General features: G+C 34.0%; 9 protein-coding genes and 1 long non-coding RNA gene across 13 annotated transcripts; 4 read left to right on the top strand and 6 right to left on the bottom strand.

Annotated features, from left to right (window-relative positions):
- Positions 1-26,172: 26,172 nt before the first annotated feature.
- On the top strand, positions 26,173-35,393 carry LOC108213779 (uncharacterized). Of its 4 annotated transcripts, XR_010289721.1 has the most exons (9): positions 26,173-26,479; positions 26,710-26,796; positions 27,221-27,359; positions 27,439-27,523; positions 28,319-28,393; positions 30,250-30,318; positions 32,437-33,016; positions 33,225-33,314; positions 34,960-35,393. It is a non-coding gene; the product is annotated as an uncharacterized LOC108213779 (long non-coding RNA). The 4 variants fall into 4 exon arrangements; XR_010289722.1 differs by lacking the exon at positions 26,710-26,796 and having other exon boundaries at positions 27,238-27,359; positions 34,960-35,392; XR_001805372.2 differs by lacking the exon at positions 26,710-26,796 and having other exon boundaries at positions 34,960-35,392.
- Positions 35,394-61,683: 26,290 nt separating this feature from the next.
- On the top strand, positions 61,684-62,608 carry LOC108212479 (ethylene-responsive transcription factor ERF071). Its single transcript, XM_064090053.1, has 2 exons — positions 61,684-61,735; positions 62,097-62,608. The coding sequence occupies exons 1-2, from the start codon at positions 61,684-61,686 to the stop codon at positions 62,606-62,608; spliced, it is 564 nt and encodes a 187-aa protein (XP_063946123.1).
- A 9,015-nt stretch (positions 62,609-71,623) lies between these two features.
- LOC108214965 (cyclic nucleotide-gated ion channel 1) lies at positions 71,624-76,860 on the bottom strand. Its single transcript, XM_017387243.2, has 8 exons — positions 76,676-76,860; positions 75,998-76,151; positions 75,246-75,813; positions 74,950-75,162; positions 73,997-74,277; positions 73,442-73,553; positions 72,962-73,198; positions 71,624-72,549 (listed from the first exon to the last, which is right to left on the bottom strand). The coding sequence occupies exons 2-8, from the start codon at positions 76,024-76,026 to the stop codon at positions 71,851-71,853; spliced, it is 2,139 nt and encodes a 712-aa protein (XP_017242732.1). The 5' UTR covers positions 76,027-76,151; positions 76,676-76,860; the 3' UTR covers positions 71,624-71,850.
- Positions 76,861-79,030: 2,170 nt separating this feature from the next.
- LOC108215298 (spermine synthase) lies at positions 79,031-83,849 on the bottom strand. The gene is made up of 11 exons (XM_017387729.2): positions 83,682-83,849; positions 82,859-83,091; positions 82,678-82,722; positions 82,131-82,207; positions 81,922-82,044; positions 81,170-81,274; positions 81,012-81,084; positions 80,759-80,830; positions 80,206-80,401; positions 79,876-80,005; positions 79,031-79,401 (listed from the first exon to the last, which is right to left on the bottom strand). The coding sequence occupies exons 2-11, from the start codon at positions 83,055-83,057 to the stop codon at positions 79,342-79,344; spliced, it is 1,080 nt and encodes a 359-aa protein (XP_017243218.1). The 5' UTR covers positions 83,058-83,091; positions 83,682-83,849; the 3' UTR covers positions 79,031-79,341.
- A 9,541-nt stretch (positions 83,850-93,390) lies between these two features.
- Positions 93,391-96,506, top strand: LOC108213984 (protein FAR1-RELATED SEQUENCE 5-like). Its single transcript, XM_064090052.1, has 3 exons — positions 93,391-93,401; positions 93,488-95,622; positions 95,938-96,506. Exons 1-3 carry the CDS (start codon positions 93,391-93,393, stop codon positions 96,504-96,506), a joined length of 2,715 nt encoding a protein of 904 aa, XP_063946122.1.
- A 1,014-nt stretch (positions 96,507-97,520) lies between these two features.
- LOC108212478 (ubiquitin-like-specific protease 1A) lies at positions 97,521-99,307 on the bottom strand. Its single transcript, XM_064090739.1, has 5 exons — positions 99,044-99,307; positions 98,854-98,950; positions 98,417-98,458; positions 98,004-98,330; positions 97,521-97,920 (listed from the first exon to the last, which is right to left on the bottom strand). Exons 1-5 carry the CDS (start codon positions 99,166-99,168, stop codon positions 97,624-97,626), a joined length of 888 nt encoding a protein of 295 aa, XP_063946809.1. The 5' UTR covers positions 99,169-99,307; the 3' UTR covers positions 97,521-97,623.
- A 3,106-nt stretch (positions 99,308-102,413) lies between these two features.
- LOC108214593 (uncharacterized) lies at positions 102,414-103,465 on the top strand. Its single transcript, XM_017386684.2, has 3 exons — positions 102,414-102,593; positions 102,952-103,079; positions 103,222-103,465. Exons 1-3 carry the CDS (start codon positions 102,506-102,508, stop codon positions 103,237-103,239), a joined length of 234 nt encoding a protein of 77 aa, XP_017242173.1. The 5' UTR covers positions 102,414-102,505; the 3' UTR covers positions 103,240-103,465.
- Positions 103,466-103,528: 63 nt separating this feature from the next.
- On the bottom strand, positions 103,529-114,943 carry LOC108214592 (histone-lysine N-methyltransferase ATX4). The gene is made up of 23 exons (XM_064088838.1): positions 113,506-114,943; positions 113,354-113,409; positions 112,998-113,221; positions 112,621-112,742; positions 112,455-112,514; positions 112,297-112,365; positions 112,091-112,182; positions 111,879-111,962; positions 111,382-111,517; positions 110,440-110,545; positions 110,231-110,330; positions 109,915-110,039; positions 109,510-109,655; positions 106,530-106,634; positions 106,315-106,379; positions 105,894-106,095; positions 105,367-105,453; positions 105,224-105,280; positions 105,059-105,148; positions 104,542-104,628; positions 104,342-104,416; positions 103,880-103,980; positions 103,529-103,792 (listed from the first exon to the last, which is right to left on the bottom strand). The coding sequence occupies exons 1-23, from the start codon at positions 114,514-114,516 to the stop codon at positions 103,702-103,704; spliced, it is 3,291 nt and encodes a 1,096-aa protein (XP_063944908.1). The 5' UTR covers positions 114,517-114,943; the 3' UTR covers positions 103,529-103,701.
- Positions 114,944-116,594: 1,651 nt separating this feature from the next.
- On the bottom strand, positions 116,595-120,726 carry LOC108210812 (wax ester synthase/diacylglycerol acyltransferase 11). Its single transcript, XM_017382232.2, has 7 exons — positions 120,403-120,726; positions 118,127-118,711; positions 117,973-118,039; positions 117,727-117,851; positions 117,425-117,634; positions 117,186-117,323; positions 116,595-117,087 (listed from the first exon to the last, which is right to left on the bottom strand). Exons 1-7 carry the CDS (start codon positions 120,610-120,612, stop codon positions 116,896-116,898), a joined length of 1,527 nt encoding a protein of 508 aa, XP_017237721.1. The 5' UTR covers positions 120,613-120,726; the 3' UTR covers positions 116,595-116,895.
- A 7,658-nt stretch (positions 120,727-128,384) lies between these two features.
- On the bottom strand, positions 128,385-131,806 carry LOC108213667 (wax ester synthase/diacylglycerol acyltransferase 11). Its single transcript, XM_017385465.1, has 7 exons — positions 131,537-131,806; positions 130,418-131,008; positions 130,254-130,320; positions 129,665-129,789; positions 129,365-129,574; positions 129,123-129,260; positions 128,385-128,843 (listed from the first exon to the last, which is right to left on the bottom strand). The coding sequence occupies exons 1-7, from the start codon at positions 131,762-131,764 to the stop codon at positions 128,679-128,681; spliced, it is 1,524 nt and encodes a 507-aa protein (XP_017240954.1). The 5' UTR covers positions 131,765-131,806; the 3' UTR covers positions 128,385-128,678.
- Between the last annotated feature and the right edge of the window lie 12,373 nt (positions 131,807-144,179).

Raw genomic sequence — 144,179 nt, 5'->3', positions numbered from 1 at the left:
TTGTGTACCTGTGGTATTGAATGTGCACTTGGTGTACCTGTGCTATTTGATTTTGAGCATTGTGTGTGCTGCTGTTAGTTTCACACTAACACCGTTAGTGTCACAGTGACACCAACGGCTAGTTCACCTCCCCTTCCCCTTTATATCTACATACTTCACTTGCTTTTTGTTTTGAATATTATCATTTCAGTTGCTTGCTTTTTGTTTAAAAGTCATGGACGAATTATGTATGTGTCGGCTGCTTGTTGTTGAGAGGACTGCTTGGACGGAGAACAATGCTGGTCGGAGGTTTGTTAGCTGCGTCAAAGGGCGGAATGGGTGCAACATTTTCCGTTGGACAGATCCTCCGGTTTGTGCTCGTGGGCGTGCTGTCATATGTGGTTTGCTGAGAAGGATTGAAAGGAATGAAGAAGAGCTAGAAAAGCTGATGCTTTTGCAAGAGGAGAAGAGCAACTGTCGAGTCCAAAAATTCAGATGCCTCAATGTTAAAATGTTTGTGTTCATTGTTGTTGTCATTTGGTTTGTTTGGACTCGTTTTTAGTACATAAATGGTAGTCATTTGGTCATATGTGGTAGTGTATTTAGTACCTAAATGGTAGTATTTGATGTAATCCTTGCTATTTGATGGTTGTATTTTGTTGAATGAATGATATAATCTGCCATTTTATTTGATTTGTTTTAGACTTTGTTTTATGGTTCTTCGATTGATATATAGATGATGCAAATGCCAAACTTTATTTAAGCCAAATTATTACAAAATCAGCTTAACAAGCTGATTGGAGAGTAGCATAACAAGCATAGCAGAAACACACACAGAAATCAATCAAAGCAGAGAGATTACATCCTCTCTGCATCAATCATGGGCTGGAGAAAAGCAGGGGCACGAGGGAGATCAACCAATCCTCCCTCACCATCAACATAAGCCCTGGCCAGAGCTGTTGCTGCTTCATTGCTGGAGCTGGGCACATGCACAATAACACATCTAATCCTATGAGAGGCCTACATCCAGCAGTAAAACCTTTTTTCAGGGGTCCTAAACAAATGTAGATCCTTTTAAATCTTCTACCTTGCACACCAGGTTCCTCACTGTCCAACATCATCTCAATTGTATTATCTGGCATAGCCTTCCTAACTGCAGCCATGTAATCCCATAGTTGGCCATACTGAGCAATATGATTACCTTTAATAACTTGTAAAGCCTTCCTTTTTGCCCTCCCAACTGCATGAATGCTCACCTCACAGCCCCAATCATTGACAACTTTCTTATGTAGTGCACCAATTGGCCAGAAAGGATTCATCCTAATGTCATTTTCATAATACTCTGCAATCCACTTAGAACTCATAAATTTTTGTTTGAAAGAGGGGGGGCATGTGTGAGTGGCACACAAGGACTTCACCTGGTATGTTTTACTGTCTTGCATGGGAGAGGCATAGATCTTCCACTTGCACCCTTCTCCCTTACAAACATACTTGATTCTTTTGCCAAAATTCCTACATTGTCTAATGGCTTTTCTGTGCACAATGGCATGTTTTTGCACTGCTCCCCTAAGTGAGTTACCAGTACAAAACAACATTCCTATTGCAAAAGTTGGATCATTCATATCAGTTTTCTCATTGAAAACTGTATATGATTCAACCTCTTCATCAGTGCTATTGGCAGCCATTCTTTCTTCCTCACTATTGTAATCATTGTCACTAATATCAGACTCACCTCCCTCAATGAAATCATACTCTACATTACCATGAGCAGAGCCCCCATATTCTTTCTTTTTCTCTTCTTTATTTTTCTTTATTTTTCTCTTTCACAGCACTTACCTCCTCATCTGTGCTATCTATGTTAGAAGGATCCTCATGAAAGCTACCTTCTTCACCATCACTAATAATCTCAGCTTCCATTGTTTTCTCAACATGACCAGTGTCTATGTCTTTTGGAACTGATCTGTCATAAGGTTCTGCAATCCTCTCAAGCAACATATCATCTATCTCATCATCATTCATACCATCCAAATTAGGAATATCTAAAAATTGCAAATTTGTTTGTTGAGAGGGGTAGAAGTCTTGTGTCTCTCCTATACTAACAGTGACAGCATACATATATACCATCCTAGATGGATCAATTTTTGCGCACATATTTACTACATCAGCATCTTTAGTAATCAAGCATAATCCATCAACATTAGGCATTTTATAATAAAAATCACAATAACCTAAGTGACCAAAGCCTTCTTCTAACATGCTACCCAGCTCAAACATGGAAATCTCATCAACATCAACACTGTCTACATACCTATAAGTGCCCCCGACATAAGCCCCGCCTTCTTCAAACAAGCCACCTCCATGTAGTTTGATTGTAAACAAATCAACAGCATCTGTAAAAAATAATGAACGCCATCAGATGCATAGTTAATATCAAGCTACACATAGTCCTATAAACAACATTTGAGCCAAAAAACAACACCAAAGAATGCAACCCTAAAAAATCGAATTGCAAGCAGTAGATGAAGATGATGCATACTGTTATAATTAGGACACTTTAACGGCTTGTACAGATTATTACAAGAAGATTCCCTCAAACACCAAGGCATTGATAATGGCTGGAGAATTTAAGAGAGGATTTGTAATAATGGAGGGTGTTAATGGAGCTCAAACCCCCGCCAAAAAACCTAAGTATACACTCCTCTGATGAAATTACGAGCTTACCCCTGACGGTGTTAGTAGAAATTTGACGGTAGTACACATTTTGCACATTTTTGGAAACCACAGGTAGACCAAGTGCACATTCAATACCACAGGTACACAAAGTGCATTTTCTTCATACCACAGGTACACAACATGCATTTTAGTCTATAAATTATGTTGTGTTAGTTCAAGTTGAATAATAATATGTCCATATAACCCAATTCAAAAATAAAATAAAATAATATGTCCATATAACAACTAGAATCATGTATTATTAACATTATTAGTTATTTTAAAATAAATTAATATTTATAAAATTATAAAACTAAATATATTATGCGAAAAATTAAATTAAAATTAAAATATATAATTTTAAATAAATATTATAAATTATGAGCCCGTGCTAGGCACCGGCTTTTATGCTAGTTGATTCTAATTCGTCAAAATAATATTTTACGCATCGTTTTGGCAAAAAAAAATAAAATTTGGCATGATTGACTACAACAGTAACCTAACTGCCGAGAAAGTGTAGCAGTTCTTGACTTTTTCGTCGAAAGTAAGTATAATTCACAGTCGCCCACATGAACACGCAGATAATTAGTACTCCGATCCGATCTATCAATCATCAATATACTTGTTTAAAGGAGAAACGAGTGGTGTGTAGGTGGCGCCTCTCATATCACTCTGTTCTATTTTTCTAATTTTCTGAAATTTTTGGATGAAAGATATCAAAAATTAGAACTACTTTTTTTAGTTTCGGGTATATTAGAAGCAAATTTCAGAATCTAATTTTGTTTCAGATTATTTATGGAATATAGTAGCTTGAAAGTTTTAATTTGATTTTATTTCAGATTATTTAATTATGGGAAATAGTAGCACACAAGTCTCTCTACACCTATAAAAATCCCTATAAATTATAGTGTTTTGGATCATCTAAACACAACCTCCTCTCTCTCAATACCACAACCCTACCTCTCTCTGGTGATAGTAACTTGGCGGTGCCGTTCTTCTGCAACGATAAGTGAAAGCTCTTTATACAGTATTAAAAATAATAAAGGTTGTTGCAAGCAAAGGTAGTTATAGACCGCTATGTGGGAGTCGACAAATCCAAACACGGAAAAAAAATTATAGTCTTGACATGATATTGATGGATGATATCAATAAGAATTAACTATTAGTGATGTATGTTTGTTGGTTATTCTTTTATAATATTTGTTTTGTTCATCGGACATGTTTGTTGTTGTTAATTTTTATATGATATATGATTTACTTTGTATACAGGAAAAAATTATTCATGCATTATCTGTTTGCTCCGTTCAAACAACTTTTAGGTGAAGCCTGTTGATACAGTATTAAAAAATAAAGGTTATTACAAGCAAGGATAGTTATAGACCGCTATCTCACGGATTTAAGATGTTTTTGTGCACAATCAATGCAAAAAAATTGGAGGAAGGTGACAATGTAAGAACATGATCACTTTTCAAAAAAAAAAAACACAAATAAAATTAAGATTCGTCATGCTTTAAATTGTTAATTACCAGTATAAATTTATTTTCATTTTTTCATCATGAATTATAGTCCAATTTTGCAATTTTATATATTAGCAAGTATTGGTATTACATAAAGTTTTTTTTTTGAAACAGATCAAGATTTTTATAATATAAAATTTATTTTATCCTACAAATATTAATTTTGAATCATTAATATATTTTTTATAGACAACCACAAAATTATTTTATTCTACAAATATTAATATTGAATCATTAATATAATTTGAAAGGCATATGTTCAGCCTATTTGTATTTAAGAGTATCAACTCAACTCTGATAAGAAAGCAAGTTAATAGCAAGTACTGTTAACTGGAATCCGTACGAAGAACGTCAAATCATTTATTGAAGATTTTATGTCAAAAGAATTTCAGGATGCTGCAAGCCACTGGAAGAAGTTCATTAATATGTTCAAGACTCGGTGTACAAATAATCTTTTGTAGCACGTCCAGAAGATCAGAAAGTATAAAGTTTCAATACTTTATTTATTCAGAAGATTCCATTATTGTGTCTACAAATGAAGAAGAACTCAGAAGACGAAGAATCGACGAACAAGCCACAACTTAATTGTTTAAATGACAAGGAATATTTGATTCAGCTAGTTACAAATGAATCAGACAGTATATTTGTGTATCAGCTTATCAGATTAAATATTCTACGTCAAAAGAAGGTGGTCGTTCAATCAAGTCGAAGATCTTAATTGTTTAAAGAAGACTGAAGACTCTGCTAAAGAAGAAAAGGGATAATTGATTATCTAATTATTTAAGTCACTTCACAAAATAATTATATAGGATGTGTAATTTATTTATTAAATTAATTCTATCTCGAATTAATATAATTTATGAATTTATGCATTTAATATAATTAAGTGGATATTAATTGGTTAATTAATTAAAGGAAATAAGGGATTGTCTTGTTGGATTACAAGGTAAGACAATCCAAAGGATTGTCTTACATAAACAACAAGGTAAGACAATCCAAAGGATTGTCTTACCGTGTTATGGCTCTTCCAACACGCGGCAAGACAATCCAAGGGATTGTCTTACCGTCCCCTCCATGTCTTGCTTTCGTTTCCTTCCAAGACAATCTTCAAGATTGTCTTGCCGAATGGCTTGTAAGACAATCTTGAAGATTGTCTTACCGCCCCCTCTAGATTGTCTTAACGATTTGGATTGTCTTGCTAGGCTATAGACAATCCTTCCCATTGTATTGCCTTATGTATTTCAGCAAGACAAAGTGCTTAATTGTCTTTGCCATCTTTGCATTGTCTTGCCTACCATTGTCTTGCCTTGTTCTTGGATTTTGCCTATAAATATGGCCATCCAACTTCATTTGTAAGTGTTCAAAGTGTTGTAAAGCTTTCAAGTTGTGCTAAACTTTCTATTTGTTAAATCCACAGTTTACTGTGCTTTGATCATTCGGTTGTTTTATTCCGCTAAGTTAGAATACTTCCTGTCAAATTTATTCTTCGAACTAGTGGACATTAAAACGAACCATATTAATTATATAACGACTTACACATTGTTATATTAATTAATTAAAATCTGATTAACAAGTCAAACTCCAATCTGATTATTCCGCCGCGATTATTTTTAAGTGACGATTGTATTCAACCCCCCCCCCTTCTACAATCGTTCCAGGACCTAACAATTGGTATCAGAGCGATTGATACCATTTTACCGTATCAGATCCTATACACACTCTGTAACGTCCAAATATTTTTTATTCGAATTAATTTTATTCCAAAAATTAATTTTAATTTAAAATATTTTTCTTTCAAAAATCCAAATCTCATCCAAATACTATTCACTTTAAATCATTAAACACGAGTTCACAAAAGATCAGTAGCATCAAAATCCCACCGTTCAGCAAAGAACACTTTGGCCTATGGAAAAGGCATATGTTATTGTTCCTCCGCACCGCCAACAGAAAATACATCGGGATCCTGAACAAAGGTGTTTCTACTCCGATGAACGTCATATTAGCACACGAAGAAGATGGTATGTTAATACCTCATCAGACTATTCCGAAAGAACTTTCTGAGTATGCAGATGAAGAGAGTGAACAGATGAACTTAGATGACGCTCTTCAACTGATTTTGGTTGAATCTCTAGATCCGGTCATGTACAATGTTGTTGTAAATTGTACGAACGCAAAGCAAATCTGGGATACACTAGAGATTATAAACGAAGGCTCAGAAGAGGTCAGGGAAAACAAGAAAGAGATACTGATGGCTCAGTATGAACAGTTTGGTTCCAATCCCGGAAAAGGGATTTCAGAAGTGTTTATCAGACTTAATAATCTGATTAACAACTTAAATCTGAATGAGAAATACTACGACAAGAAAGAGGTCAACATGAAATTTCTCTTAACCCTTCCTGAACATCTGGAACACAAAATCACTGCTATCAGAGAAAGTAGAGATCTGAATGAGATTTCTCTGAAGAAACCCTACGGAGTTTTGAAAACTTATGAACTCGAGCAAGTTCAAAGTAAGCAGAGATATGGCTGGGGTAAAACACTGAACCATTCGAGAGCTCTAGTTGTTGAGTCACCTACACCGGAAGAAAAAAAGGACGTTGTTGTTCCTTCTAAGACCACTCAGGAATTTGTTGTACCTGAGATGGGTTAGACTGCTTCTTCCAGTGGTGACGAAGAGTTCTATACAATGGAAGAGCTAGAACAGTTAGAAGATCAATCTCTATCACTATTTGCCAAGAAATTTGGAAACATGAGATTCCGAACCCCTCCTACAAATACAAACCTACTGTCAACAGGTTTCAAAAAGGAGGTTATTCATCTTCTACAAGCAAAGGAGGATACAAGACTGGGACGATGCACAGAAGCAAGTTCAAATGTTTCAACTGTGGTGAACCGGGACACTTTGCAACTGAATGCAAACAGCCCAAGGTTCAAGGAAAGAGAAAAGATTCCTACGACGACCTGAAGCAGAAGTATGATGCATTAGTGAGAAAGCATCAGGGTACTTCTAAAAGTCAAAGCTTCAAGAGCAAGTCTTATCTGGCAGAAGGGAAAAGCTGGGATGATACAGACAGTGATGAAGAAGAGCATATTGGGAATGTTGCTCTCGTGGCTAATGCTGGATCATCTTCACCTCCTCCTGCTGGAAGCTTTCAGGTAGATCCTACATGCCCTAAACTTTTTATGCAATTAAGACTAGAAAGAGATGATGCTAGAAGTAAATTGAAAGCTGCCACTCTTAAGAATAATGCTTTAGTCTTAGATATTCATGCTTATAAAATGAATGAGATGAAAGTGTTAAAACCCAAAATTGAACAACTGATTATGGATTTAGAATTACAATTTGCTAAAGTCAGAGTTCTAGAGAAGAGTGAGATTGCTTTAAGACTTCAGCTAGACGAAGAGAAAGTTAAGTGTAAAGTCTTTAAGGATGCCTCCACTATAGTCAAAGAACTTAATGATAAACAAGAGATCAAGAGAACTGTTGGAATAGGTTTTGACTATAACAAATCTGTAGGTAAGGCTAGTAACATTACTCCCTTTAAGAAGAGTGCTGAGGAGAGAGAGATTCCATTTGTTTTGAAAAATTCCCCTCAACCACTGTTCAAATCCTCAGAAGCTGAACCTCTGTTAGAAACTCCTGTTATCATTAAATATGAACTTAAACAGGAAGACTTTGAAATGAAAGAGAGTAATGAGAATAGAGATGAGATCCTGACATCACTAAAACCAATAAAAGTGAAAGGCAATGTTAGGTTGCCTAAAGCTGGTTTAGGTGTCAACTTTGAAAGAATAAAATTCAACAAGCCTAATAATTTTGTGAACAGTAGGAATAGAGATAATAGATATCACTCTACTGAGAACTTTAAATCTGTTAATAAAGTTAGAGTAGAATCTGTTGATGTTCCTACTACTGTGAATGATATTTCTGTTGCTCATGTATTTGATGCATGCCATAAATGTTGTTGTGTTGATAACTGTATGCTTTGTGCTTTCAATACTATGTCTGCTTATTTCAGAAATTTGCATGCAAAAAATGAAAACACATCACCTAGACAAAACACAAACAATAAGCATGCTAGATCAAAGACTGCTAGTCCTCCTCGTGTTAGAAAGGAGACTTATGTTTCAAAGCCTAAAACCAAGGTTTACAAGGCTGTTGTTAAGGAAGTAAGTTCAGTCTAGAGTGAGCCAAATATCAGTCCAAGAGGCTCTGTTGTATTACCTGATAGAAATCAATTCTTTAAGTTTGCTGGACCCAATCAAGTGTGGGTCCCGAAGAATGTTTAATCAAGTTGTCTTGTGCAGGGTGCCAGTGGAGTTGTTCGAGTTGCTTGGGTGCTTGACAGTGGAGCGTCAATGCTCATGACTGGTACAAGATCCCTGCTAGAAGACATAAGAGAAGCAACTGGTCCGTCAGTTACCTTTGCTGACAATAGCACAGGTCGTACTATTGGATATGGCAAGCTCTCACACCTCAACTTTAAAACTATGAACTCTCTAGTCAAGATAGATCTGGTGAGAGGTTTGCCTTCCCTGGAATTCTCAACTGATGATCTCTGTGAAGCTTGTCAGAAAGGAAAAGCAAAGAGAGCATCTCACAAAGGCAAAACCATGAATAGCATAACAGATCCACTACATTTACTGCACATGGATTTATTTGGCCCCGTGAATGTTACATCAATTGATAGAGGAAGATATGCCTTGGTCATTGTGGATGACTTCTAGAAATTTACTTGGGTTTACTTCCTGACTTCTAAGGATGAAAATCCGATGACAGTGATGGATCATATAAAGCAAGTTGAATTGGAAAAGGGTGTGCCAGTGAAAGCAATAAGGTCTAATGGCACAGAATTCAAGAATCAAACTCTAATCAACTTTTACTCTGAAAAGGGAATTAGAAGGCAGTATTCAGCACCAAGGACTCCTCAGCAGAATGGAGTCGTCGAAAGAAAGAATCGTACATTGATTGAAGCAATAAGGACTATGATTGCTAAAGCAAAGCTTCCTCTGTACTTTTGGGCTGAAGCTGTGACTACTGCCTACTATACCCAGAATCGAACTTTGATCAATAAGGATCATATGAAAACTCCATTTCATCTGTATAACAACAAGAAACCATATGTCAAACACCTTCATGTCTTTGGAACTAAGTGCTATGTTCTCAAGGATGGTGAAGAGAACTTGAACAAGTTTGAGCCAAAGGCATCTGAAGCCATTTTGTTGGTTATACAAATACTGCTTATAGAGTTTTTGTAATTGATATTCTGTCAGTGAAAGTTAGTGTCAATGTTACATTTGATGACACTAAACTTCCAAGTCTACAATCTGCTAATCCATCTGAGTCTCTGAAGTTTGACAACTATCCAAATTCTGATTCAGATGATGATGTGCCACCTGAGGTTGCAACAGGTGATGACAACAATGATGATAATGATCCAGGCAATGGTGGAGGAAATGGCAATAATGCTAGAGATTCCACTGATGCTAGTGGTGGATCAACAAGTCAACCTGGCAGCAACTTAGGGGGAGCTGGTGGATTAACTAGTAATACACTTCAGCTTACTGACAATACAGCTGAATCATCAAGGACACAACTTCCAAGGAAAAGGATTTGGAGCAGAGATCATCCCTTTGATCTTATTATTGGTGATCCTGATGCTGGTGTAAGGACTAGAAGTGCTACGACGAATGCATGCCTATTCTCTAGTTTTCCATCACAATTAGAACCAAAGAAAGTAGATGAAGCACTTGCTGATCCTGATTGGGTTCTTGCCATGCAAGAAGAACTCAATCAATTTGACAGACAAGAAGTCTGGGCCCTTGTTTCAAGACCAAAGGGAAAGTCTACAATTGGAACTAGATGGGTCTTCCGTAACAAGTTAGATGGTGATGGCATTGTTGTAAAAAACAAAGCCAGACTGGTCGCAAAGGGTTATTCTCAAGAAGAAGGAATTGATTATGATGAAACCTATGCTCTAGTTGCTCGTCTTGAAGCCATCAGAATATTTCTTGCATTTGATGCGCACTCCAACTTCAAAGTTTATCAGATGGATGTGAAGAGTGCATTTCTGAATGAAAAGCTAGAAGAACAAGTATATCTGGAACAGCCCCTGGCTTTGAAAATCCCGAATTTGATGATTTTGTTTACTTTTTATTCAAAGCTGTCTATGGACTCAAGCAGTCACCAAGGACATGGTATGACACTCTCTATGAGTTTTTAATTGAAAACAATTTTACAAGAGGTGTCATAGACAAAACTCTCTTTTACAAATTGCATGATAATAATATGATATTTGTTCAAATATATGTTGATGACATTATATTCGGTTCTACTAACGATAACTTGTGCAAGAGGTTTGCTAAGTTAATGCAGAGCAATTATGAAATGAGTATGATGGGTGAGCTATCCTACTTTCTTGGTCTTCAAGTAAGCCAAAAGGAAGATGACATTTTCATTTGCCAGTCAAAGTATGTCAGAGATCTTCTACGAAAATACAATCTGGAAGACTCTTCTCGGGCAAAGACACCCATGGCCACTGCCACAAAGCTTGACCAGAATAAATCTGGTAAGAAAGTTGATATCTCAAGCTATCGAGGTATGATTGGCTCATTACTCTATCTCACTGCTAGTAGACCAGATATTATGTTTGCAACATGTTTGTGTGCTAGGTTCCAAGCTGATCCTAAAGAATCACATCTTATAGCTGTCAAAAGAATCTTTAGATATCTTAAGGGTACACCTGGTTTAGGTATTTGGTACCCTAAGAATACTGGTTTTGACTTAACAGGCTATACAGATTCTGATTATGCAGGATTGATAGGAAAAGTACGTCTGGAAGCTGTCAATTTCTAGGACGTCGATTGGTTTCCTTGTACAGCAAAAAGCAGCACTCAGTGTCTACTTCTACTGCTGAAGCTGAGTATATAGCCGTTGGAAGCTGTTGTGCTCAGATACTGTGGATCAGAAACCAATTGAATGATTATGGTATTTCAGTCGACAAAATTCCAATATTTTGTGACAACACAAGTGCCATAGCCATTTCCAATAATCCGGTTCAACATTCCAGAACCAAGCACATAGATATCAGGTATCATTTTATTCGAGAACATGTCATGAATGATACAGTGGTGTTACATTTTGTACCCACGACTGATCAAATTGCTGACATCTTCACTAAACCACTTGATGAATCCACTTTCTCTAAGTTGGTTTGTGAGCTAGGGATGTTAAATATGACATGATTCTCATTGTATATATTTTTAATATGCTTTATGTATTTTTATATAATTTTGTGAATTTTTTGTGTAATTATACATATTTTATTAGATTTTATATGATTGTCTGTATATTATTTGATAATTATCAGTGTAATTATGCATGTTTAAGAGGGTTGTATTGGATTGGGATTTTAAAGCATTTTTTTGCATTCATAAAATCCGAAGGTATTCGATTGAGATTGTTTGAAATCCATTAAAATCCTGAGGTATTCAATTGGGATTTTAAATAATGTTACAAAATCTGGTGGTATTCGATTGAGATTTTAAATTATGATTTAAAATCCGATGGTATTCAATTGGAATTGTTTAAAATCCATTAAAATCTGATGATATTCAAATGCTGATGGATTTTTTTGGATTTAATAAAATGATGGATTTTGTGGCATTCTTTAGTGTATTTTAAGTTTTTTGAAATCCCATCAAAATCAATGCGATTTTGAAGCATTGTGCTTAAATCCCATAAACTCTGTGACATTTTATCAATAATCCGCACAAAATCAAAATCACATACAACCCATTAAAATCCATAAACTAAAAACAATCTATTAAAATCCCAATCGAATACACCCCCTTAAATGTTTACCTGTAATTTTCTAAATGCCTACTTACTCCCCTGTATTATTCTCTAAGCATTTAGATAATTATTTGTATTTATTTTGTATTTTTCAAAATTAATTAAGCATAAATATTTGAATTTAAGTTAATTCATTTTTATGAATTAAAGTTAAGTTCATAAGTATTTATATTTAATTAAAGTTGAATTTTACAAAAATATATGTGTATTATATAATATTGTTGTAATATTAGATTTTTGATTTAATGTGCAAAACGTTTTATTTTTAAATAAATCAAAAATCATAATTTTATATTATTTTTTATTTGTTTTTCTATTGAAAAACTCGGCAAGACAATCTAAATAATTGTCTTACCGAGCTTTTTCAAATGTTTTTCATTTTATTTTAAATCGGTAAGACAATACATAAGTTTTTCTTGCCGCTTTTTTTCTTTTTCTTTTTATTTTTATTACACGGCAAGACAATTTCGCAAATTGTCTTACCGTGTTAGCTTCTCGAGTACGCCACTTGGGACGGCAAGACAATCTGGGCGATTGTCTTACCGTGTTTTGGAAAGGCAAGACAATTGACCCGATTGTCTTACCGATTCCCAACCCCCCCCCCCCCCCCCAACCAAGACAATTTAAGCAATTGTCTTTCTATTCCTCACTTCATCTTCCTCATCTCCATTCGCATATACACATATATACACGCTCTTGCACTTTGGTTTTTCAAGTTTTCAACTTAAAACTTGCTAGATCTTGTTAGTTTTTCAAGTTTTGTGCTCTAAAAACTTGTTGGTTTGGATTTTAAGCCCGAAATATACCGAAGTGCTGCCCGATTTCGAACTCGTTTTCTCCGGGTTTTTCGAACTGATTTCACAGAGTTTGGGGTTTAATTGGCTGATTCGAACTAATTTGAAGCTATATCAGCCATTAGAATCTCGTTTTTGAAGTGTGGATTTCGAAACCCTCTTTTGAGCATTTGGGGTTTTTCGAATTTTGGGGATTATTTGGATTATTTGGAGACTAACTGAAACCCTTGCATTGATTTTGGACTTAAATTTGCAACCGTTAAAATTAATTAAATTTTAATTCGGAATTATTTAATATTTTGAATTATTAATTAATTAATTAATTAATCGTTGAATTAATTATTACGTGAAATTTGCGCGACATTTGAGAATTATCATTTTATTTGAAAAATTCTCGCTTAATTCACCTTTTAATTAACAAAATGGTTGGTAAATTCAAAATCATGGAGACGAACTACAATGGATACCAGGACCCTGAAGCTGTTCCTACCCGATTCAGACCCTGGGTCAAATTTCTGAACGAGCAATGCCTGGCCAGTACCGCTATCACTACTTCAGCGGATTTACAAGTTCAACCGTTGTATGATTTCTACTCCACTGCTCTGAACACTACCCTGCTGGACAATCACAGAATTACTGGAGATATAAGGGTAAGAGATGTTAATGGACGAAGGACGATCACAATTACAGCTGATGATGTGAATCATGTTTTGGTTTCCCCCGAGCAAACTTTGTTGATGCTCCTGAAGAACCTGAGTTGATGCAGTTCTTTGAAACTATTCTATATCAAGGGGAAATTCACTTGTCCAAGATGACGAAAGGGAAACTGAAGCCAGAATGGGAGATATTCTTCGACACGCTTGCAAAGGTGTTCTCACCCACTGACAGGAGGAATTTTCACAACATATCCAACATACTGCAAGTATTTGGAGTATGTATTGCTTTCAATCGTCCAATTGATTTTGGTAAAATCATTCTGAAGGAGATTCTGAGAAAGCTGGGACCACTTGTTAGTCGTAATGTGGAAACAAATGAAAAAGTTGAATGCTTTTATCCATGGTTCCTGATGTTGCTCTTGAATGATAAGATACGGAGGCTGACAAGAACTTCTACTCCAATGCTGAGAGGGTAAATGTCAAACAGACAAGCATCAAGCTGATCAACAAGCTTGCGAAGGCCACGAAGTTGGACAACATTCCACTCATTGTCACTCCATTTATGTCGGAAATGTTAAATGCTCAGATTGTCCCTTATCAAGTTCAAGTGGCTCAACCACAACAACATTAACAACAACAACAACAACAACAACAACAGCAACAAGAACAACAACTACAACTACAACTCCAACAACCACCTCAACCACAACCATCACCACATCACACCCCTGAACCTTCACCACAACCATCACCTACTCAATCACCTATCCATCAACAACAACACAAATCATTTGAAGATGAGCCTCTACAGTATGATTTCTTCGACGCTCAACCATCTTCATCTGAACCCACATTACCAATCACCCAAACACAATTCTCTCCACCAATTCAATCAACCTCACAACCACTGCCATCAGATTCTGCTATCAACCCTGATCTTCAGACCTTCCGAGATGACTTACAGGTAGCTCAAGTACTTTCTGACTTCTCATCTAACTATAATGTTGATATCTCTGATTATGGTTGTAACTTTGACTTGTTTTGCCAGCCTGCCATCAATGAACCTGAAAACACACAGGTTCATAACCAAGCTGATGATTCATTTCAACAAACTATCTCTTCTCCAACACTTCAATCAACACTACTTTGCAACCAACTAGGAAAGTTGCCAGGAAATGGAGTTCGAGTAGTTTGATGAGTCAACCCGCAGCTCTGTCTTTCCAAAAGAAACAAAGTGTAGAAGCCTCGGAGACAACTGCAGCCACATCCTCGCCTTCCCAAAAGGGCTTGGATTCTGATATGGCAATAATACAGTCTCTGGATTCATTCTCTCAACAGAATGAAGCAATTGAAGTTGACCGTCCAGCCGTGGTATCCTATACAGAGTCTAGCACTGCTCTAGCACTGACGCTAGTGTAAAATCAAGCCGATACACAGGTTACTACACTTTCTGAGAGCACAGTTTTTCAAAATAAAGTTACTATGTATGAAAACTTTGCTGATCACTCTTTCTTTCATGATCAGGAGCTGCTTGGCAATGTGCAAGTAGATTTGCCATCACTGGCTTCCGGAGGACAATTTGTTCCTCCACTAACTTTGAACCCATATCAGGAAACATTGGTAGTTTACATAGGTACAGCTGGAAGTGTGCATGATACGAGTGACGTGAGGCAAACACCGAGCGATACACATGCACGTGAGGAGAGTGAAACAACTCTGAGTGTACGTGAGGTGAGTGCACACACTAACCCGGCTCTGTTTGAGGAAAGAATGTCACGGTTACAAGCTGAACTTGCAAGAATGATTGCTGAAAATGAAAGGCTGAAAGGTGCACAACTTGTCACCTTAGAAAAGAAAGTGGAGGAGGAGCCATCTAGCACTTATAGAGATGAGCTCAGAGCTGAGATTCGGGAAATGTCTCTCCAAATGAGGTCCAACCATGAGCTTTACATGGCCAAGTTTGTTGAAGTTGATCAAACTCTGGCTGAACTACTTAGTCACGTGAAATCTTCTAAGTCAACTGCTCAGGAATCTCAACAGGATCCCTCAACTAAGGGGGAGAATAGGGACAAAGGAGGAGATGACAAAGGAAACAGCTCCAACCAAAGTAACAAGGGCAACACAAATATCAATACTTCCGATTTTGCACCTGGCAGAGATACTAAAAATTCAAAAGGCAAACAACCCATGCATCAACAAGAAGATTTATTCAACTCTGATAACTATGATGCTTATCCTAAGGAGATGGATGATGATGATGTGTTTGATGCCACTTACTGCCAGAATCATGAAGATGGTGCATTTGATGAAGCTTATTTGTTCTAGACTGAGGAGGAGGCTGTGGACCTAGAACATGAAGAGCTTGTTAGAAAGTTTAAGCTGGAGAATGAAGCTAGAAAGAAAAATCTCAGGGACTTTCAAAAGCTTCTGTAGGACAAGCTCATTACTGAAAAGGAGATCAAGAGAGAAAAGCAAAAAATCTATGATGCTGCATGTGTGCAGAAGAATCTTGATGTTAAGCACAAAGTTGGGAAGAGTTGGGACATTGCTCGTAGAATCATCAATGGACCTCAAAGAGAACCCTTCGACGACGGGAAGTTCATGTCTCTGATTCATGATCTAAGGGAGGTAAACCCTGATGAGGATGTATTTATGCATGCCCTTTCTCTTGAACTGTGGTACATTACAGTTGCAGTCAGGAATCTGCTAGATGAATGGGAGCTTATCATATACACAAGGAGAAACGGAACATTCAGACTCTCGGTTGAATTTCTAAAGTCATTCACTGTAACTGAGCTCTGGGTGCTTCGTTACAAAGTCAAGAGAAGCTCTAATTTGAATGAACTCCTACGAGACAAGCTGATGGAACATGCTGAATTCAATAGTCCTCAGATTGTTAAGAATCCTTATTTTCTGAAGTTCATCAATGAAGACATCTTAAACACTGTGTATCTGAATGATGAAGCATTCCCAAAGTATCCCGTGAACCAACTGATCCTTGCATCTACTCTCCTAAGAACCAAGGGATTCACTTCTAAAGAAAAGGCTGATGCTGATAATGTTATAGCTGACTATTGTCTTCGGAATGGTATTTCTAAATACACAAGGAAGATGAAGCAAGTCACGAAGACTCAGCCTGCTGACTTTAAGGAGGACCCGGTGGATCTGGAAGTAATGCACCAACTGGCTCTGGCTAATGAAAGGAAGAAACGTGGTGAAGCCACTACTGCTGAAGAGCCAACCAGGGAAGAACCTTCAACTCCTGTCCTTCACAGCTCAGACACTGAGGAAGGAGAAGTTGATCTTTAGATTATATAGGGTATTGTAATATATGTTCTAAAAGTTGTAATCTATTGTTTATGTCTGAATCTGGTGAATGTTTAATTAAATATCAGAAACTTTTGCTATTAAACTTTCCATATGTTTAATCCTTTGTTTTATCAGTTAGTTGAGTTATCCTCTCGATAATTTGCATGTTATGTTAACAAACAAATAGGGGGAGATTGAAAGGCATATATTCAGCCTATCTGTATTTAAGAGTATCAACTCAACTCTGATAAGAAAACAAGTTAATAGCAAGTACTGTTAACTGGAATCCGTACGAAGAACGTCAAATGATTTATTGAAGATTTTATGTCAAAAGAATTTCAGGATGCTGCTGCAAACCACTGGAAGAAGTTCATTAGTATGTTCAAGCCTCAGTGTACAAATAATCTTTTGTAGCACGTCCAGAAGATTAGAAAAAGTTTCAATACTTTATTTATTCAGAAGATTCCATTATTGTGTCTACAAATGAATAAGAACTCAGAAGACGAAGAATCGACGAACATGCCACAACTTAATTGTTTAAATGACAAGGAATATTTGATTCATCTAGTTACAAATGAACTAGACAGTACATTTGTGTATCAGCTTATCAGATTAAATATTCTACGTCAAAATAAGGTGGTCGTTCAATCAAGTCGAAGATCTTAATTGTTTAAAGAAGACTGAAGACTCTGCTGAAGAAGAAAAGGGATAATTGATTATCTAATTATTTAATTCACTTCACAAAATAATTATATAGGATGTGTAATTTATTTATTAAATTAATTCTATCTCGAATTAATTTAATTTATGAATTTATACATTTAATATAATTAAGTGGATATTAATTGGTTAATTAATTAAAGGAAATAAGGGATTGTCTTGTTGGATTACAAGGTAAGACAATCCTCCATGTCTTGCCTTCGTTTCCTTCCAAGACAATCTTCAAGATTGTCTTACCGCTCCCTCTACATTGTCTTACCGATTTGGATTGTCTTGCTAGGCTATAAACAATCCTTCCCATTGTCTTGCCTTGTGTTTTTCAGCAAGACAAAGTGCTTAATTGTCTTTGCCATCTTTGCATTGTCTTGTCTATCATTGTCTTGCCTTGTTCTTGGATTTTACCTGTAAATATGGCCATCCAACTTCATTTGTAAGTGTTCAAAGTGTTGTAAAGCTTTCAAGTTGTGCTAAACTTGCTATTCCTTAAATCCACAGTTTACTATGCTTTGATCATTCGGTTGTTTTATTCCGCTAAGTTAGAATACTTCCCGTCAAATTTATTTTACGAACTAGTGGACATTAAAACGAACCATATTAATTATATAACGACTTACACATTGTTATATTAATTAATTAAAATCTGATTAACAAGTTAAACTCCAATCAGATTATTTCGCCGCGATTATTTTTAAGTGACGATTGTATTCAACCCCCTCTCTACAATCGTTCCAGGACCTAACATAATTTTTATAGGCCGCCGCAACGCGCGGCTTCTCAACTAGTTTATTTATATTAGAATTGAGTATGATAATTAATTAATCCTTTATTATAATACCTGAGTCTACCACACTGCAGTTAACCAATCAGAAAAGAGGAATTATTTTAGTACAATCAGAATCAATTCCTAAATTTTAGACCAATCATATTCATTCTCCAACTTTCCTTTCTACCACTGTATGCAGTCATATTAACATGTATTACATGATGTGTATGGTCTTTTGAGTATTATATGATATAAAATTAAATATTTTCTATTTTATAAAATTAAATTCACACTCAGCTAATATAAACATCGTTTTCATAACTATAAATATATAATTATAATATGGGAAATAATATAAAATAAACACAAGTTAGCATCCCGAATGACCAGTTTTCATAAATCTCACAATGATTTTATAATTTACTAAGACAAAACTTTCATTAAATTCATAAAATTTTATTGACATAAGTGAATTTTATAGATTTACACTTTTACGGCATGCTCGATTGAATTTAATAATTTATATTATTTCATAAATAAGTTAAGTGCATACAAATTTTCTGAAATTTGATTACAAAGACAATTATGCAAATTAAATGAATATGCGCACAAATTAATTAAATTATATAATATCATAATAACGACTGATATTAGGGCATGCATCCACCCGATCCGATCAACCTTAACCCAACATTACTTTATTCAATAGGGGAAATTGAAAAACAGAAATTACTCACCCGCTCGCGTCCCTATCTATAACTGGCTCCCCAATTCTCATATATATTATTAAAAAAATTGTACATAATTGTTAAAACTAATATAATTTTATACGAGTCCACCCATAAATTTTTATATGACTAATCAATATTTATAATTTTAGATCAATTCGATGAATATTTTTGTAAATTATGCGAGTCTCCGCACCCTAGAGATGAGAACGAGCTTTTTATTTACTTGATGACAAAAAAACAATTTCCTTGGTTAAAATATTAACATGTATTAGGTGACATACATGGTCTTTTGAGTATTATATGATATAAATTAAATATTTTCTATTTTATAAAATAAATTCATACTTATCTAATATAAACATTGTTTTTATAGTGTAAATTTATAATTATAATGAGAGAAGTAATATAAAATAAACACAAGTTAGCATCCAGAATGACCAATATAGAAATCTCACCGTGGCTTTATAATTTACTTGAACAAAATTTTCATTATCTCAATGATTAAATAGATATAAAAATAAAATATATTTATCTTTTTAAATTCATAAAATCTTATATACATAAGTGAATTTGTTACAAATTTATTCTTTTACGGCATTCTCCATTGAATTTAATAATTTACATTACTTCATAAATAAGTTAAGTGCATACAAATTTTCTAAAATATGGCTACAAAGACTAATCATGCTGATATAAATGAATTTTTGCGTACAAATTAATTAAATTATATAATATAATTATAATGACTGATATCAGGGGATGCATCCACCCAACCCGATCGACCTTAATCTGACATTATTTTATTTAATACGGGAAATTGAAAAAATTTATGGCCCTGAAATTACTCGCCCCGCTCCCGTCCCTATTCTCTGACTGCCTCCCCAATCCTCATATATACTATGGAAAAAATTCATACATAAATATAACATTGTTAGGAATCAATAATTTTGGTCATAACATAAACACTCTGTAACATGTTTTATTTAGATTCTTTATCAAAATTTAAGTTGTAATTGTTATATTTCTTGTCCTTGAGAATTATCAACGGATGGATAGAATAGGGTGGCTAATTGTAAATATCCAATGCCATGTAATTCTATCTAAGTGAAGGATATTCAACTGATGAGATGTAACTATTCAACTGATGAAGACTAGATCATGTTTCAACTGATGAAAACCAAGCATTCAATTGAAGACAAAGTATTCAACTGATGATGCTAAGGAATTCAACTGATGAGACTGGAACAGCATTCAACTGATGAAGTCTGCAATTCGTTCAACTGATGGAGGAGCTTTCAACTGATGAAGCAGAGAGCAGTTGAAAGTGATCAGAGCTTTCAACTGATGAAGCAAAGAGCAGTTGAAAGTGACTAGAGCTTAAGCCTGACAAATCAAATGGATCGAATTACACTAAAATAGACATGGAAGCCTGATTAGGAAAAGAAAGAAGAGCCAGAAACATTCTTATCTCATGCAATGCAATCTGGATCAAATCAAGATGATGGTCAAAGATGAAGACATCTCAGAAAGCATGCATAAGACAAAGATGTGCAGCATTGTTTAGATTAGAGTGCAATTTGTATTCTAGTTAAAAGCTTTGTAAAACTTGGAGTATATAACCAAGTTAGTAGCATCAGTTGAAAGTGTTCAAATACTTGAGAGAAAATCTGAGAGTTAGAAACTATTCAAGTGATGAACCTGCAGCTGTGAAAATTGTAATCAATCCACAGATTCTTCAATATAAAATCTCACGGGTGGATCATTTAATCCACCCGTATTTTTAATACTTGGTGCTTTTTTGTTTTATTGTTTTTAAGTGTTCTTGTTCTTGAATCTTTTAATTTGTAAAATATTGTATTCAACCCCCCCCCTTCTACAATCTTTCTCATAGTTGGTGTAAAATAACAAACATAATTGTTGATAATAATATAATTTTATGTGTACGTTTTTATTCTTTTATTAGTTTTCAATATTTCATATTGTAAAAGCAAATTAATTTAGATCAACATCGGTTCAAATTCAGGAATCAGTATGAATCAGTATGAAACTGAGATAATTCACATTTTGGGTCCGAAACCGGTACCAGGGATTGCATTCCATGATATCTAAATAATAGTCGATCCTTATATAATATTTGATTGAAGAGAAAATGTGGTCTTTTCATTTCATATAATACGAGGGTGTTGATCATAGTATTTAAGAAATAATTTTATTTTCTCAAAAAAAAATTATACCTATATTATGTAATAAAATTATATAAATGATAAAACAATATAACTTGAATTATAAGTATACAAACTTATTTTTATTTTATAAAAATAATCATTCGGTGCGTAGCACGGGTAGAGCGCTAGTATATATAAGATGATAGAAAAAAGGAAAGATCAATAAAATATAAATAAATAGAAAGGAGAAATTTATTTGAGATTCTGGAGAGGAGATTTAACAAATTCTATATCAGTGCTTTTTCTTGTAGAAATTCTTACTCTATTTGTAGGTTTTACATATCCTTCTTCCATGTCATGAACTAGTACTGTCCAATTTTTTTTTTGACGAACAATAAAATTTTATTGAAAATAAAATACTGGAACACAGCCGGAACAAATCCCAAACTGACAACTACAACCTGATTGTGAAACAAAAAACGAGCTAAGTAAATCGCCGTTTTGTTTTAAGATAGCTTAATAGATAGACTATAAATATTCTTAATAATAATAATAATTACAAAGGTTTCTCGAGCAATCCGGTCGACACCAACATCCTAGAAAATAATAGGATCACAATTGATCTGCGCACATTTAAAACCGGTGATAGACCAGGTTATACCCATCAGTTACATCAACTGAGGTTGGGGGTGCGGAAGTCCCATATATTGAACAATCCTTTTTTGTGCGAGGTGAGCTCTCGCGATAATCACCACCATTCCAGTCTCCAGATTTGAAGCGGGTTGTCCCGAATACCTAATACACCGCAGAAATCATTTTTAACGCAGCATGACAACAAATCAAAAACGTACCAAAACGACGGATCAGCAACGAGATCACTTCCAAAAAGAATTAGATATCGATTTTATTAAGAAACTAATAAATAGAAATTAAAGATTCAGAAACGGAGGAAATGGGATGAGAGAATGGTTGTGGCGGATGTGGGTTGATGGAAGGATGGGGCGGTGACAGATGGTTGAAAATTATGGATGACAGCCGACTCTCGTTCGTAGAGTTTACAATTGGGCTTCTAGTACTTTCCAATTAATCACATTAAACAATGTAATCTATAGTTATATTTCTAACTTATATATTAAATATCACTTAATTAATATTTATAATCTTCAAATATATATTTAATATAAATTTTATTCTTAATTATATTTGATAAATACAAGTCAAATGTAATATCTTCCACTTTAAGTTATTTTATCAAATATTTTTTTGACTCTTGTACTTTATAGGATTCATAATTTTACAGAAATATAACATTAATTTTCATTCTCACTATCCGTTGGAATGATATAACATATATCACGACTTAAACATTTTAAAGTCAATATAAACCAACATTTCAAACAAACATTTTCGTAAAGTTATCTCTTAATGAAATATCTACAACCATATCACATATATACCACATCCTCATTTTCATTTCTTTCAACACATTCGTGAATTTTACATACCCAACTTCATCTCCCACAAAAATTAGTGTTCGAATTTGCATTCTTATTACTATTATCAACTTCGATGTCTATAGCATAATAAGCAATAAATTGAGACACGTCTACCTGATCACCAATTTATACAATAGACTATTCAAGTACTTCATCGTGATCCTCTTCATAATTTGTTACTAGTTTTAATAAAAAAAAAATTATAATTTACTTATAAGACTTATTGAGTTTTTCAAGTCAAATTAGTTATCGAAATCCTGACTCTATAATATTTCACAAAAATTATTTTATGAACAGACTCTCATTTTTCAAAGTGGAGACATAATCGTCATCACAAAATTTTCAAAATGCAAACACAATCATCTAAAATCATATTTATGAAAAAACTTTCATGCACAATCATTTTTATTAACTTTACTAAATATAATATGTACTATATAGTTAGTTTTGGTAATATATATTTAAAAGATGTGGTTTGTTTTTGAAAATGTAAATTATGTAAAATATAAATAAATAGAAAAGAGAAATTTTTTAGATTCCGAAAAGGAGATCAAATAAGCTCTATTTAATACTTTTTCTAGTAAAATTCCTCCTCTCCTCCCTTCACCTTATAAACAAGTAACTGCCCAATTAATTATATTACATAATGTAATCTGTAATTATATATGTAACTTATATATTAAATATCATTTATGATTGTCAAATATTTCATTATTATGTATTTTATCATTAATTATATTTGATAAATACAAACAAGTATAAAATTATTAACATGAACTTTTTATTAATTTTGCAGCACTAGTTTAAAAAGGTTGAGTAGGCCTAGCACCCGTGATTATGTTTATTCTTTTGTTTTTCTAAAGTTTTTTGGGTTTTTGTGTCATTTGAATGACCATGTGTGGTGTCTAGAAATTTATTTGATGAAAAATGTTAGATGCACAAAATTGGTTACAAAATTTTGTCTAAAATAATATGATAACTGAGATGAAATATTTTAATTGATGATATTTATATGAATACAAAGATCATAAAAAATATCGTTATTTAATATATTTTTACCCAAGGTTGTGTATGAATTATTTTTCATTCCGAATTAGTTATTTAAATCTTAGAAATTTCAGGCGTCAAAGTACATGATGTATTCAATTGGAATTTTAAAGCATATTTTTCTTATTCATAAATTCGGAGAATATTCCACTGATTATTTAAAATCCATTAAATTTTTGGGGATTCATGTGAGATTTTAAATTATGCTACAAAATCTAGTGGTATTTAATTATGATTTTATCTTAGCTTAAAAATCTGATTGTATTCAATTGAGTTTGTTTAAAATCTATTAAAATCTGATGATATTCAAATGTTGATGGATATTTTTGGATTTCATGAAATGAGAAATTTTGTGGGATTGTTTTAATATATTTTAAGTTTTTTGAAATCTTACTAAAATCAATGAGATTATGAAGTAATGTGCTTAAATCGAAAAGAATCTACAATATCAACTTTGCAACAATTTATCGAGAAATCCCCGTAAAATCAAAATCGCAAATATTCCATTAAAAGTTAAAGATTAAAAACAATCTATTAAAATTAAAGTCCACATTAAATAAATAATATCAGACAAAATTTTCTCCCGGAAGTGTCCGAACGAGGAGGTTCTCAAGTCGCAGAACGCTTTGGCTCCTATGTTAGTCAAATATATCCAGAATCCCGTATTCTCTGTATTTTATTTAATTGAAATATAAATTGGCCATACTGATCACTAAATTTTAAAATATTTGATTTAATTGATTAAATTTTTTTTTATTAAAACACGTTATATATTAAAGAGACCCATAGAATTATAATATCGATCAACTGATAAAACTTGACGGACATCATCGATTGTTTATTAATAATTATATATAATAATATTATGTTTGTTATATATATGCTGCATATGCTATTTTTAGTAATCTGAAAAAGATAATGTATTTTAGTTAAAAAAGGTATTTGGTAATTGCTATATTGTCCGATGTTATTTTTAAAAATTGAGTTTTTTAGTTAGAAAATATAAAGAAGATAAAGGATAACTGATTATATAAAAAGGTCTCTAATTCGGCCCAAGTTTCGACCGACCAAACTTTTAATGTTTCGATATTAATTGTATATATAGTATAGACTTGATAAAAGGTTGTCAAATTCTAAAATTAGCACTTTATTTTTTATGTCTCAAAACTAGTGTTGTTCTTATCTTTTTTCATATAATTTGAGGTATAAAAATATATTTTTACATATTATTTTAATTTATTCTAAAAATTATATAGCTTTTAATTTATTTATTTTCAGAAAAAGAAAGTTCATAAATAATATATAAAAATATATTTTTTTTCATCCCAAATTACATCCAAAAAGCCAAAACAAAACCTATTTTGATACAGATAAATAATTAAATACAGTTATTGCGTTTTACAAGAATGACGCCTCAAGCTCCCAGACATCTATGTTAACTACTCCATGTTTACCTTTTTAACTGACCCTTATTCTTTTTTGACGTTTTTCCCAAAAATAATGAACCTATTTTTGAACACTACTTTTCACTATTACATCCATTATTTTTCTATTTTTTACTCTATTTTTATTAAATAAACAAAATTACACCAACTACTTTCTCTACTGTCTCATATCTATTATTAAATTTTGATAGGTGTCACCACTTTACCCACCTTTCAACTAAATTTACTCTTTTTCACTACGCTTTTCTTAATTTCCGTGAAAATCAAACAAGCTTAATCTTTTTTACCACTCCCTCCGTCTTAATATACATGTCCTTTTTGACTTTTAAGAGCATCTTCAAGGGAATAAAACCCTTAGCTAAAATGTATACATGGCACTTAGGTGGCATCTAGGTGTCAATTTTTAGAGAATATGTAAAAGTTTTGAACTCCAACCATATTCCCCTTAGCAAAAATTATAGATAATCATATTTTGATCGGTTATATTTGCTGAACCAGCAAACCTTTTAGGTATAATTTTAGCTATCATATTATACATAATACCATTGGAGTGTCTACCCTTCCCCTTAGGTAAAAATTTACATAATCATTATTTTATTATATTTTAGCTAACAGTTTTTGTTATCACCCTTGGAGATGCTCTAAGAGCATCTCCAATGGCATTGGCTATAGTCGTTGGCTAAATGGGACCTATAAGATATTATATAAAATTTGCTGAACATGTAAGACATTTTGCTTCAATGGTATTGGCTATATTGGTTGGCTATAATTTAAAATGAGTATGTTATTAATATTTTAGTTGTTATAAATAGAATATATTAGTCTAATATGGTAATAAATGATGTGCAATCATCCTACAGATTTCTTACAGGTCTGTACAGGTTCAACAAATTTAGCCATCCACAGGAAGTTGGCTAAATTTATAGACAACAGGTCACTACGGTTGGAGTGTGAACTTTTGAAGTGGTTGGCTAAATTTTTAATTCTACTTATATATATTATAGCAGAACAGGTACATGTCAAGCCGAGCTCCTGAGCAAATAAATTACCTGATTCCTAAGCAAATTATTAGCCAGGTATATATTAGAGACCTATCCAAGCCTCCATTCCAAGGCTAACTCCGGAGCAAATATCAGTTGAAAGCCTAGGTTTTGGTCGAATTGCAGATATTTGCTCCAAACAAGCTTCCACTCAATCCTCATCGCCACCTACTCCGGAGTGCCGATCGCCTCCGAATTCCTGTTTAGATCTCTGTGCTTTGTAATTTGGAATATCTTGGCAATACTTAAGGTAATGTCGCTGATTGGGTTCCCGTCTTGATGATTTTGATTTACTTATCAATTCAGAACAAAAGTTCTTGCTTTCGCTTTATACTTGAGTTCGAGTGTGTATAGTATACGAGGTAGTTTCTGGTGCTTGTATTAGCACCTAGGATATTAATCATAAATCGGATACCACTATTATGGAAGGGAGGATGAGTATTGCCGGTCTAATAATTTTGATTACTGTTTCCGGTTCAGGTTTGCAGGTTTCTGCTATGCTTTGTATAAGTTAGAATACTGCATCTACTGATTTATCATATTGCACCGGTCATGGGTCATCACTCTGTAAGATATAGTTTTAGTAAAAAGTATAAAAACATCCCAAAATTTAGGTATCACATGTTTTTCAGGTTATGCCTTATTGACACTATCTTTTTGGGCAACAAATAACCATTCTGTAGCAGTGGAGATATTAATGTCTACATACCTGAAATTTTACTTATTTTTTTTCCTATAAAAAAGTACAGGTTTTTGTTATTGTTTTGCTTGATTTGAAAAGATCTCATTTAAGGTTGATCATGATCGTAGTGTCAATTGATAGAGAAGAACTGCAAAATCTTTGTATCACATGGATTAATGAGTGCCTATTTTAAAATTTAGGGCTTTATCACTTATTTCATGAGAATTAAGGAGCATGATTTGACTTAATGTTTTCTCTATAAATTGCATTGTGCACATACTTTTATATAATTGATTTTTATTTTTTTAGTTTTTACGAAGTTATAGAACGGAATTGGACATAAAGAATAAGTGCCAAGTGAATTCAAGAAACTGAGGGCCTTCAAGCTCAGAATTTCAGGGATTAGATAGGATTGCAGTATTAACATACTTGTTCTGATTGTCTTTAGGTTCGTAATTCGTATGTTATGCTTAGCAATTTTGGTGGCAGTTATCTTGATCATTCCTAACTTGTAAAATTATTGCCAGTGTCACAGACACAATAGCCATGGATTGTGAAATGGTCGGTGTCAGCCCGCTTGGGAATAAATGTGCTCTTGGAAGAGCCACACTGGTATAACTTTAATTCCTCCTTGGTCCTTGCAGTATCCATATTTCATCTTTTAGCTTGTTTAATACATGTCATTAGTGTTTGTGTGATACATATAAACATAATTGAATAATATATGACTGCAGGCTAATTTCATTATATCAGGCACATCATGTATTTCCCTACAGTGGTCACATTGAATATTCTATTGACATAATATTGTGTGATCAATAATGACTTGCAATGGGCTACAAAAGCTGTCAATCTAAAATTAAATGGAACATGTGTATCGTGTGGTTCTGTACACACACACACATATCCACATACAGTAAACTGTATAATTATGGTGTGCGTGGATAGAGCATATATATTTATGCATTCTTTTATTTGCAATAACACATAATATAGATGAATAATAGTGAAAACTTGAGTTGTGGTATATCTAATATAGTCTTAACATTTAGAACTAATATATTGGTGTAACCTGTAAAGGATTTATTATGGCTCAAGTGCTTAACAATTGTTGAAACCTCTTTTGTTTCAAGACAGAGTGGGCACTGATGTGGTATGCTTTACCTGTCCTTATATATTAGTCTATTACTTGTAAAATACAACGACATTCTGAGGGGTGTATTGTTAAAGAATGGTCGTGTCTTTAATTGGAATGCTTAGATATTACTTGCAAATATCCAACTTTTTTTGTTGTTAAATTTATGATTATTAGAAGCTCGTGTAAGGTTCAGCTCTTGCCGATACCCTTAATTAAGCATATAAGTTATTATAGCCCCCCAGTTACTGATCTAACAGAATTTATAACAGGGTTAACAAGTGGGGACATGTTAATATGACGAGTTTGTTCGTCCGGTGGATTACGTTGTTGATTTTCGTACCCAGGTCAGTGGAATTCGGCCCAGTGACTTAAAAAAAGTTTGGTTCAGACTGCCTATTTCTGATTGATTGATTACTTGAACTTCAGTGTTTTTTTTAATGTTTTTGGTGAAACATTGTTTTTACCGTCTTCCCCTTAATTTGCGTTTAAATATCTGTATACAGCTTTATAATTCCCGTCTATGTACCAGAATAAAGTATGAGCAAGGGTTTCGTTTCACTCATTTGTAGTACTTCTTAGGTTTATTCACTGAGTAACCAAAGTGAAATTGTAAAGAGGATTCGTGAAGGGCACTCTTTATGTTGCAGCTAGCATGTTTTTACTTGTCCAATATGTCTTTAGCTGGTTGTCTGAGTTTCTTACTGCCTTCCTTTATTTATCATTAATAAGCTTTTGAAATTATAGTTAGGATCTAACTCTATTAAGTGGTATGGAATAATGATGAGGTTTATGTTAGTTTTACTCTTTTCTTATTAAATAATAATTGTGTGAGGAAACTAATGTGAAATTTATAATCCTAAGTAGGATATCTTGGGACAATTTAAAACGTAACGTAAGTATGTTGTTATTTGTGATTGAAGAGTGAAATACTTATTTACTTAGAATCTTCAGATATTGTGTAAGTCGGGTCACCCATAAAAAACCAAAGAAGGATATTTGGTTATATTCACAATAATTATGCAACTACTGTTGACGCATGCTCACTTATCGTAATGTATTCACAGCAAAAGATTTCCGTGTGGTCCAGAATAAGGTCGCGAAGTTGTTGAAATGATGAGGCAAAAAATAACAGGCCGCTTGTTATATGATTGATTGACGGACAGCATCAACACTTGCGGTATATGTATGATCAGAATGGTCATACTAAGAGTCAAAACTGACTTATTATTAAAAATTAAAAGAATCCTAGCTATCAGGAGATCATAACTGAAGTTAATGATGAACTTAATGATGGTCTTTTGGAATCCCCATAAGATTTTAACGGGAGCTTTTAATTAGAGTGCGAGTAATTGTTTGATAATACAATAGAGGATATATTACAAAGTACCAGACTTCGTGTCTTATTATGCAATATTTGTATGCTTAAATTCTGGCTATGTGCAATTTAGTGGGCAGATCTTGCACTATATTTAATTACATAACTAAATTATGCTCTAATTTGCATGAGTATCTCCCCTTATTTAGTGTTTTTTTTGGCTTCCTTTTAGCACTTCAGAAGGTTAAGTAGTTACTTACAGTGTATATAATACAGACCAGGAAGTATAGCTTTGTGGCCCCTCTTGTGGGACTAAGTATTTGATATATATTCCTCGTGTTTCTTTAAAAACAATTATGATTATGATACCTATTAGAGAATATGTGATTATTCCCGAAAATTATCTTTGCAACTGCTTTTTGGCATAACATTTAGGTCCCATATATTTGTTTGTGCAAATGAATCATGAATTCTGAATAAATGAGCAAACCAGGGGTACATACATACATACATACATACATACATACATACATACATACATATATATATATGTATATGTATATTTATATCTATATGTATATATATATAAAGATTTACAGTTTTATACCTGAATCGCGAAGATCATTCTCCCACTTCATCCCATGGTTTAGTAATTTCCTTTCTACTATATATGTTACCTCACACTTATGATATTTTAATATTGTCACCCTTTATTTGTTATAATAAATGCTCAAACTCACGCTCTTCGCGCTATATGTGTAGGTAGTGATCCTAACACCTCCAAAAAAATAAAATTGCCATATAAATTGTGTTTATGCTTTAGTATAACTTATTTCATAAATGATACTGTATAATATATGCGATTGTTGAATTCTTAATTGACAGGTAACATGGATCAAGGACTCATCGACTTTGCACAAAATTTTAAAAAAAAGACTGACGGTGATAAATTAGGTGAGCCACTTCTTTAAACTCCATTTCACATGATACGGTATAAAGTATTATGGGAATTAGTTCTTATATATCATGTAATATCACACCAAGGTATTGTTCATGGTCATTCACAAGTAATAAATCAAACATCTGGTTTACTAATTCACACATACAATTATGAGTCGTACAAGCTAAAATGTCATTTGCTTATGATTGTGGATTTTACAAAGTTCAGCTGCTCTGCTTAAATTAGATGGAGCTATTGCTAAAATTTAGCATCCCAGAGGGATTTTTATGCTAAACTATGTCCCCAAAGGTGTGCTATATTTTGTTCCAAATGTAAATTATTCTCCAGGTATCTCACTCTTCTAACTACAAATTGTTTTTTTAGATACGGTTTGGGTGGTTTTCGCGTGTTGGCGATTATAGCTCCATTTATCTTGCGTTTGATATTTACAAGCTATGATGTTTTAGTTTAGACAAGATATATAACGCCACCAGGGTGGTGATTTTAGGTGTTTGTTCCTTAATATGACTATGGGACAAGATAGAGCACAGTATTTGACCTCCTGTTATGTTTATAAAGGAAATACACTTTCTTGTAGAGATAAAGGCCGATCTCTTTTATCCTGGTGCTTATCACTACACATGCACTAGCAGTAAACAAATATACTTGCCTAAACTGGAAAAGGAAAAAGCATTAAAGAGCTATTCAAAATTTTGAAAGTGCAGTGCTCATATTTTCATTTGCTACATCATTAGTGTGAATTTGGTGCAACCACAGTCTGGATGTATGCAATAGATTCAATAAAGTTTCAATATAGTTTAAAAAATTTGGACCTTGCAGCATTCTGATTACATAGGTGTCTTGATTCATTTTCATCCGCGCAATTTCAGAAAACAGCCACCACATTCCACCCATAGCCTCTTGTCTGTGAACATAGATGCGCATATCTACCGGCACATATCTTCCAGTTCAGAGGGTAGGTTCCAGTAGGATGGCAGGCGGTAAGCAGGATAGGGAAATAATGAACTGTAATTGTCATCATATGATACGCAGCCGCTCTGTGCTGCCCTGATAAAAAGGATGTTGCAGGGTGGCCGCAACTTGCCACTGGGAGCAAATACAGAATATTCTGGATTATATAATAATGTTAATAATATAAAGTCCTCCCTACTTACATTTAGGTCAGTGATAAAGAATGTTTATTTTTAACTGAAAACTTGTGAGGACTCATATGGTGAGGATAATATCGAGTTCTTTTTGGTCTACTCACAAAGTTGGGGCAACTGCCGCCTTCCTGTTTTATCCACTCAAACTTACAGGCCAGCTTTAGGTCCGAGGTTAATTCGCACATGAATTAGGCAGCCAACAAAACTCAATTGATCTAACAAGATTCAAAATCATGGTAAAATGAGTAGGCAAATGTTCCCCTGAATCGACAAATCCACGAAAAGGCATTAGTACCATTTTGTGGATATTTTGACTCTCCCCAGGATGAGTATTTCAAGATCTGTGTCTGTCGGTGCTATACAACATAGTAAAATGAATTGGCCTATGCAATAACTATATCACTTATTGACACATGTCGAGACATGAATCTTCATGTCTTGAGTCCTTAAAAATTTAAACTTACAGAAAAGAGGGAAAAGAAATATGCTAATTATCAATGCTTTGCTTTATGTCAATAATGTCCCTCATCTTGGCTACATCATTGGATGTAAGTTTCAGTGTTGTTTCAGTCTTCATCATATACTGATATTCATGTAGCTGAGATTGAAGAATATATGCAATACCTTATTTAGGAAATTTTGAAAATTTAATGATTCTATTTAATAGCCGTTAACAAAAATATAAACTTTCACAAATAAAAGTAATTTTGGATTTTAGAATTTTAATATTTGGATAGTTTGGAACAAAGGGAACTATCAAAAGTTTTTTAAACTTAGAATATGTATGCTAAACAGTAGCCAGTCTGCAGATGGCCGATTTTTTAATATGTAGGAAAACATATCAATCTTCCAATAGTTTCTCAAAACTTGATAGTGTCTGTTTTCTCCATCTTCAGGCGTTCTTAGTGCTGATGTTTTTGTTTGCTTTTCTCGGCTCCGTGGCTATAACGTGTTATACATATGCAGGACTGATGAATATGGGACAGCAACAGAGACAAATGCAATGGAAGAAGGTTTCACCCCAATGGAGATATGCAAAAATACAAGTTCTTTCCTCGGTCCTGTTACAAATCAATTTTATAATCAGCCTATTTATTGTCAAAAAATAATATTATCCGTTTATTAATCATCATCTGATGAAACAAATAAATATTCGCCAATTTATGTAACTAACTAATACTAGATGATATTTTGGTATTTATATGCAAAGCCCAGATTTTTTTAAGAATATAATGAGATTGCTAGCAAATTATTACACACACAGTTTTTACCGGAGGAGAGAATCGATAGTGAGATCAAGTTTTGCTTTCACAAATATCTTCTGCTTGCATTTCGTTACAATTTCAGACCTCAGTCTGAATATATTATGATGGAAATTAGATATGTGTTGTTGTAATTAATAATTCAGGACCATCTTTTTTGTCTCGAGACAAGATGTCCAAATCTTGAGGTCTGCACCAGTGTATGCCAGGGTTAGGCCTGCTCTTCTTCCTCAGACCATGAAGGTTGTTGTGCCTGTGGCTGCTCGGAAAAAAACCTCATTCAGGTCTACACACCTCTGTCTAGCAGCAACTGATTTATGAGTTGTTCCACACTCCGTATAACTTTTTAGAAGTGACTGTATGAGCCATGAAAGTTCTCTTCCATTATTTTTGTTCATTATTCTGCTCTACAAATGTGGTATTTACAGTGCAAAGCTTTTTACCGATTACTTTCCAAAGCTTTCGTAACACTTTTGGTTTTCCTAAAAATAGGAACAAAAAGAAGGCCGTGACGCTGAAAGTAATGGAGAGGGCAACAAATTACACGCAATTGTGGTCTTCTAAAAAGCTCTCCTGAACTTGGTAAGACAAGATTAATCCACTTTCTGTTCTATTGTAGTTTGTTTATGCTTCTCCACTTACATGCTCTGATGTGTCTTAATGTCGGGGTGGATGAATATTTCATGTATGATCAAATCTTTTAGGCTTGAATATGCTGTGGAAACATATTTATATGATTTAACTACAGTATTCTCCACAGTCTTGAGGAAAAAAATTCTATTACTCAAAAGACTAAATTCACGTGCTCCAGTTATCTATTTAAGTGTTCAAATTTAATTGTCATGTCACCAGCCAATAGTTTGTCTTGCTTACAGTACATACTCTTATTTCTGAATTTTAAGATAAATAAATTAAATTGGAAAATAAAATATTGTGAGAAGAACTATCTTTAGTTAACAAATTCTATTGGGTTAGAGCATCAGATGTCCTCATTTAGGTGTGCTCCTCTTCTAGCATCATCTGGTTTATGAATTGTACCACACTCCAAGGACCTTTTAACAAGTAACCATATCAGTGATGGAAGTTCTCTTCCATTAGTTTCATTCATTATTCTACTGTCCCCAAATGCGGTATTCATAGTCATTTAAAAGTTAAATATCATAGGCTTAATATCAACATATTATTTATTTAAACATATATTTATATTAAAATATTTATAATATAAAACAATTTTATTTTCCAAGAATAATTTTAAATCATGATATAATTATGGCTTCGTAACATAAATAAAAGTTTAATAACCCAAGATACCATTATTTTAGTGTTTTCCTCTTATTGCACAAGCCAACAATCTCAGCTGCAAATTGATGTTTTACCTGAATGCTTGCACACAAGAAGTGGACCAGGTCGTGTACTTACAAATAGAAAAAGTAAATCTAAAGAATGATCACCTTTTCTAATCTATTTCAACCAAGTTAAAATTTATCAGTTTGTTATATTATTATTTAAAGTGATTAATATCAAGACTAATACGAGAGTACAAGTCAAACTGGTAACCTCTCCCCCGATATAATCCTTGCTATATCTCTTTATATCTCTCCACACACAAGATGTTTTGTATAAGGGTGTCCCTTCCGAATCAATGATCCTCATGTGAGGTGTTGTACGTTCTTTCACGTAAATACTTGAACCAAATCAGAGTCACAAATAGGCATATAAATTAGTTCTAATAAATACTGTAATAGACCAGTTGTATCACCATGTTATTAATCAGCTCTGCACTGTATTTTGACAATAGTCTTCACTTCTTCCTTTATAGAATAAACCCAATTAGAAATTAGAGTAAATTTGGTCATTGAGGTCTCTACTTATGTTCAAGTTTTAAAGCTGAGTAAATTAAAGCTCTTTATATTGCGTTTCCAAAAAGATATATCATTGTTTAGGTTTGCTAGGTAAACCTCCTGAGTTATGTGCTCTTCTTTAATATTGATTAATACAGTTAGAGGTTCGTTTGAACTAATATTAGATTTTGATGTTATTAAGGGTATATATGCCTTTTATTTAAGGAATGAACACATTATAGAAATATTTCCTTTAAACTTGCACTAGAGCTTTGTAATGTGATTGCTCCTGCTTTCACAGGATTCAGAGCATTGTATTTATGCTTTTAGATTGCTTCTCAATCATTTTTATATCATGGTTTGATCTTTTTCTTTGTGTGTTTCAGTTGCTAGACAAACTCGCATTATGCGGAAGGAGCATGCATATCTTGCATATGCATATAAAGTTGCCAAACTAGGTCAGCATTGTGCCCGGTGTTTCGATTCCAGTTCATATGCCCCCCAACAAAAAAGATTTTTTGCCCTATTTAAACTGACAACTTTCACTACATAAATACGGATGAGTGTCGAGCACACTTTTCAAACCAAAATGAGAGTGGAAGACGACATCATTTTTGTCAAAACTGGTATAAATATCAACCAACAAATACGTTAATCTTCTTGGGGCAGCAATCGTTACAATGCGAGATCAAATACTTTCTAGATATGATAGGGCTTATTCACCTCTAACCATGGAATATGTAGACTTGCAAGTTTGTCCAAAGTAATTTGAAACAGTTGTGTTATTCTTTTATAATTGGGTTATGCATCATTAGATGATGTTCCAAATTATGTTTCTCTTTATCTTTGTGCCCAATGCTAGAAAATAACCAAGAAACTTTTGTTAAAAAACATATCGACAATTTCATCAAAACGTTTCAAACTTTACAAAGAACATTTGATTAAAGAGAATAATATTTCGACAATTTCATCATATAACGTTTCGAACTAGCGTCCCGTGCCTTGCACGGGCTATTATGCTAGTTTAGGTATGATTACTCACCTTTTAGCTAAGGGGTCTCTATGGTTGGAGATGCTCTAACTGGTCAAATTGGCCTTACTTTGAGTGAAATTTATATTTATTATATAATTAAAAAAAATTCAAAAAATTATCATTCAAAAGTAAATTTAATCTATATGTAACTTTCTATTTCCGAAAATAATAAATATATATTTTTTAATAATTGGTCAAAAATTAGTCAATTCGACTTCTCGAAAAACAAAAGGGACATGTAAATTGAGACGGAGGGAGTACTATTATCGTTGGCTAAATTGGACCTGTAAGATATTATGTAAAATTTGTTGAATTTGTATGACATTGTGTTTCAATGGTATTATCTATACTTTTTTTTTGGAAAAATTATGGTATTGTTTATATTAGTTGGCTATAATTTAAAAATAGTACGTTATTAATATTTAGATTGTTATATATAGAATATCAATTTAATATGATAATAAATGATGTGCAGTCTTCCTATATATTTCTTACATACATGAGGTTCGACAAATATAGTCATCCATAAAAAGTAGGCTATAATTATAGACAAGAGGTTTTTTTTTTTTTGATAAATCGATAGCAATTTCATAACTAAGAAGCAAGAGAATTACAAAGACTCGAAATAGAACAGAAAAGACCTACCAACCACGACCTGGACCAACACAGACCAAAGCTAGAACACAAGCTACCACTGGACACTAGGAACTACTAGAAACTACAGATAAACTAAGGACCACCACTAAACAAAGCAGGAATAAGAGCTAGAAACTAAGAACTGCAGCCAAGCTCTTGAGATTTTACGACTGGAGAGATTATTCTTCATTAAGGTCTTCTGCATTAGGGGAAACGAAGGAATCCCATTCAGCCATAACCTCAGCTACATCCATTAAGTTTGAATTTTCCCCTGCGATTCCGTGAACTCCCGAGGAACTCGCACCATACCTCCTACTCGACCAACCCATAACAGCCTGATCAAGGACTTCCCTTGTTGTGACATCCTGGCATACTTGCGAGTCTAGACAAGAGGTTGGATGTGATTGGAGCGTCAATTTTTCAAAAAATTGGCTATAATATTTATTTATATGTCAGCTAAATTTTTAGCTAAAGATTTTTCTTGAAGATGCTCAAACGAGAAATAAGCGGATGTCGATGATGCAGTCTAAGTTGAGGATTTTTTTATTTTTTTTTTTGATAATCCGATAGTAGTATTGAAAAATCTGGGCTCGATGCCATACAAACACTCCAACAAGGGCTCTACAACCAGCCCGAGACCTTGGAGGAGAACCAAACACCATGACTGAAAATTAAAGAAACTAACACTATGCTTAAGCCTGGAAGCTGCTATAATAGTACTAAGAAAAACTCAGCCAACTAATACATCCAGTTGACTACTGCCTTGCACACACGAGCTGGGAGAGACAGGAGTCTCCAATAGAAAGGGACTGCCTTCACTTGGTCTTGGCAAAGTAAGATGATACCACTGGATTCCTGAGGTGCTTCACCGTCGATAACTTCTCCCAACCCAAAATTGGCTGGAGGGTGTGAGTCGAACAGGAGGCCCATATCCCTATCATGAACTGCTTCTCGCCAAAGGAGCCTGGCGTTTCAGCAAAGAATTTCATATTCTCTTGACCATACCTGGCCAGGTATGCCGCAGTTCCATTTTGCACAACCGGGATTGAATGCATGTGAATGGAACGACTTCTCATCTCATCTCATTCTAGAAGCACCCAATGCTTCTTCCACGGACGGGAAAGTAATAACTGCGGTTAATGTAGAATAATAATATTAAACTCATAGACTCATAGTATTATTTTAAACATTATTTTTGTACAATTTATAATATATTTTCCTTCATTATAAATATTTTAATATTTAATTTTGCTATAAAAATTATTATGTTTTAATAACAGGGTTCAACAAAAATGTTGTAATGAAAATTTATAAACATGTATGTTGATAGAGGAATTTGGTGAATCAACAAACGTGAGGTTCGTTGCCGGAATTAGGTGTTTCACGGTGATTATATGACGGAAATCCGTCGTGGGCAGTGGTTTTAGATGTTTGAGGGTGGCTGAGATCAAGGGAATATATTTATGCTCTCGTTCTCACAACTCTCGATATATCCCCTCAATGTGCCTACGTACCCCTTTATATAGGGGATCAAGCCGTACGTAGTTCTATTGAACCAGGAGTCCTAGTTTGATCAGGACTAGGCCTCTTGGTGATAAGGTCGATCTTAAGCCGGTGGCTTATCTCGGAGAGTCCTACTCCGGTTAGAATTAGTCTTGAGGCTGACTACCTCAGACTCCTAATCCAAATAGATCACGGATTCGACAATATCTCCACTACGAGAGATAGCATCTACCACGACTCTTATGGACAAGTCATCTGGGAGAGCCGTGACCAACCTCTTGAGGTGTAGGGACATGTCCTCACCTCCCGGTGAGGTCTTCGTCTTCAAGTAAGATAAATAAAGAGCCAAATTACACGATCGTCTCAATACCCCGATGAGGGCTAACTCACCAGAATACAGGATTCAGACATATGATCGGCCTTCATATTACCCCGAAGGGCCTTCAAGAGCCATGATCACCTCAAGCCCCCACACGAGGGTTAACTCGGCAGATAGCAGGATTGAGGATTGTAGATCATGCCCGGATGAGCCCGGGAACTATCAGATGAGCCTGATAACTACCAAATGAGCTTAGTAACTGGTCTTCATATCCCTCGGAAGGATCGTCACGGAGACTCACTCATCCTCTCATATAAACTATTCAATTGCAATTGTAACCTTCTCAACCCTCGGGACGCGCCCCTTCATTAAACGCGCCCTCAGGCCTCCCTTCTTCCCACCTCTACATCATTAGGACAAGAGGCCGCGCCCCCCGGAATACACCGGGAAGGACGCGCCTTGTCCTTCCTCTACTCAGCATAAAATCGACTATAACAATGTACTTGTTATTATATAAAAAACTCGTTAAACATGTTATTAAATAAAAAGCATCCGGCCAATACCGACCAAATAATCAATTTTTTTATATTTGGATTTTAAAAGAACTAATTTTGATAATCGTGACAATCATTGTTCTGCTTCTTAATTATAAAATCTGTCTAATCTATTTGATTTCATTTATTTCTAAAAGACTTAATTGTTTTTATTTTAAATTAGAATATTCATAATTTTAGAGTAAAGTTTTTTTGGACTATATACAAGGCCGGTTCTGATATTTCGTTGGCCTAGTGCAAAAATTTTGGTATACAAGACTACTAATATGAATATAAAAAAAAAAAAAACAAGCAACTTGAAATCAGATATATCAATGCAGATGATATTTTATAAACACAAAACTAGTGGCTGAGTACATCATAAATAACAAAAATTACATAAGTTCAAATCATGCTTTTTCATCCTGATAAAATCCTGAATTGGAAACATGCAACACATCAATCTTAATCTGAGATGTCCTCTCCTTGCATTTTTTGAAGCAAAATCGTCGATTATATGCTCCACATCAATATTTTTGAGTATATTTTTCTCAATACTCAAAATTGTCAATCCAATCAACCTATCTTGAGTCATGCTTGTCTGTTAATAAATTTTAATTAACTTTAATTTTGAAAATCTCCGTGTGCAGATGCCACAGTAGTAGTTACAGTTAATAAAATCTGATAAGCAACTAAAATATTTGGAAACATATCCATCTTCTTCACAAATTCTAAAACCTTAAGAGAATTCCATAATATTTCACATTCATATGCTGCACTTGGAAGCATCTCTTATAAGATTTGTAACTATGAAAGTAACCATTTCGCTTCGATATCACAAGCATCACCATGATTCCAGGACTTTTCAAGTTTCAGACAACAAGTTTTTAGTCCTTCATCATCCAAAGAAATCAATCGCGTTGCATCAAACAAAAAACCAAACACAGACTCAAAAAGTTCCATTTTTTCGAATCTTATCTTCAGTTGAGAAAATGCCATATCCACTAGTACAAGAAAATAATCGGTTCTATAATTTTCCAAGGTAGATTGTTGTTCCCGTTCGGTGTTAGGATTCTCATCAAACTGTCTATTTCTTTTAATCCTACGCTTTATCAAAAAAAAAAAAAAACAGGTTCAACATCCATTTTATTAGCAAGCTCTTTAGCATTAATCATAGCTGATGTAACCCGCTTTCTCTATAATTCTCAAAGAAAGAAACCAACCCTTTTAAACTTGTAATAGCAACATCAAGACGCATATCTTCAGATTGCAAATTTTTGCTCAAAAAATTAATTTTGTGTAGAATATCATGCCAAATAACCAAACTCAATATAAATTCAAAAATTGAAAACTCATTTCAGACCAATTTTTCAGCATCACAACATATTTTTGGATCATCAAAAACTTCAACTAATTTCATTAATGCATCTCTTATTTTTGGAGCTTGAGTTCTTATTGCTTTAACACTTTCGATCCGACTTTCCCATCTTGTTACACGAAAAGATTTTAAAGTCAAGTCATCCACATATTCAAGCAATAGATTCCATCTCTTAGCGGAATTAGCAAACACATTATATAAAGCTTGACATGCTCCAAAAAAAAGATTTACCTTTCACACAAGAATTTGCCATATCAGATAGTAAACCACAAGGCATATAAAAAGCTCTGGGATTAACATCAAGTAATCTTTTTTGAACACCTTGGTGTTTTCCCCTCATATTGGAACCATTATCGTACCCTTGTCCGCACATCATTGATATCTAAATCAAGAGATTTAAGAGCAATTTCTAACTCACCAAACAGACCTAACCCAGAAGTATATTCCATATTCAAGAACTCTAAAAAATACTCTTCAATTATTACATGATAACTCATAACATCAAGACATCTAATCACCAAAGTCATTTGTTCCATACGGCTTGCATCAGGTGTGCAATCAAGAATTACTGAAAAATATTTAGCTTCCTTGATTTTATTTAATATTACACTCTTTACACTCGAAGCCAACATTATTATCAAATCATTTTGTATTTTTTGGCTAAGATAATGATAGTGAACGTCCTTATCTTGAATCAGCCTGAAATGGTGCTTCATTGTTTGATCAAACTCAGCTATTGACTCAAGAAAATCTGAAAAATTACCATTTGAATCTTCATATATTTTTTTCATTTTTCCCACGAAATGCCTAATTATTCATTGCAAGGCGTTTAACAACAGCAATTATTCTGATCATAACATGCTTCCCGTGTTCAGTATCCTTTTAAATTTTCTCTTTCAATTCTTTATCAATAGTTTGATTTGAATTCAATCTAACTTGGAGCTCTTACCATTCCTTCAGGTTAGTAAGATGTTCAAGACTATCTTCATGTTGGTTCAGCTTTTCACCTAAATGTAGCCAGTCATCTACTCCAACACTTGCTAAATTGCTTTTAGATCGAGCAATACAACAAAAGCAGAATACTTTATTCAATTCTTTTGAGTAAACTAGCCATTTTTCGGCAACAAGTTCTCCATTTCTTAGTTTTTGATCATAATAATACGTTGAGAACCCCTTGCTGTATTTATCCTTCGGAAAAATAACAATATTTTCTCTAATAGGCCCCTTTTCAGCAAGCAAATTCATGATATTCCTATCTAATATATCCCACGCCCGAGGATCATAAATATTCAAAGAGAGAGGAAAAAAACTCACTAGGATTAGTGTATTCTCTATTTTTGATAACCTCATTTTCAATCACTCCGGTTTCTTAGCTAGAGACACCTCCTTTTCTACCATCTCAGAATCGTATTTTTCTATAGGCACATCAGATTGTTTGGCTTTCTCCCAAAGTTTTTGAAGTGATCCCTCTAATGGTTTAATTTTTTCTTCCTCTCTATCTTTCTTTTTCTTTTATCATTACGAGATGGGTACTTTTTAGTAAGCATTTTATGCACTAAAATAGCAAGCAATCGGGAAGATGTATGACCTGTGAAAAAATGAAATATGAATAAATGGGAGGACAAGTATTGAAGTAGTGAAGTAGTGGCAGGATCCTTTAACTCCAATAACAACTATCAAGTCCCCAATCCCAAAACTGAAAAGAATTAAAAAAAATATCCAACAAAGTATTGATCATACAAATCATATATATTACACAAACAAGTAGTATTATATTAGAGATTAAAAAACAAGTAGTCAGTAGTTACTACAATTTTGAGATAATATATAAACATCAAAATCAAAACATTAAAATGACCTTTGTTTTTCTGAAAATTGAAGTCTTAAACTGGAACTTGAAAGATGATTACGTAATTGAATTGATCGTGCAGGTTTGTAGCAGTTTACGTAGCCTGTTGGTTGAGTTTTTTGAGGAAAAAAAAACTTTCGAAATTGCACGTATAGTAGCATATACATTGGGCTAAATAAAGTTTTGGGCCCCTGGATCTAATGGGCCTAGTGCTAGAGCACTTGGTAGCACTGATACAGGGTCGGCACTGACTATATGAGTTATGTTTTACATAGTTCACATTTAAACTGGATTTTTGGAGTAATGGTCAGCGTATGAGATCATTGTGTCATGAGTCAAGGAGAAGTTTTATGTAATCTATTTGATATTATTTTATTAATAAAAAAAACTTATTTATTTTAATGACACACTCTCTTTTTTTTAAAAAAATATTTAAATTAGAAGATCCATAGTTTAGAGTAAAGCTTTTACAGATTATATAAGGGGTAGTGCTGCGTATCCAAAATTTTGTTCCCAAATGACGTGGCTGACAAATGGCTAGTTTTAATTGGGTGGTTGATGTGCATACAGAGGGTCCCATTATTATTAGTATGAGTTGAACCAATCATATGTTGCCAAATAGATTTATGAAAAAAAATTGGGAAGAGTTTTTGGGGTACTTAGCATTTTCCTTATATAAGTTAGGTTCTATGTAGTCCACATTTAAGCTGGATTCTTTATAGGTAATCTTAAACATCATTATTAATTAATCATTAATATCCTTCAACTTACAATTATGATAATCGTGAAGTTCATTGTTCTATTTATTAATTATATTGTAAAACATAGCATTCAACAATTTATAAAAGTAATTGTTGTGCATGTTAATTACGTTTTGGAACATAATAATTAAGTTATAAGATGTTTAAAAATATTGTATAACAAAAATTTAAAATTGGAACCATTAAATTACATTTTATTCAATTATGAAAAATGTGGACTTCAATACTCCACTTTAATTGTGGACTCCATATAACTCTGTCATATATGAGTTTGGTAGTATTGGAGTACCGGTCATAATTTTTGGATCTAATTACGAATAATATTTTTTATCAAGAAAAATTATATATAAATTTATCATTTATAGGTAATCTTAAACATCATTTTCAATTAATTCTTAACATGCTTTAACTTTAATAATCATTAAGATTATTGTTCTACTTATTAATTATATTGTAGAAAATAGCGTCCGATGATTCATAATAATAATTATTGTGCATGTTGATTATATTGTAGAACATAATCTTCAAGTGATTAGATGTGTAAAACTATTATAGAAAAAAAATTAAAATTTGAACCACTAGATTGTATTTTATTTAATTATTTTGAACAATGTCGACTATAAGACTCTACTGTAAACGTGGACTCCATAGAACCTAATAGATCATAATAATGAGATCTAAAAGATGATAACCTTGCTTCATTATGAAGAATGTTTGTTCTCAAACGCATTTGTATGTTGATATTATAGCTAGTATGTGGGTGTTTATTATTGAATAAGTTCAATGAACATGACTTCAACAGTGGCCAAGTAATGGAGTTCACTCATGTGTTAGTTGTTGTTCACACAGTGATGGTTGTACAAATGTCTTGAGACTTGAGATCATCACAGCTATCTTGTGTACACTAAACTATACTTTGGTTTAGACTCTAGTCTCAAGGGACAATAATAAGAGCTCTTCGAGGTATAGGAATTTGTACAGAAAGATATTGAATGATCAATAAAGGACATGTCCCTTCCAGTGAAGAAAAATAATTAATATCCTATGTTACGCCACTTATGCTAATCTAGGAATCTCTAGCCAGCACTACAAGAAACAGGTCAATAGACATCAGTTATGAACCAATGTGAAAATTTTAAAAGCGATGTCTTTTCATGTATCGAGAAAGTTCTCGAGTTATTAACATGTTTTCACAACCGATGTTCAAGATTCACTTGGAAAACAGTTTTTCCTTATCTCCCAATGTCTTTTTTTGATATCTTACATTAAACACAAGATCACCAGTTCAATATTGGTATATCTTCTAACGTATGTCCAATTAAGCATATGACACACAAGGGAAAAAAAGACAAAGACATCGTTTGTTCAAAACATCATTTTAAATAAGAACATTTAACATCATTTAATTAAGGGACCGATGTTAATTTAAATTTTAGACATCATTTATATAGCTCGGATTAATGATTCATTATGTATCGCGTATCGTTTAATAAATATGAAGAATTTCTGAAAGTCCTCAACAAATGTAACTAACAAATATGAAAAAATTCTAATTATTGAAAAATAATGTTATGTGCACTTTGGTAATTTTTAATCAATATCACCTTGGTCAAACGCTCAGTCAAAGTGTGGGTCAGCCGCATGGAAAAACACACTCCAACAAAAGTTTCGAAAAATTACGAAACTTTTACATAACATGAATAACCACGTAAAAATATCTATAGCACGTTTTAAAATCATTATAGCAAGTGGAAGTAATTTATCCAGAATTAAAATGATAAAAACCGCTTTTCAAAGTCAAATAAAATACAAAATTTCTTTTGACAATTTTTAAAAGGATTTTGACAAAAAAATGGCTTGAATAAATACTAAAAACATATTCTCTTAAAGATAAAATACTTTGGAGGGTATAAAAATATTTTGAGTATTTAAATTGATTTCTTTCGATAAATAATGAAATATACGAAAACTAGAAAAATTAGTATTTGGTCAAAATGAATAGACCCTTCACTAATTTTTAAAACCAAAATACTTAAAATAATAAGATTCATGATAAATCATGGTTTTGATAATTTTAGAGAGCGGTTTAGATACAAAAATATGTTTCACTAAAAAATAAGTAATTTCAGAGACCAAATAGAAAATATTTTACAAGACGATAAAAACTGATATTAATACTTTTAGAAACAAATATTAATTTTTTGATGGAGTAAATCTTTCTTTTGGATAGAAAATAATTTTTGGAGTGCAATATTTATTTTGAGTAATTAAATATAATTTATTCTAGAAAATAAGAAATTGATTAAATATGTAATAAATTATGTAAAATAAAAGTTTTTTTAAATAATATTGTATGAGGGATCTAAATAATATCAAATCTTGATAATCCTTTTCGATCTTCACGCGAGTTTGATTTTACAATATTGAACTAAGTAAAATCAATTTTCCGATATTTCCCGTAACCAAATATTGCGTAGAAAATATTTTTTTTGAAATAAAGATATTTTGACCTGAAAAACATATGAAATGATTTTTCAAATGACTTGATAAATATTAACTTTTCACTAAGGAATGATCATATAAATTGATGTCCCATTGGGAGGTAACTAAATGATTTCAATTTTATGTTTATTTGTAATTAAATATCAAAATAAATTAATATCAAAAATATCATTTCATAGTGGTATCTTCAAACCCCAGATTTTCTTTCAAACATCAGAATCTTTACTATGGTACACATCCTCACTAGAGAAATTAGTATGTGTTCTAAAAAATATTATATGTGATTTTCATTATGTAACACTTGAAAGCTACTTGACTTATATATACACACATACACAGATATAGTCGTTCAAATATAAGTTGACATATAGCTATCTTGCGCATGTTTTGTTTCGGCGATCTCACTGATGGTTGGAGGTTGCAAACCTTACGATATATGGATAAAAGAGACATATAGCTAACAAAATTTAAATTTTAGACATTACAATACAACTCTTAAGCTCAACGTTGATGCCTCATTTGTTCAGGGAGCTGCTACATTTTCTGTTGGGATGGTTATTCGAGACCATAAGGGGAGCTTTGTTGAAGGGCGAAGTATGACTCTTCCTCGTCCAGTAACTGTTTTTGAAGCTGAGTGCATTGGGGTCCGAGACTATTGTGGTGGAAACAGACTCCTTGCTAACATACAGAGCTCTTCATGATGGAGGCACGAATTTGTTGGAAGTGGGGCACGTCATTAGCCAATGCCGAATTCTACAGCAAAACCTTCCCTCAGTTACTGTAAACACATAAGGAAAAAAAATTAATCTTCTGTAATCTAAAGTGCAATTTACTCTTTTAAATAAATGGGTCTAATTTTTGTATACGTAATAGAAATAAATGTGATGCTTAAGTTTAAATTTTTTTCATTTTTAAGAATAATAAAAAAATGTAAAAAAGCACTATATGTCATAACTTGTCTGAGGTGTGAGATTTGGTGAATGTTTAATAGTTTGTAGAGGAATTTACATGCATGCAACTGAAGTATGATCAACAAGAAAGGTACATGCTATACTATAATTTCGGACAAACACACAAGCCTGTCCAAATAATATGCTCTTGTTGCATATTTTTTATTTAAACAAGATTAATATTACTATTTTTTTGGTATATTTACTATTTATGTTTAATATTTTTAATTTTTAATTTTACTTATATTAAGGAGAGAATATGGATGACAGAATTCTTGGAGGTTATATGGCCAAAAAAATATATAAGTGGGCGAAAGATGTGGTAGTTGTATGATGTTTGTGATACGGTGATGTTTTTAGAATCACATATTGAATCCATACATTCTCTATTCTTGTTAAAACCTAACCTTTATTCAAGGTGTTTAATTACTCCACTTATAGGGATCAAGTTTCACGTAGTTCTGCAGTTTGAATATCGTAGTTCTGCAATTTGAATATTGTTTCAACTCCATCTTGAGTGAAGCCATCAACCTAGAAACACATAGCTATGTTGCCTCAATCAGTCTCGTACAATCTAGTACAATCATTCATTTAAGATATAGAGATATCATGTGTCGTTTTAGAGTTGATGAACTTTAACCATATTTCATGATAGGGAATTTGTCCATAGTCCACAATATATTATATGAGCCAACCTTTTACCTAGGATTGCACCAGTCCCCCATACATGAGGACTGCTTCCACTTCTTATTTTTTGGGTATGGCGTGAGTTGGCCTTGGACCTCGACTCACACCAAATCAATAACAGGACTACCCTCACCTCCCAATTTGTATCAAAATTTTACAAACTAGCCTAAAGTCTCGACTTACACCACTTTCAAATGAGTTGCCCTAGATTACTATATTAACACGTGTTAAACAAGTCAGTGGTTCGAGTTGAGCCATGAATGACCAAATGTCAAGGTCAGGAGAGTTGGATTTCTAGGTCACGGAGTAAACTAAAGTGGTCAACCTCACATGGAGAATCAGAGGGATTCATCTCATGGAGAGAGCCATCAATGTCTACATTACAAAAGACTTGAAGATGTTTGGGTCGAGCGCTCATCAAGCCGGTACGTCTATACTTAGATTGCTATAATGTTTATATTTTTGACATCAACCGGTACTATTGATTATTATGAACCTGGCCTACTGGGCCCAATTTTATATGTGGACTGTTTTAGAGCCCATGTATATTTTTGGGTGTAATATCTTTCTTTTGATGAACTTTTGATATTGTCAACTGATGTTTAGGTGATATACTATCAGATATTCAAATTCATTAATATAATGATCATAATTTCTTCAGACGTTACACAGATACTGCACAAATATTCTTTCCTTATCACTTAAGAGATAATTATACACTTTAATTTTTATCATAAATTTGACAAACAGATACATTATATTCATCAAAAAAAATTCTTTTCTTAATTTTTATTTAAGCATATAATACTCACGAAAGACTGATTTTAATCAAAACAACATTTCCCCAAATTCATATTTACTGTGGATTTGTCTGGGACTAAACATATGAAAAATAATATCTCAAAATATAATATCCCAAACAATAAAAAATCATATATCATACTGATACAGATTTTGTAATAAATCAGTAATAATATTGGATACGGACACAAACATAATAATATATGGTATTAAATTGGGATATTATTTAAGATATTACACATAACATTCGTTTTCCTATATAAACCTCTACAAATCCCTTTTGTAATACCATAAAATTTTGTTAACAAAAAGAGTTGATAATGTGTACCGGTACAGTATTGAGTGACATTATCCCTCCCCAAGTTTGCACCCAAAATGTTTCAACCCAAGATCTCAGTAACTTCAATCAAATCAACCAGCTAGAAGAAACTCATTCCCTGGGAAGCGCTCAGCCCACCCGAACTATTTCAGGTAACCAAAATTTATTTAATCTCATTTGTCGATCGTCAATATTGTGTTATGTAAAAGGGGAAATAATAGATTTTTTTCGTCACTTAACTTATTGTTTGTTTAGAAACTTACCACTAAACTATAAAAAAAAAATTTTTAGTCACTAATGTTAGGTTCGGATTTTTTTTAGTCACTAACGTTAGGTTCGGATTTGATTATTAACTGTTATTTTACACCAACTATAAGAAAGATTGTAGAAGGGGGTTGAATACAATCTTTTACAAAAATAAAAGATTCAAGAACTTAAACACTTTTAAATCAGTAAAACAGAAAAACACCAAGTATTAAAAATACGGGTGGATTGAATGATCCACCCGTGAGATTTTATATTGAAGAATCTGAGGATTGATTACAATTCGCACAGCTGCAGGTTCACCACTTGAACAGTTTCTAACTCTCAGATTTTTCTCTCAAGTTTTTGAACCAGTTCAACTGATACTGCTAACTTGGTTATATACTCCAAGTTTTACAAAGCTTTTTAACTAGAATACAAATTGCACTCTAATCTAAAACAATGCTCCACATCTTTGTCTTATGCATGCTTTCTGAGATGTCTTCATCTTTGACCATCATCTTGATTTGATCCAGATTGCATTGCATGAGATAAGAATGTTTTTGCTTCTTTATTTTCCTAATCAGGCTTCCATGTCTATTTTAGTGTAATTCGATCCATGTGATTTGTCAGATTTAAGCTCTAGTCACTTTCAACTGCTCGTTGCTTCATCAGTTGAAAGCTCTGGTTACTTTCAACTGCTCTTGACTTCATCCGTTGAAAGCTCTTTCATCAGTTGAACAAATTTCAGACTTCATCAGTTGAATGTTGTTCCAGTCTCATCAGTTGAATTCCTTAGCATCATCAGTTGAATACTTTGTCTTCAGTTGAATGCTTGGTTTTCATCAGTTGAAACATGACCCAGTCTTCATCAGTTGAATAGTTACATCTCATCAGTTGAATATCCTTCACTTAGAAAAAATTATATGGCATTGGATATTTACAATTAGCCATCCTATTATACCCATCCGTTGATAATTCTCAAAGACAAGAAGTATAACAATTACAACTAAAATTTGATAAAGATTCTAAATAAAACATGTTACAAAGTGTTTATGTTATCATCAAAAATTATTGATTCCTAACAATCTCCCCCAATTTATGACTAGAGAAGATGCATACATAAATTCTACACTTGATGATAACAAAACACAAATAAAATAAAATGCAGAATTTAAATACAAGAGTTAGAAATTTTACAGATGATTATGCTCCTCTAGACTGAGCAGATTACTTGTTCCTAGATGATCTTCTTCTTCTGGACTTAAGCTTTTCTTCAAGAATATCAATCTGTTTCTGAAAAATCCTGTAGAACCATTCTTCATCACTGTCTTGTCTGTTAAGCTTTGATTAGAGAGTCTTCAGAATGTTCAAGCTAGCAACCTTGAGTTGATCTTTAGGTCTGAAAAATCTCCTAACACCTTGACTGTCCCTGAACTCCATGATTGGAGTTGGCTCATGGTGAATTTTCTTTGTAGGGGATTTTCAGCCTTCTTTGTAGACTAGCATCTGAGGACCATTCCTTCCTGATTTCAAGGATTCTCTCCAATACCATCTGCTTGGCAGGTGGTGTAAATCCTCCTGTCCTCTTCATGGAAGCATAAATCTTGGTTAGAGAACTGAATCCTTCAGAACTCAGAACCCTGTGAAGAGGCCAGGTGACATCACCTTTGCTTTTGTATGAGAATACCAATCTTTCAGGCAACTTGGAAGTTGCTTCTATTCCTCTGACTTCTTGAAGATCATCCAACTCTAGCTCCAGCTCAGAAATTTCTTCAATGTTAGCAATGACAAGATAGTCATCTGGATTTTCAGGTTCTTTTGGAGGTTTTGGAGGATTAGCCATTTTCTTAGCCACGGTCTTCACTTTCTTCTTTGGTTTTGGAGTTTCTTGAACAAAGTAGGCTGGGATTGGAATGTTGTCAAGATCAATTAGCTCCTCCTTTGGCATAATTGGCTCATCATGAAAGTTGACATCTGGATGCATCACTGTGGTGTCTTTGATCGGAGAAGAAGGTTTTGAGATAGGTACAGACTTTTCAGGAACTTCTTCTCTTCTCTTAGCAGCCTCAGGCATCTTTGATCTAGACTTGACTCTCTTTTTCTTTGGAGAATTTTCAAGACCCATTATGTTTTCACTTTGCAGTTCAGCTGCCAACTCCTCTTCAAGCTCAATAGCATATCTTTCATCAACCTCTATTTCTTGATTCAAAGAGAGTTGAGACTCATACTCTTTCCTTTCACAGTCTTTGGCCACCTCTTCAGCTTTTGCAAATGAGTAGTGAGGATGGCCAGTTCCAATGAACAGCTTTTGGCCTTCTCTGTAGATGATAGCAAAATGAGATTTTAAAGCCACATCTGTAGAATCTTTGTAGTTCTTGATTTCTTGGCCCAAAAGTTTATACTCATTCTTGTCACGCCTGGCTGGTGGAAAGTAGATTGAACTTGAGTCTTTGACAGGCCTAGAGTAACCACAACTATTTAGAAATAGGGTGGCTTTGAATTCATTCACAAATGATGGCTCTTATCCAACAGAGCCAATCTCTTTTCAATGGAGTCCACAGCTGCAAGTCTTTCAAGCCTCTTCTGTTCTTTAGCAGTATGGAAAGGAGGAGGAATTCTGCTCACCAACTCTGCAGGAGAAGGCAAAGGTTCTTTCTCCCCCTTTTTGTTAGCATCAAGTGCAGTAGAAGGACTGGGAAGAGAAATGCCAGATGCCAGAAGAAGATGTTGAAGGAGTCCAGTTTGCACCCTTTGGTGTTGGAGCATCTCTTCCATCCTTGAGTTTAAAACTTGAACATTTTCTTCCAGAGCTTCCACTTGCTTTTCCAATTGAGCTTGCTTCTTCTCAGTTGTAGACATGCAGACTTGACATGCGTAAAGAACTTCTCATCAATCTGTTTGGATAAGTCTGTTTTAACAGAAGTGATGAGAGAGTTGAGATGTTCAACTTCTTTCTGGAAATGGAGAGACTGATACTTGTGTAGTCTGAGATTTTCAAGGGCTTGACTGGCAAAAGTAGCATTAATGGATGGAGAAGAAGAAGAGCTCTCAGCTTGTGGATGGAGAAGTGATGTGGCTTGCCTTTGTAACTCTAGACTGACTACAGTTGCATTGGCAGACTGAATGGAGAGCCAAGATGGAAGAGAGGCTGAAGGCTCTTCACCAAGAGAATCCTCAAGAGCTTCATTGAGGTCTTCATCACTATCATCATACTGAAAATCATCACCAGCATTGGCAGGCAGAGCTGCAAGTGCCTCCTTTGCTCTGAGCATGGATGATGTAGTGTGAATGAGATTTAAACTCCTCTCAGCTGCTTGATTGTCCAGTCTTGCAAAGGCCTGAACAGTAGACATTCCATGAGTAAAAGTCTCAAGGTTTAGTGGCACACTATCCAATATGGATCTGCATTCAGCTTGATATGCTTGCTCACTAAACCCTTCATTAACACCTGCATTTCCCTCATTTTCTCTCTGTTCTTACATCAAGGGCTCCCCTTGGCTCACCACACACCTTACCGCTCCCTCACTTACCCTTTCTAAAGGGCCACTCATTTCCTCTCCTTTTTCCTGGCTTGAAGAAATTGCCAGACTCTCCACTCCCTCTCCTTTTGCCAGCACCCAAGGCTGCCTGATCTCCACTCCAGAGCTCACATCACTCGGTCCTAAGAGTGTTTGTGCTACCATGTAATCAACTGCTGTTGAGGAAGGTAGATTAGTTGAAGTAGCAGCAGTTGTCAACTGATGAGGAACATCAGTTGAGACATGAGTAGTTGAGGCTTTCAACTGATGAAGGCTGTCAAGCACATCAGTTGAAGGACAAACACTATTCAACTGATGAAGGAGATCAGTTGAAGATGAAGAAGAAAAAGGCAAAGAAGCTGTGACAGTTGAGTCTGTGGTGATTGATTTTGAATGTAAATCCATAGAACATATTGTCACAGTAGAAGAAAATTGATGAGAAAGATCCAACAAATCATCAAAATGATGATGATCAATCTCAGAGAGGGGCTTCTCCATGAAGTCCAAAGATGGAGAATTTACAAGTGTGGTGTGGATTAATTCCACATCCACAGAAGAGGTGGGGGATAGTGTTTGAGCTGTAGGAATAGTGAGATCATGAATGTGTAAGATAAGTTGAGAAGAAGAAGGGGGCTGTGACTCGACATCTATTGGAGTCACATCAAGCTGACTTTGAGAATTTGTAGGCATAAAATCCAGAATGGATGCATGTGTGTGTGTGGAGTGCTTTGACTTATCACCTTTGAGTTTCTTCCTCCCATAGGCTTTTATAGGTGATGAAGTAGTGTCCCTCCCCCTCTTTTGCTGTGTCCCTGGATGGGGACTATTTTCAATAGCAACATCCTTTTGGGAGGATGCTGCTAGGGATGTGCTAATTTCCATATTAACATCTACAGTCTTTTGGGATACTGCAGAGTGGCTAGGCTGGTTAGCAATCACCTCTCCATCCTTATCCTTAGGGCTTCTTTGACTTTCACCCTTTCCCTCCCCCTCACATCCTCCAATCACACTCCCTTCAGGTTTGTGTTTCTTTGTTTTTACAACAGGTGCCTTTTGGGAGACACCTGAGGTTTGTTTCTTTGATTTGGATTTAGACAGAGGTGCCACTTGGGAAGGCTGTTGTGGGTCATTTCCAACAGCCATTGTGACATAAGGCAAAGAAATTAGAGGTTGAGTAAGAGTAGAAGGAAAACCATATACCTCTTTTTCTTTTCCAGCCTCCATTATTGGCAGGTAGACCACCTCTAAAGAGGGGTATAAATTCATCCTTAAGAGGTCTTTGAACACCCTCTTTTCCTGCACAAAACTTGGAAGCTTGGCTTCCTGTTTAGAGATGACCAGCTTATCATCAACATGATTAGCCAGCATCATCAAAAATCTAACATAATACATATTCTTAGACCTATCAGTCCTATCACCTAACTTCTCCCCAATTTCATGGATCATCAAAGTGCCAAAGTTATAGTACTCATTGGTTAAAAACATGTAAAGCATCTGCAGAATTTGAGAGGTAATAGCATTGAAGTTACTAATTTTGCCAGAAAAAGATTTAATAAAGGCATCACATAGGTAACTCCATTCTCTCCTAAGACCTCTCCTCTCTATTTTACCTAAAGCATCAGTAGGCAGAACATATTTCATGGCATGTAGCATATTAACAAGTTGAATATCAGAAGGCAAAGAAGAAACAGTATTATCTGGAATCTTAAAGCATGCATTCATGACATCACAGTTAATAACATGAATATTGTTCTTAAGAGAGAAGGAAATAGTATCATCCTCACTATTGAACTCAGCCGTGGTCCAAATCTCTTCCACAACTTCATGATAGATAGTGGGAGTTGAGAGCATGGCATGGGGGAGAGTTGGCTTGCTTTGATGAACTCCATCATCATGTGGAACTCTTTTTCCTCTACTGCCTTGGTGTCCACAAAAGAAGCAAAGTTGTTTTTCTCATAAATGAAGTTAGTGGGAGAAGTGTATTTCTTCATTGGCGCCATTGCAGTTACAAGAAAAGAAAGCTTGAAGAAAATGAGAACTTGTTTTTGCACAGAGAGAGAAGAGGGCTTTGTGAATTCGAAATAGTGAGATGAAAAGAAATGAAAATAAACTGAAAACACTTATATACTTTCTCAGAAAATTGTTGTGATTGGTTGAGAAATTACCGTTGAGAAGAAATAACTCTTATTTAACTCTACAAAAATTACACACACGATCGTGTGTGTATAAAGTAGAGGAGTGATAAAAGAAATTTCAACGGCTCAGATCTGATAATAGTTTCAACGGATGAAAGAAGCGCCTCTTTAAACTTCTTATTCAACTGATGATGATCAGTTGAAAGTGTTTTCAACTGGTGTCATCAGTTGAATGAAAAACAAGATAATAGAGTATTGTTTCAAACATCAGTTGAAACAATTTCACTATTTCATTAGTTGAAATATTACACATCTTATCCAGAATTATAACTAACTTAATTTTGAGAAATCAAAATTAATCAAATTCTGGCTGCCAAATTACAGAAAAATTCACTATAAATTAGGAGAAATTTAACATACCTAATTTACTTACCAACCTTGTGAATGTGGATTCATCAAGAGGCTTTGTGAAAATATCTGCAATTTGTTCTTCACTAGGAACAAAATGCATTTCAACTGTACCAGCCATCACATGTTCTCTTATGAAGTGATATTTGATGTCAATATGCTTGGTTCTTGAATGTTGCACTGGATATTCAGTTATAGCAATAGCACTGGTATTGTCACAGAATATTGGGATTTTTGAGAGATTTAAACCATAATCAAGTAATTGATTTCTCATCCACAATATTTGTGCACAACAACTTCCAGCTGCAATGTATTCAGCCTCAGCTGTAGAGGTTGAAACAGAATGTTGCTTCTTGCTAAACCAAGAAATCAACCTATCTCCAAGAAATTGACATGTGCCTGTTGTACTTTTTCTATCAATTTTGCATACTGCAAAATCAGCATCTGAATATCCAATTAGCTCAAATCCAGAGTCTTTAGGGTACCAAATGCCAAGATTTGGTGTTCCCTTAAGATATCTGAATATTCTTTTTATAGCAATAAGATGTGATTCTTTAGGATCAGCTTGAAATCTAGCACAGAGGCATGTAGAAAACATAATATCTGGTCTACTAGCTGTCAGATATAAAAGAGAACCAACCATGCCTCTATAATTAGAGATATCCACAGATTTCTCATTAGGACTTAACTCTAATTTAGTGGCAGTTGGCATGGGAGTCTTAGCTTCTTTGCAATCCATTAAATCAAACTTTTTAAGTAAATCATAGATGTACTTGGTTTGATTTATGAATATACCTTCCTTTACGTGTTTAACTTGTAAACCAAGAAAGTAGGTGAGCTCTCCCATCATGCTCATTTCATACTGACTTTTCATTAGATTAGCAAACTTTCTGCAAAGTTTCTCATCTGTAGAACCAAAAATTATATCATCTACATAAATTTGAAATAAGATAAAGGCACCATTTACATTTCTGTAAAATAATGTTTTATCCACAGGACCTCTAGAAAAATGATTATCTAACAAGAATTGAGATAGAGTGTCATACCATGCCCTTGGTGCTTGCTTTAATCCATAAAGTGCTTTCAATAAAAAGTAAACATACTCTGGAAATTCTGGATCTTCAAAACCAAGAGGCTGACTCACATACACCTCCTCTTCTAGTTCACCATTTAGAAAAGCACTTTTGACATCCATTTGGTAGACCTTGAAGTTTGCATGAGCAGCATAGGCCAAGAAGATTCTTATGGCTTCCAATCTTACAACTGGTGCAAAAGTTTCATCAAAATCAATTCCCTCAGATTGAGAGTATCCTTTAGCCACAAGCCCTGCTTTGTTTCTGGTGACAACTCCATTCTCATCCATCTTGTTCCTGAATACCCACCTTGTGCCTACAATTGTTCTATTTTTAGGCTTGGGTACCAGCTTCCAAACTTTGTTTCTCTCAAATTGATTTAATTCTTCTTGCATGGCAAGAACCCAATCAGCATCTTTGAGAGCATCTTCTATTACTTTGGGTTCATCCTGTAAAAGAAATGTACTGTATAAGCATTCATCTTGAGTAGCTCTTCTTGTTTGTACAGATGCATTTGCATCTCCAATAATTAGTTCAAAAGGATGATCCCTTGTCCACTTTCTCTGAGGTGGAAGTGATTGTCTTGATGATGTAGCTTCATTGTTGTAGTTCAGATTTCCATGTTGGAAATCTCCCCCTAAATTTGACATCTCATTATTTCTGGATTGATTGAAATTTTGAGACATTCTTTCAACTGATGATCCTTGTGGGGTTTCAACTGAGGCCTCCAAAGTAGTTTCAACTGATGCTTCAGTTGAGTTTTCAATGACAGTTGTCTCTTGTACCAAGGTCTCACCAGTTGGAATATTAATTCCAAGATTAATTCCAGCATTCTGAACAGAATCATCACAATCATCATCACTGTCATACAGATCACCTTCACCCTCATTCTCAAATCTGAGATTGTCATGAAATCCTTCATCTGTCAGTCCTTGAATCTTTTTATCATCAAAAACTACATGAATTGATTCCATAACAATGTTGATTCTTAGATTGAATACTCTAAATGATTTTCCATTTGAATATCCAACAAAGATAGCTTCATCTGCTTTGGCTTCAAATTTTCCAAGATTTTCACCTTGATTTCTTAGAACACAACACTTGTATTCAAATACATGAAGAAAGCTAATTGTTGGCTTCTTTCTCTTGAAGAGTTGAATGGGAGTTAAATTGTGAGGCTTGGTAATTAGAGAAATGTTTTCAGTAAAGCAAGCAGTGTTCACAGCTTCAGCCCAAAAATAGGTTGGAAGTTGTGCTTCATTAATCATGGTTCTTGCAGCCTCAATGAGAGTCCTGTTTTTCCTTTCTACCACTCCATTTTGTTGTGGAGTTCTTGGTGCAGAGAACTCATGAATAATTCCCTTATCTTCACAAAATTCTTTCATAACATAATTCTTGAATTCTATCCCATTATCACTTCTTATTCTTTCAACTTTGACATCTGGATTGTTGTCTAATGCCTTGATATGATTGATAATGATTTTCCCAGCTTCATCCTTAGAGTGCAGGAAAAAGGTCCAAGTAAATTTTGAAAAATCATCAACAATCACTAGACAATATTTCTTCTTTGAAATGGACATTATATTGACTGGTCCAAACAAATCCATATGCAAGAGCTGAAGAGGTTTCACAATTGATGAAAGAGATTTGCTTCTGAAAGAGCTTCTCTTTTGCTTTCCTTGCTACCATCTTTGGAGAATTCCAGCTTTGGTATTCCTCTTACCAAATCCTTCTTAACTAACTCATTTAATGTCTTAAAATTTAAATAAGACAATCTTTTGTGCCATAGCCAACTGTCATCTGAGCTTGCTTTGCTGAGAAAACAAGTGATTGATTCAGTCTTGACAGAATTGAAGTCAGCTACATACACATTTCCTTTTCTTTGTCCAATTAGTACCACATTGCTGTCATCTCCTTTGGTGACAACACAGGCTGCGGGAGTGAAATTGACTTTGTATCCTTTGTCACAAAGTTGACCGATGCTAAGTAAATTATGCTTAAGACCAGACACCAATGCAACCTCATCTATGATGACATTCTCTTTTGCTATCAAGCCATATCCCATAGTATATCCTTTGTTGTCATCTCCAAAGGTAATGCTAGGGCCAGCTTTCTCTACAAACTTTGGGAGCAGGGAAGAATCACCAGTCATGTGCCTGGAGCATCCACTATCTAAGTACCACAAATTCTTCTTATGGTTTCCCTGCACACATTTCAAAAACAGATCAAGTTGATTTTGGTACCCAAATTGCTTTGGGTCCAGATTTGTTAGTCTTAACAGCTTTTCCTTTATTCTCAACTTTTCCCTTGGATTGAAGTGGTTCAATCTTTGGTCTTGGTTGAGAGGTTGGAATTTCAACATTGCTCTTAAACACAGGCATTTGAGGCATGCACACATTGTTGATACCATGTATGTTTGAATGAAATTGAGGCATATTAAAAGCATTGAAATATGGATTGAATATGTATGGCATGCTGGTTTGAGTGTATGGATTGTGAGGCAATAAACCAGGCATCATGTTCATGGCAGATAAGTTCATGTGAGAAACAGATGGCATGGGAATAGGCAATGATAAACTAGGAGCAATCACAGTTTTACAATTAGCAGATAGATGATTTACACTACCACATTTACTGCAAGTTTTCCTAGGAGCACTAGCATTGGGTGTGTAATTAGTGTGCTTATTAATTAACTCCAATCTTACCATTTCTATTTCCCTTTTTCTTTTTAGTCTCTTCTGATTTAGACTCACTAGCCTCCAATTTCTTCTTAGTCTTGTTACTGGAATTGTGAATGTTGTTTGCACTCTCACTAGTCTCAGAAGAAATATTCTCACCTTTGACAAAGTTCTTCTTTATAGGACTATATTTCTTATTGAGTTTCTTGAGAACTTTCTTGTCAACTGATGAGTTTTTGTTCAACTGATGACTTTCATCAGTTGAAGCTTTGTTTTTCAACTGATGATCATCATCAGTGTTCTCATCACTTGAACTGATCTCAGAGATCTCACAAGCTTTCTTGTCTCTTTTCCATTCTTTCTCAACAAAGGTCTCTCTGCCTTGAATATTGATAATGTTTGCTGAAACATCTCTTCCAGATTTCCACCTAGCAATTATCTCTTGTTCCTTATCAAGCTGTTTTCTTATGATCTCTTCTCTTTTCAGAACAATCAAGAGATCATCTTTGGCTGTCTGACACTCAATTTTCAATTTCTCAAACTCAATAAATTGAGCTGTAGAGCACTGTTTCTGTCACTAAGAAAGGTGTTAGCTTCCTTAATCCTACTATTTTCCTTAGTGAGAGATTTTAAAGAAACATGCAAATGATACAATTTTGTAGACATTTCATTTATAGTAGCATTGCATTCATCTTTAGTTAACTCAACTAAGTTTGTAGTGAATACCTGACTACTGCTTCCAGTGTTTTCTTCTTGATCTGTCGAGTTGGCCATTAGAGCAAGATTGACAAACTCCTCCTCTTCATCAGAATCATCCCCAGCTGCCCAATCATTCTTTGTAATGAATGCTCTTTCTTTTTGTTTGAGAAGTTCATAATATTTCTTTTTATAATCAATGTTTTCACTTGACCTTTTCTCAACTTTAGGCTTTCTGCATTCATTTGCAAAGTGACCTGCATTCCCACAGTTGAAGCACTTGAATTTTGATCTATCTACCATGCTTCTATCAGACTTGAGATTGCCTTTAAATGATTTTGCAGAATTAAAATTCTTTTTGAATTTCAGTTTGGAGAATCTTCTTGACAGGAAGGCTAGGTGCTCATCAATTCCATCACTTTCTTCACCAGAATCAGCTATATCCTTTTTTTTCCTTTTCCTTTGCTTGACTCTGAGCTCTCTTCTTTGACCAACTTCTTATTTTCTTCACCTTGAGACTTTCCCTTGTCCTTGACAGTATCATCAAGAGATGCAACTAGAGCCACAGATGAATGCCCTTTCTTTTGGCTTTTCTCAATTTCTTCATCTTGTTCCATTTCAAGCTCATAAGTCTTTAAAGTTCCATACAGTCTCTCAAGAGTATAATCTTTGAATTCTTGAGTGTTTCTGAGAGAGACTGTCATAGGTTTCCATTCTTTAGGAAGAGCTCTTAAGAATTTCAAGTTTGAATCCTTAACTTGATATACTCTTCCAAAGAGTTTTAGACCATTTAACAGTTTTTGAAATCTTTTAAATGTGTCACTCAAACCTTCACCAGACTTGAAATGGAATGACTCATATTGTTGAATCAGAACCTGCATTTTGTTTTCTCTTACTTGCTCATTCCCTTCACAAATGGTCCTGATGGTGTCCCAAACTTCTTTGGCACTTGTGCAGCTGATAACACTATCAATCATTTCTTGATCCAAACCATTAAACAGAAGGTTCATGGTTTTCTTATCCTTGTGCACTTCTTCAGTGTCTTCTTGAGAATATTCATGGATAGATTTTGGAATCATCTTGCCTACCATGTCTTCACCATCAACTCCAATACTGGTACAAGCCTTCATGGGGACATGAGGTCCTTTTTCAATGCAGTTTACATAGCTTTCATCAATTGACAACAAATGCAGATGCATTCTCACTTTCCAGTGAAAGTAGTTGTCTTTGTCAAGAACAGGAATCTTCACTCCAGCATCCTTCTTTCCCATCTTTCTCTAGCAGTGTTGATCTTTTTCCCTGTTTGTTGGGAACCTGGCTCTGATACCAATTGTTATTTTACACCAACTATAAGAAAGATTGTAGAAGAAGGGGTTGAATACAATCTTTTACAAAAATAAAAGATTCAAGAACTTAAACACTTTTAAATCAGTAAAACAGAAAAACACCAAGTATTAAAAATACGGGTGGATTGAATGATCCACCCGTGAGATTTTATATTGAAGAATCTGTGGATTGATTACAATTCGCATAGCTGCAGGTTCACCACTTGAACAGTTTCTAACTCTCATATTTTTCTCTCAAGTTTTTGAACCAGTTCAACTGATGCTGCTAACTTGGTTATATACTCCAAGTTTTGCAAAGCTTTTTAACTAGAATACAAATTGCACTCTAATCTAAAACAATGCTGCACATCTTTGTCTTATGCATGCTTTCTGAGATGTCTTCATCTTTGACCATCATCTTGATTTGATCCAGATTGCATTGCATGAGATAAGAATGTTTCTGCTTCTTCTTTATTTTCCTAATCAGGCTTCCATGTCTATTTTAGTGTAATTCGATCCATGTGATTTGTCAGACTTAAGCTCTAGTCACTTTCAACTGCTCTTTGCTTCATCAGTTGAAAGCTCTGGTTACTTTCAACTGCTCTTGACTTCATCAGTTGAAAGCTCTTTCATCAGTTGAATGAATTTCAGACTTCATCAGTTGAATGTTGTTCCAGTCTCAACAGTTGAATTCCTTAGCATCATCAGTTGAATACTTTGTCTTCAGTTGAATGCTTGGTTTTCATCAGTTGAAACATGACCCAGTCTTCATCAGTTGAATAGTTACATTTCATCAGTTGAATATCCTTCACTTAGATAAAATTACATGGCATTGGATATTTACAATTAGTCATCCTATTCTACCCATCCGTTGATAATTCTCAAAGACAAGAAGTATAACAATTACAACTGAAATTTGATAAAGATTCTAAATAAAACATGTTACAAAGTGTTTATGTTATCATCAAAAATTATTGATTCCTGACATTAACATTATGTTATTCTATTAAAAAAACATTATGTTATTTTTTTTAGCATTATTAAAACATTGTGATAGTCTGCAATATATTATGGTGATCTGATATATGTCTATATCTTTATATGTAGTACTTCGTATGTCCCCTAGGTAGTTTAACTTGGAGGACGAGAATTTGACACGCATTTTAATACTCCTAAAAGATTCAGTTTCATAAATTATTTTAATTTTTTTTCTAAATAAAAATTATGATTGTTATCTATATTATATCTTGTTTCATAAAAATCAAGGTTAGATGTCATTTATAATTATGTATACTATTGTACAAAAATAAAGACGAATACCATAAAAAATAGACAATAGACAATTATAGAATTTCTTAACCTTGATTTGAGGTTTATATGATATCTAAATTGGTGATTGAACTCCACAAAAATATAGTATCACTTGACTCGATTTTGCTTAAGAATTGATTGTAGATGATAAATTGTTTGAAGTCATTGATTTTAGATTGATGATTTAATGAATTTTTAGAATTTTAATTATAATTCTTTCCGATTTTAGCGCTCGTTTATGTTATTATTACTCCCCGTCCTTCTCATTTTTTATAGTTTTTTTCCACTGCTTGGCACGTATTTTAAGGTTCCTACTTCTTATAAAACATAGTTCCATAACTTAATTTTGAGATTTTCTTTTTATGTATAAAAATTCAAACGTAAAATATTTATTTAGAAGAAAAAAAATTAAAATAGTTTATGAAATTAAATATTTTAGGAGCCTAAAAATGCATGTCAAATTCTCGTCCTCCAAGATAAACTACCTAGGATACATATGGAGTACTACACATAAAGATATAAACACACATCATATCACCATAATATTGCGAACTACCATTATGTTTCAATAATGCTAAAAAGAATAATATAATGTTAATAATCAAATCCGAACCTAACGTTTGTGACAAAAAAAAAAATCTGAACCTAGCATTAGTGACAAAAAGGGGAAAAAAAAAATCATAGTTCAGTGGCAAATTTCTAAATACACAATAAGTTGGGTGGCGAAAAATCTATATTCCCTTTGTAAAATAAATGTTCGTAAAATATTTTGTCATTTTTTTTGAAATATAATTATTTTTTCGAATCCTTAATATATTTATGTGAACTTGTACAATATTGTTTGTCGATTTATTGCAAACAGGTGGTGAGAATCCAGAACATAGTGTAAAGAGGCAGCGAAAGAATCCATACAGGGGTATAAGACGACGTCCTTGGGGAAAATGGGCGGCTGAGATAAGAGATCCAAAAAAAGGAGCACGTGTTTGGCTGGGTACTTTTAACACTGCTGAAGAAGCTGCCAGAGCTTATGATAAAAAAGCTCTTAAAATCAGAGGCGCTAAAGCCAAACTCAACTTCCCAAACAAGGTCAATGAAGCTCTCAAAATCAGAGGTGCTAAAGCCAAAGTCAACTTCCTAAACAAGGTCGGTGACTCTCACGTCCAGCTCAACACCAAGAAACCATCTGGGTCGAATTCTCCATCAGAATTTTCTGCTGATTATACTAGTCTAAATTCATACGAGGCTTGTAAAAAGTTTTGTGAGAGTCCGTACTTCGATGAGATGGTGGTGGGTCCAGCTAGCATTGAACCAGAGAACGTTGTGGAGGATGACATGCTCAATCTTTGGAGTTTTGACTTTGACATTGTCAATTGATGCTATAGTTATAGACATTACTATAGCCATTTTTCATTTTTATTTTAAGGTATATGTTGCACAATTTTTTCTCTTCATCGAAGAGAAACAATAATAAGTGCGGATAATATGGCCAAAGCTATTGCTTTTTGGTTGTTTTTCATCGTAATTTTGAATTTGTGTTTGACTTGTTTTGATAAATTTACAGATAATTTTGTCATCTTTATTGTTTTAGGCTATTTTTTCATCATAATTTTAAATTTCCATTTGACTTGTTTTAATTATTAATTTATTATTTTGTTATATTTTTTGAGTTGATATGAGTCATATTGTTTAATTCTTCTTTGAAATAGAAAAAATTAATGAAATTTCAAACAATTGTTACTCATATAAAAATGTTCTTGAATTTATAAACTAATTTAATATATTAAACTTAATTATGTGATTTTTCATGTATTATGCATACTTTCTATAATGTACTATAAGTGAACAAAAATATAAACAATATTTTAATCGACATGTGTCATAATTAGCAAAAAAATTGTGTAATTTCGATATATGCTTGAATTAAATACATACATGTATGTATAACAATAAATTAGTACAACAATTATTTTTTTATATTTTTATATAAAAAGGCCTATATGACATTTCTCACCCCCTAGATGTCATAAACCACCCGGGACCCACTCCCAACCCCACTCAATCCACCTCGGTCCCACTAAAGCCTCACTAAGACTCCGGAAAGAACCTAAATGGCTCAAAACAAGCTCACGAGCCAATATTTTACCTCACCTTCTTCCCGCTAGGGCCCACCCTGTTAGGGATAAAAAAATTACGAGATTCAACTTCTAATGCAAAGCGCACACACAAACATATATGACGTGGAAAACTCACGTCCCAACTTGTATTATTAATCAAAACCGTTATCAATAATACAATCAACCAAACTTAATTGGATACTCAAGTCTCCTACTCAAGCATCCGCCCGCAGCGATACCTAAGTCTACATCTTGAGCACACTTATCAAACACAATATGACTATGTATATATAGTCATCTTATACTTAGACAAATCAGAATCTAATTCTAAAACAGCTACATATAATCCTAATCTAATTCTGATTTCTAACTCAAATCAGAATCCAATTCCAACTAGGTTAATACCCAACAATCTTCTTCTAACTTTGTGACCAAGACATACCTTTTATAATAATTGTCTAAACGTAAAATTATTATCCTTATATATTTTGGATCACCAAAGTCCATTCTACAATATATTGTAATGGGTTGATACCTAACACATCCCTGTACACTAGGCCTTGCCAAGGCCCATCTCGGGCCCACAAACCTCCCCATATCTTTGAAAAGTATTGGTTCGCATTTAAGTTTGTCTATATATATATGGGAGAGTTCTGGTACAAATTTACAAACTTAAAAACTTTTTTTTATTTTTTTTATTTTTCATATGTGTTAATTATTAGTTATATAAGGGGTCTGTGTTATCCGTCAAAAAAAAAGGGGGATCTGTGTTGACAATAATTAAAAATTCATCACTAGTCAAATAGAAAACATATAAATAAACTATGCGTTCAACACATATATAATTAGGGTTCAACATTTTCTTAACATATTTTATTGAACATGATTAAAATTGTGTTGGAGAAGTACATAAATCAAGTTTTTAATGTAAGAACTAAGTTAAACGTATTATATAACCAATATTTATGTTTCTAGACCCTACTCAAACTCCAGAAGTATAGTTTAAGTACCTCTATAAATATATTCAATAAATTGATAATTAGTGTTCAACACCCGATGTTGAACCCCAGTTACAAATGTGTTGAATTCACGATTTATTTATGCGTTATTTTTAAAATTTGTGATGTTTTTTTGAAAATTTTCAACATGGATACTTTCTATAACTAAGGATTAACACGATGGAAGAATAAAAAAATTCAAAAAAAAAGTTTGTAAGTTTGTAACTTAAAAAAGTTTTTATTTGATCTTTTATATATATATATATATATATATATATATATATATATATATATAGAGAGAGAGAGAGAGAGAGATGGGGGGGTGTTAGTGATCAAATACAAACTAAAAACATGTTCCAAAATCACTATTTATAACTACTGGAATCACTAGTTTATACTGCATTAATTACTGTTTGATATAGTAAAATATGCATTTTTTATTTTTCATAATTAAGAAAATCTACCTTTTTTAACTACAAGTTGTCGATTATTAATGATCAATTAGGGTAATAGAAGGTTCATGATGGTAGTAAGTGATGCGAGGAGGCATGTGTTGGTGGTAAGTTGACGCTAATTGTGATAGGTTATGGTGGCAAACGGCGGTGGATATCAGTGATGGTAGTTGGTGGTGCCTAGTCATAAAAAATATTTGGAATACGAGTGAAAATGATGATTATATACGTTGTATATATGTGTATGTATATATATTCGCGATATATGCTATATATGAATTAGTGATTTGTGATGTATAAATTAGTGATTTCTGTAGTAAAACATAGTGATAAAAAATTGACCAGAGAATATTTTTAGTTTGTAGGGCTAATTTGCTTTGTATTGGAGTAAGATTATATATATATATATATATATATATATATATATATATATATATATATATATATATATATGGTATGGTTCATTGAGGAACTAATTATATTGGGTAACTTAGGAACTATGATCTGAGCCATGCACGTGTCTATAAGACAACTGGTACAACTGCTCTAACGCAAGTACAGAACATGCATGCCTATCTTTTAGCAAAAGAAATACAATAATTTATACAGAACATGTGTAACTAAGATTAAATATATAATGACTAATATAATTATTAAAATGAGTTCCATACTCTCTTTTTTATTTTTTTATTTTATTATAACTTTTTCATAAGTTATTTGTATTCAAAAAAAATACAGTACACAAACAAAATTATAATATGTCCGGTATGTTCTATATTTTGTGTTCTGTACTTTTTTATCTAGTATAAGACAATTAAAATATTTTTTATATTCTTATTAGTTTTTAGATTCTGGAATATTCAAAATATGTAAAAATTAATATAATATGAATGTACAGAACATAGGATATAAATACAGAACACGGGATATTTAAAATATATAGAATACTAATGTAAGTTTTATTCATTTAATTATATATTTTTATCATAATTTACTTGTATTCTCGTGGAGTATTATAATATATAGTTTTCTATAACATTTATTTTGTACATTTTGTTTAGTTATTTTAAAATTAAAATTTCTGAGAGAATGTAAAATAAAAATTAAAAAATTATTTTATACACAAATAAGTAAGTATCATGTATAAATTAGAAAATATTAAACATAAAAACATTAAAATAAATATATATCGAAGTACTATATGTATTTAGCAAAATAAATAAAAAAACATATAATATTGTACTAAAACAAATAATAACACCGGAAAACACAAAAACTATATAAATAACAAAAAAATACAGTGCGCAAAAAAAATTAAAATTTAAAATATTTTTGTATGTTCTGTATTTTTCTACATTATATTTTATAAATAGATCATATCATATGTCTCACTCTACGTGTCCAGTGTTTAGGTTTACGTGGGTGTGTTTTAAGAGATAGTTTCGCCGTAGTATAAAACTGTTAGAGAGTTCCTAGGTTACTCAATTTACGAGTTCCCACTGAGAAGCCCCATATATATATATATATATATATATATATATATATATATATATATATATATATATATATATATATATATATATCATTGCTCAAAACAGAACACTGTTAAAAAAAGAACAACACAGAACACTTTAGAATCAAATATAGAATCTCATCTAAAACTTGAATTAAATTCAAATTTTAAGTTGAATAACATTTTATTATGAATGATAATAGTATCCACCATGTTTAATAATAAATATTTATTAAAAATAACATGATTCTATGTAAAATAATCGTGCAAAAAATATATTTATATGATTCTATTCTGGATTTTGTTCTGGATTCTATAATATTTCATGTCAATAATTTGGATGAGTTTGGATGTTAGATTTCATATATTAAGTTTAATAACCTTAACAAATAATTATTTGTGAAAAATGAAGTGTTATGACAGTGTTCTGTGTTGTTCTTTTTTTAGTGTTCTGTGTACAGTACAACCCTATATATATATATATATATATATATATATATATATATATATATATATATATATATATATATATATATATATATATATATAGGGTTGCACTCCAGAAAGAACACTTTAAAAAAAGAACAACAAAGAACACTATCATAACACTTCATTTTTTATAAAAAAAATGATTTGTTAAGATTATAATTATATGGTTAAACACCAATTAAACTTAATATATGAAATCTAACACCCCAAACTCATCAAAATTATTACTATGAAATATTATAGAATCCAGAATAGAATCAAGAACAGAATCCAGAATAGAATCATATAGATATATTTTTTGCACGATTATTTTACATAGAATCATGTTATTTTTAATTTATATTTATTGTCAAACATGGTGGATACTGTTTTTATTCATAATAAAACGTTAATCACCTTAAAATTTGAATTTAATTCAAGTTTTTGATGAGATTCTACATTTGATTCTAAAGTGTTCTGTGTTCTTTTTTTAAGAGTGTTCTGTTTTGAGCAATGACCTATATATATAGAGAGAGAGAGTTTTACTCCAATAGAAACCTCCTTAGTCTAGAAACTAAAAACCAAGCTGAAATATCACTAAATCCTAAAGCAAATATGTTAGGTCCGTATATAGGTATAATTAAGCTAGAAGGGGGGGTTGAATAGCTTAATCACCAAATTAAAAATTTATGGCGTTTTAAAAAGTTTATCTCCTTTTTAAAATCTTGTGTTGTGAGTTATAGCAGTTGTAAATGCGGAAGCTAAATGCAAAGAAAGGAAAATACCACACGAGAGATTTTTATCCTGGTTTGCAATGGCGAAACCCCTAACGGATTCGCTCACCCCTAGTCCAGTCCCCGAGCTCCTCCCCGGACTCGAGATTTTCACTATAAGAAGAAATGTACTCCTTACAGGTGGCGGAGAAGCCTTTACAAATATAAATCTTGGTACGTAACTTCCCGTTACTACCTCACTATAAATGTAAAATTACAAGACTTTATCTCGGAACGTAACTTCCCGTTACTTCCTCAAAATCTATGTATCTCCAAGAGTAGTCTTTGTACTTCTAAGCCTTTTGCCGGTCTTGGGTCTTAGGTATTAGATCTTGGATCTTTCTTCTTCCTCACGGTGCAATGACTATCAACTTCCCGTCGATACGTCAAGGACTTGGGTCTTAGAACGAAGATCACCTCACTTCACTTCACCTCACTGCAAAAATTAGAAAACAATATCTACGAAAATATCCTTTGTTTAAAAAGAGATTTGGTTCCGCAATGTCAATCCAATAACCACGGTTAATTATAATGATCAATTTATTATAACATAAATATAACAGTGGTTAGTATAACAATTTATATCTCGCGGAAAATATAAATAGTTGATTTTAATACTGAGCACGTCACGAAAGGAGGGCGCGCTACACGTATGACTGATTGGTGTTGGGTGATATATAAGTATATAGTGCAGTTAATAATCACACCCACACACACGAGATCGAAAAATAAACAAGTAACTTGTTCGATTAGTACCCCACGATAGCGGAAAGGCCCAAACGGGGTTTTTCACCAAGACAAGTAAAATCACACCCAACACACACGTTCGGAAGATAAACACATAAACCACGTAACTTATCTTAATGATATCCCCACCAAGCACAGGGCTGAAAAATGGGTGTCTCACTAAAACAAGAAGGGTATGGGAGTGATGGGAATGGGAGCACAACTTATGAGTTAGTGAGCAAGTAAAGTTAGTGCACAATATTCCCGATAATAACGAGTGGCCAACTCGTGTATTTTGAAATCAAGAGAGCTTTAAGATGAAGAGAATGTTTTGTATAAAAGCCCTTTGAAAATGGTCGGTTAAGACACGAATAAAATGAAGCTAAAAATAAACCACTTACACGATTTTTGCAAAAAGTTCGCCGGAAAAATTCGTCGGAGGTTCGATACAACTTTAAGTACACGAACGAATTAGGGCAGCCCTTCGGAAGGTGTAGAAGAGTGGTTAAAGAATATGCTAAGATGAACGAGGCTTGGTTGAATGAGAACAAAGCTTCGGGGTTTAAACCTTGTGTATATTGAAGTATATGATGAATCGAAGGTTTAAAAACAAAGTGAAAGAAGTGGGCACTTGAATAGACTTTGGGAGAGTGTTTGCTTCTTCAAAATCTCAGCATGTATTTGGCTATTAGCTTAAAAGAAAATGGGTGGGGGGGAGGCAAGTATTTATAGGCAAAAATAAAGGATGATGTCATGGATGACATTATATGGATGAAGTCATTCATTACATCATAAAGCAAACCTTGGTCACCAAGGTTGTCCCCTTGTCCCCTTGTCCCCCAACAACCATAAAGTGGCTTTTTGACATATAGAAATGCTGAATTCTCAGCTCCAATAATCTTCTAGAAGTTGCACGCAAATCGAGATAACGGTAATAAATCCGTTACACTTAAATAATGTGATTTTTCGAACGTGTGAGATAAATTCCAGAAAAATTATGATAAATCTTAGAATATTGGAAAATTGCACTCTGGAAATTTTGGTGATTTTTGGTCAACCCTAACTTGGTCAAACGTTCAGCCGAAGTTAGGACAGATAGCCAGAAAACGCAGAAAAATGAAAGTTCTCGAAAAATTCCGAAACTTTTACCATGCATTAAGAATAATGTATAACTGGCTAATCTCAAGTTTCAAGTCAATTTGGCAAGAGGAAGTATTTTATTTGGATTTAACACGATTAAATCAGCCTTTCTGATTTCGAATAAAATACTACAATTCTTTTGAAATATCCGAAGAGGGATTTAGACCAAACTTAAAACTTGAATAAATACTTTAAAATAAATTCCCATAAAGATAAAATACTTTGGTGAGTTGGGAACTATTTTAAAGTACTTAAACCGATTTTCTAAGATTTAAATTGGTTTATGAAAAACCGAAACAATTTGTCTTTTAAAAACTCGAAAAGACCTTTTGACGAATATCTTGATACCAAAATACTTAGAAATAAAGTGTTCATGATAAATCATGATTTTGATACATTGAAAAGCCTTTCTAAGTATTGTGAATATTTTTCTCCGAAAAATAAAGAATTTGAGAGACCGGGAAAAATATTTCAAAGGTATATTTAAAAATGATATTAATATATTTCAAGACCAATATTAATATGAAGAAGATAAATCCTTGATTTAGAAAAATTAAATCATTGAAGATCAAAGGATTTATGATTTTAAAAGATTTAAAATAATTTATTCCGAGAGACAATAAAACATTTAAATATGGAATAAATTACTTTAAATAAAAATTTTGTTTTAATGTCACATGAGTGGTCTAAAGAATATCACACAAGGATAATCCTTTTTCGAGCTTCATGTATTTTAATGTTGCAATAGGAAGATTAAGGAACTCATATTTTACGATTCCTCAACATGTGTATTGCATAACAGAAATATTCCTTTAATAATAAATGTATTTTTAGTACGAAGGAATAATAGGTATTTTAAAACTGACTTGCCAAAAATAACTTTTAACTTTTGATTAATCAATTAAATCAATGACCTATTTGGGAGGATTACTAAGTGAATTTAAATTCAATGTTTATCACAAATACCAAAACAAATATAAATAAATTTATATCGAAGATATCCTTTCAAAATACCACTAAATTCTTAAACAACCCCATCTCCACCTCCATCTTCACCAACCCTACCTCCATCTTCACCAACCCCACCTCCACATCCGTCACTGCCACCACCTCCGTCTCACCTCCTCCATAACCTCCACCACCTCTATGTCGCCCGCCCCCTCCATCTCCACCTCCATTATTTCTCTAACAACACAATCTCCACCACCATCTTCACCAATCCCATCTTGGTCGCTGCTTCAACCTTCTTCAGCCCCGTTCATACTTCTTTCTCCACCTCGGCTCAACTTCAAAACGCGGCGGAGCCGTCACTATTCCGGCAACGCTCCAACCCCTTACTTCAAGCCACCCACACCTTCGCTACAATCATCCTTCCTCCATCTCCACATTCACCTCCACCATCTCCACCACCGTCACCACCATCTGAATCGAAAACGTGAACAGATCTGGAGATTTGAGCAGTTTTTGGAACATATATGGAGATTCTGGGCTATTTCTGCAAGTTTTCACTAATTCTTGCTACACAGATCACTAAATCCTAAAGAGAATATCACTAAATTGTACTGCGAATATCACTAACTTGTATTGGTTTCTAGTTTTTATTTTAAAAGTGGTTTCTATTTGATCATGAACCTATATATATATAGATATATATATATATATATATATATATATATATATATATATATATATATATATATATATGTATGTATGTATGTATGTATGTATGTATAGTCATACTCCAATACAAACTAAATACAAACAGTGCGATTATATAGAATGGGGTTTTGAGATCAGGGTCGGGGTGGAGACTAGGGGAACCATGGTGGGGTCAAGTTTTGGCTCTTAAGGCTGTTTGGAGCCTGTCCAGGGCCCGTGCGGAGCCTTAACGAGGCTCTAGCGGGTCCAGGATGGATTGAGTGGGGTGAGGGTGGACCCTAGATGGCTGATGACATATAGGGGATGAGTGATGACATATAGGAGATGGGTAATGTCATTTATATATAGTTTCTCTTAGTTTGTATTTTAGTTTTTATTTTAGTAATTTGTATTTGAATAATTGCCTTTATATTACTGCCGAGTGTCAATGCTCAATACCAAGTGAGAGATACTCTAAGTTAATACCCTGGAATGGTTGAATTGATTAAAATACATGCAGCTGATATCACAAGTAAGAGTGTTAACAAATGCTAAAACCATAGCCCATCTGCAAAACCCTTGATCAAAATTATATGTCTGTAGGAGCACTTTGACTTTTCAGGCAAGAGGCGTTCAATTTGTACAACCAAACCGCTACTTCTAATCACTAAATTTAAAGGGATATACAACTTAAGACAGAGAAGGGCCTAAGAACTTGAAAAAACAATAACTAAATGCTTTACAATAATGACATTTAATGAAGACAGTGATGAGCTTATGTACTGTTTATTTATCTATTTATCTTCAGCAGTAAAATCAGGTTCTGCTGGCTTTTGGAGCAACATTGGTGGTACTCTGTCCGGTATCCTTGCTTTTCTTGTACTATTGCGTCGTAAAGCACGTAGCGCATTAGCAGCAAATCTTGAAGCATAGATTGTGGCGCCTAAACTTGGTGAGCTACCGGTGCCTTTGGCCAGGGCAGTTTGTAACCTATCTTCCTCTTCTCGAAGTGATTCCTCCATTTTCTTCCTACAGTGTCGTCGCCAAGCAGCCTGTATGAAGCAAGCTGCCCAAGTCTTCCATTGCTGTGAGTAAAATCTAAATGTATGGCGTAGCTGCTTGCTGTGGAGTCGCCTATACTGAGATGCAACAAATTTCAAATCATCGGCCAAGAGGGCAAAGGCCTCGACTTCTGAGAGGACTCTAACAGTTCTTGTAGAAATTGGGAGATTTGATGACGAATGAGGATCTAGGGCCCAAGTGAGTAGCTCCTCCCCACAAAAGTCGCCAGCTTTTAAACAATCAGAGTTGAAGAAGCCTGTCCGTCCTCCATTAGTGGTAACAGTTAGTAACTTGCCTCGCATTACAAACAGCATCTCATCCACTGGGTCCCCCTCTCTTACAATATAGCTATCCTCAGTGTGCAGCACTGGCTTAAGGCAGTCACAGAGAGCATCCAACAATTGCTCATCCATCTTTTCAAACATGGGCACCTTTAATGATAGGAAACATTAAATATATAAGTGTGAGAGAAAACATATATTACTTAAGTGTGAATGTGGAACTTTAACTAAACATCATTTCAATTGCACCCTGGAAAAAATATAAAAACAAATTTCTATAATCTATTATTATCATCAAAGGTAAAGTTATCCAACACACACATTATAATACTTAATTAAATGTGCAGACTGCTTTTCAAGATCACTACTGCACAAAACTACAGAAACCTTGCACACAACATATTTCAGAAGTGTATGTTCCAGAAATATAGATGAACATGCAGGAATATTCGAGCGTCAAAATATTTCTTACAAAACTAAAAGGAGGTCAGCAAAGTTATTTGATATTTATGTTTGTTTTTTTTAACTAGAAGCTACTATGTCAATTAAAAGAGAAACCCACCCTAGTCAGCAGAGCCAAACAAAGATGTCGTTTGATATCCCTTCTAAGATCCTTGGGAAGGTTACGGATCAGATTCTCTTCATCAACACCTCTAGTTTCCTGCCATTTGTATTGCTCATACCGCCTAATTCGTTCTCTCAGATTTGCAGGCAGCAAACGGTGGGACATCCATTGTTCTGCGTCTCGTCTTTTTACTCTCATCTCCTCCAATCTTTTAGTTGTTGATTGTAGATATGTCTGGTATGCAAAGAGAAGACTTCAAAATAACTAATATTAAAGTAAGCAAAGTGTAATAACAGATTTTGTGTCATTCAAATGTAGCACGACTTCATTCAAACAAAGTGATATCAGGTGCAGAGGATTCATTGATCTTAACAAATGCACAGTTCTATGAACTACAAAATATAACTTCAACTGTGAACGTTTAAGTCTCTCTAGAGTAAGAAAGTAAAAGAAACCCAATGAAATAGTGTTACAGACCTGCATATTTCCGATGAGAAATGAGAATAGAACCAAGCCAGAGATTGAAATGAATACTGCAAAGCATATTTCCCAAACATAGGTGCTTGTTTTCAGATTTTGGCCTAGCGAACTGCAACATAAATTAGATAAAAAATCGCATACTGCTTATAGAAATAACAAAGAGATTGATCAATTAAAAGTATAGCTACTAGTCTACTACTACTTTTCTTTCTTTTATTAAACAAACTACCTATCACATAAACATAACCAGGATCGAAATACGCCAAAGTCATTGGTTACTGGTTAAAATCATTCAGAAGACAAGCCTCATGCATATAACTGTTCTATTACTTTACAAGAATATGAATTTCACACACATGTGAGAGCAAATCAATATTATAATATCAAACATAACAAAGTATGATACATCAATTGTCTTTTGAGAAACCAACTGATATTTTCCTTGTGAAAAGATTAAGAAAGTTTGACTCATATGCATAACAACGCCTTAAATATCCAATGACATGCTTTATATTATTGTATCATACTATCTTCAGTTTATTGTACTCATACCTTAAGTTCTGCAAGCCCCACCAAAAACAATAAAATAACTTTTGGGGAAAATCCTTAGACTCCACAATTCCAGAATTGAGAGCATCATGATATATTCCAAAATCGAAGATTGTTGTATTTGGTGTTTTTATCGGGCATGATGCATTCAAAAGTAAATCAAAATTCTTTTTATCATCACAATGAAATGAAGAACGTATGCAGTCCTTGGAATTTTGACATGCTTCACGCCAACATGTTGTTTCCCTCTCTATTGAGCTTAAGTACCAAAAGGCTCCAAGCACCTGAAAGTTCATCTCCTGTTAAGCTCTGATAGATCTTAAAAGTTTATCAAGGCATATTAAGCTCTGATAGATCTGAGAATATTATTAACACAAGGACACATTTAACTTCATCAATATTTTAACAAATAATAGCAGTGCGTGTGAATGCATGCGAGTGTTTATAGTAATCACAAAAAAGAGAATTCTATGGCTATGTTTGCTTGCAAGGAGTTTAACACCCGTAAATTAAGAATTTGTACTCATGGTTACGATGTATAATCCAATATATGATCTTCTAAATATATAATCAACTTCTAGTTCTATACAAAGGGGGCAACTGATCTAATTCTCTCTCTCTCTCTCTCTGAGTATTATTAAGCTCATGGTACATATCCACAAAAGTGAGTGGGCTGTAGTTTATGATATTAATAAAACACTTAAATATATGATATGCCATAACATCAGAACATGCAATTCATCTAGTCAACAATCTTTGGAAATATAGACCCCAAAAAATAAACATAGCAGATGCATGAAGCTTAGTAGTTTGTTTAAAGTGCTACTAGATTATGACTCGTGAGGCAAGATGTGTATGTGAAGGCGTTGGGTATTTTGAACCTATTTATATTGCCCCTGAGTAGTTTCTTTTTTCCTTTATATAAAGTGCATGTGTTAGCCAGAAACAGTACTTACATGACTGGCAAGCATGTAGAGGAAAAGGTTGAATGCAGCACCAGCCCATGCCGTTTCAGTAAGTATGCCCGAAGTTCGCGTGACTTCTTTGTACAAAGGGAATACTCGAAGAACCCTGGGTATATATTGAAAAAGAACAATATACTTCAACAAATTCTTGGTGTGCAGCGGATCTGAACCTCTCATGTGTGGAATAATGATTACAACTGCAACCTATAGACATTAGGATGTAAAGATAAAAATTTGTAGTTCACTATGATAAAAAGCATATATACCGTATTGATGTCAATCCTTACCTGTGGTAGTGGAAGAACTGCTAGAATATCAATCAAGAAGTACGATAGCACATATCTCTTTGCTATTGCAGAAGCATCTTCAACTAAAACACCTCTTCCGAAAACTCGTGAAGACGGAGCAATAAAACCAGTACGAAACTGAAAAATAATATGAACTATGTAGAAGATATCGGTGAAAGAGCGCAAAACGCAAGCAGTAGTCTCCAACTTCTTATCCAGCATTAGACACTTCTTCACATCATTGATGACTGGAATGTAAAAGAACAAAGGATCAAGAGACAACGCAATTATGCAAGATATCACGAATATCTTGTTCCACTTCTGTAGCAAGGGTCCCTGCGGATCAAGTATTGTTTTGCTAGAACCTACGCCTTTTGCCAAAAGGCTGCTGAAGGAATGAGATTTAAATGATCTTTGCAGGTTTACTATCCTTTCAGAACTGCGCTCAAATCCTAGTCTGAACTTGCGTGAGACTGCATTCATTGATAATCCAAATTTTGATGATTGAATTCCTTCATTTGTAGATACTAGTCCATCAGAGCTTTTCTCTGATTTCCAATCCTGAAATCTGCACATAAGGAATATTAAGCGAGTGTACAATGACTATACAAACATGAGGTTCAGAGTTTAAGGTTTACCATAACTGAGGAAGCATATAACACAGGTAGATTGTAATTTGACATCTTAACAACGAACAAATTAAATGATACAAGCAATTACGGAGACCAATGGTTCGGGGAAGTAAGACTTACTGCACAAATTTATCTTGTCTGTAACTCATACTGCAAGCTTATGTGCAAGATACAGCAGAGAATGGATGATCAAACTCTAAGCTTCCAATGAAAAGTCAAAACAGGAAGCCATTCAGACAAAAACTCCTTCGGGTAGTCTCGAAGGCATGATATGCTGCAAGAGCAAAACAAAACTGTAAACATCAAGAACATTGCCAGAATCAAAACCATAACCTCCAATCATCCATCACACAACAAAATAACAAAAACTGCAATTTAACACGAAACTCGAGCAACAAGGCATTCGTGAAATTCGTTAAAACTAGACTATATTCAGAAATGATTGTACCTAGTTAATATCGACAACACTTCACAAACCTCATTCCCTTATTCATTTGGGTAAAGCAACCATAGACTAAAAAGTCAAAACACTGGCACAAAATTACTTCAATCTATGTATACAAGTATTCGTCAACACTATTAATGTTAAGTGACCAGTTCTCCGCGGTCACGTTACGTGATCGGTTCTCGTCCGTGGATCATGTCATATCAAACATGTAAACATCAATTCAACATCAATTTTCTACTCAAATCCGAAATAAAAGAAAATCAACAAACACAAAGTAATATTGTAATAACAAACTACAGTGAGCAATAAAAGTGATAATTAGCGGAAAAAATGAAAAAAGAGGCGCGTACCAGAATGAAGAAGAATCAGAAGAAGAGGAAAGTGCAAGAGACAATAGAAATACAAGTAGTTAAGAAGGGAAGCTTCGGGGAGACTTCTGAGTGGCGATAAGCAAAACCATCATTTTCATGGTCGCTTTGACGTGTTCAATGGAGTGTCTGTGTGTAGATATGTTTATGTTAATGTTGGGTTGTATATGCAAAATTGGTAAAACAAATGACCAAAGTGATTAGAGCCCCACGGATGTTTTGAGTGGGCTTGACTTTGGCAGCCAATCAAATTATCATGTCCGAATTTAAATAACGGATTCTGTATATTTTTTATATAGTCTTGGATTTTTATGGACTCTTATCCCATTAATAATGATGATATACAGCATGTAAAAGGTTTCCGCTCATCAAAATTTTTCACCTAAATAAAAGGTATTTCATCGGTCTTTTTTTACATGTTCATTTTCAAAATATATTTTGTCTCTATTTATATGTGCACTTAGACTTTCAAAATAAATTTATTGATAGTTTTTCAAATCTATCTCCATAATTTCTATTTCCAAGTCTTGACTTATTTAAAATTTGGTTGAATTCATGTTTTCAAGACAATAATTAAGGGTATTCTATCATTTTAAAAATATTAACTAGATGGACTCAGTAAAAAAGTTTAGAATTTTTTCTCAAAATGAACATATAAAAAGAAACGGAGGAAGAAGTAATTGTTGGTGTGCGCCCATAAACACACACTTTTTGATAAATCTAAACAAAGCACAATATCTATATTATTCCAAAAAGTTCCTGGCATATCATGTAAAGTTTTTGGAGATCAAGGTCACTAACGCCATATACCAATGATAATTTTTTATAAAAAGAGAGCTTCATCTTTATTTTTCATTTTTGTATTATATGTAAAATAATTAGTCAAAATGATAAACACAGATTATGCAATATGTATTTAGTTTGGGAAGATATTATATTTTGATATTGTCTATAATACTTTGACTATAATAATAATATTAGTGACGATCAAGTAACTATTAGAAAAAGTATATAATTAAAGGATTTTAATCAACATATAATTAAAAATAAAGTTAATTATATATGTATACATATATACTCCCTTTGTCCCTGTCATTTGTATACATTTGGTTGGGACACGGAGATCAAGAAAAAGTCTAAAAAATGAGTAAAGTTGGATGTCATTTGTAACATTTGGTTGGGACACGGAGTCCAAGAAAAAATCTAAAAAAATGAGTAAAGTTAGATAAAAAGTGGGTATAGTGGTGAGATCCATTTATATTTAATAATATATTTGAGATAGTAGAAGAAAATAATGGATGTAATAGTGTTTATATTATTATAGAATGGAGACAGTGGAAGTAAGTAATTGGTGTAATATTATTTTATATTATAAAATTTACTACTTTTAAAATTTATATAATTTGCGGGACGTCCCAAAAAAGACCCTCAAGGCCGCATGTTATTCCCCGGCCTTGGGTGTGACATGTAGCGGCCGTTTGTTTACCGGAAATAGAAACTTCTAACTTCTATTTTTTTTTCCCGTTTGTCCCTACTTTTAAGAAGTTGAATGCTAGCTTTTCTCTCCTTGCATCTATTTTTTTTTTGACTCGTTTGTGTAAATAAGTAAAAGTCCTCTTAATAAGTTAAGAATATTGGGGATGTTTGTTTGCCGGAAGCAGCTTCTGCTTTTCTTGACCCGTTTGTGAAAAAAAATAGAACCACTTTTAAGAAACTGAGAATGCTAGCTTCTCTCTCACAGCTTCTGTTTCTTTTCCAAACACTTTATTAACTTTTTTACTTCTCACTTCTACTTCACTTTTTTACTTTAAACAAAAAATCACTTCTTTTAAGTTTGCCCAAACGGTCCCATTAACTTTTTGTCTCAGGGGTTATACTTCTTTTCCAAACACTTATTAACTTATTTACTTATTTACTTCTCACTTATACTACACTTATTTAATGTAAGTAGGAAGTCAACACTTATTAACTTATTTATTTCTCACTTCTACTTCACTTCTTTAATGTAAGTAAGAAGTCACTTCTTTTAAACTAACTCAAACGGCCCCTAATATATGATATATGAAGTTGGTTTGGTGGATAGCGTAATTTTATCGGTAATAGAGGTCTCTTGTGCCTTTTATGTCCGTGTTGCGTATCAAAAATGGTCCGTGTTGTGTATTGAAGATTGAAGATAGCCCTGTCGAGACTGGAGAGGGGTTTTTAATACTATTTGTGCAACTGTCGCACATCTTAGTGTTGTGTGAAGATTGGTCTTAACAAACTATCAGGGTCAGTTCTCCGTACCAGGTCGAGTGGACTAATATATGCTCATCAACTTGAATTAAGGTCTGTCAATACTAAAAGCTACATCCCCATTATATCCAAACAAACAGTTTATATAGCGAAACAATTACATTCTACTAAAGCTCCGAATCTTACATGATTAAATATGAATCCAAACCAATGAACAATGTACTTGAGTACAAATTTTTGAACCCAAACCAATGGAGAATGTACTTAGGAGTACGAATGCTGCAGCTATACACGTCTCTCTCTTCAAATTACTTCATAATAATTGCCTATTTGCACACCGCAGAACATGAGGACAGTGATGTCAGTAAGCGATTGAAAGGATACAAACTTCTGTCCTGCTTGCTGAGGGTATCTCAAAGCCGACTCACTTCCCTTTTGACAAATGAAGGCAATGCAAAGGCTGCTGTATGAACCTGTTAGAGGAAAAAGAATTTTACGGAATCTATTATATAATTTTATTTTATTTTCCAATTTCTACTTTCCAAGCAAGGAAGAATTGCATCATGATACCAACATATGTTGAACAACAATGTAAAAATACAGCTTTGCCAGAGTTTCTGTTTTAAGCATAAACTTTAGGGGGTACACTTTGTCCTGACAGTAATCCCCAGACCAGTAATAGACAATTACATCAGACCAAACTAGAGACTAATTTTGCAAGGTAGTATGTTCTAATATAAATGAAAAATAAAATAAGGGGAAAGATCTGCTTAGAAGTCAAAACCCACTCCCCACAATAGTTTATTATTTGAAAATTACGATGACAGAATAATGGCATAAACCCAGTATACCTTGCTGGAAAATTTTGACTGAGTTGGTATTACAGTCTGGCACAGTAGCTAAATAAGATAAACCCAACGAGAGATTTGATACAAGGAAGTAATTACCTCCGAATTGTAAAACCTAAGTTCCCTCCTATAGTTGAGGGCTCCATCTAACATCTCAATAGGGTTAGCAGGGTTCCTAAAATCCACAGGTGGTCCTTCAGTTGAACAGATCAAAAATCCAATAACACCACTGCATAGCCATTGAAAAGTCATATTTAATAAAAGTAACCATGAAGCAGAAACTGTTCTGATTGTTATCAATTGAATTAATGAAAAACATATGGATGCTGCTACTAAGTAAAGGTATGAACTCATTAGATAGCAGTTCCCTAGAGTAAATGTAAAAAACAATAGCTACCATAATGAGGAAAGAAATCAATTTGTTTTTACCTAGGATATGTTGGAACACTTGTCCATGCATAATGAACAGAACCCTTAAATGCATTTTGGCAAGCACCATACATATCATCTATAAGATGTGTATGTAGCCACATACTCTCTGCCATGCTACAAAAAACACCTCCAGGTCTCAGTGCTCTTGCTGCAGACTCGAAAAAAGGCTGTTCCACTAGTTCTTGAGCAGGACCTAGTCAAGAAGGAAAAACAAACAATAGGATTCTAATTCAATGATGAATTTTTAGCTTTTAAGGAAACTATGTTTCCTGCAGGTGAAATCTCACAATAACTCTCTTACACATATAATATCATAATGTTGCATATTTAGATGTCCCTCCAAGTCCAGGCTCCATCTAATAGATTATAATTGTCTTATAACGCTGCCGTAGCACTATATTTCCTCTAAAATATAGTGATCTCACTTTCATTATGCTGTAAGATGATGTGTTCATGTGCATCCAGCAATAGTGCAGGAGTGCATTACAGTACATTCCAGACCTCCTCTAAACAAAAATTAATATATATGATCGCGTGTTGTACAACATACCAATAGGATCAGATCCATCAACAATGATTGCATCATACTTCCCTTCAGGTGCATTCCTTAAAAACTCGGCACCTATAAAATAATGAAGCATGTTAAACAAGGATCAAATTTGGAAGCAAGAGAACTTTTTAACTCATTAGCAAGAACCCTCTCTTTGGCACACCCAGTCAAAAGGTAAGACTAATTTAGAGTATCAATCTTTAATACACATGTACGTCATTTAAATACAAAGACAGTTAATTCTCGGATTTACCATCGCCAACATGAAGTTGGACACGGGAATCCTCATATCCAATAGCCAGCTCTGGAAAAAACCTCTTACTCACCTATAACACACACAAAAAAAAAGCCATGAATATGAAGTGACTAACGACAAAGAAGTAGATATTACCAGTTGGATATTCCACTTACATCTATAACCATGTTATCTATTTCACATATATCAATATGCTCCACAGAGCTGTGACGACAAATTTCCCTCAATACTCCGCCATCACCACCACCAACAACCAGGACCTGCATTAAGAATATTACGAATAAGCAACAGGAACAAAGCAGCACAATGAATCAGTCAATACCTTTCACAGACCCATTTGAAAGTCAAAGTTGAGGCTGTGTAATGTATGGCATTAGCAAACAAGGTAATCAACTGTATGTTGACACATATACAGTTTAGCTGTTATCATTTTTGTCATACCAAGTACAATGGCAACAATGATACAAACATTTAAAATGATTTGAGAAGAAAACTAAGAAACAATTAAACACTGGTGATGATTTTTCACAAGGTTCTCCTAACATGAGTAGTAACCAATCTGACAGAAGGCTGCAGGTGTAACACTGGGATTAATTTAATGATGATAAACTTAATTATTGGTTTCACATTGTCGCACCAAGACACATATCCTGCAAAATATATGTACGATAAGAAATACCAAGTAGAAACCCTTTTGTAGAGGATTTAGGAATGTGTGGGCGGTGGCAAAACTACTCTCAGATTCTCAGCCTATACTTACGAAAATATCAACTACCAGATAAAATCTTGCAATTACGAGCAGTATAGTATCTCCATGAAAGTTCAGACATGTAACAAAATTACGAAAAATATTGTTAAACCACATAAAAAAAAAAAAAACTATAAGAATTATGCTCAGCAATATTACATTCTTGGGGGATGCAATTGAGCAAAGTGGAAGATGAGCAATCATCTCCTGATATGCACATTCATCTTTCTCCGTTAACTGAAGAATCCCATCAAGTACAAGCACCTTTCCATATGCAGCGGACTACAGAGAAAAAGCAGCACTGTTTAACATATTACCAAAAACAGAAACAAGTTGCCATTAAAATTTTAGAATTGATAATGCTTAACCTCAAACACAAGGATCTCTTGGTACTTGGACTTCTCTTTGTACAAAATCTTATCCATTTTCAGGGAATGTGCTTCTCCTGTAGGTGAAAGTCACTCAATTACCCATGTATGACAAAAGAAGTATTAAATAGAAAAAAAAAAAAGTGATTACACTTTTAGGTAACAAGAGGGTACAACAAAGATGTTCTCATGGTTTAAAAAATAGGACCAATATGTCAATACATGATTCCAGACTTGTAAGGCTTAAGTTGAAATTTTTCAAGGTAGATGTACACCTGTTAAAGTGGTATTTTATTTCAATGATTTAATAGTGTTCATTAAATCTGTAATTGGAAAAGCATACATTTCAACATTACATCATTACCTATAAACCCCAGTTATTAGGCACTAAATTTAATATTTTGTCAATAAATGACCATTGCATCTATCCTTTCATAACAGCCACGCCTTATCATAATTTATGGTAATCATCAGAACACATTATTATGTTCTTCTATTACATTGTAATATGTGTGTCTAACAAATGTAACCTTAATAAAATTATTACCTGGCCACATTGGATTGTTAAAATAAATACATTTGCCACTTTTATCTGCAACAAAAATGTACAAAGGAAAATGAGTCAATAGAAACACTTATATAACTAAAACCAATTGATAAATCAAATCAATCAGAAGAAAGGGTCCAAAAAAGAGTCCTGCATCATTATTAGTAAAAACGATAATGACCTGCAGATGACTGAGGCTCAGAGAACCATCCAGAAACCACAGTGGAATGACAATTAGCTTCAAACTCAGGATCAAGACTTCTAGCCTTCACACAACAAGATGGAATTTTGGCCTCATCCTGATCTGTGCTAGTCCCATTTCTCCCCTTCACATCCATCAAAGTCTGGTCCTCCATACCGCTTCCTACGTCGCCTGCCATATATCTTCAACTTTTTCTTCTTTGGATCCAGTCTCTGATTACGAAACATGCACTTATCATATAAGTATATAACAATATCTATACATCATCCAAGCCCAACACAACTAAATGTCAAAACCCCACAAATCATAAAACTTAACAATCAAACACCATAAACACAAAATAACTTAAACCCCTCACCTCTTAATCTCTACTAAAACTTTTTATCCATTCATTCAAATTTCAACCCACAAACGAAACATAATAGCTAAATTTACTCAAAAACAAGTTCAAGTAACCACCTAAACGGACCTGAAAAAGTATATGCAACTTCTTTCTTAAAATACCAACACAAATATGCACATTACTTACACCTATACATATAAAGCACCTAACTTTATGAACAAAAGAGCATCTTTGATCTTTAAAAAAAATAAAAACTAGCGTACAATCAAAGCAACCCAACTAAAGATTAGCTTCAAGATTCTCAATTCACATATCAAACACTTTAAACAACAATCAAAACACAATCTTTACGAATTAGGGCTAAATAATAAGCAAAAAAAAAACAATTAAAAACGAACAATCAATCAACAAATTCACATCATCATTATGTAAATAGAGAGGCAGAGAGATTACGCATACATGGTGTCAGTGAGATGATTAAAATGACGTCGTTTGTATTTTGTAATGAAGAAGAGGCTCCTCTCACAGAAAAGCTGTGTTTGGATGAAAAAATATGGCGTTTTGGGTTGATATATAGACACAAAATTATTACTTATACGCATCTGTATGTATAGGTTGATGTAGAATGAATTGAAACATTTTTTTCGTGGGATGTTTTGTAATGACGTAAACACCCTTGTTTTGCTGCAATGAGTTGAAAGAGGAATTTGGCGCATGCCCATTGGCGAGTGGCTACTAATCTTCCTTTTTTTTAATAAGATTTTTTTTATTATCTATATTGAATTTGTGGTATTTTGCACTATAATGTGAAAACAAAAAATTGTTTTCTTGTTGTTTTGTTATTCATCGGATTAAATAACACTGAGTTATAGAGATGGGCGGATATAGACTCAAAATCTTAAGGGGCACCAAACAAATTTTCGGCAAATATTTATATATTTTTAAATTTTGGGAGGACACTTCTATAATTTTGTAAAATTTAAAATGGTGAAAAAAAATTTTAAAAAAATTTAGGGGAGTGCGTGTCCCGTGCTTTTTTCTATATCCGCCCTTGGTTATAGGAATGTGAAATTTTGATGACTTTTTTAGTTTTTTGTATTTACCTTTCTACAGCAACATTAAAATGCTTCGGAACATTGATTTAAAATATATAACTAATTTTATTATTAATTAATTCATTATTCGTTGAAGGTTGAACTGGTTAATTAATCACTTTTGCGTCTATTATAACAACACTATTTCAAAATAACTACAACGGATTAAATTTTTCTATTTAATTTAAATGATATTAATACATCAATGAGTAATATGATATATAGCGATTAATCAAAAGTTTCGTAAAGAAGACCGATATATATTCCATCAATATTGTCTATATAAAATTATATTAAAACTTCATTATTTTGACTTCATTCTAAAATATGATAAATTTATATTTTAGAGGTTAAATTTCATTTAGTCATTAAATTGACGAATATCAATAACTTGATATATATCACTTTTAACACATTTCAATTTAAAAATAAGTACAAATAGGTACAATTATATTTAAAAATTATTAAAATCCAAAAAAAATAATGTACGGTCAAATCGTAGATAAAATTTTGCTACTGGATAAGAATGTTAGAGTTAAAGTAAAATACAATAGTTATTAAATTAAAGGAAATATCAAATTAAAATTTTAAATTTTGAAAATATTCTTAAAGATACTAGAAATAATTTTTCATTAATTGTGGTAGCTTGCAAGAAAATATGGAAAATATATAAAAGACAATTTATCTTTTCAAAACACATTTAACATAATTTTTTAATATTCATTATAATTTTAACGATTCGACATCGATAAGTATAATGACATGTGATTACTTTTTGTTATCAATTCAATATTTTTTACTCCTTCCGTTTTAATTTACATGTCCACTTTCAAAAAAAAAAATTTGTTTCAAATTACTTGTCCACTTCAACTTTCAATGCAAAATCATATTTCCAAAGTCAATCTACTCGACATATCTCTTATTTATATTTTCTAGATCAATCTCACTCCACATATTTTGATCATTTAATGCAATAAATTTGTGAACAACCATTTTTCTTAAACTGTGTGTTTTTTTTAAAAGTGGACATCTAATTTGAAACGGAGGGAGTACTATTTTTTACCAAGGATTTGGGGAATAAATGTTAGAATTTTAGGTAATCGCTAGGATGGTTTGGTTCATGGGTATAAGGAATCAGATATGGTGTTTATCCATTTCAAACCCATACACATACCCTTGTGTTTGGTTGGAAAAAATAAAATCAGAAACCCATACTTTAAACCCCATGATATGAGTTTTTGAGGGAGGTGAGTATGAGATGGAGGCATCAGATGCATTTATTTTTTAATTTTTTTGTTTCTATTTAAGTAATGAAATATTAATATTTGAGACAAAATTAAATCAATGATACAAAAATATATAATTATAATAATTTTATTAATATTTTTAATTAATATAAATTAACAACTTATTTTTTACAAAAATTGTATATATTGATTCTAACACCCAACCAAACACATGATATCAGATATGATACCTCAAACTCATACCAACTTAACCTGATTACTCGTTCCAACCAATTACCCCTCCTCAAACCAAATGACCCCTAAATTTAATACTCCATCCATTTCAAATTAGATATCCACTTTAAAAAAAACACACAGTTTAAGAAAAGTGGTTGTTCACAAATTTATTGCATTAAATGATCAAAATATGTGGAGTGAGATTAATCTAGGAAATATAAATAAGAGATATGTGGAGTAGATTGATTTTGGAAATATGATTTTGCATTGAAAGTTGAAGTAGACGAGTAATTTGAAACAAATTTTTTTTTTGAAAGTGGACATGTAAATTGAAACGGAGGGAATACCCAGATCAGGATGGCACACCAACGTGATCTAAATAACTATGTACATAAATTTTATTATTGGACAAAACTTACTAAATCATTAATTATATTGGACAAAATTTATCATTATAAAAAATATTTCCAAAAGTTGAAAACGTTTCGTAATCATAATAAAATTTGAGTTTCTGTAAATTGTGGTCACAAATTTTGAGTCGGTCAAAGTCAGAAAATAAATTAGAAAAGAACATCAGAGAATGAAAAATTACACCACCGACAACATTATTTAGTCTCACACACTGTTGTAATTCTTTATGCTCTGGGCAGGAAAATATGTCAGTCCTTTTCGGTCAGCCCTCGATTCCAGAACATCACAAAAATCTGCCATATATCTTAAAATAATATTATTATATTTTTGAAAGTTAATATTTTATTTTTTAATCATTATATATATTATAGAATTATAGACATATGATTGATTATACTACATATAAATTATTTCGGTTCGAATAATCCGGATTTTACCAAAAATATCCGATTCTTAGGGTCAGTTTTTTATCAATCAAAAGCTAATCCAAATCAAAAATAATTTATGTGACAATTCATACAATTGTCAAACCAAGTCTAATTCTAGCATTATTGGTTGGTCTTTTTCCAGAAAACAACGAACTAGAGGAAAAAGAAAAGGGATTTTCTATGGTGTGCCCAAGGGCATATAATAGTCCCTAACTCCAATAAAAATAGCTTCTTTTGATTGGTGGATGAATAATAAATGAGAATGGCCCCCCTGCATTCACATCAACTCCACCAATCAAAATAGGCCATTTTTATAGAATTTAGTGATTATTGTGTGCCCTTGGGCACACATTAGAAAGACCGAAAAGAAAAACACGAGGTTCTGGAAAGACGCACATTTGGAGGAAACGATAAAGTAGGTGAGAATGTGAGTTAGCTAAGAATGGAAATGTATGGCTGAAATCTCCTATGAAAAGCAACTTCTGGGCCTAGATCATAAAAGTCAGGACAGGCATAATTATGGAGTCACAACTCACACATTACGTACCACCTACTCCCTCTGTCCAATGAATTGTATACAGTTTTCTTTTTGTGACGTCCCATTAATTGTATACATACCAAAATTAGTACTCCCTCCGTCTCTAAATACTTTTCCTGTTTGTACTTTTCACGTTTGCCAACACACGTTTTTGATCGTTCGTATCTTTTATTTCGTAGTAGCATTAAATATAAAAACTTCACCGTATTAAAGTACTTGTGAATACGAATCTAACAAGATCACTCATGATTATATTTAGTTTTATAGATTAGATGTAAATTAGTAATTTGTCTCATGTTATGAACAGTACCGACATCCCAAACAGGAAAAGAAAAAAGAAACGGAGGGAGTAACTTTTATAATATAAAATAAAATTACCTCAACTACTTTCCTCCACTATCTACTTTCTATAATAATATAAACACTATTACGTCCACTACTTTCCTCCACTATCTCAAATCTATTATTAAATATAAATGGGTCCCACCACTCTACTCACTTTTCACCTAACTTTACTCATTTCTTACGCTTTTTCTTGGTCTCCGTGTCCCAACCATTTGTATACAAATGACGGGGACGGAGTGAGTACAATTTATGGCCGGTTAGGCATTCCACACATATCTTTTTCCGTGATTTAAATCAAGGGTGTTTAGTAGTGTGCGAATTTAATTTTTCGATATTAATTCTCGTATTTGTATGAATTGATATTTCAAATTAATTTTGAGGAATAATCAAAATTGGAGGGAAACTTTTCTGTCATTTATGATTTAATCATAGTGGTGCAACAACAAAAATGTTTGTACGTGTGTGTATATAATACTTTGAAAGAAATACTTGGTAGTGAGTTAATTTATTCTTGTAACTTTCACAGATAAGATATTATATATCTTGATAATAAATAAATAAATTTAAGTTTGTTTTTTGAAATTTTGAGAGTACTTTTAATAACTTAGAAACAAAAATAATAATTACAATTACAAGATTCTCTTTGTTCTTTGTTCTTGAAGTAGCAGTTTCATCATCTGAGGGGCTTCAATCGGCTTTCACTGGTGGAAAATCCCAAACTTTCTTATTTTTTTTATCTGATTTATTTCTTTCAATAATATTCCTCGAGGCAGGATTTCTTACCTTTGATTTGTTTTTCTAAATTTAGATTATCGGAGTTTTCAATTTATTTTTTTATTTCGATTCAAAAGGAACTTATCGAATACAAGAATTGTCTATCTTGTGATTTCATCAATCAGATTTAAGCTTTTTATTTTTATTTTTATTTGTTTTCAGTTTGTTTTTATTTCGATTTTCGACTTGTATTTGCAGGTTGTTTAGCTTTGTTTTTCGCTTCTTAATTGTAAACGGGATTATTGATTTGGTAATTAAATTTTGTATGAAATCGTAGTTCTGATCCATAGTTCAAACCATAGTTCTGTTAGGGCAACCAGGGCTAATGATCAACCGGTGCAGTCAGCCCAACTGCACCGGGCCCAAAACTTTTTGAGGCCTCAAATTAATCCACCGGGCCTAGTTATATGTATCAGATAAAACATAAATTAGTTTAGGAGAAAAGAAAACACATACACAAAATGAAAAACAGTCGTCTCTCTCGTGAGTCGTGAATATGGTTGGAGCTTTAATCATTCTCCTCCTGCTTCAACTCACAAGGGTAAAAAATTCTCTCCTATATATACCATTTATAACCCATATTATTTTTATTATTTACATCTCATCATAATTTCTTTTCTTTTTATTTATTTATCTTCTTCTCAATTGCTTATAGTGAAAATCTCTACAAGAATAATTTACTGCTTTTGGGGATTCACTCACAGTACATATATTCGGGCTCCAATCAATCAATTTTGTCAATAAAAGGGTCTCAAATTTAAATTTAGCACATGGTCTCTTATTTGATTGAGCCTAGGGGTGACAATCGTTTCGTTTCGTATACTTTCGTTTCGTGTATTTTCGTGTTTCGTGTACTCGAAGGTGAAACCCGTATCCGCCCGTTATTAATTTCGTGTACCTAATTTGAAACCCGTATCCGTTTTGAATCGTTTCGTGTATATTTCGTGTAATTTTCGTGTATATTGATATAAAAATATTAATATATTTTTTAATCAAAAAATAGATTTAATATATATTTTTCTTTGTAAATTTATTAAATGTGAATGATATATATTATACTTGTATACAATTCTTTATAAATTTGTTAATGTATCTACAATATATACACACACATACATATAAATATATACTTTATACTCAATTATATATTTAATATATCATTACATATATATAATAAATATAATCTACAAATATTTCGTGTATTTCGTGTACCTCAAATGAAAACCCATATCCGACACGAAATCTATCGTGTAATTTCGTGTTCGTGTACTTTCGTGTTTCGTGTGTCGAAAATCAAATTCCGTATCCATTTTTTTCGTGTCGTTTCGTTTCGTGTTAGTGTGTTACGTGTCAAATTGCCAGGCGTAATTGAGCCGGCCTGAGAGCAACGATGAAGATGGTATCATAATTCAACGAGAATGCATGAAATGAAGCGGATACTTATATTTGTATATACATTAACTTCAAAATATCGTTTAACTGTGTCTTTTTATGAGAACAAATAGTTTATTTTTTTTCTTTGATTCAAGCGTAGCTTATCAATATCAGTAGCCCATGAATTTCTCGAAGCAGCTTACGGTTGGAAGTATCTCATTTCATTCGATCATATTTCTGGGTCATTGTTTAGTCCTCGAGGATCAGGCACGACTCTACTTGGTCATGCGTTTTGGTTTTGAATAACAAAATACATTTCGACAGTTCGTATTGGAGTGCAGGAGGTCAAGGGCGGAGCGAGAAAATAAATTACACCTGGGCTAGCTCTTAGAAAGTTTTGGATTTTTTTCCTTTTACCCTGGGCTACGGCCCACCACAGCCTTTGGTGTGGCTCCGCCCCTGCAGGAGGTGCTTTTGCTATTACAGTAGAAAAAAGATCGATTCTGTATTCTGAATGAAGGGATTAAGTGCATGTTTGGAAGCGGGAAAAAGTATTTCTTTTTCAAAGAAATAGGCTTATGCTTTTTTTACTCATTTGTGTAAAAAAATAAAAACACTTTTTAAAAGTTACAAATGCTAGTTTTTTTTAGAGCTTCTATTTTTTTACCAAACATTTTAATCACTTATAATTATTAACTTAATTTTAACTTCTATTTCATTTTTTTATTTTAATAAATAAACGCTTATTTTAAGTTCATCTAAACGGCGCCTAAATCCTCCCTCATGGATGGGGGAAGCGTTCCTGCAATAGGAACTTGAGTGTTAACTGGTGGCAGGGTATTCTGAACTTGCTTTTTATATGAAGAAACAAATGCAAATGAGATTCGTCAAGCCAATAAGACTTTTGTTCCTGAAACGAGTCGGGCTCCTTCTAGACTTATATCTATTTAATAATTATATTGGACCTTATGACAAGGAATTTTTTTTTTATAAGAAACTAACTGAGAAGTCGTGCGTTGCGGCCTATAAAAATTATATTAATAATTCAATATTAATAATTGTAGAATGCAATAATTTTGTGGCTGTTTAATAAAAGTATATTAATGATTAAAAATTAATATTTGTAGGATAAAATAAGTTATATATTATAATAAATTTTGATGTAATACCAATACTAATATATAATATTGCAAAATTGGACTATAATTCATGGTGAAAAAAATGACAATAAATTTCTACATGCAATTAACAATTTAAAACACGACGAATCTTAATTTTATTTGTGTTTTTTTAAAATAATCGTGTTCTTACATTGTCACCTTCCTCCAATATCCGTGAGACAGCGGTCTATAATTACCCTTGCTTGTAACAATAATACTGTATGAATAGTTTTCACTTAAAAGTTGCTTAAACGGAGCAAACAGATTATGCATGAATAATATATTTCTTTGTACAAAGTAAATCATATAAAAATTAACAACAAACATGTCCAATGAACAAAACAAATATTATAAAAGAAATAACAAACAAACATACATCACTAATAGTTAATTTATTGATATCATCCATCAATATTATGTCAAGACTATATTTTTCTCCCGTGTTTGGATTTGTCGACTCTCACGTAGTGGTCTATAACTACATTTGCTTGCAACAACCTTTATTTTTTTAATACCGTATAAACAGCCTTCACTTATCGTTGCAGAAGAACGGCACTACCGAGTTAGAAATCGAGCAAGAGAACTATCAACAGAGAGAGGTAGGGTTGTGGTATTGAGAGAGTAGGTTGTGTTTAAATGATCCAAAACCCTACAACCTATAAAGGTATTTATAGGTGCAGAAAGACTTGTGTGCTACTCTTTCCCATAATTAAATAATCTGAAACAAAATCAAATTAAAACTTTCAAGGTGCTATATTCCATAAATAATCTGAAACAAAATCAGATTCTGAAACTTGCTTCTAATATATCCGAAACTAAAAAAAATAGCTATTTTTTGATTTTTTTCATTCAAAAATTCCAGAAAATTAGAAAAATAGCACGGAGCGATATGAGAGGCGACAACTACACGCCCCTCGCTTCCCCTTTATATAAGTATATTCATTTGTCTTGTAAATTGAATTTTTTTTTAAAGTCGTGTAAAAAACAACGCTTGTTTTGTTTATGTTTCCATCCTACTTCAGGCATAAATTAAAATTATGAATAGAAACAATAAAAATATATATAGATAGATATATAGCAGTTTCACTCAAGAATTTTTCAATATAAGAATGGGAGTTCAGAAGTTTACAATAATAAATGAAAAGAAGTTTACAATATTAATATTGAAATCTGGACTAAGTTTAGTGGAGACCTCAATTTTTTGAAGTATTGGAGTCCTCCATCATGGTCCTCCATTCAGCTTTAATCTAATGACTGTTATAATTTCATTTTATAATTAAAAAAGAATCTCAATAATATACATGTGTATCCTGTATTGTCTATAAGCCGTATAAAAATTCCATAACTGTTAGCAGTGTCATTTTAGGAGAGGCGTTTTTCCGGTAAACCCGAGTTTAGCAATATGTGTATCGACGAACTGTTTCTCTTGTTCTGTTACTCACGGCAGTTGTTTTATTTCTGATTTGTCCCTCGGCTTATATCTTCTTAACGTTTTAGAAATGGCTATTTGAGAAGAACAATCATGTATGTGTATTAATTTCTTGTTCTTCAGTTTAATTTGTTAATTTATTAAAGTAATTTGTTAGTTTAGTGCAGAATAACACCAGAAAAAATGCAGAATAACACTAGAAAATGTAGAACTCATCCTCCCTCTCCTGCAACAATCAATACCAAGAAGACAATCCAACAATGCCCTTTAATCCTTTATCATAGTCCCACATTTATTTTCGAATTTCTTGTAACTATCTTCCTCGATTTGATTAGATTTGGGGGAGAAAGTACAGGACACTAAATATTTGGTAACGGTCTACTAACAAGAGTGAAAAGCGGTGTAGTAATTGACATATAGTATAATTCAATCTACTTAGTTTACGTATACGGTGGTTACTTTTAGTTTTAATATTTATACGTATCATCCACCTGGCTATCGTATCCACCTTCATTTTAGTTTTAATTAAACGATTTTAGTATGAGTCTCCAAATACTCCAAATTTTTTATACTCCAAGGAGCGAACTCTTGAAATCAACATAGATCAATCCGGTGACAGCAGTTGGTGATGATATATTATTATACAAATCATGATACAAAGAGCAAAACCTAACAAAATTACCTGAGTTGATAGGTGGCAGTAGAATCTTTTTATGTCAAAATATAAGTAAAGATAGATTAATTATTATTGGGTCCTGTTCCCTGACAACTGTGTGTCAGGGAACAGTTATCCAACACATCACTCCCCAGCCGTTGGATCGTTGATCCAACGGCTGGGGTAAAAGGAAAAATTTTAAGCGTTCCGCGGTTTTTTTCCGCGGATGGGGTGTTTTCAACATGCGTTCCGCGTATATTTTCCGCGGATCGGCGAGAGTTTTTTAAGCGATCCGCGGTAAATAACCGCGGAACTTTCAGACGGGTGCAGTGTGTGATCAATAACCTAGATGTGATCATTCAACACTTCAATTCCAAAAAATCCCCATTTTCAGCATTTTGAGCAGCAGAGTTTCTTCATTTCTCTCTTCCAAGACCCATCCATCCCTTGGGTAAGCTCCATTTGTAGTTGGATCGTTGTTATTTTGTTGTGTTGTAATGGATAAGATGTTTGCAAGATTTGAAGGTAGAAAAAGTTTAAAAAAAATGATTATGTTGATGTACATGATGATGATGGTAAATGTGGTAATGATAGAGATAATATTGATTATGTTAATGTTGATAGTGATGGTGAGGAGTTTTTTTGTAGTGAGCAATTAGATGAAGATGAAATTATGCATGAGAATAGAGGTAGTATGCATGAAAGTAGTGATAATTTGCATGATAGTAGTGATAATATTGTGGATGAAGATGAGCCTATTAGTATCCCTTGCTTGAATCAAAAATTTGCTAATTTACACAGGGCGGAAAATTTATTTAGGGCGTATGCTTTAAACCATGGTTTTGCAATTAAGATACAAAACACGCAGAGGCGAGTCAAGGATAAATCCATATATGGTCGAATGTACGTCTGTAATTTAGCGGGGGGAAATCGCGGGAAAAACCCCGTTGAGGAAGAAGAAATATTGATTGGTAGTGTTGGAAGTGTTAAGGGCAAACGGCGTAGAGATGTGCTGCCTAGAAGTGGTTGCAAAGTTAGAATGTACGTGGTTAATAAGAAAAAATCAACTCATTGGGAGATAACCTCTTTGGAATTAGAACACAATCACGAAGTCGTTACTCCTTCCAAGATGAGTTTGATAAGACGGGAGAGACATGTGACCGCGGCTCAAAGAAATTTAATCAAGACCTTACATGCTTCGGGTGTCCCACCAAGACAACAAATGAATATTTTTGGTCAAATGCATGGGGGAGCGGAACAAGTAGGTTTTAATAGCCAACATTTAAGAAATGTCGTGCGCGATTTTAGAAAGGACAACATGGGAGTAAACGATGCTCAAGCCGATTTGGATTTGTTGTATCGTTTGAAAGAAGAGAGTGGCGGTAAGTTTTTTATCAAGACTCTCCTTGATGACCAACAAAGATTGAAGTGTCTTGTATGGGTCGATCCCCGCTCTATGATGGCCTATCGAAATTTTGGTGATGTGGTTGCGTTTGACACAACATATCGAACTAATAGATATGCTATGCCGTTTGTGCCTTTCACCGGAGTCAATCATCACTATCAATCAATAGTTTTTGGTTTTGCACTCGTGCGGGATGAATTGAAGACAACTTTTGAGTGGGTTTTGAGTACTTGGCTAGAGGCGATGGAAGGCAAAGAACCCCTAGCTATCATAACCGATCAAGATCAAGCCATGGCCGCGGCTATTGAATCACAACTACCGAATACCTCACATTTGTTATGCTCATGGCACATTAGCAACAAATTCCCCGAGAAACTTGCAAATTATTACTCAAAGGAAGGGTTTAAATTTGATTTCAACAATTGCATCTATCACTCTTTGACTGAAGATGTGTTTGAGGATCGGTGGAAGGCTTTGATTTTGAAATACAATTTGGAAGGCAATACATGGCTTCAAGGGTTATATGCTTTGAAGCATAAGTGGGTGGAGTCTTACACAAGAAACACTTTTTCTGCGGGTCAGAAAACCACATCAAGAAGTGAAGGAATGAATGCCTATTTTGATGCCTATGTTGGTTCTTGCACCGGTTTGAAGGATTTTGTTGAGGGTGCACAAAAAGCTTTGGAGAGGCAATTTATGCGTGAGAAAGATGAGGATTACAATACGTATCATAGAAGTCGTTGCATGCAAATGAAAACCGCCTTGGAGCACCACGCGGCTTCCATTTATACCAAAGAAATGTTTCGAAGATTTCAAGAACAATTGGTTGAAGCAAATAAGTACTTCGTGGAGAAAGATAGAGATCGGTCTTTGGAAGATGTTGAAGACACATTCTACAAATGTTATAGACCGTTGACGGGTGCATCTCAGAGAACCATGTATCTTGTATCATTCAACAAGGTGTCATTACGGGGTTCATGCATTTGTAGAATGTATGACCATGTTGGCATGCCATGCCGTCACATTATTGCCGTGTTGACGAAGAGGTGTGTGGCGGAACTACCGGAACATTTTGTGAAACGGCGTTGGACAAAGGATGCCAATAGAGTTGATGGCGTGTTGCCATATCAAACATCCGAAGTTGAATCACCATCTCATGAGTTGACTCCCACGGAAAGATTTAACCACATGACCTTACTTACCATGGCTTTTAGTCATAGTTGCTCCGCGTCGAAAGAGCGGTATGAATATGCCGTTGGGGTTATTAATCGAGAAACGGAGATTATTGAGAAAATGCCCGTTGACGGGGTAGAACGTGAAGGAGGTGAATTCAATACACAAACAACACAAGGAAGCGGTGAAAAGTTGCATGAGAATATCCTTGACCCCTTGGTGTCGAAAACGAAGGGGCGGAAAAAAGAGCACCGTCATAAAAGTCCACTTGAGGAACTTACAAAAGCAAAAAGAAAATGCCGCTATTGCACTATGTTAGGACATGATGTTAGAACGTGTCCGAAAAAAAAACAAGATACTTTAACAAAAGCTTCAACTGCCCAATTGTAATTACAAATCCCTTATGTTTTATTTGTGCTTTATATGTTCTTCGTAGTAACTAACTTGTTCATTGTTGAATTTGTAGGTAAAATGACCGACGCTTCGGATAATGACTCAGTGTCACACGTAAGCAATTCATTCTCGGACTCGGATGAAATGGTAGATTCACCTACCTTTAGTGAGTTGGAAGAAGCATGGCGTCATCTTGACGAATTAGCAGAAATGTACGAACCACCTCCCCTAGTGGAAGAAGAAGACAATGCGTTGTACCCAGCTGACGAAGAGGCCTACCGGTCAAGATGTTGGACTGAAGCATGTCAGTGGTGTGCAAGCGATAACATGTTCGAAAGGGTGGCGTACAACTTGACCCCATATTTTCTCCCAATTTTGAACTTGGGTCAGGAGTACCCCGGTGGCCCAAACAAAGTCTCCCCGTGGGATGGTGGTTGGATTGTTGAGTGTGATAGGATAGCCGACATTCACAAATTGAGGCCTCGCGCGGGTTGCATGCGTGACCAAATGCGTATTGAATATGTGAAGGGTTGGGTGTCCCATCTAGATGGTGATGATACGGGGAAATGGATTACCGGCAAAGCACCATTTGCAACATTTCATCTCTATGATGGGTCTAGTAGCATTCGTGTCACAATATGAAATGACCACAATACTCATGCCAATGTGACTGATGGTGTGCTCCGTGAAGGTTGTGTTGTCGTGCTGTATTGGGTGGCATGCTTCGTTAGAGCTGATGCACCGCCCGGAACTTCCACGCACCGATTATCGGGTGGCTTCTCCAACATTTTAGCGATTTTTAGTTAGTTAGCTTCCGACGTACCTGAATCATGTTGAATTTAGGTTTTATATGTATTTTGGTGTAAACGTACTTTACTACACACCATTCGATGTATTATTGACATTAAAATGACAATATTATGCACTAATTATTTTCTCATTGGTAGTTATGTTAAAATTACAGTGGGTGTTCGGACTACCTCAATTATGATGATTCTAGTCTACTCTAATTTTTTTAAAATAGTTGAATGTGGCTAGTAGCGGCAACTTGAATGCAAAGTTCGAAAAAATGGCGGTAATGGTCATTTTCAAATAAATTGGTTTTGAGTATCCAAATATACTTGTATCATACTTTATAAGTCATAACACACTTAAGGACCCCCATATGCTGTCTTAAAACACTCTTGGCAGTTAAAAGGAAGGTCAAAAAAAAAAAAATTCTTTCTGATAGTTCCGCGGAAAATAACCGCGGAACGTCTAGAAAAAAACACACGTTCCGCGGTTATTTTCCGCGGAACTATCAGAAAGAAATTTTGAAATATGCAGTCTGTTCCTGCACATTCCCACCTGTTTTGTTCAGCCTGTATAACAATCCCAACACTTTCAACAACATTGCAGTGTAAAAACTCCAAAAAAAATATTTCACAAAATTTAAAAAAGGCCAAATATGTGACCCAAATCGCCAAAATTTTCAAAACTCCAAAAAATGAAGTATCTCCAAAAAATACCAAATTAAATCACAACATATAGAATGAAATTCCAAATGCAGCACAGTAAAAGGGGTGGGGAAAAGCACATAACAACCACAAATTCTAAAATAAATAAAAGGGAATCGGGGAAGTGACACGGTCGATGAACGACCGATATAAACGCAAACAAATGTTTCATTCATTAATATTAAACCAATCTTCACTACATGATATCATTGTTCAATTAATTCCCTACAAATCCTCGTAGAATAACAAAATAAATAAAAGTCCTAATCTAGCTGCGAGACCCTCTGGCTCATCCGGTGGTTTGGGATGGATCTTGCTTTCCCCTTCTGAAGCTCCTTGGCAATCCTGTAACGGAAGACCTCGAGGTCTGAAGCGTCCCACAGCAAGGTAGAGAGGTCATATCCTTGCAAGAGATAATCCATATACTTGCAAATATAAACCCCGCAATCAGTGTAGTTATTCTGCTTCGGCATTGCATCCCAGACCTGGACTAGAGGGTCCTCCTTCGGCACAGTAAGTCGGGGGCCAAGATAACGAAGCATCCTCGCCAACAGTCCAACCTAAAAACACAATCAACAAAATATAGATGAAATGAACGAGACTTCAAATTGATATAAGAAAAAAGAAGGAACGGATCACATACCACGCATTGTTCTTCCTTCGCATGTTCAGCTTTGTTGGTCATAGGATCAAACACCATGACGCCCCATTCCTTCACAGACAATACCATCAAAATCCAGTGATTCCCATTAACATTGGCCGAGACAAATATGTAGTCCACTTCGTTGATTGGTGGACCAATCCCACAACTACCCCACGTAACGAAGAAACGCTTAACCCGCTCCGTGAGAACCTTGTAATCCAGCTCCATAGCCAATGTAATGAAAAATGGATCCATGAAGTAGTAAGACGGCTTTCTCGGATACACTCCTGCAGCGGCAATAGCTTCTTCCCGCTCACGTAACAACCACTGCAAGGAATTAACATAGGTTATTTACAAAATAAATAAAGGCAACACAATTTAAATGTAGACCGGCACCACAAATGAAATAGTACCATGTATCCGTATATGATGCGGTCATCTATCCAAGCACCGGGTGCCAAGCTCTGCATTGAATTCTCCGCCAAATTGAACATGAGATCATGTTTAATTCCACCCCGAAGCCCCACAGGCTGACCTCGTACCCATCCCCAGTCTCTCCTAATGGCGGCCATCTTCTCCTCTGAAAGCTTCTTACTTATCAGCCACTTCTGTTCACCAGGCCTACGAACATCCATCTTCTCGGGCCTCGAGGAAGTGGCCTGTGATGCGGGAACAGTAGGGTGAGTAGGGACCTGTGTAGTCTGCTGAGACGGCTGTGTCATATCAATGATGTCATGGGGGGAGACGTCTGCAACAGTTGGCCTCTTTGCCACAGCCGATAGATGGACATGGTCGAAAACAGGAGGGGTGTATGCTGGGCCCTTGAGCTGTTGCATGAAACGGCAGTACGGCTCGACAAATATCGGGGCAATCTCTCTAAATTCCTCGCGATAGCCTTCAGGGATGGTTGAATCAATCGCCTTAAGGCATTCCAAACCCTTCTGAATCTGCAGATAGTTTGATGTCATGAAATTAGATACATACAAAGTACGAATAAAGGAATCTTAACTTTAGTACAATGAAAGGGTAAACAAACTTACAAGTTGAAATGCCTGAAGGTTGTCAAACAACTCCCTGGTGGAATACTGCGGCTGTGGCACAGGCTGTGGCTTCCCAACGCGGCGCCTGGAAATGTGCTCGTACCAGTCCAAGTAACCTGTGTCATCGGTGTCTAGTGAATGCTGAGCCACCACAACCTCGGGGTGATCCACAAAACGCTCCCACTCTCCGATCTCAGCAAACCATACAGCACGCCAATCAGTGTAGTGAAAGGCTTCTTTCTCCTGCCTATACCGAGTCATGGATACCGGAGGGGGGGGAATAGGCTGCCTCAAACCAAACTGTCTCAACACCCTATCTGAATGCTGATACTCCACTATGTCATAATGAACTAATGGGACCCGAGCAAGGACAGCATAACGAGCCTCCCAATCCTCTGCAGATATGTCATGATCCCCATCCGAATCCCCTTCCATCTCATGAAATTCGGAATAGGGTGTCCAACTCACTACGTCTGATGCTACTCCATCAAACTCACCCCTGTAATGTGGCAAGCTATGATGAGGCGCCGCTCTACTGTCACGCCTAACCCGTTTCCTCTTCCCACCCACAATCCAGCCCTGCTCCTCCATCTCCTCCTCCTCCTCAATCTCCTCGGGAATATCAGGCTCCTTCCCCTTCCCCTTCCCCTTCCCCTCTTCCTTCCCCTTCCCCTTGCCCTTCACCTCTTCCTTCCCCTTCCCCTTGCCCTTCGCCTCTTCCTTCCCCTTCCCCTTCCCCTTACCCTCCACCTTCCCCTTCTTCCCCTTACCCTCGTCCTCCTCATCCTCGTCAGGCATAGCCCAAAACTCAGCTACCGGATAGCTGCCCCTGCTCTCATCGGGAATAGGTCTACCAATCTCGAACCTCTCATAAGACCATAGCATCAACAACCACACACAACCTGATATCTTCTTGGCATCCTTTTGTGTGGCGTGATACAACCCCCTGTACAGGTAAGACAGAACTGCCGAACCCCAAGACCATGTAGGAATCTCCCTCAGTCTGCGAAGATGGCGGAGATACCGGGGATGCATCACATTCCTACTAGTAGTAGGAAAAAGAACAGCACCTACAACAACGAACAAATAGGCCTGCGTGTGGATGAGAATCCGCTCTGGATCAGGACCGGGATCAGCTCTGTACGTCTCAAACAACCATGTGTACCTCACCCCGCCCCTAGTATGAGCCGAATCCACGTCAGCTGTCGACAACTCCTCAAACCAGTTCCTCCGAAAGAAGTCCTTCTGGTTGTCAATAACATCTCCCACTAAAGGCCGACCATGAATGGGCAACCCCAATATGTAACCAACATCCTCCAAGGTCACAGTCATCTCCCCCTGTCTCATGAAGAATGTGTTGGTCTCCGGACGCCACCTCTCAACAAGAGCACTCACTAGCCTCGCGTCAGTCTGAAGTATAAGTCTGGGATTGGCAAACACGCCAAACCCTATAGCATGTAGAATTTCCTTCTGAGCATCAGAAAGAAACCAGCTCCTCATAGACCGGTTGCCACAGAAACACTCCAATGGACCCCGATCAACACCAGCCCAAACAGCAGCACTCACATGATACGAGTTGTCTAAGATAACTTCCTGACTAAGTGGCCCTGGTAGAATATCTTCCATCCTGACAATTCAACATGAAATCAACATCAGACAACCATTTACATGAACATTTACGTGAACATTAGACTGACAACCTACATACACTATATCCACTTACTTCATGAAATTCATAAATATTTTCCAATGTGTGCATAATAATTTCTGTTAAATGAACACTGATATTGTGCTCTAGCAACACACCAATGACTAGGGTACACAACACACGCATGGCAGCTCTATAAGAATGATCTTAAATGAAAAACACATGCATGATCATATTAATTCAAATTTATATCATACAATTTATATAATCAAACTTTATTAACATCCTTCAAAGAACAATTACCACTAATTCAGAAGAATTTATATGATAAATTCGTATCATAGAATTTATATCATACAATGTAGAAGAATTACCACTAATTCAAATAAAAACCAAATTTTACATGACATATATACCAAAAACTAACAAAAAAACCAAAACTTACATGACATATATACACTTTATCCACACAACCATGTACATACATGACATATATACCAAAAACTAACAAAAATAAACAAAATTTTCATTGAGACATTTTACCAAACACTATGCACTCGACCAACTAAACTGACTTAAAATACAAAAATTACAGTACATGTATGAAGCCCAAATCAAGTAACAATCAATTACACATCCAATTTGCTAATCATGTATGGTTAAAACTAAAGATTCAAGCACCAAACTAAATTAAGCACAAACAACTACTATTAGGTATCAAAACAATCACGCACCTTGTGTTTGATTATGATCGCAGCCACACAGAAGATGATCGCAAGAGGTGTTTGTGTTTGGGAGTGATTATAATCGCCAGATGATCGCAAGAGGTGTTTGTGTTTGATATACTCTGTATTTGTAACTGATATGTGTGTTTGAGCGGTTTCTTTTGTTTTAAACCCGTCTGATAGTTCCGCGGTTATTTACCGCGGATCGCTTAAAAAAGTCCCGACTATCCGCGGAAAATATACACGGAACGCTTGTTGAAAACACCCCATCCGCGGAAAAAAACCGCAGAACGCTTAAAATTTTTTCTTTTACCCCAGCCGTTGGATGATCCAACGGCTGGGGAATGATGTGTTGGATAACTGTTCCCTGACACACAGTTGTCAGGGAACAGGACCCATTATTATTTGGGCATGTTCTTTGAAACTATTAATGGATAAAAAAAATCCTAAAACATTACTCCCTCCATCCACCTCAATTCTTAACATTGAAGGATGGGGACTCGGCACTCAGTTAAGACTCTCATAAAACATAATTTTAAAAATTATTTTTAAATTTTTTCCTTATGAATAAAAGTTTAATGTTTGAACTTTTACGTAGAACAAGAATTTTTTTTTAAAAAATCGTAAATTTATACTTTATACACACCTTAAATGCGTGTCAAGAAGTTGGAAAAAGGGTTAAGAAGGTACTACTGTTATATTCCCTCCTCCGTCCCACCAGATTCTTTACGGTTTCTTACCAAAAATAGTCAATGTGTCCCACACTTCCCAACTTTTCCTTCCTTTTCACACTACCTTTACTCCCTTTTTACACTATCTTTACTCCACTATCTCTCTTTTATACATTAAAAATTAGTGGGTCCCACCACTTCAACCAATTTTTTTTTTTTCACTACTCTATACATATTTCTTAACCTCCGTGCCAAGACTAAACGTAAAGAATTGGCCGGGAAAAGGGAGTACTTAAACATCTTGTGAGTTGGAACGGTGTCGTTCTGTGTTCGATGTAATCATGCTACCAATCTTGTTTTACGTCTGTTATATGTGTGAAGTAGAGCAGAGGTAGAAAAAGAGAATAAAGAGATAAAAATGGGTGGAGGAGTTGGTCAAGCCGTGAAGAGAATTCCTCGAATCAAGTTCCCACAAAGACATCAAAACCGAACACTCTCTACTTCGGGTAACCATCTTTTCATCTTATGTTTGATGTTTCTATTTTTAAGGAACTTGGGATGTTTGATCCTTGTGACTCAAGTAAAAGATACTATAGAATCTTGTGATTGGATGTGTACTTGTTGCATAGGAGTTTGTGTAGTTTAATGATCATTTAGATCAGGGTTGACTTTCATGAAAAGGAACTAGTTTCCCTGTTTATTGTTTGTTTAGATAGTTAAGTCGGTTATTTATAAGTCCCGACCTCTTGATCTGACGGTATCTCTCTTACTGGGTACTAGTCATCGCAAATTTAAAGTAGTTGAAGAAAATTGAGTATGTTCTTGTGTTGAAGTAATGGGGATTTTGAAATGTGGATGATGCAGATGCTAAGAGTGTTTCTGTTTCGAGATCCGACATCTCGACGGCGCCCATGAATACTGCCAGTGGAGGGAAAGCTTCTCTGCAGCCTAAACGCACCCCTGTTACTGACAGGGAAATTGAGGCTATTCTGGTCAGTTTTCGTCTCCTTTAAATTGATACTAGTAAAAAAGAGCCGACCATTTTGATATACATTTGTTATTGACTCGTATCGTGTTTATAGAGTCAGTCGAACTTTCATAATCTAACCGACATGGGATGTTCCGTTTTTGCAGCTTGGTGGTACTTTTTAATCACATTCATGGCCAGGCCAAATTTTAGGCATTCAGGACATGTCTCTCTGGAATATGCTTCATGGCCATTGTCAAAACTGTACCTTTAGCAATTCTGAGCTGCCCAGTTTTATTTTTCTTTTGCAATTTTATTGAGCAACCAAAAAATAATGAATAGCTGTCATCTGTACATGCAACAATTGTTCTTGTATTTTCCAGCAACCAATAAATACTTGATACTTGTGAATGGAGTTATCAGTTTAGTTCTTTACTTCCATAAAAAAGAAAAATCAGACAAGGCAATGAAGGATATGATTAATGTTTCCTATGTATGTATATGTATATAATCGTCGATTAAACTGTTTTGTCATATATCCTCAATATTCCTAAATTAGCCTGTAAACGAACAGCTAGGTTATGTTACAAAGAGACCTAAAAAGCAAAAATGCTTTTCTGATAAACAATGGCTATACTACTCTGCTGTCAGTTCATGAACTTGCGACAGTTTGAAGATTTACACAAGCAGGGAACTTTGAGTTCTTCACCCTCGTCAGGATCAAACAAGTAATCGTACCTGCCAGAAGAGGAAGGTAAGGTGAGTTGGAAGTCGGAGATAATACACACATGTGCATACACAGAGTTTAAGGGGAGAGGTGGTTACGTTAATTCATCAGCAGCAGACACAGCTGTCTTGGCAATCAGTACAATACGGTTCTCGTCAGCTCCAACACTCATTATTCTTGCATAGCAGTTTGGGGAACACTGTCAATCAAGAAACGGATGAAGATCATTACTAAAAAAGGCCAAGAGTTTTTAAGAGAGTCTCTGTTGGTATGTCTTGATCAAAGACAACTTGTTAGTATTGCAGTGAATACACATCAATATGGACATATGTTTATACAAAACACATGGTTCTTGTCATTTCTGCAACTTAACCATGTTAAGTTTTACTTCAGTAAACATCTAGTAGGCTGGCTAAAAGACCACCTGAGCTTTTGATAGATTGTACACTGTTAAGGTTGATTCTTTTGGCCTTTTGTGTAATATGTACAGAAGGAAATCGAAGTCCACTAGCATAAGAGACGCGGTTTAAGTATGCATGCACTTGAACAGAATAACTTACAGAATGGTTTATCAATCGTGCAATGTTTCCTTTATCAGTAGCATCAACCACGACTTCTTCACTGATCTTGAACAGCTGCAAGGTAATAGCAGAAATTAATGCTCTAAACTTGCCTATGAGAGCACATATATATCTATCTCGCACTCTCCTAACTTCTTTCTGCAGCTAGTATATAAGGTAATAAAAAGCATAAAACTTACATAGCAGTCTTTGCCTTCAATACGGTAGCGTGCCTCCCTTAGATCAGCAACACTACCTCTAACATGTTCGCCACGATATTCTAGAACCTGCAAGCAACCATCAGATCATGTGCCCATATGTACAGTGGTATCTTAAGATACACAAAAAGCCTTAACTGTATCCTCAGAGAAATTCTAACTAGCTCTTATGATTTAAGAATTTGACCACGACAATGTAGCCGCATTATATTATAGCAACTTAACTTTAAAACGTATACAAAATTTTTAAGAAATTAAATGATGATCCCGCCATCTAAAAAAAACACTAAAGCAGATGCTCATTATTCTTTTTATGTTTCACATATAATTGGAACTGCGTGTAAGCTACTGATATACAAATGCTAATAGTGCCATTCTAGCCCACAGGAATGGCTGACCAGCCTGCTAGTCCTTAACAAGTTCTATTCAACAAAGGTAAAGTTTGAAATTATATTTTTCCATAAGCACATTACTATAGGGGTTAGTTTCCAGGACTAACCATTTCTCCTTCTGCTATGTCATGACGTGCAAAGAGGCCCCATCCGTGTATGCCAGATCTACCAAAGCAAACACGATGGTGTTCGGTTTTCTGGAATTTAACATGAAATATAAGTGAGAAATTGTATCCATACCACGTAGAAATATAAAGATTTAAAACTCTTGCCTGCAAATGGCGTAGCCGTTCTCTGAAAGTTGGATGATTTTCAGGCTCCACTTTATTCTGGTTGAATCAAAAGAAACAAAATGAGTAATTTATTTGCATAAATCAAACAAGAAACTAGAAATGTATTTAATTGAGATTATTACTCTAGCATTGTTCAATTTCTCTATCGAAACCAAGGAGTGATGTGTGAATCCAGCAACTCGGTGTGAAATTGGTTCTTCTCTTACTTTCTGGCAAAAACAAAGAAAAGTAAAAAGGAGAAATTATATTGGTTATGTAATAAGAGCATACACTATGAACAAAATGTAATCTTAAAAAGTAAAGTGTGATAGCATTGGTGTAAAGACATTTGCATCACATGACCGTGTCTGCCTTAAGGTATTAAGAAACTTAGTGCTGCATTACTAGAACTTTGAAATGCTGTTCATATAAACCTTAATATAATTAGATTAAAATTAGTTCTTTTCAGGTTTCACCGGAGATATCATATTATTTGCACTGTGTTTTTAAAGTTAGCACACACTATAAATGGATGCAAGCATAGGACCGTAATGATCCACACAGCATGATAAAGTGTTACCTACTGCACTCTTTTTAAGACTTTACTTCCTCTGTTATTCTTAACTACTTTTTGTAATCAAATGACCAATATATATGAATTTGAAGGTACCTTGTTTAACCTTGAGAAAACACGTGTTCTAGCAGCAGAGAATGGTTCAACCTCACCAAGCTCAATTGAAGGTGATTCTTGAAGCTTCAATCCATGAGAAATCAGCCTCGAACCATTTCGCCTTCTATTTTGGAGTAGACTTTTAGCCAAGAAAACCTCATCAGGAGTTTGTATTATCAAAACCGTATCCGGATTTGGAGCCCTGCACGAAACACAAAATCATGTCGATGACCAGACACAATAAAGTGGAAATTGTATTGTATAACATTGAAGGTAGAGTTTAAGATCTTTTGTGCTTAATAGAAAAATTAAGTTATTGTCAATCACTGAATTACAGGAATTCTTTGACTTCTATTAAAGTGTCTTCATCTCCTTTATCCATGTGTCAGCATATCTGTTTTTGCTGATGGGTGAATCATACCTGTGATTAGAACAATATGAAACCATCTTCGTAATCTGCTTTCCGTTTTTTTCCAAGGTATGCAGCTACAAATAAAAAACAAAAGATCCTCAAGTAAGATGTCTATCTTAACATAGCTGAAGAGAGTATCACATATATTATGCATAAAGGGCCGCATCAACAAATAATCTATAAAACCAAAATAACACTGAACCACAATTTATGAGTAAAGTCACCTCCATGCGATACCCAGCCCTTGAAGCACACATAGCATGGTAGTGAGTAGAACACTTGCAACATTGTGTACAGGAACCATGGGTTTGCTTACAGATTACACAAATCTGAAATATTAACAATGATGATATATCAAAATTCAAAGCAGTAAAATTATTATGCAAGGGGACAGCTCAATAAAATGAGAAGTGCAGAAATGAGATACAAAACGAAATTAAATGCTCTGGACAGCCATAGTTGTAATACCCCGAATCCATTTTATTTGAATAATACAAAATGTGTATTTTAATGTGGTGTAGTACAACTTCTATATTGAATAGAAAACTCTCAACCGACATCGATAAAAGAAAAGAGCAAGAATAAGAATATATAGCAAGAGTCGAGGCAAGGTTTAACAAAAATTTGTTGATTTTGGCCATGCGCCCTGGAGCGCCTTGCTAGCGCCCTAGGAGCGCCTTGAAAGCGCCCGTAAGCCAGCAACGCCCTGGAGCGCCTTGCTAGCGCCCTTGGAGCGCCTTGCCCTGTTTTTGTACCACATCGATTACATAATGTTATACTATTATGAATATAAGCAATGACTTGGTTTATGAGTTTGTAAATATAAGTCAAGTTGGCGCCACCCCGTCGCTCCCCCGTGTCTTGGCTCCACCCCCGTCGCTCCCCGTGTCTTGACTCCACCCCCGTCGCTTAGGCGCCACCCTGTCGTCAGTGCAATTCTATTTTTCTTTGAACCATCTTTGTACCACATCAAGAAAATAATGGTATATTCTCATGAATAAAACCAGTGATATAATTATTCAAGAAAATATGTAAGCCAAGCGCCACCCCGTCGCCAATTCAAATCTTATTTCCCCACAACCACCTTTATACCACATCGAGAAGATGATATTATATTCTCTTGAATATAAGCAAGAGCTTAGCTATTGTGTTAAAAATATGTTGACCGAGGCAAGCGTTGCCCTGTCGCCAACCCCTTGGTGTCACCCCTGTCGCCCACTCAAATGTTATTTTCTTAAACCAATTTCTTCGTACCACATCGAGAAAGAGTAACAGGAGGGTCACTCCTTTCCTTATATATACACAACACATGCTAGCTTATTAAAATTAGGAAGCGAAACATAGCTGCTAAATTTGGTACGTCTACTTATTTATTTCTAATTAATGATTTATTTTTATAGTTTTGTGAGCTCAGTTATTAGGTTAGCGGTGATTATAGAATTAATATAGGTTTGATTTATAATTAATAAATGTGTGAACATTTTAGGGAATGAAGTTGTAGGACTCGAGAACGTTGTGCACTGTAAGTATATATTGTACCCTTCACTGTTGATATTTTATGATGTTTCGGTGAACATTTTGTTGATGATTTTCTAATGAGAAATGAGTAATCTTGCATTGATACTTGATGAATTGATGATGATGCTTCCTCATTGGAAGTAAAGCTAAACCGATTGTTTAGCTGGCCGGGATCCCAACTTGATGAATTGATGAACTAATCGTGCTTGAATACTCATACTCATACTCATCTTGGTGTGTGAAACTGTTTTGATGACTTTGATGAAATATTGATTTGGTTCACCAAGTTTTGCGAATAAAACTCAGTTGAAATGTACGTATATGCTTACTGAGCTTTATAAGCTCATCCCTTTTTATGTACTAACTTTACAGGGAAGAATTTCGGAGAAGGATATTAAGGCTAATGCTAGGTGAAGAGTGTGAGCTGTTAAGTATCCAATAGTCAAGAGAGATATTCAAGAATATGATCAAGGTTGGTTTTAGATAGAATTGTGTAATTGAGATTCAGTTGTAAACTATAGTCGTAGTAGATTAATAGTGATTCTTCTTATCGAAGTTGATCTGATAATGGTAGTAGTTGATTCTAATTTCAATACTGTAACCTGGATGCGATCCTGTTGTTTTAGGGGGTTAAAATGTTCTCTTTTAAATCTTTTATTAATGCTTTCAGGTTTTAAATTAATTGGTTTTTAGAAATACAGTTTTTCAAAAGTGTTTTAAAAGATTTTGTGTGGTGACGTCAGGATCCAGGCCCCCGGATTCCTGGGGCGTCACAATAGTAATACTTGAGAAATAATTTACTAATGATTTCACCGAACGCTTTTGAAATAAAATTAATTTGGTATAAACTGGGCAGATTTGAAATAATAACAATATAATAAATTCAAAGCAGTAAAATTATTACGTTTGGGGCATGCTCAAGTGTGATGAGAGTCTAAAAATTATACACACACACACACAAACACACACACACACACACATAGGATCTTACTCCAATACAAACCTCCTTCAAATCAAACTACAAACTAAGATAAAAAAATTCTAAATCACATCGAAATATAGCACATACGGTATGCAAATTGAAAGTTGGGAGATGATGAAAAAATAAAGTGAAGTCAGATTTCAAACAAAAAAAAGCTCACCAATTGACGGGAAAAATCAAATTAAAAACGGAATGGATTATGCCGGATCATGTGTGAGAGGGTGTATTTTAATTGTGTGTGGTGACTTCTAGGGGGCCATTAGATTAGATTCATCTAAGGGCCTAGATTAAGTTTATACTATATACTCTAATTTGGTTTTTATTTGAGCAATTGCCTCTGTGTGTGTGTGTGTGTGTGTACATATATATATATATAAAGGATCACATACGCCGGACAACCATAGTAGATAACTGAGAAAGAAAAGTTGCAAATAGTTTCATATGAGCATTTTCTGGTATATGAAAATTTGGCATATACGAATCCATTAATCCATTGAGTAACTTCCTGATTCCTCTTAGTCTCTTGGAAGACGTCAGGATTCAGGAAAATACTGCAAGTGTATAGGTTGTTTTTGGTGTTGTGCCTGTAAATTACTAGACATGGTCATATCTTCTTATATAAATCCATAGTGAGTATAAGCTTGAGTTGAGCCTTAAAAAAAAATTTAGCTCAAAAACATAGTTAAAAACAAATGCTATGGTACCTTTACAAAGGAGTCGGAAGGAATTCTCAATACCCCAAGTGCTGGTTCCATTTTTTCATCACTAGCGAAAGAGACTTCAGGTTGAAACCAAGCACAAGTAACATGAACCCACAAAGGCTCAACATCAGTAGGTTTTAAGGCACCGCCTGAGATTTTTTGGAGCATGGTTAGTTCAGATATTTGTAACTATAATGGGAATTGAATATTAGGTTATCAACCATTTCAAGGTTCATTTAACACTTATTTCTGAAAATTGTGCTATTGTTAAAACCATACTTACTCATAAGCAATTCAACAAGGTGAACACACTGACAAAATACAGTTGCAAACTTGTACAGCACTGCAGAGAGAGATAAGGTTTTTGGTTTTATGAACCAAATACGAAAGCATTTGGAAAGTACATACCCTTTACAGGACAAAGACAGCACTCTCTTTCAATATCAGGCGTCTCACAAGATCGGCAGACCCATGAGGTGAAATCTCGAACGTGTTTTGCCCCATAACACTCTTGATGGACTGCTATTTGACATCTGACAGTAATGGTAAGGTGTCAGATTATATTGCATATAAGAATATAATAGATAGTCAAATCCCTCGCAAAAAATATGCTAATACACATTACTAAGGCGTAAAAGGGGTTCCATACACAAGAAATCTGTAGTTCTGTATATTCTTTGCTCAGTCTCATGATAAATTCATTTTTTTGATTATTTTCCCTAACCTGATGCATATAATAATTTTATTGTAGTCCCAATCTTCAACCCATCGACATACAGCACATCGTTCTGTTGTCCACTTTGCGCTCACGGGTTCATATCTTTCTGTCAGAAGGAACGTAGTAGAGAAGTTAGCCTAAATGATCTTACTTTACTGGCTGCTAATTGGAAAATCTGGTTGTTATCTGATGCAGATAATACTATAATAGTGAACCTTGCAGAAAATCCAATAATTTTTGCTTCCTTGTTTTCTGGGAGGGACGCTGGAGAGAATTAACAGGAATAAGACTGCCCTGATGATGCTCTGCTACCTGCAACATCTGGAGAATCACATGAAATATAATCAGATATTGTTTATATGTGTGTGTGTGTGTGTGTGTGTGTGTGTGTGTGTGTGTGTGTGATTCTCATAAGAAATAATGCACTTATAACAGTGCATATAATATATTTAAAGAAAAACACAAGATATGAATAATAAAATTAGCATATAAGTTTATTTAAAACAACAATTTTGAAAAGGAAACTGAAACATCTGGAGAATCACATGAAATATAATCAGATATTGTTTATATGTGTGTGTGTGTGTGTGTGTGTGTGTGTGTGTGATTCTCATAAGAAATAATGCACTTATAACAGTGCATATAATATATTTAAAGAAAAACACAAGATATGAATAATAAAATTAGCATATAAGTTTATTTAAAACAACAATTTTGAAAAGGAAACTGAAGAACTATCTCAAGAGCACTTCTTAGAACTATATCCAGGGCATCAATGGTTAACAAATCCAAGAAATTATAAGAAAATTCAAGCTTAACAATTATCAGGTGCTTAACAGTAAAAATGAATATAAGAGTTACTCTAACCAGTTATCAGGTCTTTAACAGTAAGATAACTTCTTCAGAACTTTAATAATTCATATTAGTTTTTTAATTCTTAAAGCTATATAGACTTATAATTTTAGAAATAAAGTTATCAATTAACATTTTAATAGCTTAAGTTATAAGAAACTGAATTAAGTTAATCCATGAGTAACCATGAATAACAAAAATCAACAAATACTCCTATAATCTATTCAGCTGAAATGCAATTAATTTAAATGATCTCAATGAAAACTTGAACCAAAAAGAATTCGACAAAAAGCTGAAATACCAACCCATTGCTCCAGTGTTAACATGGAACCTTTCACTTTAACACTAGATTTCCAGTCTTTGGTTTTCGAACCCGTATGCCGTTCCCACTCGCCAATTGCCTGCTTCTCTGTCCCACAATACCCACACTTACAGACAATCCTACAGCGGAAGAAAATATGGACAAACGATGTGTGCAAAAAGCAATCAGATTATGAAACAAAAAGGTTAGTAAATACAGCTGAACTATGGTCTCACAGTATGAAGATGTGAAAAAATGATTAAGACGATAACTTAGACATTTGGTTGCCCAAGTACTATCTATTCACAGATAGTACAGGGGAGAAAAATGACAATATAGTAAATTTCCATTTTCTGCCACAGTATTACAATCATATCTTGCCAGCAAGCCGTATTCCAGTATAGAGAAAAGGTTCGGTATGATGGTTTAAAGAGAAGTTATCAGTTGAATGCATTATTCAGACACGGAGGCATACAGGAACTTCAAGTTAGTTTTACTTACGAATGAAGGCTTGGAAAGTATACGCCTTCCACTCCTGAACAGATGACAGTAACCTTGCCGGGCATCGTTGATTGACCATTTTTTCTGCAATTCCCGACAAAAATATTTATATGTCTAAAGCAAAATCAATTCAATGTCTAAAACAGGAAGATGCAGAGAATCCACATTCACACTGTGCCACACATAGTTGGGTTCGTATAGATGAGATTTACCTGTTTTTTGGTTTAGCATTATCCGAGTCTGATAACTCAAAATTATTTTTTGCTTTGCATCGAGGACAGTAATAATCGGTGGCTCCCATGTCCTAAATCAAAAAGAAACAGCATTAAAACCATAGCTAAATGCTACTGATTGATACATGTACTATCTTAGCATACTGATGGAACACCGGAAATTATGAGAAATAATCAGAGCACACCTTCAAATGACTTCTGAGAATGTTGTCACACTCTGCATGCACCCAAACTTTGCATCCATCACAACGCACCTATCCATAAAATAATGGTACTAAATAAAGAGACAAGGATATAAAGAACAAATGAATGATGAAAGTAGTAAAGAAATTTGATGCCTCACCCAACTTCCCATGTCTGAATGGTTCCAATTTTTTTTGCATACACCACAACATTTTGTTAACTGAAATAATCAAAAACAAGAAGACTTTTAAGAAGATGCAGCAACAGACAGTATACATACATATATAATGATACTGTTGTTAATATTAACAAGAAAGCATACATACCCGAGTACAGGTATCACATAACAGACGGCTTCCAGTAGCCGAGTCAACCTTTTTTGTTGAGATGCTACGAGAGATAATTGAGCCGCAGTCATCACAGTGCCTAATTTCTTTCCTATGAAAAGCTTCCTGCACAAGGAACATATTTTACTACGGCTATTAAGGCGACCAACGACTGAGAAAAAAAAATTGTTTCTTAAGCTAATTCAGACTACATTGTTAAATAAGTATTAAATCATGTCTGAAACGCAATAAAATTTAACACTATCTATGAACTATATGGGATGAACCTTGCTAATAATACCCAAAAGAAACGCTGACTGTATACGTGTAACCATTGACACTGACGTATCATTGAAGGTAGTTCCTAGAAAAGACACTTGCCTGATTTTGGGTGTTACACTTATGATCTTGATCTGAACACGTGAGATCTTTATTGCCTATCATTAAAGATAAAGCCTCGAAATTTTCCAAATTTCCAGCTGCTGCATATATTTCCACCATCAGCATATCAGTAAACCCATGTTCAGCCATAAAGGCCTCTTGAATGGCAGATTGTAGATCAGCTGGCTTCCTGACATTCAACTCAGTCTGCCCCTGAAACCTGAACAAGAAAAAGTCCAGAGGCCAATCCAAACGGCCAAGAAAATTTAATAAATGAATCAAAAGTTTACAGGTGTATTAGGAAATTAAAAAATACGACTTAAAAGTGACAATTAAATAAAAAACTACACACCTGTCTAGATGTTCTAAAAACGGAAATATCAATCCACTTTTTATCCAAGCATAATCCTGCACGTCAATATGAAGATTCTTAATATATATATCTTACGTATGAATTCATTTATATTCATTAAGGAGGAAGTAGAATATATAACAATATCTTACCCTCCGAGTTCCATTACCAGAGTAGCCAAAAAACATTACACAAGTTGAGTCATCAACACGAAAGCTAAGAACTTGACGGGAAACCTGCGTCAACGGATCAAGGACAATAGCAGGCCATGCAGGATTACTGTTCCCAGACATAGCCCAGACAATATCACCAGGAACAAAATTATCTATCCCACTTTTCTCCTCAACCTTCTCACTGACCATGCAACCACTAACTTCTTGTGATGGAGAATCCTTTACATCCAACGAATGCTCTTTCACTGTTGTCACATGTGAACTGTGTGAACCGAGATCATCCTTCCCAATTCCCTCACCCTTTAATAACGACAAATTTTTGCGACACTCATTGCTTGCCTTATCCTGATTTTTACTTTTTGCTACATAATACTTCCCAAATCTTTTCGGTCTCTTTTCCTCTTCTTCTCGCACCTCCACTAACGACAATTCCTTCCGACACACATCACCAAATTTATCATCTTTTCTATTTTTGGCATTAAGTTTTGCACTCTTGGCATTGTTACTCCTCCCTTTAGGTTTAAACTCAGGGTCCATATCCAACTCTTTAACGGTCAATTTATTTTTCTCTTTCTTCCAATTATCAAGAACCGAATCATTAAATCGAGAAGGGAGAACCTGAATTCGCCCTCGTGAAGTCCTCACCAATGGCTTTGAGGCCTCTGCAGCTACTAAATCACTAGTCATATCTTCTCTAATATCCTCCAAATCCAACTGCAGATCACTATCCTCACTACCATCATCCGCAACATCCTCAATCTCAACATCATCATCGTCTTCACTATTCCCTAATTCACGTTCAATTCTCTTATATCCATCCAACGGAATGACACCAGTATTAAATTCCTCCGCAAGATGCATCGAGTAATACCCATTCACCTTCAATTTCTTCGAATTTTCAACACCCTCATCTTCCTCCATGTCTGACCCACTGAGTCTACACCGTTTCGTACTCGGCATTACTGATTTCATGCCCCGTTTAATTATCATATCCTACCCAACACAATTATATCTATATCTCTATCTAAATACAAAAAATAGAGCAGAAACACAACTCAATTCTTCAACCCCCAAATAAAAATCCCACCTTTAATCATCATATCAATCCCAAACACAAAACACACAAACAGAGCAGACAAAAAACTCAAATCTTGAAACCCCAGATAGAGATTTCAACTCGAATTGACTCGAAACCCTAATTCTTAATCACAAAAATCGCGGCAAAACACGAAAAATCAAAACTTTAAGCATCAAAGACGGCAATGAGATTGATAATTAACAGAAAACACACAGTGAATTGAAATCAAGAGAGCAGAAAATTACACAGGATGTTGAATTGGGATCTCTCTCCACTAATCTCTCTCGCACTCTCTCGTCGAAGAGAGAGATAAGAACAAGACCAAGATATATAAAATATAAAATAATATTAAAGAACGAACTGGGTGTTTATAAAATTTAATTGGGTATTAAAATTGTCAGGAGAGATATAGATACAGAATGGTGTAAGTATACAGTGAAAACTATAGCGAGAAAGGAAGAAGCCAAAGCTAACAAGAATGACTTTAAAATACGCGTGTCTATATAAATATAATTTTTCGAATTTGTGTGTGTATTTTTAAATCTGTGTGTATATATGCATGCGTGTATGTATACGTTGGTTGTTATAATGAAACTTGGGCTCTAAGTTGAGTTGAATTTGTTGGATGAATATAAATTTTATGTAAAAGAATCAAAATTTTGGTAAGTAAAATTTTAATTGTTAAATTGTACGAGGTAGTGGGTCTTTGTTTTTAAGAAATTAAATGAGTTTTTGAATGGTGGTCTCAAATTTTGTTTTGTGTTGTTTTTGGATGCATGGTTTGCTAAAGTGTTCATCAATGGAGTTTTGTTGATGATGCTATTGATATACATATACTTTCATTGTGGTGTGTAAGTATAGTTTAGTGTTCATCTATATAAGATTTTATGTATTGGTCAGTGGCTAATGCTATACATATATGCATAACAAGTAAATTTTGTCTTGTGTTCATCTTGAAAGAATTTGAATATGTTTATTATTTTGGGTTGTGCAGGTTTGAAAATCCTTGGGAAGATCCGTTAATGGGGTCTTAAGGCCGTGTCGATGATCGGAGAATCAAGCTTTCGGTTTCCTCCGTTTGATGGCGAACAAAAATGGATGGTATCGGTTAACGAATGTTTTTTAAACCGGTTACTTGACATGATATCGTGACAAAAACGACCTTGACGTATGATACTCTTTTTAAATGTGGTATGAAAATGGTATACTATTGGACCTCCATTGTTATTTAAAGCAATGACATATGAAGAAGCTCTGTCGAGTATCATCTACTCCTTCCTGATCTTAATTCATACTTGAAAGGGTAACACCGAAGAAGAAGAAGCCTAAAGAGAATGCTGCCATGAACTTGAAGAAAACGAAGACGAAGAAGCCTATAGACAATTCTGCCGGAAACTTGATCAGAGTAGATTATAAGAAATCCAGCAAGCGCTGATGGTGCACTTGAAGTGTTTCAAGCCTCTTGACTATTGTTACCGGCACACCTGACCCAATGTGTAGGTACTGAAAGGCGAAAGCCTATAACATGGGACGTTTTTCAGCTTAAAATTATAAACAGCTTTAAGCCTGGCTTAAAGTCGGAGACAAACAGGACCTAAGTTTGTTCTACAAGGTGATGACCATTGCCTTGCCTTCCTGATGACACACCAGAATCAGTTCACTAGTGCAAATGTCCATTGAAACAAGCAAAACAAATTGACACTCCTTCCTCCACGTCCATTTTTTGTTTCGCAACACAAACCAACGCAACATCCTTGATCATTCATCAATGAATGCAGCTTGAATAGATGCTTCCATGAAATCCTTCAGTCCTGATTATGGTGGCAGTGGCACATCTACTTGTGTTCTTTATCATCACAAAACCGGCACTGTTTAATTGATGTTTAAACAAACTACTTGGGAGCTAGAGTCTTTTTCTACTTTCTGGTACATAAACTTAAGACTAACATAAGTAATCATCACAGATACAGTACAGACTCCATTTGCAAGATTGACAAAATGTTGCTCAAAATGCATAATATAGTTTCGGATATGAATCATTTTACCTTTTTTTTTTTTTTTTGACAAATTAGGCTTATATGCCTTACAAATGAGTATATGTTCTAATACTTCTCGGGGTGAGCGAAAGTTGAACCCGGGTGTCCCGGAACAAGAAAGGATAAATCCACCACTTGACCTATTCAACTGCGCTCGATACTAATCATTTTACCTAAATTCATTTTGTGTACAGAATCTTTCAGAAACATGTGTGTGTGTGTGTGTGTGTTCCTATTGTTTATGTTGCTTGATGCCTAGTCCTGTTTATGACCGGTTTTGGCTTGCACACGGACGGTTGCTCCACTTTGAATGACAGCGTCTTTGATGAGTTTAAGTGATGCCTCAAAATCAGTACAAAGATTGTTATAATCAGGTATCACATCTGGATCAACTGCTAATACAAGTATTACTTTGTCCGCATAGCTCTGCCAATGTACTGTCAATGCCTGCAATAAAAATTAAATGAATAAACACATCATATAACGAAATGGATATTACAGGATGTTTCCCACTTTTACTGGACAGCAATGGTAAACGTTCTTACTTGTGGTTGTCCATACACACTAGGAGCAATGTAAGACAAGTGATGGCCGTAGAAGCTAATCTCTTCTTGCGGACCAACAACGTTTGAGAAGGACATCGTTGTGTTTGATATGATTTTGTGCATCACATAAGAAGTTCTCTGTTTATTACAAAGAAAATCAAGATATATTTTTGTAGAACAGTGACAAATTCGGTGTGCATAACTTGTGACAGTAAGATTCATAGATAAACTGTTAATACCTTAAGTCCAAATAACTCGAGTATAACCCGGCCTACAGAAAAGGAGCATAGAGCTTCAAAGGAGAGCTTCTTTCTATCAACAATGGCCTTGGCCTTGCGAACATAATCTAGTAAATCATCAGGTAAGGCAATGGTAATCGGAAGAAGAACATAACCAATAAGGTTACCCCACCTCACTTTGGACTCCTTTTCCATCATCTCAGCCAATGACTGTATTAAAAGAAAAAAATTTGCACATATGCTTTATCTTTCCTGCAGTCAAAAGAAGAACCAAACATCTTAATCTTTACATGTGAATCTACCTCAATTCCGGTTGATGGTCTAAGGTTATATAATAAAGTTGATCGGAAACGAATATTGGCAGGCAGATGGTTCCCCTTTTTGCTTGCTCTATCTTGGTCCCTCTCATTCTGATAACTTCTTGTTGCTAAACAATACAATACATGAGAGTATTGGAATGTGCTTAGTCACTTGATAAACTTGCCGTGGGAAACAATTTTATCAGAGTAAAATTGTTTGATAAACACGGGCTAGATGAGAACACTAACCATATTTCCCATTAAGATAGCGAGATAGGCCAGCCATTGTTATTCCTAGCAGAACATCGTTAATTGTCTAAAACATCCTCAAATAATGTTAGTGAGTCTGTAATAGCCTATATATGTAGCAGAGGCTAATGAAAAACTAACATTCTATTCATACCGTGTTCATTGCAGATTTCACCATCTTTATATCATCTAAACTAACGATTCTGTGAACGATTCTTTTACGACTCAGTCCAATATCCTCTGCAGAGCCTTTGAGTGGAGTGTCTGTGTCTTTCAAGAACAAAGCAGTAGCAGCAAAATTCATAACATCCACCAAAGTGTTAAAAACCATTAAAATCATGGTCCAAACAGTAAACAGAACCCCCCAGAAACCATGACAATTACTCCAAAAGCCACCTGGCCTTTTTTTCTTCGGAAGACTTGGCATTGATTCGGGATCAGAAGCCTTTCTGCTACTAGCTAAAAATAGAGACATTATAGAAATTCCATCTCCAATTGAATGATGAAGTTTAAGTACTGCAGTTGCATTAGCATCCGATGTCTTGACATTCAAAACATGAAGCTCCCACAATGGCTTTGTAAGATCCAATCCCGTATTCGTAAGATTCGATACATAATCTTCAACAAAACTGTCAGCTAACTCCATGCTTGGATCCAACTCCGGAGCAATCACATGCTTATGTATGTCTACTTTTGTTCTTCTCCAACTCATTTTCCCACCATTCTTATCATCAGTTACCTTTATAACAAACTTATTTAAGTACTAGTTCACTCTACTGTTGAAGCTTCTTGAAATTAACTTTCATTAGTTTGTCATTGTTTTTAACATAGAAGCTAAGCATACAATCCAAACTTAGTGACTCTTAAGTAATTTACGAGTTGCTAATCATGCCCAAAAAAATTTATTATCCAAACAATGACTTATTTTTGGAAAAGAAACGTATTTGTGCATTTTTTAGGAAAAAATATTAAGAAAGTATTTTATTATTATTTAATAAAAATAAGTATTCCCATTATCAACAATAACAATTATTTTAATTTGTTGAAAGATAAATAAATAATATAGTTTCTATACTTATATAGATATTAAATTTTTATTTTCAAAAAAAGTTGAAAAGTGGTAATACTATGTATTTTCATCTCAAAATACGCATTATATACTTATATATAATAAGCGTAAGGGAGATAATTTGGTCGCATGGTCCTCTGGTCCAAAAGCTTATCATCCGTTGGATCTTATATTGAACAAATAAGCATTGGAAAATTAACTTCTGTTCTACAAGGCAACTGATATCACCTTGCATATTTATAATTCCTTTTCAGAATCCAAAACAAATTCTGTCTTTCACGTGTATATGATTTTTTTTAATCCCAAATAAATATTTCCTACCAGTTTTATTCGTAGAATCATATAAATCTCACCGTCACAATTTTTTTATAATATATTTTAAAATCAATAAGCCGGATTTATGTGATTAGCAAATACATAAAATTTTTCTTAATCTAAAATAGATTCTACCTTCTTATTGCATGTTTATGATTCCTTTTCTTAATTCAAAAACAAATTATATTTATCAATTTTAATTTAGAATCATATAAATTTTTTGAAAAATATTTAAATCACATTATATATTTTTTAATTTTTTTTAACCTAAGAACCCGCAACCGCTACCTTTCGGATCACGCAATAGCGTTAATCCACCCTTTGGGAGTCGAACCTGTGACCAAAAGGATATATGTCCTCTATTTAACCAGCCAAACCAACCCTTGCGGGCTATTTAAATCACACTATAATAATTCTAATATAAAATACATTTATAAATATAATCTAATAAGAGTTGGTAATAACGTATTCCACTCAAAATATATTAAAATTTGATAGAAAGAATTTAATACTTTGGCAGGGTACATACGAGAAAAGGAATGGCTTCATTACAATAGTTTATTTGAAGCCATTAATGGCTGTGATGATGTATTTACCACAGTTCTAACTTACAAACAAATTATAATTTCGAATTTTATTTTATTGAAAATTTTAATTTATTATTTATAAATTAAATTTCTTCACACCATTTAAAATATATTTAAGAAATTTATATATAATTAAATAGCTCCCGTGCCTTGCACGGGCTATAAGCTAGTAAAATTTAAAGACAGTACTCTGTCCGAGTTGGTTGTTGACGCTCACTATTGCAGGTATTTTGAGACTCCTATAAAATATAATTTCATGAATTTTTTTTAATTTTTAATAAAATTTCAATAAAAATTTAAAAAAATATTATGAAATTATATTTTATAATAGTTTCGATATGTGCCAAAGTCAAGATACCATTAGAACAGAGAGAGTATATATTATTGAAAAAAATATACTCCTACTTATCTAATTTATGAGAATATAAAAAGGAAAGCTAAGGGAAAAGGAGGACTTACAAACAAACTGGAGAAACGAGGATGCTTGGCCATAGAATTGAGGAAGCCGGACTTAACAGCATCAACATCGATGAAGGTGTGGGAGCCCAAGACGATGACGATGGAGCAGTTTAGTTGACTCGACTGAAACAACCGTGCAGCCGGGCTTAACGGCTCATCATCCTCACCTACATCATCATCCCTCATCTTCTTCGTTGTGATGGGCTTCATCCTGTATAAGTTTCACGATGATTAAACGAGTCAACTTCTTCACTCTTCTTCAAGGACCGAGTGGATGAAACAAGCTGGTGGATATTTGATATGTTACGCCGAATCTTTACTTCTTTCAACGCATTTGAACAATTATATCTGGTGGGTCCGTTTCATTTATTCTATACGCAAACGGATCTCCCTCCCTCCGCTTTTTGTACGTATAATAAGAGGTATGATAAGTTTAAAATAAATATTTCTTGCTTAAAGTACCGACGTGAAATAAAATTTAAAAGCAAATTCAAACTTATAAATGATTAAAGTGTTTTGAAAAGAAGAAGAAGTCGTCATGAAATAAAAGTCCGTGGACCTGTTTGTCCGAGGGAAGTGGCTTCTAGTTCTAGCTTCTGTTTTTCTTGACTTGTTTGTGTAAATGAGTAGAAGTACTTTTAAGAAGCTGAGAATCTTATTTTCTCGCTCAGAGTTTCTATTTTTTTTTTCCAAATACTTTATTAACTTATTTAATTCTCACTTCTAATTCATTTCTTTATTTCAACCAAGAAATCAATTTTTTTTAAAATTTGTCCAAATGGCTCTCATATTCTTAACTTCTTATAAGCGCTTCTTAATTTTTTTGGACAAATTGTACTTTCAACTTATAAATGCAAAAATCGGGCTTACACAAAAGTAATTTTATTAATTATTTTTGAAAACATTTAATAATTTTATTAGTATTCAAAATAAAAATATAAAAGATCTATACTTATTTTTAACACATTAGAAACTCAAGATAATTTAAAACAAATATAATATATTTTTCTGAAAATAGGTACCTATTCATTTTAAATAAGTAATAAAAAAATTATTTTTAAAAAAGGTATTTGTAAATAAGTACCTTCCCAAATAATGTTTTTAAAAATAAATCTTTAATGCACAGAAAAAGGTGTATTTTTTTGTTTATTCATTTGTTTCCTAAAAGGCCATATTATTTGAGGATATTAGAGCAAGTCCAACAGCTGCCTTATTTAGTGTCCTAAGTCATAATATAGGGCATTTGATGAAAAAACTTGATCCAACAATGTCCTAGTGATGCCCTATATCACTAGGACAACCCATTCAAACCTTATTTTTCAGGCACTCTCTCCTTGCCCTATCCCATATTTTATAATAAATTCTTACCAACACTCTCTTTCTCTCTCTATTTTATATTATGTTTTAATGATGAAAGTGAATTTTTAATAATAAAATATTAAACATGTAGTGAAAATAAGGCACATTGTTGGAGTTGAAGTTAGTAGAATATGTCCTAAACTACTCGGACATAATTTTTTATATTATATTTAGGGCTCCAACTATGATACCGTTGAACTTGGTCTTGTTTGTTATATTTGGTCAAATGAAACTACTTGTATTTGTATGGCGTTGGCCGCTGCCTGCATGGGTGTTGAGAAAGCAGCCACACGGCTTCTGACAAAATAAATTGTTCAGTCTTTCAATTTTCGTGTTCTACCTACTACTGTACTAATTATGCACATCCACGGTCGTGGCTTCTCTTTTCAAAGTTCTTGAAAATACCGAAATTTGTACCAATCATTTTTCAACTGTCTTTTTTAGTGTCTAGTCTAAATTTTTATATGGGTCCTTCTGGTGTGTGCTTATAAGCACACACTAATAACTACTTTTTGTTGAGGTGGAGAGCTTTTATTGGTCAAAAGGGCATGATTATTATTTTGGTCAATAAATACCTTCCACCTCAATAAAAGGTGATTGTTAGTGTGTGCCAAAAAAATCCGTTTTTATATTTTAAAACTTATCAAAAATAGTCGATGAGTCTCAAAACTTCCTCACTTTTCTTACTTTTTGACACTATTTTTATTTTATTATTTCTTTTTATATATTAAAAATCAATGAGTCCTACTATTTCACCCGTTTTTTTCTCTTTCCACTATTTTATACTCCCTCCGTCCCCTTCAATTGTTAACATTGGAGGGGGACACGGAGACCAAGACAATGTACTCCCTCCATTCCAAAATAATAGTCGCTTTGACTTTATACACGTATTTTGAGGTGCAAAAAAAACATACTTCTACATGTTATTTTTGAAATTTTCTTTTTCTGAATAAAAATAGAGATGTTAAACTTTTATTCAGAAAAAGAAAATTTCAAAAATAATGTGTAGAAGTATGTTTTTTTACACCTCAAAATACGTGTACAAAGTCAAAGCGACTATTATTTTGGAATGGAGGGAGTATAAAAAATGAGTAAAGTTAGATGAAAAGTGGGTAAAGTGGTGAGACCTATCAATATTTAATAATAGATTTGAGATAGTGAAGGATAGTAGTTTGTGTAATAGTACTCCCTCCGTCTCTAAATACTTTTCCTGTTTGTGGTTTTCACGTTTGCCAACACACACTTTTGATTGTGAATATCTTTCATTTCGTATTAGTATTAAATATAAAAATTTCACCGTATTAAAGTACTCGTGAATATGAATCGAACAAGATCACTCGTGACTATATTTAATTTTATAGATTAGATGTAAATTAGTAATTTGTCTCATGTTATGAACAGTACCGACATTACATACAGGAAAAGAAACGGAGGGAGTAGTTTTTATTGTTAAATATGAGATAGTAGGAGAAGATAGTGGGTGTAATGATGGGAAAAACTTACTATTTATAGTAACATAAAGAAATGAAAGGGACATCCCAAAATAGTAACTGTAAAGAAATGAGAGGGACAGAGGGAGTACATGTTTTCTTAACTTTCGTATAAAAATTATATATAAAGGGACGGAGGGAGTAGAACAAGACTCGGACGCAAAAATAATTTTCAAAACCTTTTTGAGACAATGTATTGATTGATTTTAATAAGATGATCCACGTGAAGTTTATTATTATTATTGTTATTATTAAAATAAAGTTTCATTAATTTGAAAGGAAATCAGTCGAGACAAATTACCAATCGATTATGTAACGAGATTGAAATATAAATAAATATTATAAAAAATTAGTGTAACTATTTCCAAATCACTTAACATACTGAATATAAATATTTTTCAAAAAAATTAATTGGTTTATATATCAAGTTGGCCACCTATTTCGTCAAAATGTCTCACTTTACCCACCCATCTCATCGGGGACTCGTTTAAGCCACTATAAACCAAATATATGTCATTTTACTCACATCACTATTTATACCTATTTACTTGATCATTTATAAACAATCAACCGTTTATTTTTTTACTACAAAACCACCTCGAGTACCTTCACAATTGTCTCTAGTATTTATCAAAATAATTTAGAAATTTCTAAAGCAACATAGTTAGGGAGATCACATTAATATATATTTATTACTAAATATTTTTTTCATAAATAGCTATGTTGCTTTTTAATTCCCAAATTATTTTGATAAATACTAGAGACAATTATGAAGGTACTCGAGGTGGTGTTGTAACAAAAAAAACAAATGTTTAAGTAAAAATGTATGAATAGTACTATGGGTAAAATGATATATATTTTGTTTACAGTGGCTTAAATGAGTCGCCAATGGGATAGGTGGGTCAAGTGAGATATTTTGACGCAATGAGTGACCAGTTTGATATAAAACCCAAATTAATTTGATGGTTTTTGAGCAATCAATCTATAATAATTTTTGATATCTCCTCGATAAGAATAATATCCTCTTCATACAATTGAATCCATACCATCTTAATCCAATTTATTCGATTTTGTAGCAAACTGCGAATCAATTGACTCCCTCGTGAATTTTTTCCGATTAGCAATATAATTGGCCTAATTTTAGAAAAGAACTTGACAACCATTATATTCTATAACAAATATACTCTACAAACAATCCATTTAATAATTAATTCATTACAAAAACAAAAACAATCAAAAAAATTCAATAAATTGTTATATCTAAGAGCATCTCAAATACTAAAAACTCTTAACTAACATTATCAAAGGTAAAATATATATAAAGTGTATTTCTAGAGATTATGTAAATAATACAAAATTCTGATTTCTTTTTTCTCTTTGATAGGAAATATTGCTAGATTATATTTAATGATATAATATGTAGCCCGTGCGAGGCATGAGTATATTCTCGTATGCGTGGATGGATATTGTTATCCTTGTTATTGTTCGACAACATCAATAATATAGAGTTTATTTTCTGAATCTATGTTGTTGAATTGTGGTGTAAACATGTTTTTTTATATTTTTGAACATGCACTAACCGTTAATGTCAGATAGAAATAGTTGTCCTTAAAACAATATAAGCAAAGTATCACAATGATATTCCTATATCAGTGACGTATAATCTTGATATTCAACTGGTTGTTATGTATCTTCCTAATTCACCTTCAACTGGTAGAAAATACAATAATACTACTCTACCTGTGGAGTATCACCCTGATACTCAACTATTCATGACATATCATCATGTTAATCCTTTTATAGTCAAAACTTTTGTTGGTATTTAGAGCCCTCCTTACTGAATATACTTATTTTGGTTAAATATTGTTGAGGCACGAGCATGTTGGATATTTAGGGTCCCATATTACTAAATATTCATATTTTGGTCAAATATTGTTGAAAATCGGGTATTTTGATCGGGCATTCACTCAAGAATTTAATGAAGCTTTTATAAGAATATAAGAGTGGAATATCACACTGATACTCCTCTAACATTCGAGTATAACCCTGATACTCAATTAGTTGGACGTATCACCATAATAATCCTCTTACAATTAAATATTTATTTGTGAATATATAGGACCCTCCTTACTAAGTTTCATAGTTTGGTTAAATGTTGTAGAGACAGAGGAATGTTCTCGTACGCGTGGATGGATGTTGATATTCTTGTCGTTGTCCAACAATGCAGTTGATAGGAGTTTCTTGTGTTAGGTTTGGATCCTGTTATCGTAGAGTTTTGCATATTAATAAATTAGAAATAATTGCATTAAAACAAGCAAACAAAGTATCACACTGATATTCCTTTACAAGTGGAGTATCACATTGATATTCTGGGTGTCGTGTATTCATATTTAGGTCAAATATTGTTGAAACTTAATCATTTTGACCGGGTTTTCACCTAAAACTTTAATTAACGTATTTTTTTTGTTAAAAGTTGTTAAAAATTAGGTATTTCGAATTTTTACCAAGTATTTTTAAGCAAACTTATAAAAACATCACGTATAAGGGGTCGTTTAGGTGAGCTTAAAATAAGTGCTTCTTGTTTAAAATAGAAAAGTGGAGTAGAAGTTAGAAGTAAGTTAAGACATATAAGTGATTAAAGTGTTTGGCAAAAAAGCAGAAGCCCTGAAACAAAAGCTAGTTTTCCTAACTTTTTATAAGTGCTTCTTGACTTTTTACACAAACGGTACGAATAAGTGCTTCTAACTTACAAACCAGAAGCCCGATTTTTAAGCCAGAAACAAACACCCTCTAAGTATATCGGCTCTAAATTAATTTTCTTTTGTAAATGCTTTGATGATGTATAGTGGTCAGTCTCGTCATATATGAAGACGACATAGTTCCATTAGACAATTAATATCAACCAAAATTATCATTATTGACAATATACCGTGAAAGGATAATATTGCAGATTCGTTAGCCAAAGGGTTACAAAAGAACTGGTTGATAAATCATCAAAAGAGATGGGTAAGTCTATAGCTTAACGGCATCATGGTGGACACCCAACCTTGCTGACTAGAGATCCGAAGAACTTGGTTCAAATGGGCCAATTGAATCATGACGACCAAATTACTGTGGGGTAACCCTTGATCTGTTCCTATGATGTGAAAATAGTGAGAGCCATTATGATACGAAGATAAACTTATCTTTTTAACAATCTTTGACGAATACATGGAGTTCAAAATTTTGAATGCATGGAATTCGATTGAGTAAACATGGGTTACTCTCTAAGATAAAGATTATCTATGTGGATAGAACAGGGGCCGTTTCAAAGGAGAATTGCGAGGAATAATTCTTTAGAAACTCTTTCAAAACTAGGATATATAGTAATAAGTATGCCATCGTTTACACAAATGGTTGAACAATTCAAGGACAAGCATGTCTACTATCTACCAGTGTCGATATGCTTGATCGATCGAAAGTTCAAGGATTATTCTCTATCCATTGTATGCTATATCTAATCAAAGAAATTATAATCAAATCAAATCTCGTGTCTGTCTGTCTGGTGTGTGATACTAAGATTACCAATCTCATCCATGTGGCGGATTGTTGGAAAATGTGGATATAAGTCCCACATTGACCAGTCATATTTTAAGTATTATGACTAAGGGATGGATGAGATAAGAATCCACGTATATTCTCTTAATAGTGATAATTATTATTTTCCACTAGGCTTGGGTTCAAAGATTATGGCATAGTTTAATTTGATTTTTTTTTAGATTAATTGATATGGTGTATATTTTGATATGAATTAATTTGATTCTGTTTCAGATTAATTCATGAAATAGAGTATCTTGTAAGTTCTAAACATACGGTGAGAGGACGAATATGATTTAAGGAGACAGTTTTGTACTAGACTCGGATTTGTTCATATACTTTGTTTTGTGTATCCTATAATTTATTCTATTATTACGTATACACACATGAACTATTAGTTTTTCACAGACCGACTAAGAGCAATGTTGTGATAAGTTTCAATCGATACACACCGATTAAATTTTAGTCTGAGCATCGGGGACGATACTAGACACATATATATAGCAAAGATGATCATATAAATTGGAGTAATATGTAAAAGTAGCTAAACTGATGAGATCATATCATTTATTAGATTGGGCCGACAAAATGTATATTTATTAATTTTAATTTCCCCTAATTTTAATCAGACCAAGTTGGATTGAGTCGGTTTGAAAAGATCAAAACACATATCCAACTCTTTAAAATCTGGTTGATTTATTTTTAACTCAAGCATATATCGGTCTGAAAAATTTGGTCTGAATTGGTCAAAATAAAATCAGTTTGGATAGTTTTGGGCAGATTGGTTAACCAATTCCCCTACTTCAAATCCCATTCTTCTTGTGGAAGTCAAAATCCCCATTTTATTATGTCATGACAAATAGTTATATGTTATCAAAAATTTATATTATTTTTCAAAAAATAAAATAAATTTATTATGTAATTGACGTTATTAATTTAGTGGGACAAACTTTTTGAGGAAAAAAAAAAGAAATGAGGACCCGAAAACTGACAGGGACAGAGCAGCGTAAGCTTGTCGAAATTGAATAATTTTTGACCAACTATTAGGGAATATTTATTTATTATTTTAAAAAATAGAAAGTTACATATTAAAATAGATTAGATTTATTTTTTGATGATATTTTTTTAAAATTTTTGTGATCAATTTTTCCAAAAAATAATTAAAATTTATATATTTTATTCAATATATAAATTTATGTATTATTTATAATAAATATCACATAATATTTATTTTTTATATTTAAAATAGTGTATATTTTAAGTACTTAACACACATATCACTAAAAATTTAAAATCTTTATATATGTAAAATCATTTTGACTTGGGGATAGCTTAATCAAACAAAAATTAAAAACAAATCATCAAAAAGTAAATTTAGTCTATTTTAATATGTAACTTTCTATTCCCTAAATTAATAAATAAATAATTTCTAATAATTAGTCAAACTCATCGAAAAGAGACATGTAAATTGAGACGGAGGGAGTATTTTAACGGAAGTTAAAGGAAGTTAACGGAGGGGTGCATATTGTTCTTGAAATGTAAAGATTGGGGGTGTGATTTGAGTTTCCAAAAGTACAAGTACAATATCGGTTTTGAAAGAAAGTTAGAGGGTCCGAATTGCAAGTACCTCTAAACATTATACATTTATACTTATACCCTGTTCATTGCAGATTTTACTAACTCTGCATCATGTAAACTAACGATTCTCTGCACAATTTTAATACAGTCTACAAGCATTCTCAGAAAGAATGTGTTATTATATGTAACATTACACCGTACTAATGGACTTCATTTCTGAGGATTACTCAATTTCGCTGATCAGAGCACAAATGAGCCAGCTCCGTCGAGATTCTACACAGGGACGGCCTCGCCTCTTTGCACCACAGCATCTTTAATAAGCTGAAGTGATGCCTCCATATCAGCATAAATATTTTTGTAATCCGGTATCACATCTGGATCGACTGTTAATACAAGGATCATTTTCTCTCCGTAGCTCTGCCAATGTACTGTCAATGCCTGCAACAAAACTAACATTGCCTTAATAAGAGTATCTGAAAAATATTTTGGGACATTTTAGAGTTTCGGTATGGGATAATGCTACAGGTACCAAATTGGGTACAAGATGACACATGTAATATTTTTATCCATTATAACTGAAACAATAATAATAGACCCTGCATTTACATTAATCTCGGTAATAAAATCATTCTAAACTGACACAGCATCCATGTCACATCATTTTGTAACAAATTTTGTACCCAATTTGATGCGTGTAGTTTGTGTATAGGTTCTTACTTGTGGCTGTCCACAGGTACCAGGAGCAATATAAGACAAGTGATGCCCGTAGAAGCTGATATCTTCTGTAGGACCAACCATATTGGAGAAGGCGATCGTCGTGTTTGATGTAACTTTGTTCATCACAGCAGCAAGTTGCTGCATAAATACAAAAAACCAAAATAAGATCTCGTAGAACAGTATTGGATTCAGTGTACAGAATGTAAGAAAATAAACTTTAAGATCAAACTCTTAATATATACCTTAATCCCCAAGAACTTGAGCACAAACCGGCCTATGGAGTAAGATAATATAGCTTCGAATGAGAGCTTCTTTCTATCAGCAATGGCCTTGGCCTTGCGAACATAATCCAAAGGATCATCTTGTAAAGCAATGGTGACTGGGAGAAGAACATAACCAATCTTGTTACCCCACACCAATTTCTTCTCCTTTCCCGTCATCTCAGCCAATGACTGTTTCCAAACAAAAACATTTGTACACGTCCTTCATCTTTCATATTTCATAAAAAAGAATCAAAAATCATAAGCATTATTTGAATCTACCTCAACTACGGTAGATGGTCTAAGATTATGCACTAACAGTGATCTGACTCGAATTTTTGCAGGCAGATTGTTTTCCTTTTTGCGTGTTGTAGCATAATCCTTTTCATCTTCACAACTTCTCGGTGCTGAATAATACAGAATACCATTATAGGAATTTGCCAAATTAACACAGAGAGAAGCACTTATAAGAAGCTGAGAATGCTAGTTTTTGTTTCAGAACTTCTACTTTTTTTCCAAACAGTTTAATTACTTATAAGTCTTAGTGGGTGTTTGGTTGGGGCTTTTAAGCCCCACTTCTGGAGTTTTAATATAGAAGCACCGTTTGTGGTAAAAGTCGAGAAGCACTTATAAAAAACTAGGATTCCTAACTTTTGTTTCATGACTTCTACTTTTTTCTCAAACACTTTAATCTCTTGTAAGTCTTAACTAACTTCTACTTCATTTTTTTTTACTTTAAGCAAGAAGCACCTATTTTAAGCTCATCCAAACGGCCTCTTAATTTACTTCTCACTTCTAGTCAACTTCTTTACTTTAAGCAATAAGTAGTTTTTTGTAAGTCTGATAAGCTCGACTAGTTGAGTGAACTAACCATATTTTCCATAGAGATAGCGAGAGATGCCAGCCATTGTTATTCCTAGCAGAACATCATTGATTGTCTAAAATTTCATCAAGAATGTTAGTGAGTTTCGTATGCAATTGTAGACTAATTAATTAGCATAGGCAGCTGATCTAAAACCAAAAATCTATTCATACCGCGTTCATTGCAGATTTCACTAGCTTTATATCATGCAAACTAAAAATTTTGTGCACAATTCTCTTACTGCTCAATCTGACATCCTCTGGAGCACCTTTGAGCGGAGTGTCTGTGTCTTTCGAGAACAAAGCAGTGGCAGTGAAATTCATAACATCGACAAAAGTGTTAAAAAACATCAAAATTGCGGTCCACATAGTGTACAAAACCTCCAAAAAACCATGACAAAGATTCTTAAATTCAGTTGGCCTTTTGGTTTTTGGAAGAGGAAAGCTAGGCAGCGAATCGAGATCAGAAGCTTTTCTGCTACTAGCTAGAAACAGAGACATGATAGAAACTCCATCCCCTACTGAGTGATGAATTTTAGCTATTGCAGTTCCATTAGCATCCGATGTCTTTACATTTAAAAAATGAAGCTCCCATAACGGTTTTGTAATATCAAATCCTGTATTAGTGAGACTGGATACATAATCTTCAACATAATCATCAGCTGACTTCATATTCGGATCCAAATCTGGAGCATAGACATGCTTATGTACGTCGATTTTTGTTCTTCTCCAACTCATTTGCTCACCATTCTTATCATCGGTTAACTTCAAAACAAGCATACAAAATTTAGATTTACCGTTGAGAATCTGTCTATCTAAAATCTTAAAATGTCATAGTAAGAACATGATTGGATTTTATGCTATATTGAACATTTAAGGACATCAAATTAAACTTCAGATTCTAAACTTTTATTTAACATAAATTTATAAAAGATACTCCCTCCATCTCATATGTGCTCTTTTGACTGTTATGTGGTCAATTTGACTAAATTTTGACCCTGAGTTAAAGAAATTTTATTAATTATTTAGAAATCTGAAAAATGGATTTTGAAGGTGATTGAATATATTTTTTAGTAAAATAAGTTTCTAAATATTTTTAAGTTGGAAAATATGTGTAATTTGCAGTCAAAACTTAATCAATTTAATTTTTTAATAGTTAAAACAAGATATATAATATGAGAGGCGGGGAGCAATTGTAATTTATCTACAACTTTTTTTAAAATTTAACGCGTAAGTTAAAATGAGACAGAAAAAGTATAGAGCGGGTGAAAAGATTGAGAGTGGTGTGCTTACAAGCAAACTGGAGAAACGAGGGTGCTTGGCCACAGATTTCATAAACCCTGATACGAAAGCGGGGACATTGATTGGTGTGTTGCAACCCAAGACGACTATGATCGAGCAATTGAGTTCCGGTGACTGAAAAAGCCGTGCAGCAGGGCTCAACGGCTCATCCTCAGTAGTTTCACCATGATCGTCACTAATATCCTCAATGATGATGGGTTTAATAAATCCTTCTCCCATTATTTATATATGAAATGTTGAAGATACGAGAGTGTTTTTTTCCTTAATCTTGTTTATGTTCATCATGGATATATATATATATATATCATATATATAGATGCATGCATGCTGTTGCTCTTTTTCTCCTGGGGCCTGGGCCTCCGTTCATGGAGTAGTATAGGTTCGGAAATGATCTTAAGAAAAAATGTATTTTAATGAAAAACATAGTGAAATAATTCAATCAATTAATATTTATTGTATAATCTGACGTTGAGAAAAAATGTATTTTAATAAAAAATATAAAAAAATGAGTGAAATATGGACCAAATAAACTAATATTTATTCTATGAAATGGGAATAGTATGGTTACCTGGTGAGAGAACTAATATTTAATATTATAAAATGACTGTAGTGTATGAAAATAGTTGTTGTAGTTAATTTTTATATTATAAAATTTAATATTTTTTAAAATGCATAACATTCAATAAAAAACTGTAGAAATGAATGAGGCGGAGAAAGTAGTGCCAACCGATACCATCAATAAAATTTTAAGCTAAGATTAATATGCTCTAATTTTAAAAGAATTTGAAGTGAATAATGTATGTTTATTTTTTTTTCTATGCTCTGTTGTTATTTGACGGGGTCTTTTGCAGGGTTGTTAGAGTTTAAAAAAAAATGTTTTTTTTTAAAAATTAAGATAATCATTAGTACTTTTTTTTATATTTACTTATTTTTTTATAAATTTTGATATTGATATACAGTTCTAAAAAAAATCAGAAAATGAATGCGATCTGCTTTTTGTAAAAGGAGATTTTAAGTCAAAAACTGTTTAAATTTATTAAACAATTTTTCATATATTTTTTAATAAAAAATATATTTGACCCTGTTGTTATTTGACCGGGGTGTTTTGGAGTGTTGTAGAGTTAAAAAAGTGTTTTTGTAAACTTGAGATAGTTATTGATATTTATCTTATCAAGTCAAAAAAAAAAATTGATATTTTTCTTAAATTTTACATATTTTTTGTGTATTTTGATATTGAGATACAGCTTCTCAAAAAATTAAAATATGAATGGATCTGCTTTTGTAAAAGGAGATTTTAAGTCAAATATTATTTAAATTTATCAAACAATTTTTTATATATTCTTCAACAACAAAATTATCATCTGGATTCTGGAATAACAATTCCAAATGAGGGTGTTCATACCCACACATTAACAACTACTCCCTCTGGTTCTTTTTACATTTCCCGTTTGAAATGTCGGAACTGTTCATGACATGAGACAAATTACTAATTTATGCATAATCTATAGGATCAAATATAGTCATGGGTGATCTCGTTGGATTCGTATTTATGAGTATTTTAATACAATGAAATTTTTATATTTAATACTAACACGAAATTAAAGATATGAATGATTAAAAGTGTGCATTGGCAAACGTGAAAAGGACAAACGGGAAAAGTATTAAGAGACGGAGGGAGTATCTTTTAATTAATTTATTAATTAATAAAAAATATAAATAATAATATATACTAAGTACTAACCCGTATTTAATAAATAAATAAATTGTTAGGGACTGCAATTAACTCGTGGGGTGGTTTGTGACGAATATCTAGACGAAGTTGTTTAATGTAACATGCAATGAGTAGGTTGGGCTTTCGATACTGAAAAGACATGTGAATATCATAATAGCACTAGTACTAAGCAGGACCATTAGACCTATCGTCTTCACCTTAATTCTATGTACCCCGACTGAAAAAGGAGAAGTGCTGATTTCATTATTTTAATAATATTTTGGAAAGTGAGGAGAAAATTTTAAAACAAAAGATGTATAAAACAAAAATCTTTTTAGTTTCATATCAATTCTAATTTTTTCAAAAATCTTTCCCAAATGAGTTCAAAATATTACTCTCTTCATTTCTAAATAATAATTATATTGACTTTTTACATGTAATCTGAGATATAAAAAAGACATAATTTTATGTATAATTTTTTTTCAAAAATAAAAATTCTGAATAAAATTTTAACATCTATAATTTCATTTAATAAATTTACAAAATAATATTTAAAAATATACGTTTTATATCTCAAAATACATAAAAAAAATATCAAAATGATTATTATTTCGAAATAAAAAGAATATTTTCTATTAATTTTTTTAAGGAAGACAACGGTTAGAGATGTCAATCAGACAACTATTACGTGTCCTCACTATCAACTGCGTTATAACGGCAGGTGCGCCCAACTAGTAGCTTGTCTGTCCCAATTCTAAGTGGGATTTGAAACTATTTCCGATTTTAAACTGAAAAATGTATGTTTGTATAAGAGCTAAGTCCAATGGTGAACTATATCTATATTATAGTTCTAAATCAAAAAATTTCAACTCCAATGATGTGCTACATTTGGTGCTAAAATAGCATATTGCTACAGTTGGGGCTTATATTTAGCACAAACTATAGCAATAGCTATAATTGCCACCTCATCAAAAAGTAAAAAAGTAGAGGAAAATGAATAAAAAATATATTTATATCTCAACCTATTCAAGTACATGAATGCACATATATTCATTTGGCACAAGATATAGCACCAACCATTGGAGATTTGATATTATTTTAGCACCAAAAACCACTTTTTGATGCTATATTATAGCAATAGCTACACCTATTTTTAGCTCACCATTGGACTTGCTCTAATAAGTTACAAGCCGGCTTAAAATCAGAAATAAGCTAGAAACTGACTTAAAGTCAGAATTTAGTTTGAAGTACTTTTTTCAGTAATTTAATTTTTTCGAACTTTTTTTTGATAAAAATTACTTATAAGTTATAAGTTACTCATAAGATACTTTTAATTTTATTATTATATTTTTAATAACTATAAGTCGGTAATAAGTCAAAATTATCCGAACAGACATTTTAAACTCCCAGCTTATTAGATAAGTTACGTTAAATCATAGTAAATCACACTCAAATTATAATTCACAATACGATTCGAAGAATCGCAGTTGGGGATGGTTTTACCACGAAACCTTCAGAGATCAAGGACCTTTTTCTGGCATACTTTCAAGGTTATTTAGCTCCCGCTCCCTTGGTTCCGATTTTTGCCTTGCCTCAGCAGTGTGTAAAGCAAATTCTCAGGTGTGAGGCAGATGATCTTGTAAAAGATTTCTCTATGGCTGAAATTGAGTTAGCTCTGGCAAGTACTGATAAATATAAATCTCCCGGCCCTGACGGCATTAATGCGGGTGTTCTTACTGCATTGTGGCCCTCTATTAAGGAAGATATTCTGCAGTTCTTCAACGATTTTCATGTATCGGGATCAATTCCACAAGGGTACAACTCCTCTTTTATTGCACTTATCCCCAAAGTCATTAACCCCTCTTCGCCTGCTCATTTCCGTCCCATTAGCCTTATGAATGCTTTAATAAAACTCTTATCGAAAGTCTTGGCGGCCAGACTAAAAAAACTTATGGCTAAGCTAATTGCTCCAAATCAGTCTGCTTTTGTCAAAGGCAGGCAAATAACTGATAGCATTCTTCTTGCTAATGAGGTGGTATCTGCATTACAGACGAAGAAAGCTGTAGGTGTGATTCTAAAGATCGATTTCGAGAAGGCTTTCGATAGAATTCAATGGGACTTTGTGTATGAGGTGTTCACTCTAATGAAGTTCGATCCTAAGTGGGTCCATTGGATTCGTAGCATTTTTGAATCATCAAGAATCTCAGTCCTTATTAATGGCTCCCCAACTCAGGAGTTTACCCCCAATCGTGGTCTCCGTCAGGGAGATCCTTTGTCGCCTCTGATTTTCAATCTTGTTGTAGAGATTCTCTCATCACTTATTAACATCGCTACAAATCTCAATCTTTTCTCCGGTATCTTGATCCCCAACTGCAGTGTCCGATTAACGCACCTTCAGTTTGCTGACGATACTCTCATGTTTCTGGATGGTGGAACCAGCTGCTTTATGGGGGCCAAACGTGTTCTTCAGTGCTTCCAATTGTTGTCAGGCATGAAAATAAATTTCTCTAAAAGCACCTTGCATGGCTATAATTTGTCTGACTCTTGTATGAATTATGGGGCAGGCCTCTTGGGTTGCAAGGTGGGTAGTGTTTATTTTAAGTACCTGGGGGCAGTTGTCGGGAAATCTCCCAGATCAATTAATTTTTGGAAGCCATTGGTGGACAAAATTCGGTTGAAGCTTGAGGCTTTTGAAGCGGAACACATATCAATAGCAGGGAGAATTGTTCTGTTAAAAGCAGTTTTGGACAGCATCCCTATATACTGGCTAAACCTCTATAAAATTCCGGTTGCTGTCATCAATTCTATTGAGAGGCTTCGGAGGGACTTTTTCTGGGGGCATTCTAATGGTAAGCCTAAAAAAATTCATCTCTTGCATTGGGATAGAGTTTGTGCAACGAAACAACATGGTGGTCATGGGTTATCTCGTATAAAATGGCGCAACCTCGCTCTTCTATCAAAATGGTGGTGGAGAGCCTACACAGAGAGGGACAGCTATTGGAATAACATTCTAAAACAGAGATATGGTGGTGCTTGGATTTTCGACCTTAACAAGATCAAGGCTTCGCATCTTTCCCCAATTGTCTCCAGCATTATGTCTATCAAACATGATCCTAAGTGCAAAATGATCACTGAAGTAAAGAACTACAAGTGGCGTGTCCGTAGCGGCACTACAGCTTTATTCTGGGAAGATTCGTGGTTGACAGAGCAACCTCTGCAATATGAGTTCCCTGGGTTATATGAAATCTCTAACCACAAACTAGTCTCTGTTAGTGAATTCATGGACCTCCGGAGTAGTGTACTTTCTCGGAATCTGTTATGGACAGGGGATCCCTCGACTCAGGCCATGTCTAACTTGGGCAACTTTGATACTCTTTTACAATCGGTCTCCCTTTCTACTGAAAGTGATGTTCTGATTTGGAACCCGGCCCATGGTCCCTTCTCTGTCTCCAAAGCCTATACTCTCATGTTCTCGGAGCTGCCCCTTTCTTCTGGTAACACTTTCTGGCATACAATTTGGAGTTTAAAAGCTCCTCCTAAAATCAAACTTTTCCTTTGGAAGGTGGCGTGGGGAATTCTTCCCACGAACCTCATATTGAGCCAGAGAATAAATTCTATTTCTTCTTCCTGCACCCGATGTTCAGCTAGCTCAGAGTCAGTTCATCATATCCTTTGGGAATGTATCTGGGCAAATTGGGCCTGGAAGTTTATTGGTGAATGGTGGAGTATCAAGGATCTTGTTCGTAGGAACAAAGTTTTCTCTCTAAAGTTCCTACTTCACAGGAAGTGGCCTAAATTTGTTAGGCAAACCTGGCAGCTTGTGGTATCAGCGACTCTATGGACTGTTTGGTTAGCTAGAAATGAGTGGGTTTTCAATAAGAAAAGTATGAAACAAGAGACTCTGAAGCAGCTTATTCTTTATAGGGTGGCTAGTTGGGGAGAAGCTGCCAATATTTTGAATTGTGGCCACGATCCGCTCTGGAAAATTAATCCAGTGGGGGCCCTGTCTGTTCGACATTTACAACTATCGAATGACTTCTGGACCTACAAGAAAAAGGCATATGATCTGGTTTGTATGGTTGACGGGGCATGGGATCATGATACTAACAGTGGAGGTATAGGAGGACTAATTATGCTCTCCTCGGGCGCTATTTTATTTACTTTCTCTGGTCCAATTTCTGCCAGCGGTGCTAATGAAGCGGAGGTGTTGGCTATTCTGCTCGTCATCAAGGCTTTAAGGGAGAAGAATCTTTTGTCCAAGAGAATTGTTGTCTGTTCTGACTCATCATTTGCGATTAATGCTTGTTATAAAGGCCTTCACATAGATTTCCCACTAATTGGTCTGGGCTACAATCTAACAGATATTCTCAATGGTCCCTTTAGTATTCAATTTGTATCTAGCATTATTAATGACAGGGCTGACATTCTGGCAAAAGATGGGCTTAACAGAACTCATTTATTCTCTAAGTGGGCTGATATATGGCCCTTTTAATGCTTTAGTCATGATTCTTTTTAGTTTTCTGTTTCTTTTGTTTTGCCCGGGCTCTTGCTATTTTGAAAAATGGCTGCGTACTAGGTTGTTCAGTTTTTCGAGGCACAGTCAGTTTTTTAGCTGTCTCTGCTCCTTCACAGGTTCTCATTAGTCCCAGGCCTATGCTACAGGAGCTCTCAGTGCCCTAACGGTAGTTTTCAGTAAATCTTCTCTAGTATCTTAGGTTGGCAGATTGCCTGGCTCCTCCTTCCCAATGCTCAGCTGTTTGACTTGCTCTCATGTTTTATATATTTCTTTCTACCTTGTTTTATCCTCACTCTTGCTTTTCCTTTCTTCCTTCTTCTCTCTTTGAGCTATGGATCTCACTTGGGAGCTTCCTGATGAAAACTTCATTAAGATTAATGTGTTTTGCATCATTTCTGAGGTTCCTTTGCCTAATGGCAACACTCTTGGGGTGGGTGTGATTGCTAGAAATGATGGTGGAGAAAATCTCTGGAATGCTATGGGTACTATGGCAAACCTCTCTGAAGAACAGGCGCTGTTGAGTGGCATTCAGTCTGCTTGCATCGAAGCCAAAAAGAAGGATTGGAAGTTGCTTCATATCGAAACTTCTAATAGGGATGTGTTCGACACAATCATCGCACAACACCACATCATTCTCAGGGAAGACCAGCGCGAGGCTTACGCTCTTTTCAACACGGTCCACGCAAACAACCGCAAGAATGGCAGAACTGATCGTTGCATCTCTTGTGTTCCTGCATCCATGAATGGGACCGCTCGATACCTTGCGGAATATGGGATGCGTAACATGTCTGAATTCGCTGAGTTCAAAGGTATGATTGGAGACCTCAGCTATCATCTTGACCGTGATATGGGTATGGCCCTCATGTCTCCTCTCCTGGAAGTTGGCTCGAACATGGGAGAGGGGGAAGTCATTGATGCTCCTAAGCCACCCTCTCCTGTTCGAGGGCACAAAAGAAAATTCAGTACTCTTGATCGCGCTACTCCCACTGCTCATCCCAGTTTCGTGCCTACTACTCTTTCGCTCTCCATTCTTGGTTCCTCGTTGCATGCAAATAGGGACAAAGGAAAATCAAAGCTTTACAAAGACTATGCTTTCAATGATGATGGAGTAGTTTGTCCCAGAGCAATTAAAATGATGGAAGAGGGGAAGCTTGCTGGTTTTAATGATTTCTTTAAGCACGAGGTGGTTGATATGGATGTCCCCTTACTGTCTGGAATTTATGCTCGTGACGTGCTCCACCATGCTGTCCAAGGCACTCTCCACTCTCTCTTGGCTGATAGGTCCTCTCAGTGGGATTCTTTTAGTCGTATGTTTCTCTGGCTTCATGCAGGTGGAGGAGGTTCTTCAGGCGATGGGGTTCTCTACTCCCCCTTCAAAGGGGTCCAAAAAGTTTAGTGGGCCGTCTAACTAGCAGGATGGGGAGTTTCTGGATGGGTTCTGCTCTCTTTATTAGCTATTATTTAGGCTTTTGCTGTATGTTGTAATCTCGGTTTATCGTGCTTTTGGCTAGGTCCATGCGTGGATTTTGCTTAGTCCCTCTGCTATTTCTTCATGTTTAGCATTGGTTTAGTTCTCAGGATAGGTTCCTGCTTTTGTTTGTCAAGTCTTGTAAGACTCCCCGAGATTTTAATGAATGTTTGCCGTTTATCAAAAAAAAAAATCATAACGAATAAGCCGGGCCAAACGGACGGACGAGGAATAATAACACGCCGCTCTAAAAAAGTTTCAAACTTTCACCTACTTGAAATGCTAGGAGTAATAACGCGCTGCTTTAAAAAGTTTGGGAAAATTTAATATTCATTCAAAATATTTATATTCATATCAAGAAATAATATAAATATTATCTGAATTTGAAATAAAATAAATATTATTTATAATAATTTTGAACACAGATATGCATATTCCTTAATCTGAAAGTAAAAATTTATATATATATATATATATATATATTTACTATTAAATAATTAGAAATTAAATAGTAATATATATATATGCGTAGATAATTTAATATATTTTTTAGAAATACATTTAAGAGCAGACTATTAGAAAATATATATCACATATATGTTATATACTTATATATTATTTTAAAGATATTTCATAATATTTTAACTCTTACTTCAATAGTAAAATAAGTTATTAAGTTATTTTTCATTAAATTTAAAAAGTTGGATGATATCAAACATATTGAAATAGTATCCGATCCCAGATATTATCCATCAGATTCGGATTAGAATTTTTTTGAAAACGGATTTGAATATTTTCTAATAATATTTTCGGATACAAATTCAATTTTTCAGATATAAATTCGGAATGACAGATCTATATCCAAATTATTTGCTTAGTAGCCCTCCTTTCATGTCGAGTGGCTCACACGTCACATCTAACAATTATAATATTTTTTGTGTTAACCAGTTAAGAAACCGCGCGATGCGGCGGCCTATAAAAATTATATTAATGATTCAATATTAATATTTGTAGAATATAATAATTTTGTGGCTGTTTATAAAAAGTATATTAATGATTAAAAATTAATATTTGTAGGATAAAATAAATTTTATATTATAAAAATCTTGATTTAATACCAATACTAATATATAAAATTGCAAAATTGGACTATAATTCATGGTGAAAGAATGAAAATAAATTTCTACACGTAATTAACATATTTTAAAACACGACGAATATTAATTTTATTTATGTTTTTTTTAAAAGTAATCATGTTCTTACATTGTCACCTTCCTACAATTTTTTTGGATTGATTGTGCACAAAAAAATCTAACTTAAATCCGTGATATAACGGTCTATAACTACCCTTGCTTGTAATAAGCTTTATTTTTTAATACTGTGTAAACAGTCTTCACTTCACTTAAAAGTTGCTTCAAAGAAGCAAACAAATAATGCATGAATTATTTTTTTTCTGTATACAAAGTAAATTATATAAAAATTAACAACAAACATGTCCGATGAACAAAACAAATATTATAAAAGAATAACCAACAAACATACATCACTAATAGTTAATTTATTGCTATCATCCATCAATATCATGTCAAGACTATATTATTCTCCTATGTTTGGATTTGTCGACTCCCATATAGCGGTCTATAACTACCTTTTACTTGCAACAACCTTTATATTTTTTAAAACTGTATAAACAACCTTCACTTATCTTTGCAGAAGAACGACACCACTGAGTTAAAAATCGAGCAAGATTCACTTATCTTTGCAGAAGAACGGCACCACTGAGTTAAAAATCGAGCAAGAGAACTATCACCAGAGAGGTAGGGTTGTGGTATTGAGAGAGAGTAGGTTGTGTTTAGATGATTCAAAACCCTACAACCTATTGGGGTATTTATAGGTGCAGAGAGACTTGTGTGCTACTCTTTTCCATAATTAAATAATCTGAAACAAAATCAGATTAAAACTTTCAAGCTGCTATATTCCATAAATAATTTGAAATAAAATCAGATTCTGAAATTTATTTCTGATATATCCGAAACTAAAAAAAGGTAATTCTAATTTTTGATATTTTTCGTCCGAAAATTCCAAAAAATTTAAAAAATAGAACGAAGCGATTTGAGAGGCGCCACATGTACGCTCCATGCTTCTCCTTTATATAAGTATATTGATTACGGAAGAAGGTAGGGGTACAATTTCTTCACAAAACTTTACTCGGAGTTCGCCACGCCACAACCTCGAGCTCGAGCTCTCTCACATGCCGACAATTTGACATGTAACACGTTAACACGAAATAAAACGACACGAAAAAATTAATATAAATTTTAATTTTCGATATACGAAACAGTACACGAACACGAAATTACACAATAGATTTCGTGTCGGATATGTGTTTTCATTTTGGATACACGAAAATATACGAAATATCTGTACATAATTTATATTATATATATGCTATAATATATTAAATATATAATTATCTAAAAAATATATTTATATGTATATATAGATATATATTATATATACATTAGCAAATGTGTAGAGAATTACATACAAGTGTAAATATATCATTCACATTTAGTAAAATAATATAAGAATATATATATATATATTAAATCTATTTTTGATTAAAATTATATTAATATATTTATATATAATGTACACGAAAAGTATACGAAAAATACACGAAACATTTCGAATAGGATACGGGTTTCAAATTAAGTACACGAAATTAATAACAGACGGATACAGATTTCACCTTCGAGTATACGAAACACAAAAATACACGAAACGAAAGTATACAAAATGAAACGATTGCCACCTCTAGTCACGACGAGCAACCATGGTAATTTTTGTTTTAATTTTTAGTTTTACTTTTTATTTTATTTAAGATTATAATATAATTTTATTTTTGTTAAATTTAACTTTGCTTATTTAATAATTTATAATTCAAATTTTTTTGTTTTACACTTTATTTAATTTCGTTTTTCATTTTACAATTTATTTAATTTATGTTTTTATTTTTATAGGTGGTACTAGTTCGAGTCAAACATCCCATGATTGGAACAATTTTTTGAGACATTCGATACACGATCCATTATGATACATCTAACAATATTACAGTATTGAGTCACAAAAGTGAGCATGTGGGAGATCGTCTTCACAACAAAGACAACTCTTTACTTCCATGGCTTCAAGTGCCGATGAAGGTATGACTTTCTCCTATAGTAGAGATAACATGGTTCAAGATTTTGTTATCTATATATAATTTGATGAGTTGTCTTTTTTTCTTTTATGGTGAAAGTCCTGATTTAAAACACATGAATAGATATTTAATAAATCCCATATCTAAGAGAGTCCCGAAGAACACTCACACAAAAATAATATTATCTTGTGCTACTCGAAAGTGGAATCGGCCTCGACAGGCCAAGTTCATATATTGATCATCGCGGTGGGCTTATTCATCTTAATTAATGAATATCATCAGCTCTCTAGTCCAATATCAAAATTGGACCAAGTTCTTTGGACTCATCATTTTGTTATGCCACACCATTAGTGAGCCTTCCTTACATAGAAGATTTATCAAGGTTCAAGGTCCTCATCCCAGAAGAGGGATCGTTAAAGGTACGCATGATAGCTCTGGAGGTCGTTACACTTAGGTCTCTCTATCTTGGAGTCTCTTCGCTCGAGGTCTCTGCACCCGGGGCTGTTCCATCGGGATCGCTCCACCCGGGGTCGCTCCAACAATGTTTGCGCCACCAGGAACGCTCCAACTGGGTCGCTCGGGTTATCATCCAATGAGTCATCACTCTAGGGGTCATCACCCTGTGATTCACTATATCTTGACTTTGTCATATTAAGGACTTTGTGATCAATGATTGCTATATCAGGGTCATTCATCTCGGAAACGACATAGTTCAAGACTGCTAGTTTAGGGGTTTTCTCCCTAGGGCACATTCGTCAACTAGGCCACTAGGCTCTAAGGCCTCATCATCTCTATTACAACTGGCCTCAACTTAAAGGTTATCAACTTTATACACTAAGTCCCTTGTGTGCTTTCTAAGACTACGTCCTCTATTTTGGGTTCTCTCACCCTACAAAAGGATGACCAAAACATGAAGGCTCATGATTAGTTTCGGTTGGGCTCGTGAGTATATATAATGTCCGATCAATAAAATTATTAAATTTCAATTTTAATATAATAATAATAATAGTAATAATAATAATAATAATATAATAGTATAGTATTGTATAAATCTATGATATTACTTTTAAAAGTAATAACAATGAGTAATTAAAAACAACATTGATGTATTTAATTGAAACATTTCATTGGTTGTATATTAATAATTATACATAATACTATTATCTTATTTATATGTATATTGTATGTTTTATTTTTTGGAAAATCAGTTTTTCAGTTAGGAATCTGAAAAAAAAATAATGTGTTTTAGTTAAAAAGGTTGAGTTTATTTAGTTAAAAAATATAAAAAAGATAATAATTTTAGTTAAAAAGGATAAGTAAGTCCATAATTCCGCTTAAATACCGACTGACCAAACTGTTAATGTATATAGATTTTAATAAACTATTTTGTTTATAAACTTTAACTAGAAATAAATAATTTTTAAAATGATTAGTTCAAGACTGTAAGTCTAATAAATTGATTGTGGCTTATCATTAGAATTTATTCTAGTCTATATTATTATTTGAATGAATTATATTTTAAAATGTACTTTATAAATTAAAAAATAAAATAAAATAAAAATAAATTTTAAAAAAAACATTTAGAAAGTGAAATTAAATTTTAAAACAAAATAAAATTATAAAATTGAAAGCAACACGTTTTTTCTAACAAAACAAAAATAATCTAATCTAAATAAAATTAATAAACTCAAAAAAAAAATTATTAAAATGAATCACCGTAAATTAAAACAAAATTAACAT

This window comes from Daucus carota, chromosome 3 (assembly GCF_001625215.2).
Source record: "Daucus carota subsp. sativus chromosome 3, DH1 v3.0, whole genome shotgun sequence".
NCBI lineage: Eukaryota > Viridiplantae > Streptophyta > Magnoliopsida > Apiales > Apiaceae > Daucus > Daucus carota.
The sequence above is the reverse complement of the archived record's forward strand: the minus strand, read 5'-3'. Positions and strand labels throughout refer to the sequence as shown.

Excerpts from the sequence above, each read along its gene's own strand:
- LOC108212479 (XM_064090053.1), top strand. The coding sequence starts at position 61,684 with ATGCATGTCAAATTCTCGTCCTCCAAGATAAACTACCTAGGATACATA. Across the intron at positions 61,736-62,096 it reads CTACCTAGGATACATATGGA|GTGGTGAGAATCCAGAACAT; the intron begins GTACTACACATA and ends TATTGCAAACAG.
- LOC108214965 (XM_017387243.2), bottom strand. The coding sequence starts at position 76,026 with ATGAGTTACAGACAAGATAAATTTGTGCA. Across the intron at positions 73,554-73,996 it reads TGGGGCTTGCAGAACTTAAG|TTCGCTAGGCCAAAATCTGA; the intron begins GTATGAGTACAA and ends TTTATGTTGCAG. Across the intron at positions 73,199-73,441 it reads TTCTCATCGGAAATATGCAG|ACATATCTACAATCAACAAC; the intron begins GTCTGTAACACT and ends TTTGCATACCAG.
- LOC108215298 (XM_017387729.2), bottom strand. The coding sequence starts at position 83,057 with ATGGCAGGCGACGTAGGAAGCGGTATGGAGGACCAGACTTTGATGGAT. Across the intron at positions 82,723-82,858 it reads TGAGCCTCAGTCATCTGCAG|ATAAAAGTGGCAAATGTATT; the intron begins GTCATTATCGTT and ends TTTTTGTTGCAG. Across the intron at positions 80,831-81,011 it reads CCAACTTCATGTTGGCGATG|GTGCCGAGTTTTTAAGGAAT; the intron begins GTAAATCCGAGA and ends ATTATTTTATAG.
- LOC108213984 (XM_064090052.1), top strand. Across the intron at positions 95,623-95,937 it reads CGGGGTAGAACGTGAAGGAG|GTAAAATGACCGACGCTTCG; the intron begins GTGAATTCAATA and ends TTGAATTTGTAG.
- LOC108212478 (XM_064090739.1), bottom strand. The coding sequence starts at position 99,168 with ATGACACAGGTTACTTGGACTGGTACGAGCACATTTCCAGGCGCCGCG. Across the intron at positions 98,459-98,853 it reads TGCCCCGATATTTGTCGAGC|CCCGGTGCTTGGATAGATGA; the intron begins CGTACTGCCGTT and ends CAGAGCTTGGCA. Across the intron at positions 97,921-98,003 it reads CGAAGGAAGAACAATGCGTG|GTTGGACTGTTGGCGAGGAT; the intron begins GTATGTGATCCG and ends TTGTGTTTTTAG.
- LOC108214593 (XM_017386684.2), top strand. The coding sequence starts at position 102,506 with ATGGGTGGAGGAGTTGGTCAAGCCGTGAAGAGAATTCCTCGAATCAAG. Across the intron at positions 102,594-102,951 it reads CCGAACACTCTCTACTTCGG|ATGCTAAGAGTGTTTCTGTT; the intron begins GTAACCATCTTT and ends TGGATGATGCAG.
- LOC108214592 (XM_064088838.1), bottom strand. The coding sequence starts at position 114,516 with ATGATAATTAAACGGGGCATGAAATCAGTAATGCCGAGTACGAAACGG. Across the intron at positions 112,183-112,296 it reads TTCTCAGAAGTCATTTGAAG|GACATGGGAGCCACCGATTA; the intron begins GTGTGCTCTGAT and ends TTTTTGATTTAG. Across the intron at positions 105,149-105,223 it reads AACGGCTACGCCATTTGCAG|AAAACCGAACACCATCGTGT; the intron begins GCAAGAGTTTTA and ends GTTAAATTCCAG.
- LOC108210812 (XM_017382232.2), bottom strand. The coding sequence starts at position 120,612 with ATGAAGCCCATCACAACGAAGAAGATGAGGGATGATGATGTAGGTGAG. Across the intron at positions 118,040-118,126 it reads TGAAATCTGCAATGAACACG|ACAATTAACGATGTTCTGCT; the intron begins GTATGAATAGAA and ends AGGATGTTTTAG. Across the intron at positions 117,852-117,972 it reads CTATCTTAATGGGAAATATG|CAACAAGAAGTTATCAGAAT; the intron begins GTTAGTGTTCTC and ends TGTATTGTTTAG.
- LOC108213667 (XM_017385465.1), bottom strand. The coding sequence starts at position 131,764 with ATGGGAGAAGGATTTATTAAACCCATCATCATTGAGGATATTAGTGAC. Across the intron at positions 129,790-130,253 it reads CTATCTCTATGGAAAATATG|CACCGAGAAGTTGTGAAGAT; the intron begins GTTAGTTCACTC and ends TGTATTATTCAG. Across the intron at positions 129,261-129,364 it reads TCAAGTTCTTGGGGATTAAG|CAACTTGCTGCTGTGATGAA; the intron begins GTATATATTAAG and ends GTATTTATGCAG.